The sequence below is a fragment of the Dermacentor albipictus genome, chromosome 5, assembly GCF_038994185.2.
Source record: "Dermacentor albipictus isolate Rhodes 1998 colony chromosome 5, USDA_Dalb.pri_finalv2, whole genome shotgun sequence".
Lineage (NCBI taxonomy): Eukaryota > Metazoa > Arthropoda > Arachnida > Ixodida > Ixodidae > Dermacentor > Dermacentor albipictus.
Genome location: NC_091825.1, coordinates 36116814 through 36260992, shown reverse-complemented (window position 1 = coordinate 36260992; position 144179 = coordinate 36116814). Strand labels below are relative to the sequence as shown.

Below are 144179 nucleotides of genomic sequence, written 5' to 3'. Positions count from 1 at the left end.
TCAAAATTTGTCAAACATCTCATTCTGTGCTGGAAACACTGGGAGGCAGGAAGTTTGAAAAAATGGCCGCTGCCGCCCGCAATGTCTCGGTCGCGGTAGAGTCGCGGGTTCGTTATCTAGTTGTGCGTCATTCTAAGCCGTTCTGTACATTTATACTGGATATTAACTGGAGTCATTTAGCTGTGCTGATGCTGTTTGCCGTGTGTCTTGCATCAGTGCTTTGTGACATCGGCTGTATTGCGTGTTTTCGCCGACGGCTTACTACCACAATGGCGGGATCTGCGTTCGCCGCCTTCGTGTCTCTATGCGTGTTTGTACGTCGCACGTTCGGATAACACTTTTTGCGGTAAGTGAAATACATTGCATTTCGTTTTTCGTCAACAATTTGAATATTTTTAGGTGTTACCCGCGACAATTCTGCCCTGCGAGTTTTCGTCATTACTTTTATACGAGGGTTCTGCTTGTGTTCAACCGTTCAGCACTGCCGCGCTCCACAACACGAGTCAGAACTTTGCCCTGCTTGTTAGTCTTTGTGGTTAACGTAGCACGAACGAACCGAAAGGAGTGCACAGGGGTGGCACACTCTCAAGTTCAACAAATGGCCACAGAGGGCGAAAAAATTGGAGGACGCTTAAGCTTCGCCTTCAAGAGTGGAACGCGACAGCGTTCCCATAGAATAAAGAACAACTTTAGAGAAGGGAGACTGTACCTTTGGCAGTGGTCCGAAAATAAGCAGCGGCAGCGCATGGAACTAACTTTCGGGGACGCCAGATGACGTTGCTCAATCCGGAAGCGGAAGTGCAAACTTTTTTTTTTAGCGCAAAATTCAATATGGCCGTTTTTTGCCGGTCGCGTACGCTGGTACGTGCCGTGCTTGCCCTGCAGGCTATGCGGCATGCCTCAATGCCTTCGCTGCCGCTTAGCTGGTGCGTTCTAATTGCCAAGAGCCTCTACTGACGCCCATACAAACAAGCCACAAGTGAGTGAACAGAACGCGCGACTTTATTGGCAGAAGACAAGCAGTGTACATCCTCGTGCAATAGCAGAAATAAAATTTGCATGTCGAGATACGCTGGAATCATTGACGCGAGCTCGTAAACGGCTCACCGTCGTCGTCGCACGTGGTGGTCAGGTTAACGAGCAAGAACCAGCAGCGGAAACATATTGGACAGAGTGTGCCACTTATTTGCAGCGACAGTCGCCGTTAAAAATGCCCAAATTGCATTGCGAAGCAATCGGGAGACGCAGGCATCTGCTGCCGCAGCCTACACAGCGACATGGGCTACCCCAGATTTTAGCCGTTCACTCCTTTCCAACCTGCACGTTTCTTTTCTTTCGGGGGCCGCTAATGTGTGGCTCACACTTGGTGTCTCACATTGTCTCGCTATGGACAAGTCGCTTTCGTGGGCATCGCCTCCATCAGCTACTTTTGCGGGCCTTTCCACCCATGTAGCTATCAACTTCATACGCATCGGACTATGTAAGCACGTATGCTGGTCTCCGTTCATGCCTAATCGCGGCCGAGAAAGGCCAGAGGCACAATATGCCCATTGCTGCAGCAGGAAAGCGCGAACGGGGAGCACGAATCACGGTGCATGAAAATTGGGAGTCTATGTCGCTGTGCAGGCTGCAGGAGCGAATGCTTACTTCGAGAGACTGCTTCCCAGTGCAACCGACCAGGCCGCAATATTCTAAAAACATAACAGTGCGACCATAACCAAGTGACATAACAGCAAAATTAAACAGCAATCAGTCACCGCATGAGGTTCAGACAATACGTTATACATTGGCGACGAACTATATGGCAACAGTGAGCATTCACATACACGGGTCTCTTAGGGTACATTGAGCTGCCTACCTACAGGCGTAGTGCCCGACTTCGTCGCACGTGGTGGTCTACTAACGAGCAACAACCAGCAGCAGAAACAGATTGGACAGAGTGTCCCACCTGTTTGCGGCGACAGTCGCTGTTAAAGATGAGCAATTTGCAGTGCAAAGCAGTCGGGTGACGCAGGCATCTGCTGCCGCAGCCTACACAGTGACATGGACTACCCATCATTTTAGCATTGACACCTTTCCAGCCTGCATGTTTCTTTCTTTTGGAGGCCGCTAATGTGTGGCTCACACTTGGTGTCCCACATTGTCTCAATATGGACAAGTCGCTTTCGTGGGCATCACCTTCATCAGCCACTTTTGCGGGCCTTTCCACCCAACTTCATACAGGTCCGACCATGTAAGCACTTATGCTGGTCTCCGTTCATGCCTAATCGCGGCCGAGAAAGGCCAGAGGCACAATTTGCCCATGGCTGCAGCAGGAAAGGGTGAATGGGGAGCACGAATCACGGTGTGCGTAAATTGGGAGTCTATGTCGCTGTGCAGACTGCAGGATCAAATTCTTACTTCGAGAGGCTGCTTCCCAGTTCAACCGATCAGGCCGCAATATTCGAAAAATATAACACTGCGACCATAATCAAGTGACATAACAGCAAAATGAAACAGCAATCAGTCACCGCATGAGGTTCAGACAATACATCATACATTGGCGACGAACCATATGGCAACAGTGAGCATTCACATACACGGGTCTCTTAGGGTACATTGAGCTGCCTACCTACAGGCGTAGTGCCCGACTTCGTCGCACGTGGTGGTCTACTAACGAGCAACAACCAGCAGCAGAAACAGATTGGACAGAGTGTCCCACCTGTTTGCGGCGACAGTCGCTGTTAAAGATGAGCAACTTGCAGTGCAAAGCAGTCGGGTGACGCAGGCATCTGCTGCCGCAGCCTACACAGCGACATGGACTACCCATCATTTTAGCATTGACTCCTTTCCAGCCTGCATGTTTCTTTTCTTTTGGAGGCCGCTAATGTGTGGCTCACACTTGGTGTCCCACATTGTCTCAATATGGACAAGTCGCTTTCGTGGGCATCACCTTCATCGGCCACTTTTGCGGGCCTTTCCACCCAACCTCATACACGTCCGACCATGTAAGCACTTATGCTGGTCTCCGTTCATGCCTAATCGCGGCCGAGAAAGGCCAGAGGCACAATTTGCCCATGGCTGCAGCAGGAAAGGGTGAACGGGGAGCACGAATCACGGTGTGCGTAAATTGGCAGTCTATGTCGCTGTGCAGACTGCAGGATCAAATTCTTACTTCGAGAGGCTGCTTCCCAGTGCAACCGACCAGGCAGCAATATTCGAAAAACATAAAACTGCGACCGTAACCAAGTGACATAACAGCAAAATTAAACGGCAATCAGTCACCGCTTGAGGTTGACAATACATTATACATTGGCTACGAACCATCTTACAGGCATAATGCTTGCCTTTGTCACATGTGGTGGTCTGGTAACGAGCGACAACCTGCGGTACAAACAGATTGGACAGAGCCTTGCACCTGTTTGAACCAACAGTTGCCGTTGAAGATGAGCAACTTCCATTGCGAAGCAATCAGGTGACGCAGGCATCTGCTGCCGCAACCAACACAGCGACATGGACTACCCGGCATTTTAGCGTTAACTCCTTTCCAACCTGCACATTTATTTTCTTTCGGGGGCCGCTATGTGTGGCTCACACTTTGTGTCCCACTTTGTCGCAATGTGGACAAGTCGCTTTTGTGGGCATCACCTTCGGAAACCATTCTTGCGGGCCTTTCCACCCATACGGCTATCAACTTCATACACTTCGAACCATGTAAGCACATATGCTGGTCTCCGTTTTGAGCAAATCATGGCCGAGGTAGGCCACAAGCACAATTTGCCCATCGCTGCAGCAGGCCAGAACGAACGGGGCGCACCAGTTATGGTGTGTGTATACTGGGAGTCTATGTCGCTTTGCGGACTGCAGGAGCAAATGCTTACCTCGAGGGACTGCTTACCAATGCAACTGACCAGGCACCCACATCTGTAACACAGTTACCACAACCAAGTGTGGCAGCAAAACCAGATTCTGCAATCAATCACTTCACTGTAGCTTGCACAAAGACCCAGGCTATCAAGGAAGAGGAGCAATCATCGAGACTGGGAATATGGAAAATGAGAAAGCTTGCATTCAAGAGAGAAGCCACTCTGCTCTGCAAGCATTGAAGGCTAAAAACACCAAGAAAAGTAAAATGGTGCATAGCACATGTGCATAGGTTAATGCAAGACGCATGCCGATGCTGCATCAGCTATTTCAGGAGAGTAATTGCGCATGACAACATACACTAGAAGATACTGCTACAGATATGTTAGGCTGCTAGACAGTGACTGGTATTAAGTATCAGCGAAATATCCAAATATAAAGGTTGACCTTTATATTTGGATGAGGATGAATAACCTCTAACAAAAATGGGCAATGAAAAAGCTTGCATTTATAGAAGAAAAATTACACTTCGCACAAACGGAATTAACATGGCTTGGAAGCTGATTAAGGACGAACTGATGAAACTCAATCTTTTGGCCAGCGTCGTCCGTGCTTGGTCAGATGTTGCAGGTGCATCTGAAGACGAAGAATTTCTAGAAAGTCCTTTTTGAGTTACCTGGATGACTCAGCCAAATGTCCGTGCTGGTGGAATGGTGGCTGAAGCTCTTTGCAGTCTTAACACAGTCCTTTGCAGACTTGATATCTCATCCATATTCTTGTGCATGTGCTTCTTTGTTCTTGGTGTAAAAGCCTTGTAAATTCGCCTCCAGCCCCTTTCTGTTGGCGCAGATAGGAGCTCCTGTGATGACCAAGATGTGCTTGGCATAGACTCTGTTGGGGCAAAACGGTGACACGTGAGATATAGCACAGATTAGCCAAATTTATGTGGGTTTTATATGTTCGAACCAATTATACTGAACCATATATATGAACAAACATTCATATCTGCTGCAAACGGCAAGCCAATACAGCATAGATCAAACATATTTATTTCTGAACCATATGTTGTTTACCTTGTAGTAGTAGCCAATGTCCACACAATGACCTTGTCGTAGCAGGCAGCAGCTTCTGTTTAGTGCGTGGAGTGTGTTGCTTTATACTGGTGCCGTCCTCATTACTGCATGTCTGGAACAGAAATTTTGACTGAATCAGAAATTGAAAAAGCAAAGTTTTGCAATATGAAATGCAAAAAGGTGTGACATATATGTTGTAATGATTTGCGACTACAGAACACATGCAAATGTACACTGTCTATTCTAGGGTGCTTAAGCAGCATGTTAAATAAATATTGCTATTGCCCATAAAATTGATGTCTGCCTAACTACAATGCATGTCAACAGCGCAAGTACTATTAAGATCACAAATGAGAACATTTGTGGGTTCATTTATGCTCTAGAAGTGATCACACTGCTAGTTACTCAAGCAAATGCATGAAAGTCATGAAGCTATTAGAACTGATGCATTATTTTTCTCCACGAACGTGATGCACCGCTTCACTACTGCAAAAATAAATGCCCTACGGTAAACCAATCTGAACAGCAAGAACATTTGGAACCAACAAGTACGAAATATGGGTATCATGCTTGCAACTGTTTAATACATTAAATTCTGTACTTTCACTTCATTTTACCAAAGGATTATTCGGTTTTGTGGACGAAAGACGTTGCCGGCCGACTCGAAAAAAAGTTTAATCTGTATATTGATAAGGCTACTCAGTCACCTACAACCACGGCTACAATAACATGAAAAATGAGACGCGCGTTCCGATATCGCTCTTTCTTTCCTGGTTGTGTGTGTAAACCAAACGACAGCCTCGCAAGTAAAGGTTTATTTAGGAAACAGCAACTGAGATCCTCACTGCCCATATGTAATGCAGAATCTAGTTCGTTAACTTGTGCCCGCCTGGAAGGTAATGAGACAGATATTATATAACGATTGAAGCAGCGGTGTTAAACGACTCACCGTTATTGCCGTTGTCAGCCGCAGCAAAATCCAGCTCCCGTTTCGATGCAGACCTGTTCCGAATGGCTCACGACCGAAACCCAACTGCCGGGCTTACATGTCCGCTTGCAAACACGTAACTTCACCCCAAGTTACATAGAAGCGCAAGAAACTAGTTTTAGAAACAAAGAAGCAACCAGTCTTGAGTGTACGAACGAATGAATCCGTGCCGCCGTGCACTCGGAAATACCGGTAAAAATTTTAAATCCAGGCCAGAGGTCACGTGAAAGATCGATGATGCTGAACGCTATTTGCGTTCATAATGGCGAAGAAACAATAAACTTACTAACAAAGAGTACAATATCTAATTAGCAATGATAATTTTGCCCTGTTTTTATGTAAAAGAAAATGCTTCGGTAATTGTAAGAGAAAGTTTGTAAGATAAAATTGCGCTTATTACGACGCCTCTACCGGGAAATGTTGGAACTAACGAACGAATCCCGAGGTGATGCTACTAGGTCGGCTTTGTTAGCAGCGGCGCGCGGTCGATTTTTTCGCCCTCCGTGGCCATTAGTTGAACTTGAGAGTGTACGGGGCCTGGCGTTCCCGTCGACCCGCCAAGGGGGTGTGTACTAGAATAATGTCCTAGTGACGCGACCGAGGAGGAGCGCGCGTGCCTCTTTCCGTATACGCCACCAGGTGTCGCCACTGCGACCTTTTCTAGCAGACCGGCTGCTCTCATAATCGCTACTTTTGAGGCGGTCCGTGTTTCTAAGCGTTTCTTACGGACATATAATTCTTTCATTATGATATACAAGGATTGTATTTAACAAATTATTGTGTAAAGGAAGTTTTTGAAGGCCACACCGATACTGTAGCATGGACAACTTCGTCTGCTAGCGAAGTCCGGCGCTTTGATTACGCTCGTGACATCGCCTGTGCCAGCTGGCAATTTACCGAGCTTATTTTTGCTCATCTACTGCTTGAAAGCCAGTATATCTGAGCCTGCTTTGCTTCTATGCAGCTATATTTACTCCATTTAAGTCGCATGCTCATCACGAGTGACACGAAAGTGCGTAGCGGCTTCGGCATTGCGCTGCTAAGCACGAGGGCGTTGAATTAAATAACGGTCTCGTTGGCTGCATTTTAATGGTGGCAAAATGCAAAAATATCCGTGTTGTTGCCGGTTATAAATCCCACGTGCTCAGAATTATTCAAGTGCCCCTCTGCCCTTTACTGCATGCTCAGTAATTAGATTGTAGTGTGGTTCGCGCATTAAACCCCGGAATTTATTTTTGACTATACAATTGCGCACATACAAACTCAAAATGTTCTCCAAAATTTGAGCTAAAGACGCGCCGTCCGCCGCATCGTCAGCACATAGTATTAGAGAATCTTGAAGAAAGCCAGGTTAGTGCATTTTTTATTCACAATGAAAATGGCACAGCTATAAGGGAAACCTAAAGTGCTCCTTCCCTAGACACAGAGCATGTAATCACAGTATAAGTAACTATTACTGTTACCACACAACCAAACACACCTTGCAGCATGGAGTTCTAGGTACATCGACTGAGCTTAATATATTTCGATGCCTGGCGCCTTCTTTCATTACACTTATTCACGCTCTTTGTGAAGAAATGTAGCCTGGTTGTTATGTAGAAGGCAGTGAGTTCTGCTGTCATAGATTCGCAGTGATCAGGGCAGCCAAGTTGATGCTGCCGCCTTGCTTTAACAACATCTAAAACATCTAAAACACTGTCTGCGTGTAACTCAAGAAGACTAAAACAAGTTGTGAAGTCTTTCTCCAGGTTGACCACAAACTGGTACAGAGGGGAGGCAGGATATAACAAACCACCGTTGTCTTTCATATGGGTAAACTCTGCAAGCCTCAAATTTCCTGCTGCCTCCTTGGTGATCAGTAGCAAGTTCAGGCAGGCTTCGCAGCCTGTCTTTAAAATACACCTTCTCGCCACATAACCAGCAATATAGAAAATTAGGCGGCTGTCACTGGATGCTGTAGTGCAGGGAGAGTGGTCTGGCAGTGTTTTCAGAATCACTGCTTCTGCTGCATCAATGTTGCCAGCATCCAAGAACTTGTTGATGATTTCCTGCCTTCCACTTAGAGAAGCTTGCTGGCTGGCATCTGCATCTAACAGGGAACTAAGGACACTGGGTTCACAATTTCCCTTGGAGACAGAATGGGCGAGGTTACTGAAAGAAAGGCAGTTTACAGTAACGACGAATTGTTGAGGTGTGGGATGAGAATTGCAGCCAGAGGACTGACGCACGATCCCAAACAGGTGCTCAACGGGATCCTGGCTTAGTCGACTCGTCATGAGGTACTTAAAGCCTACACTTTCTTTTAGGTAGTCCAAAAGTGACAGCACACTTGAAAAAGTCACCCGCAACCCTGTACTTGTTGATTGGCTTAAGAAGCCCTGCTTTCCTTTGGTATGGAGCTCCCAACTTGTCAGTAGTTCCAAAAAAGAATGCAGCTTGTTGACAGATGTCGATCTTGGGCGCAGAGCTTCGGCAGCAAAGCGAGAAGTCATCACTTGGATGAGGTCGCGAATTGTCCTGAAACAGGAAAGAGTTCTTGAGCACATGTCGTACAAATCCCATATCCAGGCTGTTGTCAAAGTCATACCATGTTTGTAGTACGCATGCTAAGAAAGAAGTTCTGCTACTCACTCAAAGAAATGCAGTGTCGCAGAAATGTCACCGCAGGTATCCTCAATTGCCGCCCTGTGCAGTCGCAGTCCTTGAGTCACTTTGTCGCTGAACAGCTGGAAGGCTAGCGACACTCTCTGAACTTCAAAACTATTGGGGTTAGTGTGGCTTGACGTGATGCCGTGCAGAGCCTGCAATGCCACGTTGTTGCCATCCCTGGCAATACCTGTGCGTACTGGTTGAAGCGTCACCTGCAGCAATAAAAACAAGTAGTGTTACCATGTTTACCAAGTGTAGTATGAATACGGTTGCAATGGTTGCGATTATATGCACACGAAAGACTTACGCGACCATCAGGCAGAAGGTAGCCAGATCCAAGTAGTCCATTGCGTAAGCACTTTATCAAATGGGGGAAATCGGACAAAAAATAAAGTCGCCGCTCAGGATCTACGGGATGTCGCGCACTGCACTGTATGCTAGTCGCAGATGCCCCTACACCAAGTATTTTCCACATTCTTCGGTTCCACGGTGCTCCATCAGATGTGATAAAGTCAACCTTCAGGCCGGCCTTTTCCACCAAGATCACTGCTTCCAGCATAATCTTAGTTAAGAGGGCTGCTTTAATGTTTCCTTTCGTGGCAAATACTGCAACTACTTGCGTCCACTTGCCAACAAATGGGACGAACATTATGACCATGCCATGATCACAGACAGTGTGCTTGTCACCTTCTGATGTAAACGGACCAAGGTCAACAAAGCCTTCTATGTGGCCAGCGGTGGTGACGGAAAGGTGCTCGGACAACTTCATCTCATCAACAATAAGACCTCCATGGCATTGGAATAAGTCCATTGATTTTGTCTTTTCACTGAGCACATCGAGAACTTTTGTGCTGAAACCATAGCCCGTCTTATAAGACTTCAGGTATTTTCGCAGTGTAGTTTTGCATGGTATCGTAAGTATGGATTCCTTGCGGAGGTGCTCATAAAGCTTTGGGCTCTTCATCTTCATCATCAAGCATTCTAGCACCCACTCATTCGAGTATTTCATCCCCTTAGTGCTCCGACGTGAAGATGCCTTAAACATGTGATGAACTGCCTCACGCTGTTTGCGTGGAAGGCCTGCTATTTTAGCTACAAGCTCATCTTCACGAATACTTGCATTCTTGGCCACCATAGCAGAAAGTTTGGTTTTCAAGCTTGCGGTGCGGTTGCTGAGACGCACTGCCTTTTGCTTTACTAGCTTTAATCGTTGCGCTAGGGCTCGACTCCTAGACAGCTGTACCGCAGTACGTGAAGCACGCGACTTCCTCGTCAGAAGGAGCCTTCGTGTTGCCTTGCATTCCGCACAAACAGCACCTGGAAATAAAAAAAAGCAATGCACACGTGAGAATAACATTTGAAATTATGGCACACCAATGTGCAAAGCAATACATGTTAAAGGAGATAAATTACCTTGTGAAGAAACATTTCCTAGGCACTTAGTGCTGGAGGCAGCGCCCCCAAATACCACAGCAGCAGACTGCAACCTCGGGGTCAAAATATGTGACAGGTCACGAAAGTCGCTTTCAGACATGATTCCCTGGCAGACCATGCTGCTGTCAGAGTCTTGTAGCAAATGGTTCGCAGCGTCAAGGGAGCGTACAACTATGTCTTTGCACAGCACACCTCTAAAATACACTTGAGCAGACACTTCGCCTCCATGCCCACTGAAATGCACAACTTTTTCGTGCCAAAGCTCGAGCTTTTCTTGCTTTCGTACCGACGTTGTCGCGAAAACTACGGTTGAGTCACTGCCACAGTTAAAGCGGCACCAGAGTTCTGTGGGAACTTTCACTGATTGGAGCGACCTGATTGCGTACGGTTCATTCTCCGTGAAATGTCCATTTTCGTCTTGCGCACTCTCGGCCTGGATCTCGTGAAGTGGTTGGCGGAGCTGACCGTCTGCAGCACGTTCATCTTGTGCAGTCCGTGCACTCTTGCGTGGCTTGGTGCTTACCGCCGGTGCACTTGCTGCGGCTGGCCTCTTCCTTTCCGGCCTCTCTTTGACAGGTGCGACAGAAAGGTAGGACGCACAGTCGGGCAAAAGGGTAGGCACCGCGTCAGGCGCCAGCGACGGCTTCCCACGTGGAAGTCGCACTTCGGTGCCATTGATAATGTGGACATAATCCCTCAAAATATATCGTCTCTCAAAGTGGTGCTCACATACCGCTGAAGATTCAGTGAGAGGCTTGTCTGATCTTCGCAGATTGCGCTCCCACTTCTTCCGAAGTTCTTCTTCCGTTGGTGCGGCGAACAGTGACGCTTTCGGAGCACCCGGATAACCACTGTGACAGCCCGGAGCGTAGCAATGGGAGTCCGTTTTTCTTTTTCGCATCGTGCCTCCTGTGGTGAAGTAGATGCAGAGAGACGCCTTCTTCTTCAACACATCCACTGTTTTTCAACAGAACGAACACGTTCAACGTAACACGGCTCGGAAAACACATGGAGCAAACAGCCGCAGAGCGTGTCTGAGCCAGCCCGACGGCGCACCGGCAGCTAGAAAAAGGCGCAGCAGCGCCACCGGCGGCGGCTACTGGCGTTTGCTTCAACCGGCCCCTTGCCTCTCCCTCTTGCTCGCGCCACTAGGACATTATTCTAGTACACTATATGTAAGACAATGGCTACAGGGCAGCCATCACTTACGAGGCGCCCCGCATCGGACGCGGTGAGCGTCGAGCCATATGGTCGAGCAACGCGGCGTTCGGCGCAGCAACGAAACGTGCGCCTGAGCAAGCGGAACGAACCGAAGAACTCGGTATCTCGGAGGAGGAAATGCACGCCAGCCAAACATCGTGATCGGCACGGGCAGAGAGATAGACAGATAGCGATCTAAAGAAAGGAAGGACGCTTGATTCTGCCGAGGGAGCAAGGCGAAGCGTTGTCAGGGGAGAGAGAGTCCGGGCAACGACCCCCTCGCACCGGTCCTTCCACAGCTCCAGTGCGCGCGTGGCGCGCCATCTGTCGAGGCAGCGCCCTACATGGAGAGGAAGGGGTCTTCTGTGTTTGCCGCAAGATGGCTCTGCGTGTGCGGAAAGCGCAGAAGAAATGCAGCGGAAACGCACTTCGCTACTCTTGTAATTGCGACTTCTGTAAGTTACATGTTCATAATTATCTGTATACACTGCAGTATAACTTTCCACGGCTCGTTTCGAAGGCAACACCGCATTCACTAGAGGCGCGTTTGTACCGCTTGGAAGCATCAAACTCGTGGCTGAGTGGTAGCGTCACCGTCTCGCACTCAGGAGACCCTGGTTCGATTCCCACCCAGCCCATCTTGGAAGTGGCTTTTTATTTATGAAGTGCCTGCCGTTATTTATCGCTCACAGTCAACGCCGCGGACGCCGACACCCGACGCCGACGACACCGGCTTTTCTGCGACACGAGCTCCTTAACGCTATCGCGTTAAAAATCGCCCGCGCGCCGCTGCTAACAAAGCCGACCTAGTAGCATCACCTCGGGATGCGTTCGTTAGTTCCAACATTTCCCGGTAGAGGCGTCGTAATAAGCGCAATTTTATCTTACAAACTTTCTCTTACAATTACCGAAGCATATTATTTTACATAAAAACAGGGCAAAATTATCATTGCTAATTAGATATTGTACTCTTTGTTAGTAAGTTTATTGTTTCTTTGCCATTATAAACGCAAATAGCGTACAGCATCATCGATCTTTCACGTGACCTCTGGCCTGGATTTAAAATTTTTACCGGTATTTCCGAGTGCACGGCGGCACGGATTCATTCGTTCGTACACTCAAGACTGGTTGCTTCTTTGTTTGTAAAACTAGTTTCTTGCGCTTCGATGTAACTTGGGGTGAAGTTACGTGTTTGCAAGCGGACATATAAGCCCGGCAGTTGGGTTTCGGTCGTGAGCCATTCGGAACAGGTCTGCATCGAAACGGGAGATGGATTTTGCTGCGGCTGACAACGGCAATAACGGTGAGTCGTTTAACACCGCTGCTTCAGTCGTTATATAATATCCGTCTCATTACCTTCCAGGCGGGCACAAGAGAGAAAGCAAGGACAGGAAAGGCAGGGAGGTCAACCAGAAGAGTATCCGGTTTGCTACCCTACACTGGGGGTGGGGGAAAGGGGAATAGAAAGAAGAAGGCGGGCACAAGTTAACGAACTAGATCCTGCATTACATATGGGCAGTGAGGATCTCAGTTGCTGTTTCCTAAATAAACCTTTACTTGCGAGGCTGTCGTTTGGTTTACACACACAACCAGGAAAGAAAGAGCGATATCGGAACGCGCGTCTCATTTTTCATGTTATTGTAGCCGTGTTTGTAAGTGACTGAGTAGCCTTATCAATATACATATTAAACTTTTTTTTCGAGTCGGCCGGCAACGTCTTTCGTCCACAAAACCGAATAATCCTTTGGTAAAATGAAGTGAAAGTACAGAATTTAATGTATTAAACAGTTTCAAGCATGATAATCCACCCATATTTCATACTTGTTGATTCTAAATGTTCTTGCTGTTCAGACTGGTTTACCGTAGGGCATTTATTTTTGAAGTTGCGAAGCGGTGCATCACGTGCGTGCAGAAAAATAATGCATCACTTCTAATAGCTTCATGACTTTCATGCATTTGCTTGTGGAACTAGCAGTGTGATCACTTCTAGTGTATAAATGAACCCACAAATGTTCTCATTTGTGATCTTAATAGTACTTGCGTTGTTGACATGCATTGTAGTTAGGCAGACATCAATTTTATGGACAATAGCAATATTTATTTAACATGCTGCTTAAGCACCCTAGAACAGACAGTGTACATTTGCATGTGTTCTGTAGTCGCAAATCATTACAACATATATGTCACACCTTTTTTCATTTCATATTGCAAAACTTTGCTTTTTCAATTTCTGATTCAGTCAAAACTTCTGTTCCAGACATGCAGTAATGAGGACGGCACCAGTATAAAGCAACACACTCCACGCACTAAACAGAAGCTGCTGCCTGCTACAACAAGGTCATTGTGTGGACATTGGCTACTACTACAAGGTAAACAGCACATGGTTCAGAAATAAATATGTTTGATCTATGCTGTATTGGCTTGCTGTTTGCAGCAGATATGAATGTTTGTTCATATTTATGGTTCAGTATAATTGGTTCGAACATATAAAACACACATAAATTTGGCTAATCTGTGCTGTATCTCATGTGTCACCGTTTTGCCCCAACAGAGTCTATGCCAAGCACATCTTGGTCATCACAGGAGCTCCTATCTGCGCCAACAGAAAGGGGCTGGAGGCGAATTTACAAGGCTTTTACACCAAGAACAAAGAAGCACATGCACAAGAATATGGATGAGATATCAAGTCTGCAAAGGACTGTGTTAAGACTGCAAAGAGCTTCAGCCACCATTCCACCAGCACGGACATTTGGCTGAGTCATCCAGGTAACTCAAAAAGGACTTTCTAGAAATTCTTCGTCTTCAGATGCACCTGCAACATCTGACCAAGCACGGACGACGCTGGCCAAAAGATTGAGTTCCATCAGTTTGCCCTTAATCAGCTTCCTAGCCATGTTAATTTCGTTTGTGCCAAGTGTAATTTTTCTTCTATAAATGCAAGCTTTCTCATTGCCCATTTTTGTTAGAGGTCATTCATCCTCATCCAAATATAAAGGTCAACCGATTCTTCGCTGATACTTAATACCAGTCACTGTCTAGCAGCCTAACATATCTGTAGCAGTATCTTCTAGTGTATGTTGCCATGCGCAATTACTCTCCTGAAATAGCTGATGCAGCATCGGCATGCGTCTTGCATTAACCTATGCACATGTGCTATGCGCCATTTTACTTTTCTTGATGTTTTTAGCCTTCAATGCTTGCAGAGCAGAGGGGCTTCTCTCTTGAATGCAAGCTTTCTCATTTTCCATATTCCTAGTCTCGTTGATGATTGCTCCTCTTCCTTGATAGCCTGGGTCTTTGTGCAAGCTACAGTGAAGTGATTGATTGCAGAATCTGGTTTTGCTGCCACACTTGGTTGTGGTAACTGTGTTACGTTTCTCAGATGTGGGGGCCTGGTCAGTTGCATTGGTAAGCAGTCCCTCGAGGTAAGCATTTGCTCCTGCAGTCCGCAAAGCGACATAGACTCCCAGTATACACACACCGTAACTGGTGCGCCCCGTTCATTCTGGCCTGCTGCAGCCATGGGCAAATTGTGCTTGTGGCCTACCTCGGCCATGATTTGCTCAAAACGGAGACCAGCATATGTGCTTATATGGTTCGAAGTGTATGAAGTTGATAGCCGTATGGGTGGAAAGGCCCGCAAGAATGGCTGCCGAAGGTGATGCCCACAAAAGCGACTTGTCCACATTGCGACAAAGTGGGACACAAAGTGTGAGCCACACATAGCGGTCCCCGAAAGAAAATAAATTTGCAGGTGGGAAAGGAGTTAACGCTAAAATGCCGGGTAGTCCATGTCGCTGTGTTGGTTGCGGCAGCAGATGCCTGCGTCACCTGATTGCTTCGCAATGGAAGTTGCTCATCTTCAACGGCAACTGTTGGTTCAAACAGGTGCAAGGCTCTGTCCAATCTGTTTGTACCGCAGGTTGTCGCTCGTTACCAGACCACCACATGTGACAAAGGCAAGCATTATGCCTGTAAGATGGTTCGTAGCCAATGTATAATGTATTGTCTGAACCTCATGCGGTGACTGATTGCCCTTTAATTTTGCTGTTATGTCACTTGGTTACGGTCGCAGTTTTATGTTTTTCGAATATTGCGGCCTGGTCGGTTGCACTGGGAAGCAGCCTCTCGTAGTAAGCATTTGATCCTGCAGTCTGCACAGCGACATAGACTCCCAATTTACGCACACCGTGATTCGTGCTCCCCGTTCACCCTTTCCTGCTGCAGCCATGGGCAAATTGTGCCTCTGGCCTTTCTCGGCCGCGATTAGGCATGAACGGAGACCAGCATAAGTGCTTACATGGTCGGACGTGTATGAAGTTGGGTGGAAAGGCCCACAAAAGTGGCTGATGAAGGTGATGCCCACGAAAGCGACTTGTCCATATTGAGACAATGTGGGACACCAAGTGTGAGCCACACATTAGCGGCCTCCAAAAGAAAGAAACATGCCCGCTGGAAAGGAGTCAATGCTAAAATGATGGGTAGTCCATGTCGCTGTGTAGGCTGCGGCAGCAGATGCCTGCGTCACCCGACTACTTTGCACTGCAAGTTGCTCATCTTTAACAGCGACTGTCGCCGCAAACAGGTGGGACACTCTGTCCAATCTGTTTCTGCTGCTGGTTGTTGCTCGTTAGTAGACCACCACGTGCGACGAAGTCGGGCACTACGCCTGTAGGTAGGCAGCTCAATGTACCCTAAGAGACCCGTGTATGTGAATGCTCACTGTTGCCATATGGTTCGTCGCCAATGTATAATGTATTGTCTGAACCTCATGCGGTGACTGATTGCTGTTTAATTTTGCTGTTACGTCACTTGGTTATGGTCGCGGTGTTATGTTTTTCGAATATTGCGGCCTGGTCGGTTGCACTGGGAAGCAGTCTCTCGAAGTAAGCATTCGCTCCTGCAGCCTGCACAGCGACATAGACTCCCAATTTTCATGCATCATGATTCGTGCTCCCCGTTCGCACTTTCCTGCTGCAGCAATGGGCATATTGTGCCTCTGGCCTTTCTCGGCCGCGATTAGGCATGTTTCTCGGCCGCGATTAGGCATGAACGGAGACCAGCATACGTGCTTACATAGTCCGATGCGTATGAAGTTGATAGCTAGATGGGTGGAAAGGCCCGCAAAAGTAGCTGATGGAGGCGATGCCCACGAAAGCGACTTGTCCATAGCGAGACAATGTGAGACACCAAGTGTGAGCCACACATTAGCGGCCCCCGAAAGAAAAGAAGCCTGCAGGTTGGAAAGGAGTGAACGGCTAAAATCTGGGGTAGCCCATGTCGCTGTGTAGGCTGCGGCAGCAGATGCCTGCGTCTCCCGATTGCTTCGCAATGCAATTTGGGCATTTTTAACGGCGACTGTCGCTGCAAATAAGTGGCACACTCTGTCCAATATGTTTCCGCTGCTGGTTCTTGCTCGTTAACCTGACCACCACGTGCGACGACGACGGTGAGCCGTTTGCGAGCTCGCGTCAATGATTCCAGCGTATCTCGACATGCAAATTTTATTTATGCTATTGCACGAGAATGTACACTGCTTGTCTTCTGCCAATAAAGTCGCGCGTTCTGTTCACTCACTTGTGGCTTGTTTGTATGGGCGTCAGTAGAGGCTCTTGGCAATTAGAACGCACCAGCTACGCGGCAGCGAAGGCATTGAGGCATGCCGCATAGCCTGCAGGGCAAGCACGGCGCGTACCAGCGTACGCGACCGGCAAAAAACGGCCATATTGAATTTTGCGCTAAAAAAAATTTGCGCTTCCGCTTCCGGATTGAGCAATGTCATCTGGCGTCCGCCAAAGTAAGTTCCATGCGCTGCCGCTGCTTATTTTCGAACCACGGCGGAAGGTACAGTTTCTCTTCTCTAAGTTTGTTCTTTATTCTATGGAGTGCATTCGAAGACGACGCGCTGGCTGTAATGCTGAACAAGGCTAAACTCGCCCTATTTTGTGTCCTTTTGTTCTTGCGTGTGCGCACGTGTGTGTGTCAGGGACTATGCAGTTTGTAGCGTTGCCACTTTATAGCAAAACAAAAATATAACTGCAATGTTTACTTCATCTATACAATTCCAAATTAAATCGTCTGCTGATGTACAAGTTTCGCTTGTGTTTTGTTCTAAATAAGCAGCAATACTTTTAACCTAGTAGGTGCTTCATTTGGGAGTGAAATCACGACAGCTTGGCATTTATTAATGAATTACTGTGACTGGGTCACCTTATTTGTAATTGCAAATCTGCCTTTCAACTGACTTGATGCTATCTTATTCTGTTCCTTTCACTCTATAGACGGCTGGACATCCTTCTTGTACCTTTGCGCTAGCTGGATGACGGGACCTCATCATGACCAGTGTAAGCCAATGTACTGTACTCTCTCTGGTCGTCCCAGGGATATCTATATGGGTTAAGGCCAGGGAGCGCTTCATGGTAAAATAGCTAGTTGGTGTCTCACAAACGGGCATTTTTTTGCACTGGTCCATTATAAGCTGCCACTATTATGACCAATTTCTCAGTGCTAGTGTACATACACAGTTCTACTAATAATTAGTTTCCCTAAGCCTTACAAAATGTACCTGTAGGTAGTCATTGCTATGTAAGAACTCAAAAATTAACTCTGCTGTGTCATACAAGTATTCCATACATAAGTAAAAATTTGCTACAACAAATTTGCTACATTACACCTTGCTTCCCTAATGCACAAATGTATTGAAGCCAGTATTTGATTAGTTTGGTATTCTAAATGTTTTCTGTGTGATTTAGTTTCTTTACAGGAATTTACTGTATGGCATCAGCAAGCAGTCTAATTTAAGATTTATGTGTGCTGTAATAGGTGTGCTTTGCCGCTAGAATTGATAAAACATGGGCCGAGGCGTCCATACAAGGACAAACTTCAATTTCGCTCTATCACCATCAGCACTTGGCTGGCGCTTGCAAAATGAATCACATCAGGTAGCTTGTGCCAGACTGTTTTTTAACCTTATTGTGAGGAGATCACAAAGTGATGTGTGGAGGCGCCTGTGCCTGAGATATAGATTGCGCTGCAACATGTGCGTGTAGAACAGGCATAATGCTGAGGGTTCCAGCAGTTTGCAGAGGTGCTTTTAAAATTTTGTCATAACTACAATTTTACCTGTGCTGTTTCTTATCACCTATTTCAATAATATCATTCGAGGTGTTATCAGAATTTAGCAATCTATTTTCCCTGGCCCATTAGCCTGCCACATTTGCCTTTTCACTAGGTGGGCATTTATTCAGCATGGACCATTACTTGAATACACCTTTTTGTGTGCAGTGGCTTCTCAATTTCAAGTCAACGTAGATGCTCAGAATTACCTGAGGCTATAGAGGCACTGATGAATTAGCCACCTATACGAATCCCTTTGCACTTTCTCGCACAAACAGCATGTTAACACTTCCAAGACAGTGGGCAATGTTATCGTTTGATCACATCATGAGATATTTTCAATTTTGTATGACGCATCATCCAACGTGTTGCATCATTTGTGTGTGGTATTGCCCTAAGCATATTAGGGTCACATGAAAATATATCAACAAAAGTGATTGATCCAGCTAGGAGTGTTGCTTTGGATCACTACTTTATCACCAGTCCTCCTTTGCATGCTACCTGCTTACTCTGTACTGTGTCATGTTTAAGCTTGAAAGAAAGGCAACAGCTAGGCAGCACAAAATGCCAAACTTGCTTTTAGTTCAACAACATAAAACGCTATTTAACTCTTTAATTAAGTTAGTACATCATTTACCTGCAGAGTGAATTACTGTTTTAAACGGATTATATTTTGCAGGCGGCTTCTCAGACTTGGTTTACAGGTTGATAAGTGGTTTTTTAGCCACAAAACACCATATGATAATTTAAAGGCTGACTTTGACTCTGCTATGCAACTTAATGACTATATGCCAGGAACAAGGTCTCTGAGTTGTGGCGCTGGCTAACACTCCCAGGGTTCTGCTAGGACACATAAATACCCAAGAAAGTGGATGGGAAAACGACGCCGCTGTAGCTCAATTGGCGAAATGCGAAGGTTGTGCGTTCGGTACCCACCTGCGGCAAGGTGTTTTTTCATCCACTTTCATTTCCATTAATTTATCGTTTCTTTATTTTGTTTATTAAGCACAAGTAATTTCCCCTAACTTGTCCTTGGTGTCAGTATTTGTTGGCTTCTTATGATAGGGAATATACTAGTCATTTTAAACATCATCGCTTACATACGTTAAGATACCCGTAATTTGAGAGAAAGGAGTGCTTAAATTTATTTTTAATGTGAGCCAAACTTCTTACTTAGCACATATTGCTAATTGAAGTTCCAATGTCAACATTCCCATTTCCTCCTTTGCCTTTTTTTTCCTCTTCTGTGCAGGTATTGCTTGCCTATGTCTACAAGAACCGTCACGCGTGGCCTGTGACAGCAAGCTTTTGTGGGCAGCAAGTGCTCTCCTACGAAGGCTGGCCTGCTCTGGCAGCAGCGGCAATCATCTTCAAGATTTATCCATGATCACCTTTGCTGCTATTTGTCACTCTTGTTAATTACACTTCCTGCATTTTGTTCCAATTTGTTAGGTAATAAAGTATGAGTATGTGACATGGTGTGAAGTTGATGTATTGCTGCATTTTCGCTTGCAATCAACTTTTATGCATGAAAAGCTCATCGTACAGTTTATGAAAAAAATAACAGCATATTATTATGATTTATCTTTCAGTTCTGGTAACATGCAACGTACAAGGAATTCACTAATGGATGGTATGCCGAAGAACTGGCCATTATTTCTGCGTGATGCTGTGCATGCATGTGGCGTTACCTTACAAGAGGCACCCACAAAGTAAGTTACAGTTTACTTTTAAATGAAGAATGGACATCAGAAAAAATATATTTATATTGCTAGTTGGAGTGGTTCGCAGAGTGTTTTTCCAGATGTGTACTATCCTTTATTTCTTAACTCATTGCAGCACAGTGTTCTGTTTCGTATACTGGCGTACGGCTATTGTGCCCCCTGCAGCTGAAACCAGGATGTAATTTTTGCCTGAACTGCAGCATCACTGACAAAATTTTTCTTTGCTAGAAACTATTTCAATTTGGCAGAGACCCAGCAGGGCGAAGTTGTGTCAGTAATGTGTTTCACGCAGAGATGTTCTTGTTTCACACAGAGATGTTCTTGTCGTGTCAATGGGTGAATATTGGAATTATATCAGCATACAATACAGATCTTGTTTTATTTGCAAAATAATTCTGACAGGCGGCATTCAATTGATTGTTCTAATTAAAAAGCACTAATTGACCAATGAGGCTGTACTACACTATTCCCATGGTTCCCATCTGGAAAAACTACCTGTGCATCACTCGATCCGACAATATAAACTTTCTTTTTTCTGATGTCCATGCCTCGTTTAAAATAAATTGTAGCTGTGGGCAAACGTCGTGTTACTGTAAGAGCTGCTGCAAAAATTTGAGGGAATGTCTAATAAAAGTCTTCAGTTGTTCTTGTCAAGCTGTCCATTAGCCAACTTTTAGCGTAACGTTAGCAGGGCTTACTGAAGTACTTCTAGACGTCCATGGCTACAAAATGTCTTGATCAAGACAGCTACTAGGCTTTTGAATTAGCCGTTCAAGACATCTTTTAGACAACAAATAGCTGCTTGCGTGTTTCGTGGGTCTATGACCGCGACTCGCTTTTACCTCTCGACTCCGCTCGCTCCTGATGCCAACTCCACTACTTTCTACGCTCACGATGCCATTGTTCGCGTGGCCATGGTGCATCACATCGCCCGTGATTGACTTGACGAGTCTCAGGTGACCCAAAATCGTATTTGTGACCATCGCATATCGGGATGTGAACTTCAGGGCTGAGTCCCTTGTCCAGCTCTGACTGTCTTCGCATCGCATCGGCCTGTCCCAAAAACTACTGCCGCGCTACGTCGGGCCTTACCGGGTCCTGCGCTAAGTGAACGAACCAACATGCGAGATCTGATCATTTACTCCGAAGTCTTCCTCTAATCCACCAGTGACTGACATCGTACACGTTTCCCGATTGAATACTTATAATTCGAACACTCATTCAACACACTAAAATGTATCGGGACGGTGCTTCCACCGTCGGGAGTTAATGCTACGTAGTAGTTTGTACCGCTATAGAAAGACCTTGCGAGGAAAAGAGGAAGATGATGTAACGCTGAAAGCAATCAGTGGTATCGCTCTGCCCTGTGGTTTCGAGCTACGCATTCTCCCTATATTTGTATCCCCTGTAAATTTTATTCTTCCCTGCAATAGTACGGTCTTATAAGTCTCCTTAGGGAATTAAACGAATGCACATTGTTTATGTTTCACTGAAATGGGAACAATGTCGTACCTGATATACTGCAAGATATTCAGCTCTGGAAGGTAATAAAAGCGTTTGTATAAGATTACTTATGCAAGTTGTCCAGAATCTTACAAGCGTATTTTATGAACCGCAGGGAAGGTTTACAAAATGTCTTGAAAGAACTTTACCTGCCGAACAGCCAAAATTGTCACCAAATAGGTGCATTTAATTATTGACAGTCGTTGAGAAAACTTTCAAGAATGTCAAACAAAACATATTTGAAAAAAATGTGCGAATCAAGCGCTCTGAAGTGTCCTAAGTGCGTTATCCACAATTTGTCACAAATTTCTAAAGGATCTGCACTTGGCACCAACTTTACATTTTGTGAAATTGTGAGGCATGTTAAATGCAGTGCGTGACGAAGCTTTCATGTTTGTGGCTTAATTTCTAGCTTTTCAAATAATTACCAAAACCTGGACATTCCCAATTTATTTATTTCCTATTTATTGCGTTATACGAGGATCGTTTCTTTTCCCTCATCCTCGGAGGACTAACTAACGCACCTTGTTTATTGTAGACAAAATTATGAAGTAGGTTATCGTCTACGTGTAGAGAAGTGGGCAATGCGTGTGGCCTTATTTCGGCCTTGTGTATCCAATTATGTGTGCAAGCAGTCGCAGCGCTTTAGATGTTTGAGAATCGGCGCAAAATTGAGCCCACTACGTTGACAGAACTGTGCATGACACCAGGAAAAATATAGTAGAAGTGTGGACACGCCTATGCCAAGTCAAACTGCTCAGATATGTTAGATTGAGGTTTTTTGTACTTGTGCAATATACTAGTTAAAAAAGCACACGAAAACGTTATACGGGCCTTTATCCGCTATATTTCCCAATTATCCAAGATTGGTCTACATTACGTGCAGCTTACACTGGGCAGACATCGAGGCATGTTAGGTGTTTCAAAAAACTTTGCTAAAAATTTGCTAAAACTTTGCTGTTTCCAGAATAATTAGATGCTTTGCGAATGAATAGTGAACGTTTGTTTTTCTTCATATTGAAGCCTTATACCAGATTCGCATTACGCTTTGCCGGTGTCCTCGAAGAATTAGAAAAGGTACCTTGTTTACATTTGGTAAAAGTACGGCGCATGCTTGAGGGGACGTGATGGCAAAGTGCAAAGCGTGTAATATTCATTGGGCTAGTGACGCCAGACAATCTCCGGAAGGCAGATGACGTTTCTGAGTAACTTTTTTTGGTCTTTGTTGATGACCATCAAAATGCTAAACTTCCCTTCATTCGTTACGCATCCCTCTTCTATGCCACCCTCATGCCTCGTCCAGCCCTTATACATCCTGGTCCTCCTCCGGCTGCTCTTCTTTCAAATAAACTCTTTCTCATATTGCGTGCAACCAGTTACGCATGAGAGCGCTCCGGTTTGATGTACAGTGAGATTATTTTTAAGTTTTATGGAATTTTTAAAAACAGCCTGTTGCAGACAACGTAATTCTAGTCCTTGAGCTGGATCATTCAAACAGGCGTACATCACATGCACAAAAAATCGAAACACATATTCAACTAATTAACAAAGATCATCTTATTAGCTTTTAAAATAATTACTTTACGACACGTATAGCAATTTATTTATTTATTTATTTATTTATTTATTTATTTATTTATTCAGGTTTGCTTACGTGCTCCGTCAGGAACATTTAGTAAGGGGGTCGATTGAATCAAACACAAGTTTAACAAAAGCAACGCAGTATTCAAACAATGCAATGAGGTTACACAGTACAAATAAACAAAAGGTTAACATGAAAGAAGTACACTATAGTTACAAAAAGGTTTTGGTTTGCAAAGGCGCGATAACGCAAGAAAGTAAAATACACATTGGGTGGAGACAGCACGTTCAATGCGTAGGCAATAGGCGCACGGCAGCAGCTGGTACGGTAAAAAAAGAACAAAATGGCGACAATACACCTTCACGTATTCCCAAAGAAACATTATTACGGTATTTAAGATGTATAAAGCTGATACACTTGGTTGCGGAACGATGCGTGATCGTTTACTGAAACGATTTAGTTGGAAAGATCATTCCATAATGTTATTGTTCTGGGCAGTGTCGACGAGTTGAATGCTTGTGTGTGGCCGTAGATGCGCTTGAAAGAGCGATGATTGTTTAATCGATTGGACATGCGCATGAGGGATTCGAGGGGTAGAGGTGAAAGATAAGCGCAGTTTATATACTTGTGCAGCAAACAAACGATTGCGACAGAACGACGGGTGTCTAAGGATTCGAGAGTATTATCAGTTTTTATTTCAGTTATGCTGAGATGAAACGAGCAGCACGGTTTTGTATCGCTTCGATCACGGAAATGAATTGTAGCTGGTGAATTTGTTGCACTTGGAATGAATTTCAAGAATGACGCCAGTTTAGATATGCACCATCAAATTTATAGAAAAAATGTACTGTTCTACTCAACTCTTTTACACAAAACGCTCTTTTGTGCATTCGAGCACAAAAGTAACTGGAACGCCCTTCTATTTCTTTCTACACTTTGTCATAAGACGCCAACAAACACTGACACCAAGGACAACATAGGGGAAATTACTTGTGCTTAATAAATGAAACAAAGAAACGGTAAGTTCATGGAAATTAAAGTAGCCGAAAAAACTACGGTAGTCATCCTAGAAATTAGTTTCAAGTGGACACGCCGAGCAAGCTCACCGGCTGCAATTCGTAAATTGCAATATGTGGCGTAAGGGAATTAAATAAGAATTATTAAAATTTTTTTAATTAGTTGAAGATGTGTTTCGATTGAAATGACCGCCTCTTCGAAGAAACCATCTCAAGGGCAACAATTATGCTATCTGCTAAAGGCAATATCAAAAACTTTCATAGAACTTAAAGACATTGCCCTATGCTTTTAGTAACGACGCAGAATATAGCCCCTGGCCTTTTAAGAACTCTAAATGCCACCGAAATCAAATTTAATGACAACATGGAGAACATTTGGGCCCATCAGCATGCGAAGTGTAGATGGGCTGAGCAAATGGCAGCCATTCTGGAAAAAGTTCTTGAGCAAGGGCTCGAGCGAGTTATACGACCGTTATGCGCTGTTGTCTAGTATTCCGAAATAACTCTACATCGTGCCACGCTATTGTTTGGTGAAACTACAGAGCGTGTTAATTGCGATGTGGCAAACTTTTATTCCTCCGGCCACAATTCAGAGTCCTGCACACAATCACTGAGCCCTCACTTTTTCCTTCCTTTCTTCAATGCAAAAATGACAGCATAACGATAGCCGTATGACAACGAATGCATGGCGATGACGCAGTGATGACAATCGCATGACAACAGCGGCATGATCACAACCTAATAACGACAGCATGACTACGGCGGCTTGATGAGGCCGGACAGATTTAAAGATAATTTTTATCCAAAAGCGTCATAAAAAAGACAGACAGACAGACAGACAGACAGACAGACAGACAGACAGACAGACAGACAGACAGACAGACAGATAGATAGATGCTGAAATAGACTAGGACTTCTAATCGCATTATTATAAGAAAATAGATATGCCATCGGAAATGACGCGCTATACCTCGGAGAGGCCTATGAGGCAAAATTGTATACACGGGTATTACCTATGTATACTGTTTGATTACGCAGAACAGAGGCACGCTCACTCCCATGAATTGGACAGTCAATATGCAGTGGTTGTAAACGCCGATGTTATATAGATACGCACAAGCATATCTTCCAAGATAATGATGGACGCAGAACACAGGTGGGCTAAGCAACCAAAGCTTCCATAGAAGGCTGTTCCCGCATGCATTCTCAGTTCCCGGTTCTTCAGTCCCGCAATGAATAACTTTTGATCTAAATGCGGTGGCTCTATTGTGACCGTGCTAGCCCTTTGGCAGTCGTTCTTTCTCCAGTATCGTGCACAGGTGCATCCGTCCAAAACTCGCCCAAAGTCATTCCCGATGCCAAAGTCACTAGGAGTTAGCCTTCCTCCTTCGCCCGAAACAATCTCTTTCAGTATCTTTCAGTATTCAGGTATTCAGTATGGCCCAGAAATGCATAGAAAAGGCCTTGTCTTTTTTTTCCTCTTTTTTTTTGGGGGGGGAGGGGGGGCGTCAACGAACAGTAGGCGGATAAATTTTTAAGGCGAATCGTTTACTACTCTGAACCGTCACTTGAGTGAGGAGGGGGTATGGCATTCGCTTGTTTGTGGCCAATAATTCGTCGAGGTTACTTCCAAGAGACAGCCGATAAAGCTCATCGCCGAGATTCAGTCAACTGACGCTGCGTACACTGACGTCACATTAGCAAGCATTTGCATGCAGACCAGCGCGCACACGTTGCCAGCGTCCTGCGGAGGGCGACGTGCCAGGAACCACTGATCAGCAGCTTCTGTCGATAAAAGTGCGGTCTACATGCGGCACACGTACTGCCGGGAGGAAAGTCGTGCTGCTGCCTGCTGCTGCCTGCAGCCGCTGCTTGTGAAAAATACTTTGTAACATCTCCATGCGTTGTGTCCGTGTTGTGCTATTCAAACTCCACTGGCACCCGACTTTTCATTAAATATATTCGTACAGAATATTGATGCAGGATTGCTCCGATAAATGGGGGGGGGGGGTGCAGTCGCACATCCAAGAGAATAAAGTTGGCGGAGATGCTGTAGTTTCGTGATTTGACTTCAGGCCGAGCACAGGACCAGCAGAAGCAGGGAATTTATATATACATAGTGAGCGCTCCAGACTAGAGTTAACTTCTTTTGTCATGTCTCTGCAGATTCACAACGCGTAGGCTTTGGCTGTTGCATTTTAATGCGCTAGAAGTCTTAGGGAACATCACGCACCTTCCTGGGGCTGTCTGTATGTCTCATTCCTATATCTATCTATCTTTGTTTACATCTAGACGTGTTCCCGCCTGTCTGCGTCGCTGGCTAGTCCGTGGTCGAATGATTAGCGCGTCTGGCTCAGTGCATACCCATCGCGTCGATGCCTACCCATCAGGTTGGTAGTCGCCGTTGTTCGAAGAAACTCTGTGACGCCAACCTGGAGCACTGGGTATGTGCCACTCGGTCTGTGCTGGTCTTTAATGAACATCTTTGATGCCAACTAGGGTAGCTAGGTATGTTCCACTGGAAATGTGCTGGCTTACAATGACAAAAAAAATCCCTTAAGTCTCTACGATGCTGATGGGAATTAAACGCCCGTCACAAGGGTCGCTCAAGGACCGCAATCCGATGCATTAGCATTCTGCGCCACCAATGCACCGGGCACGTGCTGTTTTTCAATCAGCGCCTTTCACGCCAACGCTTCAGTGAGCTACGCCATAACTTCACTGGGTATGTGCCTTTCTTCAATGAACTTAAATAAAAAACAAGAACGTTTACCACGTCGGCAATATCAACAGTGAGCTTTCCCTTCTTCGCCTACTCTTCCACTCCCCTTTTTCTCTTTCCCCAGCGTAAGGTAGCAAACCGGGCTCATCCTTGGTTAACCTCCCTGTCTTTCATTTACACTTTTCTCTCTCTCTCTCGTCAACTTGACTGTGTGTGTGCCACAGAGTTTGCGACAAGCTAGGGAACAATTCTCAGTGCTCGCAGCCACCGGCGCGGCAAGCTTCTCGTCTCGGAGGCCACACACGGCCTTCTCGGCAGCGCCACTGGATGGCGCAGCGTGTCCAGAAAGAGGCGCAAGTCCCCGCCGCAGCACATCTCTCATACATAGCCCATTGCGACGGTGGGAATATGTTGTGTGGATCATTGATTCAATGTTAACGCATTACCGCGGACAGTCCTCGTCAGATGGGTTCTGCCGAATTCTTTGTTTCTTGTCTATGTAATAATATTCTGCTTTGAGTAATCATAGGAGGGATTACTCGTTTGACCCTTGCGTCTTTTACCTGTCAACTTCAACTTCGAGTGACATCACGCGTAGAAACTGCGAGTGCATTCACTGGATGTTGTGCGCCTATACGCATCCACGTCTTTGAATAAAAATAGCAATCAGGAAAACTGGTGTGAGCTACTTAAGTCCTAGAAATCGGCTATACCAGGCATTCATTTAGAGTTTACAAATTTTTTAATTGTCTGTACAAATACAGTACAAGCGTAATCCTTAAAATGGATTGGTAGAAGAGGCGGAAACTACTTTCACAATAAATAAAATGCATAATTGAGTAACAAGATGTTCGAATAATAGGTTTCAAATGAGGCACATATTGAGATCGACGAGTTGTAATCGGTGAAATTGAATGGTATATCCACATGGAAAAAATTCTGAGGAAGACACCCGTTTCGACGTACGCACAGTCAAACTTGAGGTAAAAATACATTTTTGTTCTACTGACATTTAAAAAAGGGGGTTTTAAGGATTGGATAACGATAGCCACAGGAATGTCGATGCATTTCGCCACACCTTGCCACTGCAATGTCCAAACGCCGTTTCACATCTAGAAAAATAAAACAAGTCGCGGACATTTATTTCAGGCCACGCGAAGTACATTTCTAAAAAGGGGGACTGAAATAATGTCTTAAATATAACCTAATTACTGCCGCAATGACTAATTACTAAATGGTTTACAGAACAAGTCACAACGAGAAACTTTCTCCAGCCTATCAAAAACGCCAGTTTATGCTGCACGGTACATTTTCTGTGCCGAACTGGGAATTTCGAGGTATTAAAACAGCGTACCTTTATATCATACGTTGGGCATTAAAGGATTGAACGAGCGTCATCCAGTGAAGTCGCTGCCATTGGCTACGCCTTGCGAATTTACAGCTACAATTTTTAAATTACAACTGTGTGCCGCAAATAATTCGTTGTACACTAATTTAGTAAAATATTATTCATCACTCTACGATATAATTTGCGGTTTCTCGTGAAAGTCCACGTTGTGTTTTATGTCATGTCTACCTCCATTTGTCTCTAATGTGTTGGTGAACGCGTATATCTTGTGTACATCACACCTATCGTATCACAAGTTCCTACAAGATTCTGGGCCCACAGCTGTATTCGTTTAAATCGAGTGCTGTCAATTTACTGCAGAAAGCTACTTACCCTTACGCACTATACAAGCGGCAGTAAACTCATAAACTTACGCGTGTTTTCAGTTTACAGCAAGCCTCAGTTGCAGAGGCATTTGCGAATTTGTGAATTGCAGCAGAGAATTAAAGGAATCTTGTCACTGTTTAGCTGAAAACGATTGTTATGGTTCACTTTGTGTGGCAGTGAATGGAACGAATATTAAACGCATGGGACACGGTGTGCCTAACCGTCACGCTCGTCAGCATGAACCGACTTGTCCGTTGGGTGTGTACGACGGGATTATGCATGGAATGTGCAAATACTACTCCCTTTATACGACGCTCAACCTTCTATGCCAAGGAATGGATTTCCTTCCGCGTCCCTTCGTATGGGTTGCCCCGACGTGTCCTGATAAGGCTCTCTAACAGAGGGTAGCACATAATGAGGATGTCCGGAAGGTGGAGAGTATAAGAAAGGCAACGAGCCGCTGCCGCGTATGGTTGCATCTTCTCTGCCTTTGCGTGCGGGTGCACGCACGCTGAACGTTTTTCTTTTTTTTTGCTAGGAGCGCACTGCTAAAACATAACGATCTATTAATTAAACTTCTGTTATTTACTTTTACTTTACCTCGCCTTCCCTGCCTAACTCTCTCCGATGGTCAACCTTGTTCAAGCACCAAGCGACGTTGCTGGAGGTTCACAAAACCCCGTCCTCAACAACTGGTAAGCAGCGGTGGGACACAGATCTACGAGTCTCGTCTACCAAGTCGCAGCTAAATGCAGTGTTTGCGATGATCTACGGTGGATCCTTGGCTGCAAGCTGGTGAGTGTGGGACTTGCTCTGCTGAGTTTTGTCGGGTTTTGTTGAATGGTTAGAACAGAACGGGTAATTCAAGCTATTGCTGTCACCTAGTTAGGTTGCCACAAGATGGGTGTGTGCAGTAGAGGGAGCAGCACTGAAAACATCCATCAATTTGAAGTCATTGCGTAAACCAGAGTCGTTGGCGCTAGCGAAGGAGTTGCACCGGGATGTCCCTGACGCACTCTGAAAACCAGGGTTGATAGAGGCTGTCCTTGCTCTAGAGGCTGACGATGATTAGGTTACGGAATGCTTGGAGATCATTAGAGAAGGAGCCTGCAAAACGTCAGGCAGAAGAGCGTGAACAACGGGAACGTAAAAAACAGAAAAAACGTGAAGACCGGAAACGTAAATAACGGAAAGAACGTCAAGAATGGCAACGTAAATAACAGAAAAAAATGTCAATAACGGGAACGTAAAGAACAAAAAGAACGTCAAGAACGGGAACGGAAAGAACAGAAAGATGGTGATGAAAGGGAGCGTAAAAACACAAAAAACAAAAAACGTCAAGAACGGGAATGTAAATAATTGAAAACAACGTCAATAACGGGAAGGTAAAGAACATAAAGAACGTCAAGAACCGGAACGTAAATAACAGAAAAAATGTCAATAACGGGAACGTAAAGAACAGAAGGAACGGGAACGTAAATAATGGAGAGAACGTCAATAACGGCAACGTAAAGAACAGAAAGGTCTAGAACGGGAACATAAAGAACAGAAAGAAGGTGATGAAAGAGAACGTAAAGAACAGAAAGAATGTCAAGAACTGGGACGTAAAGAACAGAAAGAAGGTGATGAAAGAGAACGTAAAGAACAGAAAGAGCACCAATAATGGGAACATAAAAACAGAAAGAACGTCAACAACGGAAACGCAAAGAACGCAGAGACCATCAAGAACGGGAACGTAAAGAACAGGAAGAAGGTGATGAAAGAGAACGTAAAGAACAGAAAGAACAACAATGGCAACGTAAAAACAGAAAGAACGTCAACGGGAACGCAAAGAACGCAGAGACCGTCAAGAACGGGAACGTAAAGAACAGAAAGAAGGTGATGAAATGGAGTGCAAAGAACAGAGAGAACGCCAAGAACGGGAATGCAAATATTCGAAAAAATGTCAATCACGGGAACGTAAAGAACAGAAGGAACGGGTACGTAAATAACGAAAAGAACGTCAATAACAGGCACGTAAAGAACAGAAAGAATGCCAAGAACAGGAACGTAAAGAACAGAAAGGCGATGAAAGGGAGCGTAAATAACAGAAAGAACGTCAAGAACTGGAACGTAAACAAAGAAGGTGATGAAGGGAACGTAAAAAATGGAAAGAACGTCAAGAACTGGAACGTAAAGAGCAGAAATAAGGTCAAGAACGGCAACGTAAAGAACAGGAAGAACGCCAAGAACGGGAACGTGAACAGGAAGAAGGTGATAGAGGGAGCGTAAAGAAACGAAAGAACGTCAATAACGGGAACGTAAAGAACAGAAAGAACGTCAAGAACGGCAACGCAACGAATACAGAGAACGTCAAGAACCGAAACGTAAATAACAGAAAAAAATGTCGCTAACGGGAACGTAAACAGAACGGGAACGTAAATAACGGAGATAACGTCAATAACGGCAACGCAAAGAACAGAAAGAATGTCAAGAACGGGAACGTAAATAACAGAAAGAAGGTGATGAAAGAGAGCCTAAAGAAGAGAAAGAACGACAATTACGGGAACGTAAGAAAAGAAAGAACGTCAATAACAGGGACGAAAAGAACACAGCGAACGTCAAGAGCCGGAACCTAAATAACAGAAAAAATGTCAATAACGGAAACGTAAAGAATAGAAGGAACGGGAACGTAAATAACGGGAACCTAAAGAACAGAAAGAAGGTCAAGAATGGGAACGTAAAGAAGAGAAAGAATGTCTAGAACGGGACCGTAAAGAACAAAAAGAAGGTGATGAAAGAGCGTAAAGAACAGAAAGAACGACAATAACGGGAACGTAGACAGAAAGAACGTCAATAACTGGAACTCAAAGAACACAGAAAACGTCAAGAGTGGGAACGTGAAGAACAGGAAAACCGTCAAGAACGGGAACGTAAAGAACAGAAAAAAGGTGATGAAATGGAGCGTAAAGAACAGAAAGAACGTCAATCACGGGAACGTAAAGAACGGAAGGACCGGGAACGTAAATAACGGAAAGAACGTCAATAACGGGCAGGTAAAGAACAGAAAGAAGGTCAAGAACGGGAACGCAAAGAACACAGAGAACGTCAAGAACTGATATGTAAAGAACAGCAAGAATGTGAAGAACGGGAACGTAAAGAACAGAAAGGTGATGAAAGGGAGCGTAAACAACAGAAAGAAGGTCCAGAACGGGAACGTAAGGAACAGAAGGAACGTCAAGAACGGGAACGCAAAGCACAGAAAGAACGTCAAGAACGGGAACGCAAAGAATAGAAAGATGCTGATCAAAGGGAGCGTAGAGAAAAGAACTTCAATAACGAGAACGTAAAAACAGAAAGAACGTCAGTAATATGAACGCAAAGAACACAGAGAGCGTGAAGAACGGGAACGTTAAGATCAGAAAGAATGTCAAGAACGGGAACGTAAAGAACAGAGAGGTCAAGAACGGGAATGTAAAGAACAGAAAGAATCGGGAACGTAAAGATCAGAAAGAATGTTAGAAACGGGAACGTAAAGAACAGAAAGAACGTCAAGAACGGGAACGTAAAGAACAGAAAGAATGTCAAGAACGAGAACGTTAAGAAAAGACTGCCAAGAACGGTAACGTCAACAATGGAAAGAAGGGGGGAAAGGAGCGTAAAAAGCAGAAACAGCGTGACGAACGAGAACGCGCACTTGAATTGAAGCGACTGGAGCTTGAAACTGAACGCGCTCGAGCAGCAGTGCAGACGGGCGAAGGAAACGTTGCAGGAGAGCGCGTATCTTTGAAGATGACAGAGCGAAAGCGGCTCTAAATTTGGAGAGGACACTGGTTTGTTCTTGGTGACCTTCGAGCGGACGTGCGTGAATCGAGGGTTCTCCCTCGAATCGTGGCCACAGCGTCTGCTCACACTGTTACCGTGCTAGGCAATGGACGTAACGCTCGCTTTACAAGACAGGTATATGAGAATTATGATAAGTTAAAGTCCCCTTTGCTGAGGAAGTGTCGGCTGTCAGCGGAAGCGTTCCAGTGGAAGTACCGCGAAATGCAAAAGGCTAGGAATGAGTGCTATACATAATTTGCATATGTAGTCTGTTTGCACTGTATTTGCTTCGTCTTCTTTCTGGTTCTTTAACATTTTGCTTGCTACAGCAGCCCCTCAGCTCATCCTAGCGGCTCTTCGCCATGGCATGGGCAAGCACTCGTGCTCACGCACCGCGACGGTGTTTATCCTGATGGGATTGTGGGAGCTGGCTTGGCGTTATGCTCAACCGGGCGGGCGGGCGTGCGTGCGGTCATCGGGTATAACGTTCCATATCTTGAGATAGAGCGCACTGACACAAAATTGGCTCATGTCCGCCGATTTGGCTCGTCTTGCCAGTTGCACCGGTGCAAAACTTAAGTTCGTAACTGGGGTTTCTCGGGTTAATCCAAGGTGAGAAGTACAAAAAGCAGGAGCCTATGTGACATACGTCTGCTCTCCACGGACCCCTGGTGGCGAGTCACTCAGGCAAACAAATTTTTTTAGATTATAGCGTGTTTCTGCGTCGACGTCGGCTCAACCGAGTGAGCAAGCACAGCAAAAGATGAAAGCGAATGCGGAGCACAGCGGGGGATGAAAGACGTGAGGAGAAAAGCAGAGGAGAGCATGCCGCAGAACCATGAAGTGGAAAACATAGTGCGACAACAACGGCTGCAAAATGGCGCCTGAGTAGCGCGCATTGTTTTGAAGTGAGAGAAGCTCACAGTAAAATGGATTATGAAGACTGACTGAGGAATATGGAAGAAAGTAAATGGGCTGGTAGAGTGTTTCGCTTTTGTACAGAAAAAAAACGTTGATTCAAAGTGGAGGAAAAGAACTAGAAAGCTTACCAGCATGTGGCCTTAGGGTGAGCAACACGGCAACAAAGAACATCAAGCATAAAGTCAGAGAGGCTGAAATAATCTCGTGGGTGGTGGCAATGGAAAAGAAACCCGTCACGAGTAACTACATAAGAGGAAAAAATGAAATCAGGAAAGAAACAATTTATGATAACTCAAACAGAAGCTCATTACCTTTGGAAGCATGACTAGGATACCTTAGAACACGCACATATAAAGTGAGATATAAGGAGGAAGAAGCTTGTGCTTGCTGCGGTAAAGCTAGGGAAACGATGGAGCATGTTTTATTAGAATGTGAAGATATCTGCCCAGTGGTCGATTTAGGCACCAATGGACTCCTTGAAGCCCTTGGGTTCAGCGAGAACAGGGGGAAAGTAACCATGTCCACAATAGAGATTGGTAAGAGGCGATTGAAAGATTGGTGGTAGAAAAGTAGGGAAACAACAAAAAACGGAAGCATACAAAAACAAAGTTGACAATAGGGGGCCAGGAAATTTGGTTATGGGAATTTATCATGCATTTTTTTTATCTTTTTTTTACCTAGGTAGGACATTAGGCAGTATAATAGTAACAGCTTGGTGGCGCAACCCACGGCCCCGTTTCAAAGGGGAGACTCATAACAACCATCCATCCATCTATTGTCTTGTAGCAAACGTGGAGCGCAGCGTGAAAAGAAAAGCATAGTGCTGCGTAAGAGTTGCAATTAATGCTAGGAGATGGCACCAGAGGAGCACTTCGTCATCTATTCACTGATGGCATGCAGCAAACGCATCCAATGATATATATGGAAACAAAGTGCTGCATGAATGGAGGTCTGTCGGCAGCGGCTGCTGTGAATCGCGCCCAGCTGTCTCTCGATTAAGGGGCAGTCGTGCCCCATTTCGCTCCGTTTGCAACGTGCTACACAAGACAATTTCTCTGCGCTAGGCACTATATAGTGAAATAAAACATGTATACAGCTGTGCTCAAATTTCACATTAAAGAGTATCATAATCACTGCAATTTTTTCACATGACATATATTGTAAATACACTTCTTTAGACCTATAAGCGCCCAACATTTTTAAAGAAGGTACCTAATCTGCGAGGGTCGACGTATAGGTTTGTGTTTTGTGTGGAATGACTCAAATGAATTTTCCGCACGACAAAAGACAGCACATACACACCGGCATCGATGTCAGTCAACACCTCCTAAGTCAGTCCAGGTCTGATGTGTAAGGGTCTATTATTGTTGACTGATGGAAGAACGTAAGGAAGAGAAGAATGGGATATGTCCATATTGTAGTTAATGACTGGTGTTCACAGTTAAAACAAGATTGAAAATAAAGGCTAAGTAAAACACCAAAACTGACAACGAAAAAGAAACCGGTTTATTGGGCAAATATCTCAACGCTCTGCTACTGTCGTTAGATCCCTTTGCAGTCCGGCTGCTAGAGTGTCTAGTCGATACAAGATAGGATGTACATTTACCCCATGGGATATCTTCCGGGAGTGGAGGAGGGGAAGGGGGGAGGGGTCAGAGCTGGGCCCAGGCGATGCAGGTGTCCTCGTTGCTGTCTGCAACATAGTGTAATTAACGAAGGCAGTGGGAACAAAAGAACACCAGCAGGACTTGTGTGCGGGGGAAGTGAGCATTCAGGACGGCTGGCAGCCGCTGAAGACACGCGATCGACTCAGGAAACCTCGCCGAGGCACACCGGCTCCACAGCTCTCGTCCGTGCGCTGCCGCAGCTCTGCATTAGAAACAGACAGACCAAAAGGCTCGGGGAGAAGCTTGGCAAAAAGAACCAGGATAAATACCACTAACCTATCCTAACCTACCCTATCCTAACCTATCTTACCTTATCCTAACCTATCCACTTATCCTATCCTAACTTATCCTAACCAGGATAATGCCACTAGCTTGTTTGCATCTTGCATGATTAAGGCTGGATTTATAATTGCTGGAGCCCGATGCAAGATAAATTGCCATAACACTTTATCTCTTGATGCTCAAGTTTAATTTGTAAAAGCCAAAGGCATTCTGATGACAGATGGAACAGTGCTTTAAATCCTCAAGGCTTTGAAGACAGTTGAACTTCGCAATAACGAAATCGGCGGGGAACAGGAAAAAATTTGCTTTTCGGAGTATTTCATTGTTGCAAAGCGAGATGCACATAAGTAATGCACCGCAGAATGAAACTTTGAAGTCAAAATTTCGTGAGCCTACTTTGGCAAGCTTGCTCGAGGATATAGAAACACACTGCAGACAGCACAAAGTGTGCCGCATGCATTGATCAGCAGTGGCAGCAACATTTGTCCAGTGCACGCTGTAACTTGTAGGCGCCAACGTGTCCGGTGCCAAGGGCAAAAGTGATCGTATCTCGTATACCTGAAGGAAGTCTATCGAGATTACAGCCCCTTCTTGAAAATCTACATCCGGTGCCGAATCTCCATGCAATGCCTGTCAGTTGGCATCAAGACCAGCAGGCTTGAAGCAAGGAATGCGTAGTTCCAGACAATCACTGAATCACTGCCGAAAGCATAACACTCCATTCTATGACCACCATCTCACAAACAATTTCATGTCCCATGGACGTGGATTTCCTTGTTTTTGCAGCATTTTTCTTACTGAGGCACACATTACGCACTGTACTAGGAGTACAAAAAACCTCGTCACATGTCAGTACCAACATGTGCGCCGCTTCTAGCGGGCCATCAACAAACAAGATGGCGGCCACAACGTGTTCCCAGCACGAGCGCTTCTGGTGCTTGGTCGTTTTTGTAAACAAAAACAAAAACGCAATTTTAGTGCACCACAACTGCATTTGAGCACTGTTTGGATCCCGCTAGCCTTGTACGAGTAGGTAATATGTGGGATTACGTACTGTCAAATTTCATTGATGCGGGATTTTAGTACACTGACATTTTGTTGTCGAGAGGTACAAAATGCACTGAATCCTATGGGTGTTTGCAGGGGATATGAAAATATTTCGTTGTCGCAAGAATTTTGTAGTCATGGGATTTTGTTATCACAGGTGTTGACTGCATAAGAATGATTTCCTTGGTATATAAATAGATGAAGATTGTGGGAATCCTTGGGTCCCATGACCGTCACACGCAACACACACGTCGCGTCAGAGGCACATGTGCCAAGCAGGTTGGTGAGAGGGGAACACTTCCTCTCACAGGGAGGGGGGGGGGGGGCGTGCACGAGAATTGCAAGCGCTATTAGTGCCACTGGGTGTGTCCTGCGAGGTCATCATCATCATCATCACCCGAGTCTATTTGGTCACCAGCAAGCAGCGAGTGCGGATGTCTTCGCCGCCACTCCCATTTTCCCGCACGTGGTTCGTCAATCGTGTTTTTGCCTTAGCAGTTGCTGCGGCCGCCTGTATCCCAACTTGGTAAGTGGAAGCCCTTTTTACCTAGCGTATTGGCATGCACTAGTTACGCTAGAGTTGAGGAAGAAGAAGTGTGTGTGGTAGCTGCTGCAAAAAACGAACTATAAACGGCTGTTCGCTTAGAACTGACTGACTGGCTTTTCCTCTCGTGACAAACTAGTGGAAGTGCTGGGTACGCATCCATCGTATGCCTACGGGTCCTGAACCAGAAGCTACCGACGCCAGTACCTTGGGGACGGCAGAAATCTATCAAAGCAGCCATCACCTCCAAGGTCTTCCACCGCAATACAGTCCCCTGGCAAGCTCCGTGAGGAAGATGTCAACAACTACCGCAAGTCAAACCGAGGGGATCCCAAATGCTCCCGTACCATGCATTCTCAACGCGCCTCGCACGCCTAACCCATTCCATGGCGACGCCTTTGAAGATGTTGAGGACTGGTTAGACCATTTCGACCGGGTCGCCGCCTTTAACGACTGGGACGATCGCCGTAAGTTGAAGAACGTTTACTTTTCCCTTTTAGACGCGGCGAGAGTATGGTACGAGAACCACGAAGCCTCATTTACCAGCTGGCAGGAGCTTTACCGACTGCTTTGCGAAGCCTTCTGCACTCCTGAAAGGAAAGAAAGAGCCGAACAGGCACTGTCTTCGAGGTTCCAAATGCCAAACGAAACCGTCGCCATGTTCATCGAAGACATGACGCGATTGTTCCGTCGGGCCGATCCACTAATGCCAGAAGACAAGAAGGTGCGTCTGTTAATGCGAGGCGTAAAGGAACAGCTTTTCGCGGGCCTCGTGTGCAATCCTCCTACAACAGTCTCTCAGTTCATTCGTGAGGCAACAGTCATGGAACATATGCTTCGGCAGCGGCTCTCGCAGTATGAATGCCAGACCACCATGACCGGTGCATCCTCTCTCGTACCTGCAAATGATGATAGGGAGTCCCTTACCGAGCTAATACGACAAATTGTTCGAGAAGAACTGCAGAAGTCCTATGCATCGGCTCCGGCACGTCCCAGTGCCGCGGTTCTTACGAATGTCATTCAGGAAGAAATCGGCAAAGTGGTTCATCCCTCGCCACCAACACGACCCGAACCTCCCACATTCTCGTACACGGATGCTCTTCGGGCTTGCGCGCCGTCGACGGGCCGTTTTTCGCAACCGCCTGCTGGGATTTTTCGACGCTCCCCAAGTCCGATCCACCGCACGAATCAGCAAGCACCCCTTCATCCTGGTCCGTGCAAATCTACAGTATGGCGCGCCCCCGACAACAGTCCGTTGTGCTATCACTGCGGGGAGGCTGGTCACATGTATCGCGACTGCCAGTACCGACGGATTGGTCTGCGGGGATACCATCCGGACGCCCGTTGCCCGCGCTATGGCGAACGCCCGCATGAAATCGAGCAATGCTTAGAAAGCAACCGGCTTCCTCCTGCCCAACAGCGAAGACAGTCACGGTCGTTTTCACCTCGTCGGTACGCGTCACCGAACCGTGCTCGACCCGCCTTTGATTCCGCTAGAGTCAATGGTGGAAGCCCGCGCTGGGGAAACTGAAAACGGCGACCTCCGGGGGTGAGACCGCTGTCATTCGAACCGTCAAATATTCTCCGCCGACGCCATCCCCTTGTGATGTACCACTGATGCCTTCATTCGAAACTGCAAAAAGAACTTCTGCTGCTATTACTGCTTCAATCGACGGTTATCCAGTAACTGCACTTGTAGATATGGGAGCTGACTACTCGGTTATGAGTGCCTCACTGGCCACTCGGCTACGCAAGGTGCTGACAGCGTAGGACGGCCCACATCTGATTACGGCCGGAGGACACCTCGTGTCACCCATTGGACGATGCACCGCCAGACTTGCAATTTCTACTTCGACTTTCGTAGCGTCTTTCCTTCTGCTGCCCAAGTGTTCTCGGCTGGTTATACTGGGCATGAATTTTCTCCAGGAATATGGGGCGACCATTAACCTTTGTGACTTGTTCGTGACTTTTTCTAACTATGTTTCTTCGGATTCGAGTGTGGAGGATGAACATCACCGCACGGCTTTACGCGTGGTCGATGACTGCGTGACGTTACCGCCTCGAAGTAGCATCTTCGTCCTCGTTGAATGCCCCCAAGAACAACTAGGAATAGGCATCGCCGAAGGTAACCTCACCATATTGCTGGATCGCAAAGTCGGCGTCGCACGAGGTCTTGTAGAGCTCCAACATAGGCAAACCACGATTCTAGTCACCAACTTCAGTGGCGAATACAAGCACTTTGCGAGGCATACCACCATGGCTTACATTGAAACGGTGGCCGAGTCCAACGCCTGTGCTTCGGTAACGACAATCTCGATTCTGGAACCCAGCGATGTGGACTTGACAGTCGCATCAACGTCAACCCACAGCTAGACCAAAACGAGAAGGAGAGGCTCCTCACTCTGCTATCGTCATTTAGCGACTGTTTCGCCACCACGTCAAAGGTCAAACAGACTCCTTTAATCAAACACAGTATCACCACTGAACCGACCGTCCAACCTGTTCGCCAACACGCTTATCGCGTGTCGCAAAGAGAACAGGATGCTATTCGTCATCAAGTTAAACAAATGCTCGACGATGATGTCATTCAACCATCGACAATTCCTTGGGCTTCACCTGTTGTATTAGTTAAAAAGAAGGACGGTTCACTACGATTCTGTGTCGATTATCGCAAACTGAACAAGGTCACGAAAAAAGACGTTTACCCACTTCCTCGAATTGACGACTCCTTGGATCGCCTGCGACATGCTCGTTACTTTTCTTCAATGGATCTGTGTAGTGGCTACTGGCAAACTGAAGTTGACGAACGGGACCAGGAAAAAACGGCATTTATAACACCCGACGGTCTCCATCAATTTAAGGTCCTCGCTTTTGGATTGCGTTCCGCTCCGGCCACATTTCAACGCATGATGGACACAGTTTTATCTGACCTCAAGTGGAACTCGTGTTTAGTCTACTTAGACGATATAGTTGTTTTTTCCACCACGTTTGAACAACACATCCAGCGGCTTGAGGCGGTTCTTCAAGCTATCCGCACTGCCGGCCTCTCCCTGAAGGCCAAAAATTGTCACTTTGGCTACGAGGAGCTCAAATTTCTAGGTCATATTGCCAGCAGGACCGGTGTGCGCCCTGACCCTGACAAAGCCATGGCAGTTGCTCTGTTCCCAATACCGAAGACAAAACACGATGTCCGCCGATTTTTAGGGCCTCGCGCGTGTTACCGCCGTTTTGTACCCAATTTTTGTGAAATTGCCGAACCTTTGCAACGACTCATCAAGAACGACGTCACATTTGTTTGGGGCCCGGCACAATCCGACGCCTTCCACGACCTTCAGCGACGTCTACAGACACCACCGATCCTTGGTCACTTTGACACCGAGGCTCACACAGAAGTGCATACTGATGCTAGTAACGTTGGTCTCGGAGCGACACTCGTACAGTTTCAAGCTGGTGTTGAGCGCGTTATTGCATATGCCAGCCGAACCTTGTCTGCTGCTGAAAAAAACTACTCAGCAACTGAAAAAGAATGTCTGGCAGTCATATGGGCTATCCAGAAGTTCCGCCCATACCTTAACGGACGTCTCTTCCGTGTCGTCAGCGACCACCACTCTCTCTGCTGGCTGGCGAATCTCAAAACATCCTTCAGGCCGTCTCGCAAGATGGAGCCTTCTGTTGCATGAATTCGATGTGACCATCGTCTATAAGTCTGGCCAGAAACACACTGACGCCGACTGTCTCTCCCGCGCCCCCGTCGAAGCCGCACCACTAGATATTGACGACGATTCTGGTTTTCTTTGTACTCTTCCGTCTTTAAACCTTGCTCAACAACAACGCCAAGATTCCGAGCTCCAGCCCTTGATTGAATACCTTGAAGGAAGCCGCCCACAACCCCCACGGCAGTTCGTGCGTCACTTGCCCTCTTTTTGCCTACGTGGCGACATCCTATACAAGCGGAACTTTCACCCTACGGCAACCGCTTTCCTGCTCGTTGTTCCCGCTACTCTCCGCGACGACGTTATACGTGCATGCCACGACGAACCAACGTCTGGGCATCTTGGTTTCACGCGTACTCTCGCGAGGATCAAGCAGAAGTACTATTGGCAAAAACTCACAAAAACCGTGAAGCAGTACGTCAGAAGTTGTCGAGATTGCCAGCGTCGCAAAGTTCCACCTCTGAAACCAGCCGGTCTGCTTCAGCCTGTCCGACCTCCTTGCTCACCTTTTGAACAAGTTGGGATGGATTTACTCGGCCCATTTCCCAAGTCTTCGGCTGATAACCGCTGGATCGTCGTCGCCACCGATTACCTCACTCGATACTGCGAAACACAAGCCGTTCAGCGAGCTACTGCTTCAGATGTTGCTAACTTCTTCATCAAAAATATCGTCCTTCGACATGGTGCTCCCGCTGTCGTCATCACAGACCGTGGTACGGCCTTCACTGCCCAGTTGGTCCGAAATATCCTGCAGCTGAGCGGGACAACGCACCGTACGGCAACTGCGTATCACCCGCAGACTAACGGTTTAACTGAGCGTCTCAACAAAATGATCGCGGATATGCTTTCCATGTATGTTGCCACGGACCATAAAAATTGGGACGAACTGCTCCCGTATGTGACATTCGCGTACAACACTGCCCTACAAGAAACCACCGGGTTTCCTCCTTTTCGTCTGGTCTACGGACGCGACGTCACCACTATGCTCGACGTGATGCTCCTACCAACTTCGTCGCAACATACCGCACCAGATACTTCGTCGCAACATACCGCACCAGATACAGAGTGCCGAAGCAGCGCGGCACCTTGCGCGGGAACGAATTCTATCCCGACAACGTCAAGATGCTCGTCGATACAACATATGCCATCGAGACGTCACATACAACCCGGGAGATCTTGTATGGGTTTGGACCCCTATACGTCAAAGAGGCCGGTCAGAAAAATTATTGCGCCGATACTTTGGACCCTAAATAGTTTTGCGTCGTCTAAGTCCTGTCAACTACGAAGTTATTCCAGCCGACACTTCGCACCACTCCTGTAGACCATGTTCCTCTGACATTGTTCACGTTACCAGGATGAAGCCCTACCATTCGCACTGACTCTCATCCACAAACTTTGTGATGCAGCCCCTGTCGTCACGTCCGTTGTCTTTCTCATTTATTTTATTTTTTCCTTGTGGCATTTAACATCTTCCCAACTTTATTTATTTATTTATTTTTTGGAGGGAGGGGTAATGGCACGCACTAGTTACGCTAGAAGTCGAGGAAGAAGAAGTGTGCGTGGTAGCTGCTGCAAAAAACTAACTGTAAACGGCTCTTCGCTTAGAACTGACTGACTGGCTTTTCCTCTTGTGACAGTATCATTCTCTATGAGGGAACCCTCAATGGTGTCTGCTACAGCTAGCTGGCTTGCTCAAAGGGTTGGTTGCAATCGTAATAAATGCTTTCAGAGTGTACACGTGGTTGTCGTTTATTGTTTCTCGAGTTTGTACTGGACCGCGGTTTACGGGCAGGCATGTGCCAACCGTGGGGCTCGGTGTGCCGAGGCGTAGCACTGTGGGCACTTCCCCCCTTTATCTTAACAAGATTTACGTATAAAGCACACGATTAGGGCACGACTTGTTTCTAAAGGCACACATCTTGCACATGAGAGCGCGAAATAATCTGCAATAACTCAAATGGAAACTAAAATTCAGACAAAAAGGACGGCAGGCGATGGCAAGGAGCTTATACTTGCAGTCATTAAATGATAAAAGGAGACATTGGTGCTGAATTCACCAAAGTTAGCATGACAAGAGCTGGGATAGAGTTAAGCCTGATGAGGGAACAAGCTAAGAAGGCAGAAGCCTAATGAAGCTTGACAAAGAATATAGCATTGAGTCTGTTGACAGTGGTCTAACGGTTGTCGCTGCATACCTGTACATGGCTTTATCACACGATAATGTGGGTGCGTCCAGTAATGTGGGTGCATCCAGTTTGCTAACTGTAATATTGCAGATAAATTCACCCCAGGTGCATCAAGGTCACCAAGATCACAAGAGGTCACTTTGTGCACCTAGGCACAAAGTGACCCCTGAAATAAGCAGAACGACACATTTCACAGTGAAGGGGGTAATATAGTGGTAGAACATTATTGTTCTAATAGCTTTTTCCTAGCACCACATTTTTCTAGTATCGACATGCACGTAGTAGTCCAACAACATGTACTACCGTAAAAACCAGAATATAAGTCGAACTTTTTTGTAAAAAACCATTGCAAAAAGTCGACCCTTGTCTTATATACCGGACATTGGCGGAAAAACTATGGAAGTCTTGCAACAATGGGCGGATGAAGTAAAGAGCCGCCTTCACCATTGCCATCAGCAGCAGTACGGCGTGGCGACATTGTGGCACCGCCAATTTGCGTTTACATTGTCACAAAGTCATATTGGTTAAAGGCTGCCTTTTCACATTCTGTTTCAAAATGAGCGGAAGCCGATGGCAATTCACCGTCGCCTTCAAGAAAATGGCCATTGAGTGCGCGGAAGCCCACGGCAACCTCGTGGTACAGCACGAATTTGGAGTATCCAAAAAGAGCATTCAGTACTGGCGGCGGCAGAAGCAGCAAACCAACAGAAAACGTCATTCTGTGGGCGGAACGCAGAACTGGAAGACAAGGTTGCGGAGTTTGTCCGAGAGCTGCATGTAAGATCGCTGCCTGTGAATGTCGAACGCATACGTTTGAAAGCGGTAGAGATCGCGCACGCCTCTGGACTAGGCAGCGAGAAGCACTTGTCATCTGACTCAAGTTCGGACGACTCTGATCAAAGGCGTTGCTCTGATTCGGAGTAGCGCTTGCGCACTTTATGCCCTTCTGTGTACTGTACACTCGGCCAATTTTTGACAGTATCGCGCAACCATCGACCCGCGTGTTTGTCAGCACCTTATCATCACGGCACAGAGCGGCGAAATAGCGAAAGAAAGCACACGTGTACACATGCACGTAGCTCGTTTGTTTCGCTGCTCAGTGTCGTTAATAAGGTGCTGACAAGCATGCGGGTCGATGGTCACGCGATACTGTTAAAAATTGGCCTGGTGCACATGCGAGCAGCATTTAAATAAATAAATCCTCAGGGCTCAGTCTTGAGGCCTGTTTTATTTAATATATATATTAACGACCTGTTAGGTATTCTGGAACTAAGCACGTCCGCCAGGTTATTTGCCGTTGACTGCATTATCTTCAAAAGCATTCATTTTGTATCCGATCAACTTGTCCTAAATTCGAACTTACAGCTCCTTGCAGACTGGTGTAACAAGTGGGATATGACAATTAATTATGATAAAACCGTTTATTTATGTGCTACGAATAAGATCAACAAAATGAAATTTACGTATGGTATTGGGGACAACATAATTAGTAAAGTGGAAGAATACAGATACCTGGGCGTGACCTTAACAGCTGATCTTAAATGGTCATCCCATATCTCCAACATCTGCTCCTCTGCAAGGAAAAAGCTAGGTTTCTTAAAATATAAATTAGGCAATTCTTCAAGCGTACTTAGACTTCAAGCTTACAAATCAATTGTTAGACCTACTCTTGAATACGCCAGCATAGTATGGGACCCACACACCATAATCAACATAGATAAACTAGAAAAAATCCAGAGATTAGCAGTAAGGTTTATATATAACCGCTATAAGCGAAGGGACTCTCCGTCCGCCATGTTACATCAGGCAGCCCTTGAGCCATTGGCTGAAAGAAGAAAGGCTGCCCGGCTGCGCTTTTTCCACTCTTTGTATTTTCAAAAACTAGGCATTCAGCCACAGGATTACTTCGAAAGGGACACAACCAGACCCTCAAGACATAAACATAGCCATAACATCAAACCAATATTTGCCCGCACGAATTTCTTCAAACATTCATTTTTCCCTAAAACAATATTCGACTGGAATTCCCTGCCTCATGACTCACCTCTCCTTTCTTCAACTTCTTGAGAGCCTGTATATTAGTACATGTACGGTTAGAAATGACTACTTACTAACTGTGCGTAGTGTGCTTTTTGTCTATGTACCTGTGTTTGGGGCACGTACTCTCACAAATTGTATTTGCTTTGTATCCTTGTTTAGTTTTGTTATTATGTTTTCTGGATGTAAATTATAACTTCCCCATTGTTGCTGATCCTAAGACATAGTGCTTACTAACAAATGTATGTACCCTCTCCTGCTTGGACCGATCCGGTCTGCAGTATTTTGTAAATAAATACCGTATTTACTCGCATAATGATCGCACTCGCGTAATGATCGCACCCCTAAATTTTGTCGTCAAAATTCTATTTTTTTTATTTCCCGCGTAATGATCGCACCCCGAACTTGCCGCAGCGATATGTCGTGTGCTAAGCCTAGCGAATAATGATCGCGCTTACCATCTGTCGAATGCTATGCGAACGACTCTTTTTAAGACAAGCCAAGCGGCCTGCACGCACTTCATTTCATTACTTTCATCACTTTCCGCACTTCTGTGACAAAATGAGGTACAACCAAACTTGCCTTTATTATGGGTTGGCTTTATAATCGCTGATGTCAACAAAAACAATAAAGGCGCACTTTGATTCTTTTCATCTGCTTTTGCACTTGTGAGCACGCAACAAATCGCGCGCGGCAATGATATTAGCCATGTTTACTCCGATACGTTAAAAGTGTACCCTATTCATACGCCGACGCTTGTAAAACAGCTAAGATATTCGCCCACCCTTAGCAGAAACGTGCCGTATTAGGATAGTAGTGAAGACAGATGCCGCAGTTTCCGCAGCATGCCCGTCACGTGTTTATATGTCACTGGCAGCTAAGCGCGCCCACCTGTTTCTGTCCACTCAAAGTGGACATGGCTACGTTATTGCCGCAAACTTGCCGATATTAACGATGTTATTCATCACTGATACGGAAGAAACTGTTTCAATGCACGTAATGTACTCACGAGAAGAAAAAAACATCGCGTTCGGCGCGTTCGGCTTGCTCCGCCAGCCACCATTTTTGTTTTGGTGTCCTGCACCCGCAATCTCACATCTCGCAGCAAACGCGGGACGAAAAAAAAATTTTTTTTTCGCAGGAAATTTAACCCGCGTAATGATCGCACCCCTGAATTTGCGTCAATTTTTCTGACAAAAAAAGTGCGATCATTATGCGAGTAAATACGGTAAAAATAAACAAATACTGTCACTATTGTGCATGAGTCGCATTTGTTTTAAGATAAGGGTGTCTTTCGGTACTTTTGCCATTGAAAAAGATTTTTTTATTTTTAGAATTCGTTAGTTGGGGGATCGACTTATATTCCGGTCCGACCTATAGTCCGGTTTTTATGGTATTAAGCATTTATTGTGATTTCTAAGATGCATGTGGCAGGGGTGTAATTCTTTGCTACCAGCAAGTGAATTTGAATTCCCTTACCAGATATTCTACCACCTGTACTGTTGAGCCCAACCATAGCAAACAGGTTCATGAACAAAACGCAGCTTGATGTATCAATTAATTCAATATACCCGAACTTGTGAATAAAGAACTTGAACTTCTGTGATGGGTTTGTTATATATACAAATCTGTGATCTCCATCAGAGAAAAGAAGCAGGGAAGAAATCCCTTCACTGAAACAAACTACACACAATGGTCAGTAATTTCTTCCTGTGCCTGAACATGAAAAGAAATAACTGCTCCGAATCCTGTGCTTGCGGCACACAAGCGGCTTGATAACACTGGCAATGGAAGCTCCTAGTTCAATGTATCCAATGCCCAGTTTATATTGAGGGAGTTCAGGCATGTTCTAGGTAGAGAGAATTTTCTTTTATCAGAGTTTGTTTTAATCGTGTTTGACTGGATCTATGCCACGCATTACTTGACCTGCTCAACTAAATTTTCTTGTCGTGCAATTGTACCCTGGAGGTCGTGCTCGGTGAAGTACTCCTGCGAGTCGTCGTCGTCCTCTTCACCCTGGCTACCCCCTCCGCCCTCAGCACCTGGCGTCCGTCCATGAAGCAGAGGCAAGTATGGGATCACGGTCATTGACCGGAGTGGGTTGCTCCCATTGGTCCGGTCAGGAATGCTGACGTACTCGAGAAGCCGTGGTGGCTTGCGGCGGACCCAGCTGCACACATAATGACAGCAACACTGAGGCTGGAAGCCCAAGACACAGAAAATCACTCCACAGTTATCCCATGCCTGTGTAGTTTGGAAAGCTGGTCAAAATGCATTTGATAGTTACAAGTAGTGAAGCACCATCAAAATGGGGCAAAGACCAGCATCCTATCACTAATTTCACCAAGTTATTCAAATTCGAAAGCCAGATAACTAAAGCGATCAGTTAGGTTGTCTGGTTTTTCGTTGAATGATATCTGGATATTCAGATATGTGGATATTTGTTTTCTTGTAGTGGTACCGAAGTTCTTTGAATTGCTGTACTCCATGACGTGAATATTGAATAAAAAAGTGACGAACTACTCCAGGTGTATGTCAACACTGTGCATTAGACTGAGCAGCCCGTTTTTGGAAGCCACGTGCTGCGGGAGAGCTAGTGAGATAAACGCACTACAGTTTGCATTGCTCCAGCGATTTCAGCCTTTACTGGGAGCCACGAAAGCACAACATTTTAAGTCGCGACAGGGGTCCTAAGGCCTAAAATTTACAAAAAAAAAGTTTGGTTTTGTCAAATTCCATTTTTGCAATTTCAATCATCTATTATTACCTTTGTCCACCAAGTTTCTTATTCTACATTTCGACATTTAAGGCACAATATATTAATTTTAATAATATAGGGTTGGTGATTTGTTTATTGTCTCCATCTTGTCAAAATGCTAAACATGCACACTAAACAAACCTTTTACTTTGATACATTTATACTCACCACAGATAGAATAATTCCTTTTGCAGCATGAAGCTAGCTACATGATTGGAGCACACGTGAAGAGCTCCGTCTGCTATAAAATAACAAATAATAACCCATTTATAAAAGTGCTTCCATCACTGCGTGTCTTATCCTTTCTAGTATCGACCCATGTGTCATATGTAGATTCTTGTGCAGTAGTTATTTGTCTATAGTTCTAAACGAACAATAATTTTTTATATCTAACCCACGAAATAATGAGCCTACAGAAACTGACCCACCATTGTAGCTTACAGTGGGTACAGTGTTTCGCTTCTGATGACTATGTCATGGGTTTGACTGCCGGTTGTGGCGCAAAATGTAAAAAAAGAATGACACTGCAAACCTGTGTGACCTTGCAGAATTACAGACCAATTTCTAGCGATGCTGTTTCTTTTGAGCAGTTGCAATAAAAATCTCAGTAGAGACTAATTAAATCACACACATTAAAACGTTGCCCCTATGTAAATGGTGCGTTTGAAACCTTCTTGCATATTGTTACATTGTAGCAATGGTAAAGAACACAGTTGCAAAACTGAGAATAAGGAAACTAATAACTTTTTCGTGAGCGAACCGGTGCCCACAAAAGTAAGTGCTACTCACAGCAAATAACAGGAACAAATAGTGGCCAGCAGAGCCGGCAATCATCGAAATCTGATCTGCGGGTCAAGCGCACTGGCTTTTATACATGACTTGTCGAACGTTCCTGCTTAATCACCGGTGCCCGCGTGTCTTCCAGAAAGTACTACACAATTCGTGTCGTGCACACAATCTGATTAGACAAAGTTCGGTGGGAACATACGCGACAGGTACGTAGAATCAACAATAACATTTGAGTAAATTCTAAATCATGCAAACGCCTCCTGCGCTGAGCGACAACCTTAATCCGCAAAGTAAAGATGCAACCAAGGGTTGCATCTTAACTTCACAGAATAAGATGAACCAACTAGCCCAGCAACAAGTACTGATAACCTTAGCTTGTTAGCGGGTGAAATGCAGTCTCCAAACAAAAGGCTAAATAAATACCGTATTTATACTTGTAAAATGATCGCACTTGCGTAATAATCGCACCCCTGGTTTGTCGTCAAAATTCTATCTTTTTTTCTTTCCCGCGTAATGATCGCACCCTGAACTTACCGCAGCGATACGTCGTGTGCAAAGTCTAGCTAATTATGATTGTACTTACCATCTGTGGAATGCTGTCGAATGTTAAGCGAACGACTCTTCAAGACATACCAAGCGGTCTACATGCATCAAACAGATCCTTAAGCAGATGCCCCACTTCATCCCTTTCATCACTTTCCGCACTTACATGAAAAAGAAAAAGCTACAACGAAACTTGCCTTGGCTTTATTATTTGTCGGCTGTATGGTGGTTGTGATCAAAACAACAACAAAAAAAGCGCCTTTTGATTAGTCTCGTCTGCACTCGTGGGCACGAAAAAAATTGCGAGTGGGAACAATAGTAGCCACACTTACACTAATATGTTAGAAGTGTACCCTATTCATACGCTGACGTTTGTAACACAGCTAAGCTATTGGCCACCCTTAGTGGAAACGTGCCATATTAGGATAGTAGTGAAGACAAATGCCGCAGTTTTCACAGCATGCCCACCATGTGTTTCCATGTCACTGGCAGCTAAGCGCGCCCATCTTTGTTTCTGTCCCCTCAAAGTGGACATGGCTATCTTATTGCCACAAACTTGCCTATATTAACAATATTCTTCATTACTGATATGAAATAAACCATTTCGATGCACATAATGTACTCACGAGAAGAAAAGAAATTGTGTTCGGCTTGCTCTGCCAGCCGACATTTTTGTTTTGGTGTCCCGCACTGTTACAGAGGCACCATTTTCTTGTTTATATGGGTTCTAGTGGCCGGAAAAAGTATTGTACAGTCTCAGTTTGGTAACGCATTGAACGTTGATGCCAAAAAATCATGTTTCCAGGGAACGTATGAACCGGTAAAAAATTAGCATAACTCAACTGGGTAATTTTTTGTGTTCTTGATCGTTAATGTTTGCGCCGGGAAAACATACGAAACGGAACATATCAATGAGGTTTTACTGTACATCTGTAGCCCCCAGAAAGTGCATGAAGTATTCTCTAAGAATGCTAACATATTAAAATAAAAGGAGTCTGGCACTCCCATGCCACCAACGTCTCAATATATGGGTGTCATATGTAGTGTCCCGGACTCCAATAGTTGCTGAGCACCTGGCCGGAAGCGCACTTGTACTGATTTTACTGAACAGTGCCTGGTGGCAGCACTCGTCTGCCTCCCTCAGCAGCCGCAGATGCTCGGCTATTTAACCGAAGCTGTGGTGGCGAGACTCTCACAAATCTTTATAGTGCCCCTTTTGAGATAAGAACCAATATAAACAACCGAGCACCAGGTTGTGGTACATATCTACCCATTAGAAAAAACGGTTCGTTTCCACTGGCACCACAATCAAGACCTGCCAGATTTTGAAGGCTATGATCAGATGAGTGCGGTGTCAATCAGAAGAGGCCTCAGGCGGTATATGTATCGGCACATCGCATCTGCACATTCCATGCATATACTTTTACAATCCGCGCATGCCTTGCAATAGCACCTGGTGTGGCCTTTGCTTTTGGAATTTTTAGATATGCCTACCAGTTATGTCCCAGCCTTTTAAGGCTAACCTTAGTTAGAATGAAGAGCGTGTACTAAACTGAAGGCCCTATCACTTGAGGAGGCTGGCATTTTACAAGCAATCAAATCTGCGAGAAGAATGATGTTGCAGCTTGTTTTGAGATACTACAAGGCTCGCTCTCCATGATCTATAAGTCAAAAGAAGCTACCCTTGACTCCATGAAGGGACAGATTCCTGGTGAAAGCAATTGGAATATTCAAATTAACAGAGCACTTTTACTGCAAATGAAAGTGTTTCAAGTGAATGCACCGCACCAGCACCCAGTTTGGATATAAATACCCGACCAATTTTTCAGAGCGGCTTGATTATTTAACTGCAGCATTGCTGCCTACTCTACAGGACCAACTTGCTGCTGTTCTTTGGAATGAACGCATAATGCTGACTAAAATTTCGGATGCCTTTCAGACACTTTGTGAGGTCTCACTAGGACTTGAGCATCGCCACCTATTCCATAAAAGAAATACTTAACAGAATGGCAAATAGGTGAGAAAAAGATGAAGGGGAGCATACAAAAGAGAAGGGAAAAATTACACTAAAGACACTTGCCATCCAGAAATGGAACTTCACACACTAACAGTGATATTGAAGGTGAACCCACGCTAGTGTCACTGTTTTTTCTTATAAAAGAAGCTTCAGCTGTCTCCATAGCATTCTAGGCTTTATTTAATCACTGGAAGGGATTACGACCCTGTCTGTACTAAGTGCGACCATGGAGTGTTCGCCACTCGGGCACACATTTTCTGGGGATGTGAGGGTAACCCTCCCCCACGATCATTACTGCCAGCTCCCTCCGAGGAGGGTTGGAACCAGCTGCTCACAAGAGCAGACAAGAAAACGCAACTTACACTCGTCTCGTGGGCCCAAGACGTCGCCCCCACCTGGGAGCCACACTAGGCTTACCTGCCCTAACTTCCTACCCTGCAGTGGCAAATAAAGTTGTTTCTCTCTCTCTCTTCACGAGTCGTCATTACGATACAGCTCTTATGTTTTTTTTTTTTACTCCTGTCTTCATGCTTTTCTCATGTATTTATTCTGTGTGTGAATAAAATTTAGTTCCAGTCAGCACTCGTTGTGCCTCATTCTTTCCTCGTTGCATGTGTTTGCGCTTCCAATCAACCATGAATCTGTACCAACTGGGCCGGTTATCCACTCTCCTGTGTATACCAATGCCAAGGTGAACCACCATCTTTCGAGAATGAACATGTGCATACATGATTGGCTAGTTGGCATTGCCTTTACTAGAGCATATACAGATAGAGTTACCAGTTTTCGTTCTTTCCACACTTCAGCTGACGGATGGGTTTCATGCTGTGCTTTACACCTCCCTCGTAACTGTGTCTTTTGCGCTCGCTGTTAACATATGAACAAGCCCTTCGTCACTCACTCGTGCCGCCGCACCAGTTGAAGGCTAAGACGTGCCTGTGGGTCCTTGCGCAGCATCCCACACAGCAGGTCGCCCAGTGTGGGCTCCACGTCAGAGGGCAGCTCGAAATTTCCCCGGCCAATGCACTCGAACAGGCGGTAGATGTTGTCCCCCTCGAATGGGTACTTGCCCGTTGTTATGTTGAATCTGCACGAGTGCACTGGTATGTGGCAGTCTTTAATGCACACAATATATGTGACATACAACAACACAAAAGTTCAATATTTTGCCCTACGTGACCCCTTGAGTAAAAGGATGTTCCACATCTGTCATTAGGGTCGTGAGTTGGGGCGTTGGCCAACAGTGCCACAGCCAGATCTAGTAAACATAAAGTAACCAAAAAAAGTGGATGAAAAAATGGTGCCACAGCAGTGCAACTGGTAAGAGCATCGCACACAAAGTGGAAATAAGGTTCCATTCCCAACTTTGGCAAGTTGCTTTTTGTCACTTTCATTTCCCTTCACTTCATCATTTCTACATTTCAGTTTAAACAAGCAAGTAGTACGTTGCACCTCGTTCACAGGTTGTGCAAAAGAAAAATTCGAAAGAAAACATACTAGCCAAGAAAGTGCACTATCCATAATTACTACAAAATTTGGCCGACTCAACTGTAGTTGACGTCTACGTAAAGTGAAGTGTTGCGCAAATCGTTGTTGCATGAGACGCGAACAGATGCCTAGCAGGTGAGGCCCCAGCAGCCCATGACGCGCGTTGTAGATTTTCCAGTTTTCAAGCTTACGTCTGCACTCCTCAAGTTTCACCCGAGTAAGAAGCTCCTTCAAGTGGGGCATTTTGGCAGCGAGTTTTGACGTGTCCAGTTGGTGTAAATTGTTGAGGCATGAGACGAGACACCGATGAATGTCCTGCTGCAGGGACCTGAGAAACCCGAGACGCACATTGTTTTCCTATTGCGTAGGGCTTTAGACAGCAAGGCAAAAAAACAAAATCAAGCTGGTAGGCGGCCCTGGAATACGATGCCTATGATGCCACCGGAGCAAAACCTGACACTCACTCTGCACCGCCAGCAGCACGGAAGGGTAGCACGTTTGGGTTATACAGTAAAACATTGTTAAACCGTACCCGCTTAAACAGTAGTTAGTTTTAAAAGTATTAAAGTCAAATACCCGACTCAGCAGCCATTGAACATACTGTGTTTTATATCCGCATAAACCGTACCAGCTTATTGCATACACATTGGTTAAAACGCAGCGTTTCCATTTTTCGTCGCGAAAAACATGGCGGTGCGTTGTCTCCATCGGGTGGCCCGGCAGAACAACAAGCCTCAGAGATCGGAATAACGGCCTCCAAGCGCCCTGAACATTTGCGCGTGAAGCCACATCATCATTTCGACGCCGTGCCAGAGAGCGTTGTGGCATCATGCTAGTGAGGACCCACGTCATGCTGAAGCTCGGATAAAAAAGACGCCGGGTGCTCAGCATAGAAGAAAAATTAGACATGTCCATGCTATCGAACATGACACGAAGAAGTCGGCACTGGCACGCGACAGGGATTTGCTGTTGATTACGGTGTGCAGCATTTAGAATGCGAAGAAGTTGCTCGGCAGCCCCACAGGTATTCTGAACTACATTTTCACGTTTCACAAATTTGAGAACTTGTTCTCAGGAAACTGAAAACTGTGAGCCACGTTTAGCGTTGTCATCACCACGTAGAAGATTAAGGGGAAACGGCTGCAATTACATATATCAAGGATTTTCACATTTTATGGCCTCGGGAAATCTCAACCCTTAAACCGATGCAAGGTATCAAAGATCCACCCAAAGAAGCGTCCAGGTACAGGCAGCCATTGTATGGTTAACACTATTTATTGTGCCCAAATCATTGCAGCTTCTAGTTTTTCTTTTATAGTAGTTCGGCGCATGTCAGAGTTGAAAATCCCTGCTTGCAGGCAAACGCTGTGATAAAGACAAGTAGTCCATCTACCGCTCTACCTGCTCACCAAAAAGAAAGCTGATATTTTAGTGTGCCAGATAAACTTGTTCCCATTTAATAAAAAATTCAATATGTAGATTGGTTATACTCAGGTTCCGCTTCAAATCGGGTGTTGCTTCTACGCAATTCCTCGCATACTTGTTTTCAGTGTATGCCAGAGCTGAAAATGCCTGTTCGCAGGCATAAGTTGTGTTAAATAAAAGTAGCCCATCCACCACCCCATCGAGGAGGTATAGTCAAAGGGGTCGTTGTTTGTGTTCTTTTCCCCTGTCCTCATCTTTACCAGCTGTCAATAGGATATGCAGTAAACAGCGATTGGGCCAAACTGAAGTTTTTCTGTGTGGGAACAGGCTGGCAGTTTAACGTGACGACGTTTCTATGACTACATCCCATACCAAAAATTTCGCCATCTTGCACTGATAAACGAAGGAGTGCAAGGAGAAAGTGGAGAGCGTAAAGCTTGATGTCAAAGGTTCGGAACAGCCATAGATGTGATTGCAAAGCCAACCATATGCGAGAGACAGAAGTGAAAGATGGAGGAGATGGAGGGGAGAAAGGCGTGCAATGTAGTTGGCTGCAAAAATGTCAAAGCCAACTGGGCGCACCATCATGCTCTGCTCAATCGGATTTGCAGCGGAGCCAGGGCAGCATTCGGCCTCCAATTGCTCGCTCGTGCACTGTGCTCACTGTGCATTACTGCAGTAGTCGGAGGCGATTGGAATGGATGATCTCGTGCATCGTCGAAGTGCAACGACTCATCATTGGTGGCATTGGTACAGTCTCCCATGATGAGCACAGCTCGGGATTAGGGATTAAAGGGCTAATAAAGTGAATAGCTTTCCAGAAGTGTTTGGCTATTTGCTTACACTAACAACCATTTATGATGGTTTCCACATTTTCACCCAAATCATTACATCTGCAGCTGCAAAATTCTTTTTACCGGCACTCTTACTTCTAAGCGATATAAATTCATTTTTAATTTCAGAACCGTTGTTGAAAGCCGACCTACCGACATAAAATTACTACAAAGTCCACTGAACATTGCCCATTTCTGGGAAATAATCAGACACGTGCCTGAGAGTGACAAGGTATGTTACCACGACACAATTGTCTGAGGCAGAAAGGCAGCTCCCACCAGTGCAAGAAACCAGCATTACTTTTTAGAAGATCTTGTCCCCTTGTTTACGCAGCTAATAAAAAACATTCTGGGGTTTTATGTGCCAAAACCACAATTTTATTATGAAGCGCACCATAGTGGGCGACTCCAGATGAACCTTAACAGGGTGTCTACCAAGCTGACATTTCCAAATTCCCTGAGTTTTCCAGGTTTTCCCTGAGCACTTTTGCTAAATTCCCTGAATGAGCCAGAACTTTGTTTTATGTCAAGACAGGCTGACACCATGTTGCCTGATACTGTCACTCTCTAGTAAGCATGTTGAAACAAAAAAATGACTTAATCCAGTTTGAATAGTAAGGATTAATATCTATTTTATTTAAAAAGGAAACAGAAGGAAGGTGTTAGTAAAATGCACAGTGAAAAAATGATAAAACCCATTGCCAATTGGGTCGAACATTTACAAATACGAATGTGAGGAGATGCATACATAAGTAAATATTTTTTTAATATGAGCTATTTCTATCAACCGATAGCAAGCTCATCGGTATGAAGCCTGAACTTTGTCACAACTAAGATTCTCTCTCAGCAGCTGGGAAGTCAATCTCAACTGTCCTGACAATGACATACTCTCAGCCCGTACAAAACATCTCAGTGTAGGGTTTCACTGCTTTAAAAAGCTTATTTTGGTTTGAATGAGGGACACCTGCATCTCGGCACCAGCCAACGCTTTGTTTTTTGAGCTCAAGCTCCTTCAAAGAGGTGGCAGCACGCTTATATTCCCGTTAATTCCTCAGGACGTCGGTCCTTCCTGTTCTAATCCTCCTTCTGCCACACGTTCACCCTATGGATCATTTGAAGCATCCTCTTGGTCGGTTGTACAGTCAATGTCCGAGATTTCGGACTTCCTAGGGGCCGCAAAAACATCCGAAAAATCGGGCAGTCCAAAAAAAAATGAATGCATGTCTCTAACTGCCTATAAGGGCTAAAATTGGCACAGGCAGGTCCGCAAAAGTTCTTAATGCCTGCCAGTACACTTATTAGGCATATCAGTGCTCGTGCTGTGACAGGAGATGGGGGTGCACGCGCGTATATTTAAGGAATACATACTGTGTCCCGTGACAATTGCCCCTTCCCACGATTGTTAAGCTTCACCGCCTAACACTGCTGTAATGAGGCGAAGCTAACTTTCGGAGACTGGCATTACGAAACGCGTTGTGTGTGCTCTGAGAGCTTCGAAGCCAATGGCGAAGATTACAAACATGGTGTTGGTGCCATTGCTGACAGCGGCGAGTTCTTTCAATGAAAAACACGGCACCGCACCTCAAGAAGCTTAACAGCGAACGTAGAAGCATAGGCCTAACGTTGCCGTGGTGGTAGCTACGGCTGCCGGCGGATCTGCGTGCGATAGTGCCAGTTCGAGGCGGCGAGATAATCAAAATGGCGGCGGTGGCGGCTTTTATTAATTCCATTTCAGACTTGCAGTCAGGGCAATATACATTTACTATATGGAGTACGTGGTGGTGCCGCAAAGCCGTGCAAATTATCGGGCATGTCCGAAAAAGCGTCTGGAAAATCGGTCGTTAACTACTCTGGCAACACATCGTGCCGATGACACGGCGTCAATGACGATTCATTGCGATTCCTCTGTTACTGGAGCGAGCATTAACACGACTTTCGTTCCCTTTCAATAAAGTTGCAGCTAATTTTCCCTGACAGAAGCACAAATTCCCTGAGTTTTCCCTGAGTTTTCCCTGAGTTTTTCCAGACTGTTCAAATTCCCTGAGAATTCCCGGTTTTCCCGGTTTTCCCGGTTGGTAGACACCCTGCTTAAGCACCTGCAGTTTTATGTTCTGCTGTGGCTAGGATTCAGCCTATGACCTCGAACTTAAGCCATGCAATGCCATGCGATGCCATGACCACTAAGCTACCCTGGCGGGTGCGCCTTATCCAGCTCTGCAGTATAGAGCAGAAAGCCTTTATCTGTTCAGTAGTACTACAGTGCAGCCCACTGATAACAATATCAATACCAAAAATTTGATCGCTGTAAGCGATGATCGCTAAATCTGGACTGCCTAAAAAAAATCCGCTGAACGTACCTCTGTAGCTCCGAAGCCAAATTTGCCCCTTGCACTACAGAATAGATGTTGCAGAAAATACTCTGTGAAAAACAAAACTTTATTTCTAGCACCAAACATCCTGTCAAGCATTAGGTGTGCTGAAATAATCTGAAATCTGCACTTGCTTTCGCGGCAGTTTCAGCTTCACAACTGCGGTATGCATAGCTTCTAGCTGCTGCGCGAAAACTGGCGGCAATCCTTTGGAATGCATAAAATCAATTAAGGAGTCAATCGACGACAATGTACTTTGCGTGTACATCGAGGTCGGGGTCAAGGAGCCACTGTCAATCTCGTTGTCACTGTCGGTGCTGCCATCGCCACCGTCGCGCAACATTGCCGTCTGTCATCACAGCACACCTTCAGTGATCGCTTCGTCGGCAATGTCATCGCAGAACGAGGCAGCACTGTCTGCAGCCAAGAACTCCTCCATCGACGCACCACCTGTGCCACCAGTAGCGACATGCTCCCAGAGCTCAGTCATGTTGGCAACATCCACCATGTCGGTCTCACTATCAGTAGGGGGGGGGGGGGGGGGTAGGTTCATCCTGGCGCATAAAGCCCTCCTTTTCGAAGCAGTTTTGTATATTGGACTGCTTCACCTCATACCACGCACCATAGACGAAGCACATAGCCTTCAAAAGGCTGATTTTCAGGTCAGGGGGCCCATCTGCGCGGCCTGACGTGCCCGGAGATGTGCGGTCAATGACTAAGATTAGCCACTTCAGCATGTGCCACCGATATAAAGCCTTAAAGTTGGCTATCACGCCGGCGTGCAATGGCTGCAGGCTTGCCATTGTGTTGGGAGGTGGAAACACCAATTCGACCGATGTCAGCTTTGGGTTAAAACTGTGTGCGCTACAGTTGTCCAGTAGCAACAATACTCTTCTGCCTTGACTTTCAATTATGCTGTCCAACTCGAGCAGCCACTCCTCGAACAAGTCGCAAGTCATCCACACCTTCTTGTTACTGCAATAGCAAGCAGGGATGTGCTGATTCTTGAAGCATGCTGGCTTCTTGGATCGCCTGATAACGAAAGGCTTGAGGTGATGGCTCCCGTCCATGCTAACGCATAGCAACACAGTCACCCTATGTTTACAGTGCTTCCTGCCGGGGCATGTATCTCCTTTAAAAGTGTACGTCTTCGACGCCAAATTTGAAAAAAAAAAAGAAAAGAGCAGTTTCGTAGCAGTTGTAAATGTCCTTGTCTGCGTAATGCTCCAGCGTGCCACGCAGTTTCGTCAGTAGCCGCTGCTGCTTCACCTGCGTGTCCAAGGTCGCTGCTTCCCCTACCACGTTTTTATAAACGATGCCATGCCACTCTTTAATACGCTGAATCCAGCCTCCTCTAGGCTCAAAATTTGGCCGTCCCAGAAGAAAAGCGAAGTTTTTAGCGTTGGCAGCAAGTATTGGCCCACTGAATGGCACATTATGCCAAGCGTGCGTTTGGTGAACAACGTCAGCTGCATCATGACTGGCAACGAGGAAGCGGCACGGCATTCTTTATCTCATTGGTAGCGCTCGGCCAGCAGCATGCATTTTTGCCATCATCCAACAGGAGCCAACCTTGTTCACCGAACACACGCTTGAGAGCAACATGATACCACTGCTCAAGCACTCCATCCCGTGGGTCTTTTCATATTTCGCGAGCTTTCCTTGTAACCTGGAAAAAAGAACTACATGAGACATATCACAAAGGAAACAACATAATCGGTGGTTTTTGAAGGTGCTCTACAAATCTGCGTATCATACTTGGGGTCCTCAGCCAATAATGAAAAAGTTGGTTAATCAAACTTAATTAGTGAGTTAGGGGGAAAACAAAACATTGTCTGAGTTACTGTAGGCCATGGCGAATAGTATGCATTTGGTTCAATTCGCTTCCGATGCGCCTTTCATTTTTAAATTCTCGACTCAAGTTATGTGGGACACCTTGTATAAGATTTTTCCCCCATATACCTAATGCATAAAATGACACTGTTACCTTGACCCATCGTTATAACCGATATATTGTTATATGTGCTATCGCTATAACTGGACTGCACTGTAATAAGTTTACCATATTTACTCAACTGTAACACAACCACGATTGTAACGTGAAGGTGGACTTTCTAGTCATGTGAAATAAAAACAACAAAACCATGAATGTAACGCGAGATGAATAGAAAAAGAAACGGTGCCTTTATTCAAGGAATTGCAATTCACAAACAAGTTCTTTTTGCTCATCATCGTCTGAGAAGGAGTAAGAGTTTTCGTTGGGTGGTATTCTCGGGCAATCACTTTCAGAAATAGCTTTGCTTTCGCAAGACTCAGCTCGTCCTGGCACAGAACCCTTGTAAGCATTCGGCCGACAGCACTCCTGGCACTGTGTGAAGATAGTAAGCTTGGCGCAGCGCTAGAACACTTGTCAGGGTCGTTCAGTGCAGTCCATCTTCCATGCTGTGGAGATTGTTTCAGATTAAGAACTTCTTAAAAGGTTGAACAACCATTTCATTTGGGGCAGTACCAGATGCCTACGAGGTCCACAGATTGAGCCCTTCCAAATGACCTTGCAAATAAAGAGGGCCTCCCGCTAGTCCCGCCATCTGCGACTCGTCTACTCATTTGACTTGTCACGTAACGTTACGAATGGAGTCGAGGCACGTAACGCAGGGTACTGCAGCACCATCACCGTAACACCAGTCATAAGAACAGCGAAAATGTCCTCAATTCAAACAAAAAACAAGCTTTGACTTCGGCAGGCTTGTCTGTGAATTAGATCAAAACGTAAAGGTACAGGTTGCCAACTTAGCATTAAAAAACAGTGGGGTTTGGAAGAATTATCTTAAAATGAACAATCTTGCCGTTATTCGAATGTACCACGAGGATCAAATTAAAGGAACAATAATTATGATAAAGATTCCTGTTACAATCAAGTAAATATGGTACTTGCCAGCCCTGCAAACTCCAGTTAAGACCTCTTTGAACTGCTCAAACATGTCAGCCTTGTAAGCCTATGCTATCAGGAATGTGCTTTGAACGGATGACTCCACCAGAGTAGGACTTGTTACTGGCCTAGTTGGTACAGGTTCATCTTTGCAGAAATGGCATTAAAGAGGATGACACATAGTAGTAAAATATGAGACAGGCACCTGGCCCTTTCTTTACTATACTATGTGTAAAAGAACAGTGCAGCACTACTGTGGCTCCACCAGAGCTGTGTCATTCATGATGAACACAGCCACTTCCCCATGCAGGTGAGGAACTCCGCGTACCACATTCACACGTGACAGCCAGCACGCTTCTGCTTTCAAGAGGCAGATTTTCTACTGAGCACCACCTCAGTGGTGCCACTGACAAACTGAGATTTGGAACAATTTGCAGCAGCATGCTAATTTTGGAGCAGTTAAGAGCCCCCATATACAGATTTTTGAGAACTTCTGGGGAATCCGGCCTTGTGGAAACAGTCCCACATGCAAGCGGCTGTCACCTCTGCCCAGGCCGCCTTCACCATCTCAACAGCTGAATACAATGAAACTCGAAGCAGCAATCTGGCGGCCGGGCAGTCAACATCGATGAGCAAGCGCTCCACAATGCGGCGCCTATATGATGCCTTAAAGGCGCATATGCCCAAATGAAGCGGCTGCACTTCCGAAGTGGTACTGGGCAGCAGGAAAAGTAGCCACTGCCGTGAGAGAAGTTTGCACATGCTAAGCAGTTGTCCAGCACAAGCAGCACCCGCTTGCCTAGCCTCTGCATGTCAAACTCACCCAGCCACTCAGTGAATAAATTGCACGTCTTCCAGGTCTTAGTATTGCACCTGTAGGGCACGGGTACACAGCCCCAAAAGTAACACGACTTCTTTGATTTTCCGATTACAAAGGGCATGGGCCGGTCACTACCATCCATATTAGTGCACAGAAGTACGGTAACGTGCACTTTACTGTGTTTGCCAAGAGCGCACAAGTCGCCTTTCATGGCGTGCCTTTTGTTCGGCATCATCCGATAAAATAAAGCAGTTTCGTCTGCACTGTACATGTGTTGCTCCGTGTAGCTTGCAAATAATAGCTCGGTTTGTTACAAGCCAAGTCTTGGTCACTTGCCAAAGCCCCCTCACCAACAATCGATTTAAAAACAATCCCATGCCGCACTTTGAATCGATGTAGACAGCCACTTCCTAGGCAGAAGTCAGGAAAATCTAGCAGGAATGTGAAGTTTTTAGCTTTTCCCAGCATTACAGGTCCACTTATTGGAACGTTGCAAGCCTGGGTGTCGATGAACCACTTGAGCAGCACATCCTCTACGTCCACATAGGTGGCCTTCCGCAGGCACTTTCTGTCTGTTGAGTCGGCGTCCGAGTTGGAAATTTTTTACTTGTTCTTAAGAATCGTCAAGATGGTTGATTTCGACACATTGTACTTCAACGATGTGCAGTTTTTAGCACCTTCAGAGAGTTCCATCAAAATTGCTTGCTTTGTTGCAATGTCCAGTGCTTTGCATTTTGTGAACACTGCAGGCACGGCATTCCTGTCCGCCATCCTTAAAACAACTTAAGCCCGACTAGAACAAAGCGCTCGCACCACACAAACTGAAAGGCAGTACAAAGCGCTGCAATTGATGAAGCAGACGTGCACAGCGAGAGGGTGATTTGGGAAACCACAAGCCTACACTCGTGGGCAGCTTGTGTTAGGGGGGGGTCAGGGTAGCTCGCTTGAGAGGGGGCATGACACGGCCAGTTCACCTGCGAGGAGGCTGTGGAAAACAGCCGGTGCCTTTAAGGGGTCAGAGGCCCCCATTGTTTTTGTGCATTGTGGTGCTAGGTTCATGTCCCCCTTTCGCTGTAACTAATCGCTAGGGCTCAAAGACATTCATTATACATGCGATGTTGTGCTGTTGAAATAACCTACATTTTGATGGTTACACGGGTCTCATTTGTTTTAAGCGAAAGTTCGTCTTAAGTGGGGCCGTTATGTGTGGGCTCGACTCTATCCTCAAAAATGGTCATCCAATATGGCACTTTTTTTAGCTACTCATGGAATAATGTCACTTGTTTTCTGGCAAATTTTGATATTTTGGACTCCCGATCAATCGGACATTTAGGGGGTCACCGTCGAGTCCGAATTTTCAATCATCAACGCATAGATAATGTGAAGTTCAATTTATTAAGCCATGTGCGCTGAACTTTCACTTAATACGAATGAGACCCATGTAACTGTCAAAATGTAAGTTATTTCAATGGCACAAAATCGCAAGTATAACAAACGTCTGCAGCGGCATATGAGGTGTGACATAAAAGAAACGAGACTGGTCCAATAACTTATTGTACTTACTGAATCAGTTCTCTGTGACATTATCACCTTCAAAGTAGTCCCCTTCAGCATTCACACACTTCTGCATTCGGTGCTGCCATTGCTGGTAACTGGTCTGGAACGAGGTTTTCGGAAGGCGCTTCGAGATTCTCCGTTTTTGCCTGGGCCTCTTCAACTGAGGTAAAATGGGTTCCCTTTAAGCAAGATTTAACTTTAGGAAGTAAAACAAAGTCGCATGGAGCCAAATCAGGTGAATAAGGAGGATGCACAGTAATGTTTTTGCTGGTCAGAAACTGCTTGACCGATAGGGCCGTGTGAGCGGGTGCATTGTCCTGGTGCAACAGCCATCCGTCACTCCACAACTGCGACCTTTTTTTCGTAATTTTTTCACGAAGTCTTTTTAGTACTTCAATGTAGTAGTGTTGATTAACAGTCTGACCACTGGGAACCCACTCAATCATTACAATTCCATTAATGTCGAAGAAGACAATTAACATTGCCTCGAATTTTGATTTTGACATTGGTGCTTTTTTGGGTCTTTGGGATCCTGGAGACTTCCACTGCATTGACTGGCGCTTACTTTCTGGGTCATAGGTAAAAATGCATGTCTCATCACTATGTTACAACAGATTCCAACAAATTTCGCTCGTTTGCAATGCCTTCTAACATATCCACACACACGTCCTTACGGCACTGTTTTTGGTCAACGGACAGAACTTTTGGAACAACCTTTGCACAAATCTTCCTCATGCGTAATTCGTCCGTTAAAATGCGTCAGATAGCTTCCCTATCCAAGTAAACCAACTCCACCACTGCACGAACACTTAATCTTCGGTCACCACTGATCACATCACGAACTTTGGCAATGTTTTGGACTGTAATCGCTGACCTTGGGCACCCAGCACCTTCATTCTCTTCCACACTGTCCCTTCCCCCTGAAAACCGCTTATGCCATTCAAACACACGTGCACGAGACAAAGTTACATCTCCATAAGCCTCGGTTATTATTTGAGATGTTTCCCTGGCTGATTTCTTAAGTTTCACAAGAAATTTGATGTTGATTCGCTGTTCAGTTTTTACATCAGACATTTTTCCAGCACAATGCAGTTGCACATGTTCACTCAATGACGCAGCACTCCCAACTGGCGAGATCAATTCCGACGAAACTGGCCATATGAATAGAGGAGGTGTGTGGGATTATGTCAGCAAAACAGTTGTTGCCAACTCCACTCCTTTTTCAAGCTACACACTTAGTCTCGTTTCTTTTGTGTCACACCTCGTATACGTACTATAGTGCAGTTGCTCATTTTTTCACAATTCACTGCAAAATCATGCTTTTTTTTTATCAGGATGGCGCAGGAAATCTCACCTGGTGCAATTTGGCACAGGGGTGGCAGCACTGCCACCTTCTTTGCACAATTCTTTAAACATCTCAGCAGGTTTTGGCTAATGCTTGATTACTGATAATCTTCACAACATGACTCACCAAAAATATCAGCTGAACACTGTGCTCTTTTCGAGGCTAAGGCTTCCCTGTGGATCTTGCAATGAATGAAGAGCACTTCGAAGTTAACTTGTCTTATCATATCTATCAGAATGATTGCCACAACAACCAGCACACCGACTATTCTGTTAGGAGATAACATCAACACAGGGAAGATCCCGAAAAGCCTGCACGTGCACTTCATGCAACATGCCACTGTCTCCAAACACATGACGTTAGCCCCCAAGAGTTTGTGACTTGACCAGCTAAGTGTCAGACCAATGGCACCCAACTATTTGGCTTGGTAGGCATGCTTCTTTTACCAGTAACGTAGCCACCCACTCATGCTCTGGCACTCAAACACACTATTAGTTCAGCAGCTTGCCATCACATCTCTTGCGTTTACAATGCCACACCACATGACAAACCACGCTTCTTGGCCACTCACAAAGTGACGCCCGATGACCATACATCCACTTTGAAGCCAGAGAAGGAGTCCAGGCCATTGGCAATCTCAGGCGGCTGGAAGGCCGGTGAACCCTGGCTTGTATGACAAGTGTCGTCCACAGCAAAGCGATCCAGTGCCTGCACATCATAACACAAGGATGACAGACAATTGGAATAGTGGATAGTTTGGTGAATCAGTGGTGTTAACCCTTTCTGTGCAAGTTTTTATTTTTTAGAGAAAACCATCAAAAGTTATAACACACTTTTTATACGGATTAACTGTGAGCATCTTTCGTTAATGTAATGTGAGCACTTAATTAGTTGTTTTCTGTAGACATGAAGCTGGAAATTTCGTAGACTGAAATTCAAGTGTGCTTTCGTCATCCTGCATGCAAAGCACAATTCCTGGCCCCACAAGAAAAGGAAATCGCAGAGGCGCAGGCAGTGCAGCGTTTTCGCTGAGCCACATCCACGCGAGAGAAGCCAGGAAAAGCTTGAACTCTTTCTCACAGCCGTCACTACATAGCTGAAGATCTCAACACTACTCACTGCAGCTTTCCAGGTTCAATTGTTTAGTTAAGGTAAACAAGCGTCGAAGAACCCACCAATTCCGACACTGAAAAAGGCGGTCATCGCTGCAACTGCCTAACACATTGACACCACTTTTAAAACCCAGGGGAGCAAGATATCCACCGAGTTTCTGCCAACATCACCTATAAAGATATCCATTTTCTGGGAAGCTATAGCCTAGTTGCACCACGTTCATGTCAATCCTTGGTTCAATAAAACGCTCAAAAGACTAAAAAATAAAAAGCAGCGGCTGTACCGTGCAGCTAAACTTAGACCCAGCTCTTCTGCATGGGAAAAATACTACAGCGCTGAAGATGCGTACTTGACAGCAGTGAAAAGCGCGAAACGTTTCTTTCTTCATAACGACTTACCCAAAATGATAACAACTAACCCGAGAAAATTTTGGAACGTGATAAATCCCCAGCAATCGCACGACATCACCCTTACTAATGATAACGGCGACTCTGTTAGTGATGCTCAGTGTGCCAATATATTTAATACTGCATTTTCATCAGTATTCACGAAAGAACCTGAAGATACATTCCTTTCACCACCCTCCATTACTGAACTAGCAATGCCAGCCATAATTTTTCATCCAAATGGCATTTCGTGCGAAACCGACAAATTGAAAATTTCATCGTCAGCCGGAACGGACGAAATTAACACTAAGTTTCTCAAAAACACTAAGGACATTTCATCCAAGTTTTTATGCCTATTGTTCTCTCAGTCACTCGCCACAGGTATCATCCCAGAAGACTGGAAGATGGGGAAGGTCGTTCCTGTTTTCAAATCAGGTAACAGAGACTCTCCACTCAACTATCGCCCCATTTCCCTAACTAGCATCCCTTGTAAACTAATGGAACACGTTATCTACTCCCAGATAATGCAGCATCTAGACTCTATAAATTTTTTCACTCCATCCCAACATGGATTTAGAAAAGGCCTTTCATGTGAGACACAGCTTGCCATCTTTCTTCACGATCTTCATTCCAACCTTGATGCTAACTTACAAACTGACGCCATCTTTTTAGACTTTGCCAAAGCATTCGATAAGGTACCTCATCAACGTCTGCTCTTAAAACTGTCCACACTAAACTTGCATCGAGAAATTATTGCATGGTTAAAAGAATTCCTCACACATCGTTCACAGTCCGTTACTATTAACCCATTGGCTTCCGCGCCCTCCGCCGCGTTTCCTGCCTGGTATTCCGCGCGGAAAAAGCGACGCGCGTTGGGTGCGCGAGCCGCTCTTGAAAAAAAGCGATAAACTCCGCTGTACACCTCGTAGAGAAACAAAATTTACTTTATTCTATTCGGAAGGGATCGCTGCATCATACCGCCTAATATGATTTGCGTGTATGAAAAGCTTTGAAGCATACAGGCATGTGAAGTGCAACTTCACATTTTTCACATTCCCATCGGCTCTCCGACTTTTTCCCGTGTGTCTTGCAGACTAAGCATAGCCTGGACGGATTCTGCTTGATTTTGTTTGGTGGGATATTGCGAGGAAAATGAGCCCACTCCGAAGCCTGCAGCCGCATTGGTGTAGCCGCGACAGGCGGCTTACGTCTACCATGGTACTGGGGCAAAACGGCCGCTTCGAGAATCTCCTCTGCGAGGTTCACTTTCCAGTCTGTGTAGTGGAGCCGCTTGCCTGATGCTTTGGCAGCTAAAACGTAGCTGTTATAAACAGCGATGTCCATAATATAAAAGAAGATTTTCTTGTAGCCTTTGGCGTATCTTCGCATAATTGGAAAGGAAGCCAGTTGTTGGTCCTCGCGATCCACTCCACCCATGCCTCGGTTGTAATCGATTACAACCTGCGGCTTCAGAACTGGCAAGCCAGTCTTGCGACCCTTTTTTCCAGTATCAGTGAGACCAGTTGAACTGTGGCATGTTGACAGCATTGTGACCTGCTTTTTATCTTGCCAAGTGAGGGCCATGATGCCTCGCGCAAAGAGGGACTTGCATTCGCCTTTTTGCAGCTTCGCCTTGAAATCCTTCGGCATGTTCTTTCGGTGAAGGCGGACTGTGCCGACAGCATTTGAACCAGCTTCTTTTAGGTGACGAAACAGCAATGGCGAAGAATACCAGTTGTCCATAAACACTGTGTGGCCATCGGGCAGACGTTTTTCAAGAAGGTCGATTACAACTGCCTCACTGCACAACAATCCGGCGGTAACTGGAGTCTTCTCACTTTTTCCTGTGTAAATCGAAAACTTCAGGCAGTAGCCGCTTGAAGACTCACACAGTTTATAGAACTTAAGGCCAAATCTTGCCCGTTTCGAAGGGTTAAACTGGACGTAGGAGAGCCTACCACGAAACTTCATAAGGCTTTCATCAACTGCCAGACACTCTTCCGGATCATAGGCTGTGTCAATGCATTTCAGTACGTGGTCGAGCACAGGGCGCAACTTCCACAGTCTATCTCCACTTTGAGGGAGAGAGTTGTCGCAGAAATGCAGATATTTTGAGAGTGCCCAAAAACGCTGCCTTGACATCACAGAAGCAAAAAATGGTGTGCTTATAACAGTTCTTGTTGACCAATAAGATTGAATAGTGCTTTTTTTCACTTGGCTCATCAAAACACACATGGCGAAGTAAGCTTTCATTTCATCTGGTGTTGTTTCATGCCAACCGGGATCGGGATGCAAACGCTGTTTCTCGCATGCAAAGGCATTTGTGTGTAATGCGATGGTGCTCCAAATTTCGTCTCCGAGGAGAGCGTTGAACATTGCCAGAGCACTGGGATTTGCACCTACTTGTAGCTGGATGGCTCGTTTGATGCCCGGTTGACCACTAAAGGTGTTCTTCACAACCTTTTCCACTGTGTCAGCTGCTCCCCATTGCCAGTCTTCTAGCTTTCGCGCCTTCGGAGATGGTGGCCGAGAGCCGCACGGATCTTGCGCTAAACACAAGTTGTCTTCGTCGTCGCTGTCGCTATCCGTAATCCGGTCACTCTCGTCATCTGACACAACATCCTCTTCATCGCAGTTGTCACTCTCGTCGTCACTCTCGAACACAAGATTGAGAATTTCTTCCGCCGTCAAAGCGCGCTTTCTCCGCGACGCCATGTTTGGAAAGAGACGGGAGTCCGAACTTTTTGTCTCCAAAAACAACAAAACTGACCTCAGACTGTGGACAACTATGTCCATCTGGTGGAAAACACATGAATCAATCACTACACAAGTTGTGTTGTGCTGCCATCTATCGAAGAAACCCGAAACAAACCATACCCTGAGCAGCCGGCGATTCGCCGGCCAAAGTGACTTTGGCCTCAGCCGGTGCGGCCGGCGGATCGCCGGCCGCGGAAGCCAATGGGTTAACAACTACACCTCTAACCGTCTACCAGTAACATCGGGCGTTCTTCAGGGAACTGTCCTTGGCCCCCTCCTATTCTTAATTTATATTAATGATCTACCACAAAACTTATCATGTCATGTCCGTCTGTTCGCCGACGATTGCGTTATTTATGCCCCAATTACTAATACCGCTGATCAAGAATCCCTTCTGGACAATCTTAACCGCATTCAATCATGGTGCAATCACTGGTTGATGACGCTTAATCCTAATAAGTGCAAACTCATGTCTTTTCATCGTCGTCACAACCCGCATTTATTTACCTACAAGATTTCCGATTCCCCTGTCGAACTCGTTTCGTCCTATACTTACCTCGGTATCACTATCAGCAATGACTTATCATGGCGCGAGCACGTAACAAAGCTAATATCATCTGCGAATAAAAAACTAGGCTTTCTTAAACGTCATCTTCACGACGCCCCTCAAAATGTAAAGCTACTTGCTTATAAATCATTAATCAGGCCAAAACTTGAGTATGCATCTGCCATCTGGAATCCACAGCAAGCTTACCTCATCGACTCATTAGAAGCTGTGCAAAACAGAGCCGCCCGTTTCATTCACCGCTCATACTCACCCTATATCAGTGTCTCATCTCTCAAGCTACAGTCCCAATTATGCAGTCTTTCCCTCCGTCGCCGTATTTCTAGCCTGTGCCTATTTCACAAATTTTATTACTCCCAGCTCAAACAGCAGCCATACATCAGCGCACCGCCATCACGCACGTCTCGCCGAATTGGTCATCCGCTGAAAGTCTCACGCCAACGTGCCCGTACGACTACATTTTCCCAGTCATTCTTCCTCCGAACAGCAAGCGACTGGAACGACCTTCCCCATGAAATTGTAGCCATCACCTGTCCATCAACCTTCCTAGAAAAAGTAACATCCCACCTGTCATCATGAAAAGAAAAAGAATGTTTTACTTTCTCACGTTAAACCCACCCCTTATGTAAAACCCCCTGCAGGGGGTCTTTAAGGAAATAAAAATGAAATGAAAAATGAAAAATGATAAAATGACCGCCACTAGTTTGTGGCACTCGGTATACGAAAAGAAATTCCTGAATGAATCAGACTCATCCTCGGCATGGAACGAGTTAATGACTTAAAGCAACACACCAACCACAAGAAATGCTCTTCTGAAGGTCTTCAAGTTAATGTCAACCACCCAGAGCTTAATGATGTACGTCTGAATCATGCTATACAAACATTTTTGGATTCTGCCCCCATCAGATTATGGCTTCCATGGCTCTGAATCGAGAACTCAACTTTGTGTTCAGCAGCAGAATGCCACAGCCAGCCAAACAATGTGGCAGGTGGATAGCTGGCCTGACTGGTAAATTATCAAGTCCAAATTGTGTATATCTTGTATACAATTGTGTCATCTCTGTAAACATGATCGACTGCACGGACAAACGCAAACCATACAAGGAGACATGAGCAACATGCAGAATTGCACTTCTCATAGTCACATCTCCTTGTGCGGGGACTTTGTCCGTCGAAATTCTAGGCTATACAAGCCAAAGCATCTGGTGGCACATACACAGTTGCCTAAGGATCATCATCATTATCAGCCAATTTAGGTTCACTGCAGGACGAAGGGCTCCTCCCAAGAATCTTTGATTATCTCTGCCTTGTGCCAGCAGACCTCATCCTCCTTTGCTTGCAAATTTTCTAATTTCACCACACCAACTAATTCTCTTGTCTTCAACTGTTCTTCCCTTCTCTTGGCACCCATGCGTTAACTTTAAGGAACTACCGGCTACAGTCGAAACTCGCGGTAACGAAATCCCGAGGGAACGAAATTCTCGCCGCAACGAAATATTTTCGGATCCCTGGCGAACAGCCACAGGAGTCAATGCATTTCCTATCTCACGACAACGAAACTTTTTTCTATAGCAATCCCTCATCAACGAAATTTTCTGAAACAACAGTCCGCAAATAATCTACTCATGTAACACTATTTGTGTCCGGAAACTACTCAAATGCATTCGTTGTCGCTTAAATTGCATTAACTACCGCCACAGCACACTTGCGTGGCCGCCGCCATCATTGTTTACAATAAAAAAAGCCTCGCACCACCTCTCGTGACAGACGACAGCGATGATGATGATGGTGGTCGTTCGCCCGTCGCAACGAGTGACTGCGCAGTGTCCAGGCCAAAAATGAAATTAGCATTTAAATGATACAAATAAAAAAGACAAGAACCGTAGGCGATCTCGCAGTGAGCACATTTTATTTAATCCTGTGTGCCATTACAGCTTGTGCTAAATGCGGAGCAAAACGCCTGCGTGCGTGGCAGCCAAATCGACATCTACTACACGTGAAGGCTCCGATAACCCGGATGACAGTTTAGTATCAGTGGGCTTTGTGTACCGCCGCACATGGTCGTGTCACGGCCGCTCGATCCGAAAGCACAAGGTGCGGCCCGTTGCGTCGCGCCTGAACGGCGTCTCGGGCCTAGTTCTCCGTGCGCCCGCTGCGGCGCCACCGCTCGGGGATGGCTGCTGATAGAGAGCGCCTTCACAGCTGCGTCGGCACGCGCGATCTCCATTCCAGTCAAGGCGTAAATAATGCGTTTTATATTTGGAAATTGCAGACAAAATCTTTTAAGTCGTCGATGGAAGTGCTGATTACGCCACAAACGCCAACAGATTGTCACAGGGGTGGAAATCTGTTCTAGAATATGCCTGAACGCTATCCGTGACCGTCACCCGTACGATGCACGACCGGTTGGTACACTTCCATTGAGAGGTTCTGCTTGAAGCAATCTATCAGTACTTTTATTCACTTCTCGTGAACACGTACGCAAAGGAAAAACTTTACATAGGGAGAACTTGTACGAGTTTCCGAAGTAATTCAAACTAATTAACTTAGATGAAATAAAAATGCTTATTGCAAATAATCATCAGTAGATTGTTTCTCATGAAAACGAAGCATATTGAGTGATGCAAGAGGTTATCTAAGGAGTGCGTCCCTTTTAACGAAGCTTCAAAAGGCCTCTGCTTCGAACATGCTCATGCCCTTCATTTGAGCACGCGCTTTCCATAAAACACATTCCCGCAGTATTCTTTCATTGTAGGCAGGTTTTTTCCCTGAAGTGGCCACTTGGTTGCTGATAAAAACAGCAGCTTTGTCTCCTTTTTCCGCTCTTTGTAATACCTAAACAAAGGACTGAATTTCATTGTTGTTTTCATAAACTAAGAGGCGGTTTTTCATTTAGTCCCGTTCGGACTGCAATTTTTTCAACACTTCTCCTTGACGGGCAACTTTTTTTTTCAATCTCTTGACTGCTTGCTTTGACTGTTCTAGGATGTCCACAATATCTAATGCAGTTTGGCAGGCCTGGTCAACAGAAAAACTACGTTCAGAGCATGATTCTAAGGCAGTCTTTGGAACTAGAGCTTCCACTTCGTCGCTGAGAAACTGCAAGGCACTTTCGATGTTGGGGCTTTCTCCTGAGCTGCCGCAATTATAGCTTGCCTCAACTACTGTGTGATCAGTAAAGTTTCCTCGATGGCGTTTTTTGGGCTGCACATTCTCTTTTTTGCAGGTACTGTGGATATTTGCAAAACACGGTCAGTAACGCATTCGGAAGCCGGAGCCTAAGTTCCGTGTTCATTTTATAGTCACTTTGTGTAAAGTGCAGGGAACATACCAGAGATCTATCGCTCAGTTCCCACTTGCTTCCTTTTTTCGACAATCCTTGGCGAGATATATTTTTTAGCCGCGCTTCTCGACGCTCCAATTCGCATGGGAACTCGTGATATTTCGCAGTCGGGTCCTTTTTGGCATTTGTGTTGCAGAGTGGCACACATTTGCGCGTCATCGCGCCAAATGAACGAGGCTGGCTACGGCCCACACGCACACCAAAAAGCCTTAACAAAGCACAGCAAGCACAGGCAAACTTGCTCACACACACGCACGCGAAAAAGCACGAGATTAATGCATATCGCACGAGGCAAACACGTTCTGACGCGAACCGACTTGCTCACACACACGCACGCGAAAAAGCACGAGATTAATGCATATCGCACGAGGCAAACACGTTCTGACGCGAGAACCAACGCCTGCTTAGCCTCGGCGCGAAGTCGCGAAAGCATCCCCGACCGGTGGTGCCCTCACCAAGAAAAGCAGCCGCAACTGTAAACTTGGCCGAGACGCGCACGCCTATTGTCTGTGGCGCGACGTAGCTGGCCGCACCTTGCTTTGCATCGAGCGGCCGTGGTCGTGTGCTCAGTGTCGTTGGTGCTAGAGTGCGTCAATTGTGTGTCTCTGTGCCAATCGGACCATTTCCTTTGACAGCCTGCTAAGATGCCGCCTCCAGCCAAAAAGAGGAAGTTTATGACACTGCAGGATAAGGCTGCAATTATTGCCCAAGCTGAAAAGGGCAGGAAGAAAATGGATATCGCCGAAGAATTTGGAATTGCGTGCAGTTCGATATCGACAATTCTGAAAAACAAGGCCTCCATTCTCGGTGTGCTTGGAAATGGTGTGAGTGCGAAAAACAAAACGGTGAGCACTGTGGCTTTTCCAGGCGTTGACAAGGCGGTGTTTGCATGGTTTTGTGAACAGCGTGCCAACAAAGTGCCGCTGTCTGGCAGAGTTCTTCAGCAGAAAGCGCTGGACTTCGCATGCACTCTCGGGCATGCTGATTTTAAGGCTAGCCCTGGCTGGTTGAGCCGTTTCAAAGCCCGCCACGACATAGTGGCCAAAATCATTTCCGGGGAGGCAGCAGCCGTCGACCCTTTGACAACGTCGTCGTGGCTGCTGACCAACAAAGAAGTATTGGACCAGTACAAAACATCGGACATTTACAATGCAGATGAGACGGCCTTATTCTACGAGATGCTGCCATCGAAGACCCTGGACTTAAAAGGCCAGAAACGCCGCGGGGGGAAACACAGCAAGCGGCGTGTAACAATTTTGTTGTGTACCAACATGGACGGCACAGATAAACGGCTACTGCTTGTAATCGGCAGAAGTAAGAAGCCCCGCTGCTTCAAGGGAAATCGTCAGCTGCCCGTACAGTACACCGCGAACCTGAAAGCATGGATGACCCGGGCCATATTTGGCAGCTGGCTCGAGGCCTTCGATACGGACATGCGGAAGGCAGGCAGATCGGTCTGCCTCTTTTTGGACGATTGTAGTGCCCATCATGTCGATGACGTGGAACTGGGAAACGTGCGCTTGTTTTTTTTTTCCACCGAACTGCACTTCAGTGCTGCAGCCACTTGATCAAGGCGTCATTCGTAGCGTCAAGTGCGCCTACAAGGAGAGGCTGATTCAGCGTCTACTGCTGAACCTCCAGTTGAAGCGTCCCACCATAGTGGACATGTTCATGGCGATTGAGATGATGGCCTCCGCATGGGTTGCAACGTCGTCAGCCGTGATAGCTAATTGTTTTAATCATGCCGGCTTCATTGCCACTCGGCAAGCATCATGCGCTGATCCAGTGGCATTGCAAGAAGATTTGCCTGAAGGTGCACTAGTTGACAATGCTGACGGCGCAGTGCCGCCATCGCTGGCCCACGCATGGGATGAACTCTCTGCCATGACATATGGTGTTCCAGATGGCCTCAGCATCGATGAGTTCGTTCGTGTGGATGAAGGTGTTGTCGTCCATGAAGAGATGACTGATGAGGTCATCATTAGCGTTTGCCAAGGTGCCGACGACGCTGACGACCACCAGACACTAAATCAAGAGAGGACTGCGAACCCGCGGGATGTGTTGAATGCCTTCGATGTAATTCGATCGTTTTTCGGTGAGCATGATGACGACGTGGCAATGGACCACTTATTGCAGTGCGAGTCGAGAGCAGTAAAATTGCTGCAAGGCAAGGCTCGGCAAAGTAAGCTGACTGACTTTTGGCAATAAATTTTTTTTTTTTTGCAAGCTAATTCCCTTTCGTGTCTTTTCTGCCTCATTCTCGCGCTAACGAAATTCCTGCAAAAGCGAAATGTTTTGCTTTCCCCGGCGATTTCGTTATTGCGGGTTTCGACTGTATACGCTCGTTATACCGTTATATGGGAACTAGAATATCGGCTATCCCCATTTGCTCTCTGATCCACACCACTGTCTTACAGTCTCTTAATGTAAGGCCAAACATTTTCTGTTCCACTGGTCATTTTACGACCCTAAACTCCTTCTCAAGCTTCTTTGTTTACTGCCAAGTTTCTGCCCTACATGTTAGCACTAGTAGGACGCAGTGATTGTATACATTTCAAGGAAAGTGGTAAGCTGGCGGTCATGACTTGGTAAAGCCTGCCTTATACGTTCCAACCCATTTCTTTCTTAAGTAAATTTCTTTCTCCTGAAGAAGGTCCCCTGTGAGTAACTCGCCCAGATAATCACACCGTTGCACAGATTCTAGAGACTGACTGACAATTATGAATTCTTCTCTTGTCAGGTTATTGAAAAATACCTTCGTGTTCTGCAGGTTACCATATATACTCGACTAAGTGCTGCCCTCATGTAAGGGCCACACCTCCTCTTTGGGGGGGGGGGGGGGGGGGGTTGTGGCCCATAGACATGCTGCCAGAAAGCAAAGTTGCTGCAGTTACCACTAGATGAAGCTAGCTGTTTTTTCATCGATGCTGCACAGGCCAGCACCGCAGCTCCATCATTTCTTTGTGTGGCACGTCGTCTTGGCTGTGTTGGAAGTGTTTCCAGTTAGATCAGTGGCATTTCACCTCAAGAGAAGGAAGCCCTGTTTGGATCAGTGAAATAAAATAATAAAAACATTTACAATGTGTCCCTTGTGCTTCCCTTACCCCCTGCTAGTTGCGGAAACAGTATCAATGTTTAGCGGGCTATCATCAGCCTTATTTGTATAAGGGCTGCACCCAGCCAAGATTCTAGAAAAAAAGTGTGGCCCCTACACGAGTATATATGGTAAGGTTCAACCCTACACTTACACTTTCTTGGTTATGGTCCTCAGTCATTTGTTGCAAGTCATCACTAGCACTGCTGAACAGGTCAATGTAATCTGCAAGCCGAACGCTGAAATATTTGGCGTTGATCCTTAGTCCTAAGCCTTCCCAGTCTAATAGCTTGAATGCTCCTGCTAAACATGTAGTGAATAGCCTCTAGAGTCCCTCAATAGATTTTGTATGATAGATTTGCTGCCTATTTATAGATTAGGGTATTAAATCTTCCAGAAAACCACATTTTCTAGTGTTTTAAATCTTTGCAAGTGAGCACGGTAATGTCTGATATATTGAACATTGAAGTCACGTTAAGACTACTGCACTCAGCGCCCAGATATTAGGTTTTACATATTTCTTCAATAATCCCAAGCACCAAAAAAAAAAAAGTTTAAAGACACACTGTTACTTAAACAAGCACCGCTAGTTTCAGTTAATTCTGTGATGAGGGCTGCAACAGAAGTTCACACTTTAGCAGAGCTCCTATTCCGTCACTTTGAAAGCTCCTGCTTTGGTTGGGCACCAACGCACATGGATCGTACCGTATTTACACGATTGTAAGTCGACCCCTTTTTTTAAATTTGAAAGTCTGAAGTTGGGGGGTCGACTTACAATCGAAACCGAAACATGGCCCCGCCAAAAAAAAGCGATACCAACGGGATCTACAACGTAGTTAGGATTTTATGTTTGCTCTATGGCCCTACCCGTATCTTTTCGCTATCCCGCGTGTTTGTACGCTTTTCGGAAGGGTTCTTCAACATTTTTTGAGAGTTTTACAGTGCATGCAACGCTCATGGGGGGGGTGTCGATAGTTGATGGAAGTGCCGCTGTTCCCATTTGCGGCGGCACCCTTAGAACGGCGGCGCTTGCGGGGAGTATCGGTAGTTCATGGAAGAGCAGTGGGCTGCTCTTTCTCTGTTTGAAGGCATTGGCATTGGTTTGACGCGTTCCACTTGACTGCCGGCTTTGTGCTACTTCTATGCTTCCCCAGTCGTCATGAGTGCTGCAGGCCCACTAATCGTTCGGCACTCGTTCACAGCAGCGTTCAAGAGGGCTGCCATCCTTTACGCCGAAGAAACAAATCACTGCACAGCGGGCCGCAATTTCGATGTTTCTAAACGGGTGGTGCGAGAGTGGCGACTGCAGCAAAGCGAAATTTTCACCTGTGGCAAGTGCGAAATTTCCCACGTGCCAAAGTCTGGACGCTTTCCGGAGCTGTAGGCTAAGCTTGCGGCGTACGTCGCTGAAATGCGTGATCGGTCCCTGCCAGTGAAGTGCGACGTGGTCATGAAACAAGCCCGGACCTTCGCCTTAATTTTAAGGTTCTGCTCCGCCGCGAGTACAACGAGTGGCTGGCGGCAGAAGACTGCGAAATTACGCCAACTGGACCTGTCAAAAGAGCCTCCCTGACGGCTGCGTGTGGTTGGGTGCATTTGGCGTGGGCTGCTGTTCTGCAAGATGTCCTGGTGCGGTCGTTTGCCAAATTTAAAATTTCGCTGGACTAAGACGCGCTGTGGGACTGCAGCAACGATGACAGCACTAGTGAAGACGAGTAGTCCAGTGACCATGTCAGCTACTAATAAATTTTCGTTATTGAATGTGCCCTCGAGTATGCTCTCTTAATTTTTTTTTTTCGGTCACGCGATATGGGGGGGTCGACTTACATTCGAGTCGACTTACAATCGTGTAAATACGGTACCCCCAGATGGCAGCACATGTCCCAGAACAAACCAAAAATGGTTTTTCATTGGATCAGTTATATTTGTCTGGTTGCTGGACACCAGGAGCCATTTTTATAGTGTAAGCTGTTATGGGCTCATTCCAACAGCAGTTTCGAATGGCGATCGTGTCTGCTACCGCCGGTGTCCATCACAGCTATCACCTAGTGCACAAGAAGTCACGTGATGTCGCAGGCACGCCACGTAGCGCCGATATATGCTCACTTTGCATTGCAGTTACATATTGCGGTGCATATAAAGCCATGCTTATCTAAGTGATTTGTGTTTAAATGCTTCGAGCATGCACATGCTTAACTTTCACATTGGGACGATGGATCCATAGAAAGGGAGGAAAATGCTGCGTCTGTAATGCGAGAAGGACAAGGACAAAAAGACATATCACCATTCAGAAGAAACATAGAATAAGAAGAAGTAACTAGCACGTGGTATTAAACAGTCTGTTCTTGTAATGGTTCCTGTGGACCGAGTGCTTTGGAACCTCAAGTTTACACTTACATCGTATCGTGACATATCAAAGGATGGGACATGTGCTCTGCATAATCTGGCTACCTGTGTTACCTCTTCGCAACATATGGCACCTATTCGCAAGGTACGAACCGCTGCTAAAGAAATGACTCATAGAAAAGGGGTACGGCGTGCAGACACGGACACAAGAGAAGCGGACAACACGAATGCACGGCAAAGCAACGTTTGTGTTGTCTACTTCTCTTCTCTTGTGTTCATTTCAGCACGCCTTACCCCTTTTTTGCAAAATGAATCCTTACCGCGGTGTTCGTGTTGTCTACTTCTCTTCTCTTGTGTCCATGTCAGCACGCCTTACCCCTTTTTTGCATAATGAATCCTTACCAACTAGCTCAGCTTTCTGTCGTTCTAACTCGTAGACTTATGCGCGCGGCTGCAACAAGGCAACGTTGAGCTCAGCAAACCACTGTGCAGAGAGCAGCACAAGCTGCAGGTTGTCGTCAATGCCGGGCGGACAGTTTAGTTCGCTCCCGAGAAAAGGATGCAAACAGAATTCACCATGAAGACTCTAGTGCGTGCTGCTGAAAATGCGGCCCTACAGGCTCGCCGCCGAGATGCTCAAGTGCGTGGTGCCAAAAATCAGGCATGACAGCACCTAAGTGAGCAACGTCGTATGCGGTCAGCCGAAAATTCGACCCGCTAGCTTCACTGCGAAGATCATCATGTGTCAAGCCACTTCAATTAATGACCTTTACATCAACAATGCTGAATTGGGCTTCACGTTTCACCATGCCACCACAAGCCCAGATAGAGCACTGTGTCACGAATTCCGTAAGCTCAAACAACATCACCTTGACAAAATCGCGTAACGCTCCATCGCACTGCTCGATTAGCCCCACCGATTTGCCACCTGCTCTCTCGACACACGTTATCTGGCTGCACAAAGGCTTGACATCATAAACGACTACAACTCAAAGAAAAAGAAGATTAAGGACATGCATAAAAAATCCTAGAATGGAAAACATGTATGGCATAACTGATTATATCAAGCAGGCTAGGTAACCGTTTGTCATCGCCCCATTTCAAAGGGGATGCCAATACATCATCATCATCACCATTGCATTTTGCTGCTCCATTTGTAACATGATGTGTGACGCATCCCATGCAGCGTTGACCCATAGCAGCTGCATGTAGCAGTTGCATCTAGCTGGGCCTGGTCAACTCGAGCAGGCTATCCGACTTTTTGCCACCGTCTCATTTCAAAGAGGATGAAAATGAATGATCATCATCATCAACAGCATTGTACGGTACCCCGGGTCAAGGGATGTGACATGTGTGCCGCGTAGTCTCTGTACTTGTGTTTGCTTTTCAGTACACATTATGACGCCTCCTCGCAAGGTACAAACTCTGTAGTGCGTGCTGCCAAAAATGGAGCTCCTATGGAGGCGCTCCTCCAGCTTATGCTGCGACTGTGCTGCGTGTGCAGCGCAGGCCTGTGACTTTTTTGGTTTGAATGGATGGATGAATGCTATGACCATGCTATTTGAAAGGGGGGGGTGGGTTGTGCCACCAAGCTCTTTTTTGTATTTTGCCTAATGTCTTACCTGCATATATGTTTTTTTTTAAGACAGATAAACAGCTTCCAGCATCAAGCTTTTTGAACCACTATTCAGAACCTTGTTTTATTGCGATAGCAATTGTATGAACATTCCAGGCACAATTCTGTCGTCGGCATCGGTGCCGCCAAGAAGTTCCGTATAAAGCCCAAGGATGATGGAACCGTTACCGCGTGCCATGTGCTGTATGTGCGACTGAAAGCGTGCAAGCGTGGGATGGCGACCGCGGCTCAATCTCACATGTGCGAGCAAGAAAGGCAGGGCCGAAGCGCCCTCTTCCGTCATGCGCAAGCCACGGAGGTGAGGCTGCTTAGAAGCTAGACTGGCTCCTATTCTAAGCCAACCCCCAAAAACCCGACAGAAAAAGGAAGCATTTACACTGAACGGTGGCCAAACAAAAAAGCAACGACAGCGTTCACAAAAGGAAAACAGGATTTATTGAATATGAGCATGCCTAGCTCATTCTAAGTCGTCATCTCTGCTAGTCTCATAGCTGTCAAGCTTATTAGGTACTGCCATCTCCTTATTGCGGTGCATGCAAAAAGCGCCTCCCATTGCCCCCTCCAACGATGGATGTTTTTCTCATCAATGCTGAAGGCCTGCCCCGCTTCAACATTTGACAATACAGTAAAACCTCATTAAACCGTACCTGCCTACACAGTAGTTTCGTTTTAAAAGCAGTAAAGTCAAATCCTCGCCTCAGCGGCCATTGAACATAACGTGTTTTGTATCTGCATAAACCATACCATCTTACTGCGTACACATCAGTTAAAACGTAGCGTTTCAACTTTTCGTCATGCAAACACGGCGGTGCGCCGTCTCTATCGGGCGGCCCGGATTGGAACAATGGCCTCCAAGCGCCCTGTGCATTTGCGCGTGAAGCCACATCAACATCAACATCATTTCGGCGCCGTGCCAGAGAGCATTATGGCGTCATACTAGCGAGGACTCGCGTCGTTCCGAAACCCAGATAAAAAAGACGCCGGGTGCTCAGCATAGAAGAAAAATTAGACATCGTCCGTGCTATCGAACGTAACATGAAGAAGTCGGCCCTGGCACGCCAAAGGGATCTGCTGTTGACTATGGTGTGTGGCATTTGGAATGCAAAGAAGTTGCTCGGCAGCGCTGTTACGACCGCGAAGACGTGTCGGCTACGAGGTTCGACTTTTCGCCATCGTTACCTGTGTTGTTGCCGAAGTGTCGACTAGCGACAGTGATGAGGACGACACGGAAAGCGACAGCACGGGAAATTCAGGCCCGACAGTGGCATAAGCTGCCCGTTACGTCTGCCTCATGAATGCAATCGTCGCAACGAGAACAGGGGCGCAATAACGTAACTCTATTCCAAATGAAAAGTATTCGAAACTCCGGCACCCGGCAATGAAAAAGGCGCCCCCGCGCCTTTTGCAGCACTACTGCTCACGTACACGGAGAATACGTAACGCCAATGAGAAATCGGCCATGCGAGTGTTTGCCAAGAAGAGGGGGCTGGCCCGCAGCTTCAGTAAGTTTGAGGCCGCTGTCGTCGTCGTGCTAGGCCGCCGCGGCATCAAACGAAAATAACACTTTTGTTGTGCGAAGTGAATAAATACTGCATGTTTTTTCCCCTTTCATTGCGCTCTCTCTGAGTTCTGTTTTCGACAGGTAAGTGGGCAATCTCATGCTATTTCGGTTAAACAGTACTATCGTTTAGTACGTACTTTTTCCGAGCTCCGGCCAACTACGGTTTAACGAGCTTTCACTATACTTCTAAGGCTAGAACAACTTTTTGTGTGAAAAGGGCCCTATAATAGCATTGCCTGTTTGGTGCTATTACAATAACGTCACGCCGCACGCCGATACGACACAGGTCAAAATGGTGACGTCACTCGTGTATTTCGGTTGACTACTGGCATGGCTAATAGTGGCTGCAGTACTGAGTTTTCTAGATGGTGCTTGCTATGCACCATATTTATCAATTTCAATGAAAAACTTAGGGCATTTTTATTTTTAAATCCTCGAATCTAAGCAGACCCTAAACTTTCCAATATGATTATTTGAAAAAGGAACTATTGACCTTGATTCGAACAAATATGATATTGTTTTTTACTGTTTCAATACATCTATTGCCTTAGCTTATCCATACACCAGGGTATTTGTGTTCTTTTACCCTAGATATTTCCTGACCCTATGTTGACACTATCTGTTCACTGTTTTCATTCAATACCATAATACCTCATTCTTTTTTACGATAAATTTCCATCCTAAATTCTCAAGCTGCATATCACTTTGCCTGTTAGCAAGCAACAAAATGTCATCCACATAAAACAAACCTGGGAGTTGCTGTTCTACTACCGTGCCTGCCTGCTTGTTCTGAAACAAGGAGTTAAAATAAATGGAACCTGAACTGCCATATGGGTGTTGATCGAAATGCCCTTGTTTCCACAAATGGAGAAATGCTCCATTTCTGAGCCTCAGGAGGACAGAATAAGAGAGACTGTGCCTCTTTACCTGAATCCCTTCTGTTAAGAACTAGAAAGCCACACACGCGGCAGCAATGTTTCATGTACGTGTTCAAACATCTTGAGTGTGCAGTGATATACCACATGGCTTTTCAATGTTTGTGTCGGGGCACAGCTGCAAAAAATGTACTCCTGCAGCCACTGTGGACTCCAGTCACATGTTAAGACACTTTCTCCAGGACACTGCTTTTCTCTCATCATGTGAACAGAGATGTAACTTCGCAAGGTGGATGACTGGGCTAGCTGGTAAGCCATAGTTGTACGTGAACAGTGAAAAGGCGACACAGTGACAAAAATAGGATGAGGACAAGCACTAACTTCTGTTACTATTTATTAGTAGGTGCACAACACAGTAGACTTCTGTTAATCCAACTTTGGTTAGTTCAGCCCTAACCAAAGGTTCCGGCCGGCGTGCATGCATTTCTATAGATCAAGACTTCCGTTACTTCAATCTTAAAATTGACGTCTGCTGGATAATTCGAACTTGACCAGTCGGTATGCACCCACCTGACCTCTAGGTGCCCCAATATTGATAGCTTTTTTAGCAGCAGTGTCTGTCTCAGCAGAGCTTAGGAGACAGCAAATGCATTGAAGACAAATAATCTCCCGTCAAAAACACCTATTTTCAGCCTTCCCTACAAATATATTTCAAGCAATAACAGTAGCTCACAATGTCTGAATGGCATTTGCCCAATTCTAGCATGTGCCATCATTTTCCCCAAGAAATTGGGCTGAAAATTGCCTGTGTGGTGTAATCGGACACGAAACCTAAGATGAATTCGTGGGTTTGTATGCTTTACTGCACAATACTGATGTGTTGCGGCAAAGCTGACTAATGGCGTTTTTCACTAATCGATTCGGAGCAGGATTTTTTGCTCCGCGGCAACGAATCCGAATTTCACTGGTCGATCTGGAGCGGGTTCGCGCGTTCCACTGGTCGTTTCGGATCAACTCGCTCCGCGCTGGATCGCTCTCACTTGCTCCGCTGCCAAGACGCGGATTCGGGCGGAAATAGAACGCGTCACATGGCGTCACTTCCGTCTTCAAGCGAAATCGGTACCCGGTCGGTACGCACAACATTGTGTTGGGCATAGTTTGCGGAACCGGTTTGTGTCACATGCACGCAGACTTCCTGTGTGATCTCCCGCGGAGCGTTCGTGCGCTCCACTGGCAGACTCGGATTGGTGAAAGCCGAGCCTATGGCCGAGCGCTCGCTCAAGGATTCAGGCGGCTGCTCCAGATCGACCAGTGAAAAACGCCATAAGAGACCAGTCGCCAATGTCCAACATGTATTAGACCCTTGCCTATTTTTCTTGCTAGAAAATCAGGTGCACATTTGATTTCTACTTTGTTTAGGAGCTTCAGTGCCCTTTCTAGTTGATTTTTCTGCTTTGCACATATTGAAAATGGGCGTGCATTTGATTCGGGAACATGCTAGAACAGGGCAAATACTGCCAAATTAATCAGCAGTGTGTTTTGTCGCATTTTCTGCATCTTGTTTAATTCGGCTCGCCAGATAATCTGATAAATTTCGAAGGTCCCATCAGGCTCGCATTAACGGAAGTCAACGGCATATTGATACATGTGAACACAATGATATTAAAACATTTAAAGAACACCCAGTGCAATCCCAATTGCCTGCACCAATCTCTGTCAGAGAGGGCCACCAATGGCTTGCTGACACATCAGCATGTTTTCAGTATGCGTGCACACTGCAGTAAGACAGACACTGTGCAAAAATACCGTCGCTGGTAGGTGCCAATGCATTTGGCGCCGGTCACGTGGAATCTTGAGAAAGTTATCACCGAAAGTGATCAACGAAAATAGGTCACCTTTTTTGGCCACTTGAGGAATAAAGTCACTAATGTACTGGCCAATCCAATATTTCGAACTCCCGGTTATTCTGGCATTTAGGCGGTCTTCGTCGAGTCCGAATTACTGGTTGGTGACTGTGAATTGCAGCCAGCAATAAAACCCAGTAAGTTATGCTTACCACCAGAAAACCACATACGCTAAGAAACCATAGTGGTTCTCTAGAGGAACTGCTGTGCCATGCTGTGTGGCAGAGAGATTGGCTCACCTCAGCGACGCCCAGGTCGGAGATCTTGAGCGTCTCGCAGTTTGTGAGCAGCAGGTTGCCCGGCTTGATGTCCTTATGGACAATGCCCTGACTGTGCAGGTACTCCAGGCCGTCCAGCAGCTGGCAGAAGTAGCTGCGGCCACACACAGGGTCGAAACTTAAAAACAATGGTGCTTATTAAAGACTTAACGCAATGCACAGGCTAAGAGATGAGGAACGCCAAAGTGGCGCCCACTGCATTAATTCAGACGAGAGCTTCCAGCTGACAGGAATTTCAAACAGTAACGAAGAGCACAGAGGATGACCAGCTTTCGGAGAGAACCAATGAGACAAACTTGTTAAATGATGAAGGCAGTGGAAGCGACAAGGATACGTGCGTCTCCCCCCCCCCCCCCCCCTTCTATTTGCTTGCACAAGAATGTGGTGCTCATCAAGCCACCATCCTGCTCCTCCGCTGATGCTTGCACGCTTTCATTTACACCCGAAGCACACAGTGCACGGGCCGCGATAGGATTGTATCGCACTTGGACTTCATACAGAATACAACTGCTCCGCTTCGGCAGTTGCTCTTGGTCGCACCGTGCGCAATTTAAGAGGTGTGAGCACAAGGAGCCGCATGTACTTACACTATTTGAACATCTGTGTCTGCGTAAGTTCTATTTATTGTATCATTATTCCTTCACAGTGGGAGTGAAATTTCACTAAGTTGAAATTTCTGAAATATCTATTCAGGGTGTCCCAGCTAAGTCTAGCCACAGCTGAAATATATGTGAAAGCCACGTAGCTGGACAAAACCAAGGTAATGTTGTTTGCTGTCGCTTGGAGATACCCAAATTATTTTTTAAATTCTGCCTAATTAGATAATTAGTCTTATGTAACCCTTTCAGGGTTAATCGTTTTTGCCATCTGCTACCACTGTGGGTCGATTTTTTTCATTGCAGATTCCAATTCTACTGAAGGACCTATTTCAATAACATTTACCGTAATTATTCTAGGGTGACCATAATGTGAGAAAAAAATACTTTGCATTGGTATATATGTAGTCTTTATTCATGAACAATAAAAAAAGGAAATAAACTTATAAGAATTAAAAATTCGATCCATTGTTATGGTTCAAGGCTTAGAGTATGCGCACACAAGAATATTTTGCAAGTCTGAAATGCTCCTGCTCTTACACTAATATTTACGTCCATAGCCTACACGAACTGCGTATGTGAGCGCACCCAAGAAAACTGTGTGGTTGTGTGCCCATTAAGAAAGCAAAACATGTGACCAATTTCCACTAATCTTCATCTTATCGCCTACCACAGGCAATTAGATATCGCGAGTCTCCCTCCCAAAAAAAAGGAAAGGAAACGCATGCACGGCGGCATCCTTCCTATGCTCACTCCTGTGAGCACTAAACAAGTGAGAAACAGGCGGCCGCCCTTTGAGCGATTAGTAACGAGATAGCCATCAGTTCTGCGAGCGCAAGAAGCCGAAACGGCCCACAGAAGAAAACCCAAACCACCGGCCAGCCGTGCGCCAATGCGCGAGCAGTAGTGTATAGATGCGCCAGAGCAAAGTAGCTCTAAAACAAACCATGCAACGAAAACTGAGAGAGAGGCGCGTGAAAGAATTCCCTGTATTCCCACATAGTGGCAGCACATGCCAGGAAAGAAAAAGTTAGACAATTGGCGTGCTTTTTAAACCTACAGACGGAGCCGTAAATGTACGGCATTGACCCTTTTGGACTTGTTCGCGGTGCCATATATTTACGTCATTAACCTTGAAAGGGTTAATCAACTTCTTAAATATTATAATTAGATTAAAATTGTCCATGAGAAAATTGTAAAGCAACATGGAAAACTCCCAATACAGCTTTCTATTGCTCAATACATGCTACATAAAAGTGTTTTTGTGAGCATGAAAGAAGCCCACAAATGCTCACAAAATCGCCACGCAACTGGCCGCTCAAGGCACTTTGTCTGTATTCGCGAACTTCTTTGATGCTCCGAAAAACACTTTTATGTAGCACGCATTAAGCAACAGAAAGCTGTATCGAGAGTTTTTCATGTCCCTCTATACTTTTCTCATTGATACTTTTCATGTTTTCATAATATTTGAGAAGTTGATTAATTAAAGGGACACACAGAATGCCTGTAAAATACATGGCAAATGCGAAAGCATGGATGACATGGGACATATTTAGTGACTGGTTGAGAGAGTTCCATAATAACAAGAAACAAGGCCGCAGAATCTGTCTATTTGTAGACAACTGTACTGACACCATGACATCATGTTGGAAGTCCTCAAGCTGTCTAACATTGAACTCCAGTTTTGACCCATCAACTGTACATCTCTAATTCAGCCCTTCGACAGAAGAATTATTACCAGTGTGAAGTGTTCCTATCGGTGTAGACTAATCCAAAAGCTGCTTATGAACATTCGTCTTCAGTGGGAAACAAATGTGGATATTTTCCAAGCAGTTGAGACGCTTGAAGCATCCTGGTGGGAAACAAGTGCAGAGATTATTATGAACTGCTTCAGCAAGGCCCAGATCACAAAAGAGGTTCAGGCTGTGGAAACTGACAGTGGTGAGCAGGAGCTTTCAGGACAGCCCGATCTCGCCGAAGCTTGGCTTTCACTGCACGCGAATGGAGCAAGCCTGGACGACAAGCAGCTCGGCAATTTTTTGCATACGGATGACTGCCCCGTCACTACCGAAGAGATCTTGGACAAGGCACTGGTGGAAAGTGTCCGATATCACAGTGACGACGACGGAACTTAGTAAGTCAATTCATTACAAGCTTCACCTTCCGCAAAGGAAGTGCTGGATGCCATTGACGTTTTGCACCGTGTCGCGGGCTCGCTAGACACTGATGGAGCAGCATTGTGTTCCTTCATGCCTTACGAGCGTTCTTCAGTGTTGCCGTCCGTCATGAACAAGCAACAGGGCAAAATAACACCATTTTTTGCCGCTAAATAAGTGCGCTTTGGGTGAGTACCTCCAGTTCCCCCTTTCTTTAATTTGTGCATTTCTTTTCCAGATTTTCATGCTGAAACTGCATTTAACAAAACCCTCTTCGTAATTAAAATTTTCAAGCATTTGTCAATTTCGTTATATCCGGGTGTTTATATGTGTGAAAAATATCCCTTAAATTTATTCGATGCTGAGCAAAATTCAAACCATGTCACAAGGGTTACTCAATGAAAACAACCAGATGCATTAGCAGGCTGCTGTACATACGCACTAGGTACGTGCTGCTTTTCAATGAACACCTTTCATGCCAACGTTTTAGCAAGCTGCACCAAGAACACACTGCATATGTGCCACTTTTCAATGAACCTATTGCTGACTTGGGTCACCGAGTATGTGCCAATGAGTGTTTGGGAAGCGAGGGAACAATTCTCAGTGTTTGCATGCACTGCACGACACACTTCTCGTCTTGGAGGCCAAACGTGCCCTTCTCGGCAGTGCCACTAAATGGCACAGTGTGTCCACAAAGAAACACGAGAGAGAGCTGCACAATGCGTTTCTTAGCATTTGAAAGTGCCATGCATTTTTCAGGCCACGTGCAGGCTTTGCGGCAGTGGCACTGGATGCCCCCCGCTGAGTGTTCTTAAGGAAAGTTCGAAAGAGGAATCTCACTGCAGTATCCACCTCGTACATAGCGCGCTTTGATGGCGGCAATACATTGTGATGCTACATTGATTCAATGCTAATGCATTACCATTGACAGTCATCGTAAGATGGGTTCTGCTGCAATTTTCTATCTGAGAAACCCATAGATCCTTTGTATATTGGTGTCACTGTGCAAATTGAAAACAAGTAGCAACTAACAGCATGCACGTGGTGCAAGTCCTACATTCCTTAATTAGAAGCCACTTATAGGCACGTGCCAAGCCGAGAACAAGCAATTGCAGAGTAGGGATGGTTTTCAGTATTCCGACCAAATGCCAACCTGGACCACAACATCCAAATGCAGAAGTGAGGCAGATGAAGAGTGGTGCCTACCCGTGCGCCTGCCACAGGGGCAGCCGGTGTTCCTTCGCGCTGTCGAGCAGTTCCTGGAGGACAGCCACGCAGTACTCCATGACCATGTACATCTTCTGCTTCTGCTCGCTGTGCAGCACCTCCACCAGGCGGATGACATTGCGGTGGCTCAGCTGACGGAGGAGCTGGATCTCCCTGCATTGCATGCAGCACATAACACACCCCACCGATGTCCCTAACATGCATTCACATTGCGTTTTGAAGTCAACTCTACGAAAAGTACTGTCATTTCTTCTACAAAGGTGAAAGCTGGGTGAGTTAGCTAACATTTTTCAGCGCAAAGCAGCACACTGTCACATTCAGAAAGGAAATAGCATTATTTTTAAATAGGCGAAAAAAGCTGCTTTGATGTGCATTGGAAGTACAGTCAAGCCTTTACATACAAAGAATGCAAAAGTGACCATGAACTCAATTTACTGAGCAATTCAATAAATGTTTGACGAAATTTTGTGACTAAGGGCACATCTGAGTCCGTCTGTCCATTCGTCTATCTATCTATCCAGCCTCCTTGTCATGATGCGTTCGAGATTGTTTCTTCAACTGGATATATATCCAAACAGGCATGGTGTGGGTGCATGACATGCATGCATACATAACATGAATAATATGTCACGACATCAATGCCACGACAGAACTGGTATGAATACATGATGCCATGTGGGCCATTTCTTTAACTTTATAAATATAAGGACATGAATGACATTCAAGCATGACCTGACATGGATGACACAAATGTGAAGACATGAATGGCACGAATCTTGTGATATGAACAACAGACTGCACAATATGTCATGTGTGTCATGGCATGAATGACAAAAGATGCAAGCCCATGTCATGTCGTCACATCGATGATGTTACATGCTTGTCATGGCATGTATGTCATGACATAAATGGTATGAATGACATCATGCCTTCATTATCGTTTCATTAACTCAATATACATTATGTCTCAGCATTGCCATTTGTTGGGCGTGTTGGTAAACTGAAAGCATATTTAGCACCAGCAAAACAAGGACGGAAGGGAGATGACACCACAATGCGCTAACTTCAACAACTTGATTTTACTTCTGAAATTTGAAGGACTTCCGAGACATTATGCCTCAGAAGTCCTTCCCTGATTACAAACATGTAGACGAGTTCCTCGGGCGTCTGCATTTCCAGAAGTCCCTTTGAGATTTGCCTTGAGTTAGGCCGAGGACATCTAGCTCAAGACCAGCACAGGTAAATACGAGTGGACACTTGTTACTCCTCTTCATTCTGTACTGTATGTGTTGAACTCTTAGTGCTTATTGACCATTATTTTATAGGGTTTTCTGAACACCCATCTGGATCGCATTGTGATGTGCCTAGCCGAAGTGTGTGTATGTGACCGCCTCATCTGAAGAATATATTTAGTTGAGTTTTGACAACTCTGGACTCTGACTCTGTCTTTGGACCACAACTGGCATTTGCTGGCGCACCAGAAGGCCTCTTACTAATTGTCCATGCTTTCATGGGGTTATTTTTGGAAGGTGATAAGATGGCTATGGAACTGTGCATGGTGCTATCGCCTCACGAGGTGTGTGACAGCATCCGAGATCACAACAGCGCATGTCAGAGGCCATGCAAGCATGTTGCTTATTTGCCACAAGCTGCCACTAGATGGCACAAGTAACTGTCATGCCAACAATGGCATCATCATCATCATCATATCCCACCAGATCCCAATAATTGGATAACAAGGCACAGAAGATTCAGTGTGCTTCAACAGTATCAGCTGTGCCGAGGCAGCACATTGTCTAGCACGTTTAGCTGCATCATGGTTTCGGCGCACTAACAGTGCATTGCTGAACAATTGTGGCCATGAATTTTGAATGCACTTTGTTCAGTTCGTTTGAGACTTATTGAGAGATTCATGGTCATGGGCATTTTTAATGTATGGCATGGAAGACGACCTGCTTTGCAGAGTGCTGATGAACTGCATGACGAACTGGTGCAGGACAGGGGTAATTGGAGATTGCAGGGAGAGGCCTTCGTCCTGCAGTGGACATAAAATAGGTTGATGATGATGATGATGATGATGATGAATTGAATTCATCGAATGATGAGCACAATTGAATAAAATGTTCTTAACTGGCCACTGGCGGTTGTGTTATGCTGCACAAAAGCATGAGTGTGGTTCGAGGCTTCAGTTAGCAGTCATAAACCTGCGTCATGTAAGACCACTTCTGCTCTTTTGCATCTCAAATTTGCAGCACTCGGTGCTCGCCATGCATTGGTGGCTGTCTAAGTTAACTGGTATGAGGTCAAATACACTCGACCCTCGTAATAACGAAACTGGATATAATGAAGTAACGAAGTAATAACGAAGTAGTTGAAATTCTCCTTGAAATCTTCAGAGAAGCCCATGTATTCAAAACCTCATTTTAAAGAAGTAAAGTTGTCCGGCCAACGGATACAACGATCTAGATTGGTCTACAAAACCAAAAAATACCCAGCCATTGCGCACCAAGTACATTGCTTTCCGCGAGATTCAGCACTTGTTCACCGCAGCAGTTCATAACTGGCATGCCCCCACGTTGAATACGTTGTCGAGCAACACTGGTCTTTCTCATCGCTGCATCTAGCTGCGCACGTGCACTCAAGCAGCAGCTCACTATTGTACTTCCCCACTGACCTTTCTTTCTTGCATGTGCCCGGCTGCGCAGCTACACATGGTGGTGTGAAAGATTAGTGCATTCACTTCTACGTGGCATGCAGGCAGGCGCACCTTGGTGCGGCCTTCAAGATTTCACTGGTGCAATTCGGAGGGTCACGCGCAAGCCTGCATGGCTACGTGCGATGGTGGAAAGCATTAGCACATTCACTTCTCTATTACTTAACAGCACGCCGCGTAGGCAGCTACAGCTGCACTGGGATCAGAGACTGCCCCGGCGCAATCTCGGGGGTCACCACCAGGCCGTGCATTCACTTCTCCCCCATCTCCCTGCAGCACGCCACACAGACTGGCAGGTGGATGTGGCCTCCGAGATCGCATTGGCATCAGTGCGACCTCGGAGGCCATGAGCTGGTTGCGCCATGCTGCCGTGGAGAAACTCACTCACCGCCTCGATCACACAGAGGAGCACTGTGCTGTGTACCATGTGCTGCTCAACCACGATGAGCCAAGTGGACAGCAGATGCAAAAGACCATCACGACAGAACAGAAGGCAGCTATCTAAAGGCTGTTGCGTTGGGTGCTAAGAAGTCGCCTGATATGCAGAAGATTCTTTTGTTATCCTATTCAAATTTCGTTGCGTGCCTGGCCATGTAGCTAGCAGCTCTGCGGGCCATAATGCCGACTTCTTAAATACGTGTTTATAATTGTGCCCCTCATTGGGCATATATTGGAGTAAATGGCAACAATGGCTATAACAAAGTAATTTCTGCTCCCCCTTCAACTTTATTATAAGGAAGTTCAAGTGCATGTCCGCATTAACGAGCAGTTCGTGCCATTAAATAATGAATATGCCTGCCGAGGCTCGAGAACAAGTCGGAATTATCCAATTTTCTGACTCAACGAGCGTCAAATTAACAAGATTTTACTACCTCTATCCATTTTTGCAGCTGTGTTAACTATAATGCGCCATTGTTCTAGATTGCAACACGGTAGGACTAAAGCAGTCTACATAAAATTTATCACCCTGAGCATCTACGATGCATTTCTGGCCAGGCAGATGAGTGACATACATCCCCCTTTTGCCATAATGTCTGTGCTATGATATGGAAGACACTATCTGATATGCTCTTTAATGGCAACAGGCCGGAGGCCCTATCCATTAAAGGATCCTAGAACCATTAAAGGCGAGCGCTAGCGAGCCTCCAAATATTCATGGAAGAGAGTAATATTGTTCAAAACTCTTAAGTGCTGTTTCTATTCCTTTCTGTGTTCATAATTATTTGAACTTGTGACCTGACTTTGTGTTTTCTGTACTAAGTGTATGACAGCGGACTTCACGTTCCAGAGTGTCTTAAGTGACATCTGTTGTGATTTGAATTTATTATATGTGGGCTGACTGTGCATTCTAATGTGTTGCGAGTTGTCTTTTCTGAATTTATGTGAGATGACCTAATGTTTAAATTTCTTTTGATGTGATTAGTGTGGTGAAATGTTTCAGTGGATTTACATCACCCAACGGTCTCACTTTATTGTCGTTAACTTTCTTTTGTTAGGTGGTAGCTTGTTACGTCATATTTAGTACAGTAGAACCTTGTTCATGCATTCTGGAGAAGAAGAGGACAGAAAAAATGTACTAACCAGGAAAAAATACAACCCGAAGAATGTAAAAAAATGTCGGCATTAGTGTGTCACATCTACGCAATGCGAAGTGTCGCACGGAGAGTTGCGGTGCATCGAGCTGGTGGTGCTCCGGTGGCCCGAGACGTGTTTTGTTGTTTTCATATCGCGTGATGTTTTATGAGGGTGATGGAAAACCGAAACAAAATCGAGTTGGTGGGCGATGCCGGATGCCGCCAAAGCAAAATGTGATGCCCACATCGCGCCGCCTGCAGCAGGGAATGGCGGCACGTTTGGCTTATCGCCTACTAAAAGCTTGCAGTACACTACCAACAGCATTATGCACCACACACTGTAAAACAGATGGGTGAAGATGCTTATTACAATAGGTCTGGCGGCGATAGCTGCGAATGCAGCGGGCGACGACCCTGGCAGAGATTTGCTGGTTCTGGAATAAGAAACTGTGCGTGCCGTCATTTTCACATGAGACAGGTGGCTATATGCCATTCTTGATCGCAAGCGCCTCGCGCCTTTTCGTGTTCGTGTAGGATCTAGAAGCTGGAAAACATATGCTATCCCAGTCTGCAGCAGGGAACAGCAGCATGTTTCGATTATCACCTATTAAAACTGTGCGCTAAGCTTCTGACGACACCACGTGGTGTGAACCAGATAAACGAAGATACTTATCGCAATGGGATTGGTGACGATAGCTGTGAATGCCACGTGTGACGACCCCGGAGTAGATTTGCTGGTACCAAAATGAGAAACTGAGTGCGCAGACGTTTTCCTGTAAGACAGGCCGGTGATTTTTATGGTGAAGCTGCCGCAGCAAGCAGCTATATACTGTTCTCAATTGCGTGTGCCTTGCCCATCTTCTTGTTTACATGAAATCTAATGGCTGGAAAATCGTACCATCACAGTTTATCACAGTATTGTACCATCACAGTTTGGCGATGTACTGAACGTAGGTGGCAAGAAATCGTGTTTTCCAGAAACGTATGAACCAATAAAAAATGAGTCATCTAAAGTCAGGTAATTTCTTGTGTTCTCGATTGCGAATGTTGGTGCCAGGAAACTTACATTAAGGGAATGTATCAACGAGGTTCTGTTGTATAAACTTATTGTCTGAAAAAAAAGAGTAGCCAGTGTCACCTAAAGGCATGAATGCCTATGCCTAATATCATGCATTTAAATGCAAGAAAAAAGGAATAAAAAATTTGGTCAATTTTGCCGCAGGTATAGACTGGCAGTGTTTGGCACTGACAGGGCCGGCCTTCTTCAGCAGACCCCTCACCCTCCTTATCTCCCCTCACCCCTTTCTCGACTTCTTCTATATGAGAGTTGGCAAGCCTGGCTGTACTACCTAAAAAAAAAGTGCTGGCCTCGCACGTGTAAATACAGGATGACCTCCAAGATAGGCAGCATAACGGAATGTTATGCCACAAGATTTCGAAGCCATTCCAATACAAAAGCATGGTGTGAGCGGTGCCTGGAAGGTATTGCTCATGTGGGCAAGGTGACACACAGCACTGTCGAATTACAAAGAGGAAGGGGCCAGTCGCAAGGGCAGGGCAATCACCACATAATTTTAGCCATGCAAGAAACTTTCAATGAGGATAACTTCATCCAGTCAAAGCATTTTCAAAAATGTTTCATTGGAGAAGAATCTTGAGCAGATGCCTTTTAGCACCTGACACAGTCCATACTTCCTATGAAACGTGTTGCATGGCCGCCCTAAAGCAAAGCCAAGCCCTTGTAAAATCTGGAAACAAGACTTGCAAATTGATCCCTTGACCTATCTTCAGCCATTATCAATCAGGCTTTCAAGGCATCATCACCCGCAGACATCACATCAGAACAATCAACAAATAAAACATCATGCCAGCTGATATCTTTCACTTCGACATACCAAAATGCCAGAGGATATCTTTCAATTCAACATACCAACTGCTATTTACAAACTGTACCTGTAACAAACATGTCCTTTTGTTGTGAGCATGTGACAATGCTTAGTAGATAAAGATTTCCAAAAACTGTGTGCACTACATTTTTCTACATAAAGTCACCATCCAATTTTTCAGACACCCTAGGGACCACGAAAACGCATGAAAAATTGGGTGGTCTGAAAAAGTCAACGCGTACGTTTTACTACCCTCCAGGGCTAAAATCGCCACAGCCACCTCTGAGATAGCATTGAAGGCCTGGCAGTAGACATTTTAGACGTCTCGGTGCTCATACTGTGACAGGAGATGCCAGTGCGTGGGTATACAATTCACGCAGTGGCAGCAGTGGACGGCAGACTGAACGCGTTCTTAAAAAATTCCACACTTGTTCACAGGAAGCCGCTGGGATATCACGAAGGCCTTGAGGTATCATCGGAGCTGCACCTGCACTCGTGGCTGACAGCCGAAGAATCATCGTGCCAATCTTTGCATCTATAACTGCGGGCAAGCCACATGACCACACTCTGGTTACAAAAGGACGGACACCACCGGCTCTGCTGGCATTAACGCAGTGGCAGCAGTGGACGGCAGACTGAACGCGTTCTTAAAAAATTCTACACTTGTTCACAGGTTGGTGGTACTTTTAGCCTCTCTTGTAAGGACTGTAGATCTGATTGTGTCCACTGCTGCCACAGTGAAGTGTCTATTAGAGCATTCTTGGTGATCTCGGATATGGAAGAAAAAGAGTGTTTGACATGTCATAGTGCATTGCCTGAAGATGGCATGTATATAACATGCACTGGTTGCAAGTACTCGTACCATCTAGGGAAATGCTCGGGGGTGAAAACATCAAATTTCCGTGCCAAGGGTGACTCACTGAATTCTAGCTGGAACTGTGCAACATGTGAACTTGGAAAAAGATGTGGCAACACTGTAATACAAACACAAGACTTAAACATTCAGAAGAGATTGAAAGAGCTAGATGAAAAGATAACCCTCATGCTTCCCCTCGTGACTAAAGTTGACAATTTGACACAACTATTGAAAACAGTCCGTGACATTGAAACATCGATACAGCTCCTTTCTGACAAATATGACACAATATTAAGTAAGTTAGGCAAGCAAAACTCTCACATTGCAGTCTTGGAAAGTAGGGTCGAGGCCATAGCATCGGGAACGTCCGCAAGCACGAAGGAAGTCAAACTGCAGCTAAATGAGCTGGAACAGTACAGTCGCAGGCAAAACATGGAAGTACATGGCCTCGCAGTGGAGGCACACAAAGACCTGCTCGCAAAAATGAATGATCTTGCATGCAAACTTCAGTTACCGCTGCTTGAGAACAGTAACCTTGATGCGCTTCATAGGCTACCTGCACGAAAAGGAAAGAAGCCTATCCTTCTTGCTCGGTTTTCATCCGTCCTACATAAGGAATAGTGGATGCGCAATCGCTCGTGCCTTGAGAATGAAGCACCTCACGTGAAATTTTTGGACAACCTGACACCTTTTAACAAATGCCTTCTTTGGCTAGCAAGTGGAAAAGGCAGGGAAAAGAACTATCGGTTTGTGTGGCAAAAGAATGGTCACATATTTGCACGAAAAACTGAAGGCGTCGACGCGATTCGCATCCGCGATGAAAGTGACATTGATAACATGATATAATGTGCTATTCAGATAGTGTATATCTACTGTGAATGAAAGTTCGAATGGATAACAGTCGTTATCACAATGTTAACTCTTTTAAATGTATGAAGGTCTCAAAATCCGCATGCTTTTCCTTTTATCAACTGAATGCATGCGGTTTAAGAAACAAAGAAGAAGAAATTTATATTTTTGTGTTGTCATTGAACCATGAATTTGATGCGCTGGCTTTCACTAAAACCTGGTATACTGAATCGAATGATGTTGTTCGCTTTCCTGGTTATAGGTGTGAAGCACTGTTTGGGAAAACTAAAAAAGGGGGTGGTGTAGCTTTGTACATGAGAAACAGTTTTTCTTACGAAATAATTCCACAGTGCACAGTTTTGACCCCTTCCTATGAATCACTTCTTATTCAGACAAATGCATTCATCTTTGGCGTAATTTATCGGCCTCCTTCTGCGTCTCTTCAAGAGTTTTTCAACGTTTTAGAAATAGTATTGGGCGACCTCTCTTTACAAAGTAGACCTGTGGTAATAATGGGTGATTTTAATACAGTGAAAGCTCGTTAATTCGAACTTCAATAATTCGAATTTATGGATAATTCGAACTGTACGATTTGGTCCGGCCAAGCTCCATAGAAGTCTATGTATAAAAAAGTCCGTTAATTCGAACGCGAGAAGGTTCCCTCACAGATAATTCGAACTACGCTCGCCTGGCACACGGCCAGAGAAACGCGCCTACTGCCTACACACAAGGCTATATTGCCTCCGAAACGGAGAGAACGGCGAGAGAAGGCAAAATCGGACAAAAATCTAACCGACGCGGGGTCAGCCAGAAGGCAGCGGCGGCTGCCGCCTCTCCGTTCTACGTAACCTCCGAGACTTCTTGCCCGTTGCGAATCTCGGAGGCTTTGCAAATCTTGTACAGCTGTTAATGTTGTGCGGAGATGGCACGGCAAGCTCCAAAACACAGCGAATCAAGTACGTCGCAGCTGCGCTTGCAATCAAGAACCAACGAATCAGGGCCTTCGCCACCTTCACATGTTCAGCGTCTTTGTCTCGGCAGTCTTCATCGGTTGTGCACCTCTGTTTTCTGCTTAGGAGGTATCGGCCGTCGCGATTCATTGTGATGGTGTTAAGCCTCGGCTAACGTTCGTTTCGGTGGACATCGGTGGTGTGGCACAGTCGGACCCAGAGCTTCGACTTGAAGATGGCGTGTGCCCGCGGCACACGCCATCACTTTTTGACACGCCAAATTTCTGACATGCCCTACTGCTTCCAAATCGCAGTGTACTGTTGCCCTCCTTCACTTTCGTTAGTTCGAACTTTCGTTAATTCGAACTGAAGCGGTTTCCCCTTGCGGTTCGAATTAACGAGCTTTTACTGTATAAACCTACTAGAACAGTCAACATCTGTGAACGAATTTGTTGATATGATGTTGGCCAACGGCTTTTGCAATATAATCACAACGCCTACTCGTATCACAGGCTCCAGCGAAACACTTATTGGTCTATGCCTAACAAAGTGATATTCATGGTACCACTGCAGGAGTACTCCTGAGTGACATCAGTGATCACCTGTCAACCTTTTGCTTTATGGAAAGGTCAACTAAACAAATATTCGAACATACTTACCCACCAAATAGTTACCTCGTTATAAACCAAAACAAAATTGAATATTTTCATCAAATCATCTTATCTGTCGAATGGAGCCAATTGCAGTGTGACGAAGATCCTAATATTTTATACAGTTAAACCTGGATATAACGAAGTTGACAAAAGCTCGCAATTTTTCGTTACATACAGGTTTTCGTTACATGCAGGTTTCGCGTGAAGGATCGTACGAATGATGCAGAAACGAAACCAAATAGCTCAATATATCCGCAAAGGTGAACTCACCCTTCAAGCATTTATTTTACACCAAAAAACTGCGTAATTTCCGTTTGCTTCTTCGGCACAAGTGACGGCACAACACGCCGCTCCAAAGAAGCTAAATCGTGTAGAGCTCCTTCATCGTCGAGCGAGCCGACGAAACGGCGCATAACGTCCATTGCCTTCATCACCTCCTTTGCAGAAGGCACGTCACACGGATCTGGCTCACAGGCACCATCATCACCGCCATCGGGATTTTGCACGCTTTCAGCTACTGCTGCATCAGACATTTCTTCTGTAGCCACGGCGGCGTTGTCGGCAAACAAAAAGTCAGTCAGTTCAACGTCGTCGGGCACACCACCGTTAGTGCATAGCTCGTTCCACGCTTCGGCCACATCGGACGGAGTAGAAAGGTCTTCCTCCTCCTCCTCGTCGGCACCAGCCCGTGCGTTTTTGGCTATTCCGGCCTTTAAAAAGCAATTCGCGATAACTTCTGCCCTGACCTCTTGCCAGGAGGCAGCAAGCATCTCGACTGCTTGATAAATGTCGATCTTCATCTCCCGTTCCAGACGGATGTCGAGAAGTATCTTCTGGATTAGTCGGCGCCGGTAACAGCATTTAAAACTGTTAATGACCCCTTTGTCCAGGGGCTGTATTAGAGACGTGCAGTTGGCCGGGAAGTAATGCAGTTCGATGTTCGACAGCTGCAGGCCCTCGACGTGGTGCGCCGAGCAATTGTCCAGCAGTAGGCAAACTTTACGGCCTTGCCGCTTGACGTCCTGGTTAAATTCCTTCAACCACTCAGAAAATATTGGCCGAGTCATCCAAGCTTTGGAATTCGCCACATACTTCACGGGCATACGCTTCGTCCCCTTAAAACACCTGGGACGGGCACTTTTGCCGACAACTAGCGGGACTCGCTTGTCTGTGCCGTCGAGGTTGGCACACAGCAGAATCGTTATGCGGAGCTTGCTCTGCTTTCCACCGCGGCAGTCATCGCCTTTTAACGCTAGCGTGCGGCCCGGAAGCATCTGATAAAATAGAGCCGTCTCGTCGGCATTGTAGACATCAGCCGCCTCGAAGCGACTCAGGATTCCAGGCAGCTCGTCAGCCACCCACGAAGCAGCAGCATCGCTGTCTGCGGAGGCAGATTCGCCGCTGATTACTCTTCCGACGACACCATGCCGGCTCTTAAATCCCTGCAGCCACCCGTTGCTTGCCTTGAAATCATCATGGCCCAAGATACAGGCAAAATCCTTTGCCTTCTGTTGCAAGATCGCACCACTTATGGGTACATTTCTGGCTCTCGTGTCCAAAAACCACGTGAACACTGCCTTGTCCACATCAGTGTATGTGGACAGCTTCAGTCTTTTTTTCTTCGAGCTTGTTCCCGACTCCACTGCGTTTCTGATGCTGTGTTCCGCACTCAAAATCGTTGATAGTGTGCTCGCTGGAATGCTGAAACGGTCGGCAACGTCCTTCTTCTCGCCCGCGGAGACAGCATTTAAAATTGCGAGTTTGTCTTCAAAAGACAGAACTTTTCGTTTTCTGGCAGCAGAACTCATCACGACCAACCGACGACGTAGTTAGAAGCGGAGACGCACAACTACACGCCGACAGGCAGGCCTAGCACCTCCAAAACAAGTCGGACAAACCAGTACCAGGGCACAGTTGACACACGCACACGTGCAGAACGCAGGACAACACTCAAAATGGCGAATGCAACGCATCCACAGAGAAAGAAAAAAAAGTGACGCATGTCGTTCGTCATGGAGTGTCGTTCGTCATCGTCCCTCTCCCTTCCCGCGCCCTGGCAATAAAAGAACCGGCTATCAGCGTTGCTTTTCAAGTGAATTCTTACACATAAGTGCGTCTAAGCCGTTGAAACAAATAAAAATCACTAAATAAGAATGCTTGTCCTCAAATCCATACGAAACAAAATAAATCTGAAAGAGAAATTGGATGGATGGATGGATGGATGGATGGATGCTATGAGCGTCCCCTTTGGAACGGGGCGGTGGGTTGCGCCACCAAGCTCTTGCTACTATGCCGCGTAATATCCTACCTAGGTTAACCAATGAAAAAGGAAAAGAAAAAAAAAAACACTACGAACTACCACGTCCAAATTTGCTGATCCCCTATTGCGAACTGTGTTTTTGTACGTCTCCGTCTTTTGTCGTTTCCCTACTTTTCTTCCACCAATCCTCCAATCGCCTCTTACTAATGTCTATTGCGGACCTGTTTGCTTTACCACTGCTCCCGCTGAACCCAAGGGCTTCAAGGAGGCCAGTGGTGCCTAAATCGACCGCTGGGTAGACGTCTTCACATTCTAATAAAATATGCTCCGTCGTTTCCCTAGCTTTACCGCAGCAAGCACATGCTTCTTCTTCCTTCTTATATCTCGCTTTATAGGTGCGTGTTCTAAGGCATCCCGATCTCGCTTCGAAAAGTAATGAGCTTCCCTTTGAGTTATCATAAATGGTTTCTTTCCTGATTTCGTTTTTTCCTCTTAAGTAGTTACTCATGGCAGGTTTCTTTTCCATTGCCGCCACCCATGAGATTAATTCAGCCTCTCTGACTTTCTGCTTGACCTTCTTTGTTGCTGTGTTGCCCACCCCACAGGCCGCATACTTGCTGGTAAGCTTCCTAGTTCTTTTCCTCCACTGTGAATCAATGTTTTGCCTGTACAGGTACCTGAACACTCTCCCAGCCCATTTACTTTCTTCCATATTTCTCAGCCGTTCTTCATACTCAATTTTGCTGCGAGCTTCGCTCACTTCAAAACTAGTCCAGCCCATATCCCCCTGCACAGCTTCATTTGTGGTCTTCCCGTGAGCGCCCAATGCGAGGCGACCCACTGACCTTTGGTTTCCGTCGAGCCCTGATTGTACCCCTGATTTAAAGCAAACAACCGCATTTCCAAAAGTAAGTCCTGGAACCATTACCCCTTTCCACATACCTCGGAGGACCTCGTACCTATTGTATCCCCATAGCGCTCTGTGCTTCATTATGGCTGCATTTCTCTTCCCCTTGACTGTTATGGTTTTTTCCTGTGTTTCCATATATCCATTGCCTTCGTTTATCCATATACCAAGGTATTTATATTCTGTTACCCGAGGTATTTCTTGGCCCTGTATCTCCACTATCTGTTCACTGTTTCCATTGAATACCATAACACCTGATTTTCTAACACTAAATTTCAAACCTAAATTGTTGCCTTCCTGTCCACAGATATTAGCCAGACGTTGCAAATCACTTTGCTTGTTAGCGAGCAATACAATGTCGTCCGCATAAAATAAACCTGGGAGTTGCTGCTCTATTACTGTACCTGCCTGTTTGTATGAGAGATTAAACCCGATATTACTTCCTTCTAGCGCCCTCTCCATCCTTACCATGTACATCATAAACAGCAGCGGGGATAAAGGGCACCCCTGCCTCAGTCCCTTGTTGATTTGAACTTTCTCCGCGCTTCTCATCCCTTCCCATTCAACGCAAACGGTATTTTCTAGGTAAATCTCTCTCAAAAGCTGTAGAAAATTGTTACCTAAGCCTTCCCCTTCCAGAATATCCCACAAAATGTTGCGGTCTACGTTGTCGTATGCTCCTGTAATGTCCAAAAAGGCCACATACAACGGTCTGCTTTCTGCTTTTGATATTTCGATACACTGAGTAAGAACAAACAAGTTATCATCCAAACGCCTACCTATTCTAAAGCCATTCTGAAGCTCTCCCAAAATGTCATTATTCTCTGCCCATGCTTGAAGCTTTAATTTGATAGCCTGCATTGCTAGCCTGTATATTACCGATGTAATGGTCAACGGTCTATACGAGTGAATTCTGTCTTTCTCCCCCTTACCTTTATAAATTAAATTCATTCTACTTTGTCGCCAACTGTCTGGTATTCGTCTATCTCTTAAAGTTTTTTCCACTGCTTTCACCAGAGCTGCCTTACTTTTTGGTCCCAGTTCATTTATCAGTCTAACGGGAACCTCGTCTAGCCCTGTGGCTGTGCGCTTAGGAATTTTCTCTTCCGCTTTCTTCCAGTTTAAATTTGTCAGCACCAGCTCCTTTTCCACTTGGGTCTGTTTCATGCTCTTTTTTTCATCAAGTACAACCTCGTCATTGCCTTGGAAGGATTCGGCTGTTGCGTTTCGGATGTAATTTATTGCCGCTTCTCCTTCCAGTCTGTTTTCATCTTCGTCTAGGATATGTTGTTGTATTGTTGCTGACTTCCTGCCTAATAATTTTATGTGATTCCAAATTAGCTGCCGATACCAATGCCACCTGGCGTCACGCTAGACAAGCAAAGCCTGAAAAGACTGCTACGTTAGGCACGGAGCGGCGCTAGTTGCCGCCATCATCATCATCATCGCTAACTTTGCTCGGTCGCGGCAATCTCTGGCGTTCGCGTAGCTGCTGGCTCCTTACAATATTAATATTCAATAATCTAGATTATTTCTTCGGCCGAATTTTCCTTAAAAGTGCAAAACGTAATGACTGATCAGCTTTGGGAGTTCGTTACATCAAGGCTAACCGCCGCAACGCGTTCGTTACATCAAGGTCGAAAATACATGGGCTTCAATGGGGGCAGCGTTGGGGAATTCAAAAACTTCGTTAAATCCAGGAATTCGTTACATATAGGTTCGTTACATCCAGGTTTAACTGTACGACAAATTCTTGCACAAAATAACAGAGTTGTATGAATGCGCTTTCCCAGTTGTAACAATGGCAAAGTGCAGAAAAGGAAGGAAGCCTTGGATTACCCGTGACCTGCTCAGGCGAATCAAGGCATGAAATAGGCTTTTCTCCAAGTTTATAAAATCTAAAAACTTGACAGTTCTGAAAGAGTATAGAAAAGTTAGAAATCAATTACGTGCAGATATAAAAAAACCTAGAATTCAATACTACGCTCATAAATTTTCAGATATCTCCTTTGACCCTCAAAAAACGTGGCGTACAGTCAAAGTTCTTCAACAGAAATCAGAAAAAAATATACCTACACAAACGACAATTGGAGGAACGGTTCTGAGTGGTAAAGCTCTTGCCAATGAGTTCAACAGACATTTTTCGGCGTTTGGAGACTTTCCTGCAGGAATGCCCAGTAATATTAGAAAATACATGGAATATTAGCTTCAGCACAGCCTTTTGTTATATCCAGCTACTCCTGCAGAGATTAATGATATTATATTAGGTTTCAAAAATAACTGTTCTTGCAGTTTTGATGGCATTAAGGTAGCACCAATTAAAGCAATTGCTGACCTAATAGTTAATCTACTTTGTCATATAACAAATCTAATCTTGACAACAGGTATTTTCCTCAAAAGAATGAAGATGGCAAGAGTTGCTGTTTTGTTTAAAGGCGGTGCTGCATATATAATTAGTAATTATAGACCTATATCAGTTCTACCGTTGTTTTCCAAAATAGTAGAAAAAGTGATTAATATATGGATTACTACCTATCTTAACAAACACCAGTTAATTTCTCCCAGCCAGTACGGATTTCAGAGGAAGAAATCAACTGAATCTGCCTTGCTCAGTATTAAGGATAAACTTATTAACAACATATAAAATCAATTGTACACATTAGGTGTTTTTCTAGACTTCAGCAAAGCATTTGATTCTATTAAACATAATATACTTCTTAGCAAACTACCGTATTATGGAATACAAGGCACTTCACTTACATTATTGCAGAACTACATTTTCGGTCATTCCCAATATGTTGTTATTAATAATGCCACATCTAATTCTGAGCTAATAAAATTTGGGGTTCCTCAGGGGTCAATCCTAGGACCTACTCTGTTTCTTTTATACATCAATGACATGGTATCTATCCCACAAATCCCTTCTATTATCCTTTACACTGATGACACAAGTGTATTTTTTTCTGGTAACAATTTAGGTTCCTTAATTCCGCGTGTAAACTTATGTCTTAGGAATCTATCTGACTGGCTTGTTACAAATGAACTCTCATTAAATGTTGACAAAACTAAGTACATTGTTTTTACCCCTGTTAACAGACCTGTTTATATTAATAATGATGTGGCATTCGAGTCGCAACCGCTAAAAAAGGTAACACAAATTAAATTTTTAGGTGTTCAGTTTCATGAAAACCTTCGTTCGTCTTGCCATGTTCACTATATCAAGCGCAATATTGCACATTGTATTGGTATGCTTAATAAGTTTCGCTTATTGTTGCCTCGTTATATACGACGTCAACTGTATTTTAATACTGTTCATTTGCGACTACATTACTGCCTGCTTGTTTGAGGCACCACTACTAGGTCTAACATGGAAAGCCTCCATCAATTACAGAAAAAAAGTGTGCGCTTTATTGAAAATCTACCACAACATGAATCAACATCTGTATATTTTTTGCAGAATCGCATCCTGGATATTGAATCCCTATATAAACTGAGATTATCAGAGCTTGCATATTCAGATTTCAAAATTGATCCACAACTCTTCTCTTTGATGTATACCAAACATGAATCCCATTACAAGTTTAGGAGAACCAACTTCATCAAGTTTAAATGTAGGACGAATTACGGGACACAGCTGTTAAGTTGGCAAATTCCTAATATGTTAAACCTTTATCCTGCTCTGATTGACATCATGGAAAACTGTTCCTCTTTGCCTGCTTTCCGAAACCAGGCAAAGAGATTTTTCTTAAATCGTGTATAAACCGGTTACAAATTTTTTTCGTTTGATTTTTCTTTGTCAAGTGAACATATTTGTCATGTGAACATTTTTTTTTTTTATTGTCGTATAGGAGATCAAGTTGGATTCCTTGCTTTGTATTCTTTGGGTCAATTGAACATGTTTGTAGTTATTATACATTCTTAATTAGACTGATTTGAATGTACAATGTATATTGCTGTATATGAATTGTTGTAGCGTAGTCTTCCTGTAAAAAAAAAAAATTGTTTGTACTTTGTAACTTAACATCTCGAAACTGTGCCTGCGTGAATTCAGGGTGTCTAGGGCCTAGTCAGGTGACCATGTGTGTCACTTTTAGCCCTCTTCACCCGGACAACTGTGTATTGTCTAAATTTCAATAAAGTCAAAGTCATATATATATAGCAGATACTATGCCCCGTGGCAGTGGCCCCTTTCCATGCTTGGTGTGCTTCACTGCAATACACTGCATATGCTTGACCGCGTAACACCACTCCATTGATGCAAAGCTGACTTGTGGAACTGGGCATTATCCCATTGTAGACTTTCGTTGTGATTTCCACACTTAGAAGCCATCAGCGAGGATGGTAAAGGCGGAGTTGGTGCCGTTGATAGCGGCGATGAATCTTTCTAATGAAAAACATGGCACAGAGCAACAGGAAGGTTGGTAGCAAATGTTGAACAAACTAGGCCTAATGACAACACAGACTACTATGGCTGCCAGCAGATCAGTGTGCAATAGCGTCCGTTTGATGCTGTGAGATAATCAAAATGGCAGTAGTGGTGGCTTTAATTAATGCAGCTTCAAACCTGTGGTCATGGCAGAAAGTCGAGAAATCCAACAGCGAAAGATTGCCATCTCCGAAATGTTTGCGGTCTTTATACAATGGCTCCATAGGATACGTGGCAATGCCGCGAAGGCGTCCGAAATATCATGTATGTTCGAAAAATCGGTTGACTATTTATTATTCCTATAATTTTTTTTTATTGTACAATGGTTCAGACTCAAAGTTTAGGACGCTGCATTTTCATGAAATTTTTTTTATTAGTTCCTATGTTCATGATTCTACCACTATCCCCTCCTGCTTGGAACTTTTTGGTCTGCAGTATTATGTCAATAAATTAAGTATAAATTGTAGAGAAGAGGAATGCCCAACGCTGCAGACATATCGCCAGTTGTCCGGGAGGCACGAGCTTGAGATTGCCTGAGCTGCTCTGGTTAGCACACGCTGCCTGCTGCTCTCTTGGACCGTATTCATGTTAGATTCTTGTAGAGGTGCTGCGGTTTTCCCCCAACCAGGAATTATGCACCCGAACTGTGCCATCCGTCATGCTAGACGACCCCAGCCTGACATCCCCACCGGTTACTCCAGCCATCGTATGTGCCGGTGCCCAGCGTCAGCGGGATCCTGATATCTTCAGCGGCACCGATGAGAAAGACGTTGAAGATTGGCTGGAATCATATGAATGCGCCAGCAACACCAACAAATGGGACGATCCCCTCAAGCTTAGCAACGCAATCTCCTATTTATCGGGCGTCGTTAAGCTGTGGTTCAAAAACCACGAAGGTGATCTCCGCCTATGGACTAGCTTCAAAACTGCCATCGCAGAAGTTTTCGGCCGCCCTGGCGTGCGCAAACTTCGCGCTGAACAACACCTACGAAGCCGATCCCAGCAAACTGGTGAAACGTTCACCAGCTACATAGAGGACGTCGTCGACCTCTGCCGGTGTGTCAACCCGATGATGGTGGAGGCAGACAAGGTACGTCAGATCATGAAGGGTATTTCCGACGATGCCTTTCATATGCTGCTGTCCAAAAATCCAGGCACCGTTTCTCAGGTCATTGAACTTTGCCAGAGTTTCGACGAGCTCTGCAGAAAGCGCCTTCTCACGTGGCGCTCCCCTGCGTCCGACGAAACCCTCGCGAGCATGACCGCGGCTCCCGAGATGGACTCCCTGCTGTGCCAAATAAAAGAGTTCGTCCGTGCTGAGGTCGCTCGTCAGCTTTTGCTGCTGTCCTCAGCCACGCCACCACCTTCGCTTTGCCGGCCAACCTATGCCAAGTCATCCAGGAGCAAGTGTGCGCAGCTCTCCCTTCTGGATCCCTTCCGAGCACGGCTGCTGGGAACCGCTGGATAGTTGTCGCCATCGACCATTTGACTCAATACGCAGAAACAGTCACTCTGCCTGCTGCCACCACTAGTGATATAGCATCCTTCCTCCCGAAAAACTTTATTCCCCGTCATGGTGCACCTCACGAACTTTTGAGTGATAGAGGACGTGTCTTCCTCTCCGAAGTCGTAAACGCACTCCTTGCTGAATGTCACATCATTGATCGCACCACCACCAATTACCGTCCTCAAACTAATGGTCTGATGGAAATATTTAACCGCACCCTTGGTGACATGCTCTCCAAATATGTCGCCTCTGATCACACTGATTGGGACCCCATTTAGCCATTCATCACGTTTGTCCACAACACTGCAACACAGGTGACCACAAACTTCTCCCCATTCTTCCTCTTGTATGGCCGCGAACCTTCGACTACCCTCGACACCATTTTTCCGTACAGACCCGACTCATCCGAATGTACGCTATCTCTGAAGCTGCCCGCCGTGCAGAGGAATGCCGTCAGCTCGCCCGTTCCTTTAGAGCCGTCGACCAATGGCAACAAAAGTCTCGACATGACGATAATCACCCACACTGTCACTTTCTTCCGGACTCCCTTGTGTGGTTTTGGGTTCCCACCATTCCTGCTGGACTCTCATCCAAGCTTGTATCCAAGTATCAAGGACCCTACCGTGTTGTAGCGCAGACATCGCCTGTGAACTATATTGTCGAGCCTGTCATGCTACCTACGGACCAACGCTGTCGCATTCGTGAAACCGTCCACGTACAACGTCTGAAGCCGTATTACAAACCTATGATTTTGTGTTCACCATGAGTCGCCAGGATGGCTCCTTTTCCTATGGGGGGCGATTGTAGTGAAGAGGAATGCCCAGCGCTGCAGACACATCGCCAATCATCAGGGAGGCACGAGCTCGAGATTGCCTGAGCTGCTCTGGTTAAGACATGCTGCCTGCTGCTCTCTTGGACCGCATTCATATTAGAAAATAAATAAATGCAGGTGCAAAACATAGAGCCACCCACCTTTGCACGTTCTGCTCGCCATTGGGGATCTTGCGCAGTTTGCGCCGCTTGAGGATCTTGACAGCTCGCCGGCAGAGTGTCTCCGAGTCGAGCACCTCCTTGACCTTGCCGTACGAGCCCTCCCCCAGCACATCCCCCATCAGGTAGCGGCCCACCATCTTGGGGCGCTTCTTCTTCGCCTTGTATATGATATCCTACAATACACAGGAAGTGCACCCACGTTCTTAAAACCTGGTAAGGTACCACATGCTGTACAGAGCACACTGTTCCCCATTGAATGAACACAAATCGTGGAGGACAGGGAACATGTTCATTGCAAGAACATAACACCAATTTAGGCTGGTGGGTAACTTAAGAATTCCATTATTATTTCTTTGGCAGCAAAAGCTTATTAGGTGAGAAAATTACTGCCGAAATGTTTTTCTTGTGTTTCATGCCCTAACTGTTGTGGGTTTCATGATATTTTCAATTGTCTGGGCCCTTTCCTGTAATAGAAGTCACCGAAAACTGCCAGCCTGACTCGATTTATTTACCTACACGTGGCATGACAGATTCTGTAATGGAGTGCTCTGAATTACTGTACTTATTCGAATATTGGGCTAAATATTTTCTAAAAAGCTTTGGCATCGAAGTCAATCCCTGCCTTACAGAGGCTGGTGGACTCAGTTCAACATGATGTCGGCAGCGCCACATTTACAGCAATCCAGATTTTAGATGGCAGTGCAAGTTGTGGCAACTAATAAAACTTGGCATGCGAGGCAGTACCGTATTTGTCAGATAACCCGCATCAAGAATTTTTAAAATTTCACAGCTAAAGCAGGGTGCGGGATATATGCGAATTTCACCTTCAGGAGTGGCTTCATGGCAGTGCAAGCCACAATGCCGTAACACCACACCATAAAGCGAAATTCACACATAACCCACACCGAATCCCCGCTGAGGCTGAACAGTTCATCTGCTACTCCATATCACCTTACAAATATTGTGCCAACTTAACTGCTTGTTCTCGGGTATCCTAACTGCACGCTCCTGTTAAAATCGTGACCACCTTACAATTAAATAAATACGGTACTTGTGATCATTGCAGCTTCTTTAGCACAGAGTGCAGTCTGAAATATTAGTAAGCAAATTTATGCACATGTGTCCCTGCCCAACTAAAAGTTAGGCTGCCATACATGAAAATCAAACATGCAACCTCATGCCTCTTTCCAATGCCATGCCTGCACGAACTTGTGGCCTAGACAGCACACAGCTAATCTAGTAGCAGATAGGCCTAGGATTCCATTCATCGCTTCGATATATGAGTGCTGACAATTCTTTTCTTTCTTTTTTTTTTGCCTAGCCTCGTTACCAACGAACCAAACAACAGTTCAGCTCAGTGATACTTAGTGAGGAACTACGACAAGCAGATGCTGCCCGCAAGCAATATATAAAAGATTGCAGAAGAATAAATTAAAGCATTGATCCGGTCTCTCATAGAGCCCTTAGATAAAACAGAATCTACACTTCTTACACCTTCTAAATGGTCCTCTCATCAGGTTTGGGTAATACAAACGGGTAAGCATGGCATGCAGGTCATGTGCTAGCAACTGTGCCTGCAATGTAGCATCACATCGATATAGTCTTCATTTGCTGCTGTATTGTTCATTGCGGCCTTTGAGGTTCACATAGATGTGACCACTCTCAGAGACCGCACGGCACACAAACAGCACAACACAAATTTCAAAACACCAGGCTGTAAACTGCGCATTGCCACAGAGGCATGAATTTTATTCCCAGTGGTTGTGATCGTGATTTATATTTTGTCATACGGCGAGAGTAACATTGATGACGTGGCCTGACAATGACACAAGAACGACAAATTGACGATGATGATGTAATCAATCATTGCGTGACTTCTGTTTAGGAGAACACGGTGGAGGAATGCAACACATAAGTAATGGTCAAGGCACCAAGACTGCATCTTGAGGCCGCAGGTACGCTGCGAGGTGGGCAGCTTACATCCTTATTACATTGCCTCACATTTCACTTGCTTTTATCTCCATTAACACTAAATACCTAAAAACCCTGTTAGGATATTGTCATTTTCAAATGGCATTGACAGTCCTGTCAGCTGTAGGTTGGTTAAATTTGCTTAAAAATTCATCAAAAATTTTAAATAACCAATAAATGAGAGACCGAAACCGAAACGGGTAGCTGCTTTGTGTGACGTCACAATGAGTCAATGATGTCAGATCCTACACTACCATAATGTAAACACACAGTACATGTGGCGCCAACACGAAAGAAGTGAAGCTGACGACGCCTCCTGACAACACAGGGAGCTCTTACAGATCTTCCGAACTACTAGACCGTGGCGATTTCAGTGACGATTTCAGCGAAAGTGGCATTGTAGTCTCTGACATCACAAACACAGGGTGGCCATAAAAATGGAACGGGCCGGGAACATGCAACCAATCTATAAAATTTATTTTCAGGAAAACTAAATTACTTGCAGCCATATTATTTGGCATAGACGATCAGAGTGCAAAACAGAACGTATATTCAAAATTTTATTAAGATCAGTAGACACTGAAAAATTGCCAGAGTTGCACATGTTCTCTTGCGGTAGAGTGCTGCTCTAACGGCATTTTACAAATTCTAATCTAAAGCCAAAATTTTTTTTTCCAGCCAGGTTAGGGGTCTTAAGGTAACATAGGATGTGGGTGCGGAAACTTTAACTACATCCTAATAAATAAAGTATGGTAACCATCTACTTTATATTGGTAGTAAAAACAACAGAAACTAGAAAAGGAAGCGAAGTGCCACTTGAATAGCAATTGAATGAAAAATACACAGTTTCGCCTGAAAGGCAAAAGATCAATTGCAACACATTTTTAGACAGCTATATGAAGTAAGGATAGTAGTCTTGTCGGCCACAGAAACTTGTGTAAACATTTGCTTACTAACTAAATTAAAGAGCATGGTGTCACGAGTACACAGGCAAACATTAACATATCTCACATGATGACTGTGGACACTCTGTCAAAATGCTGGCATGAGGAAGAGTGGCAACAGCAGCGAGCAAATTGCTCTTCATGCTGCCTCTTGTTGCAACATGAAGTGGCAAGAACACAGTGCACACGAAGCTATCAGGCGTTGGTGCACCTAAACTCTGTACCAACCACAGGCCACTTTCAATATAGAGCCCGCACAACCCCACTCAGCTTCACTATATGCAGCTACAGTTGAACGTCCACATAATTGTTATGGCTACCAGGAGGTGCGATGGTGAGGTTCCAGACAACAGGGATCCTTTTGCCTCGTACAACGAACCCACAAAGAACTTCTACCTGGGGAGGCAGAAGTATCCGCCGCCGCACAGTAAACTCAACAGACCTCAGGCATTAACACTCAGACTCTTTCAAGTCCGGGCATACCGTAGCCCTGCACTCTTACACTGGATCTCTCTGGAAATTCAAACGTCAAACACTTGCATGCTTTGCTCGGACTTTCCCAACTTGCTCTGGGGGTAACCCCATGTTGCAGGGCGATGAAGACATGTTGTCCAAGTGGGAGGCTGCCCTACTCAGTCCCATCTTTGAAGCCCCACAATGGGCAGTCCAATGGGACCGTGATGTGGTAGAGAGGCTAGGCCTTTCTGTCCTGTTCTGGGAGCGGCCAACTATGAGCTAGTGCATGTTCCGATGGACCTCAATAAAGTTTTCCATTCCATAGCATTTATAAGAGAGCAAATGTAATACGTTACACTGAGCCAGTTGGCATGCATTCATTTCTCTAATGTGGACAAATGAGAACACAAAGAAGACACACAATAAACAATAGAAAGGCTTGTATTGTTATTTGTTTGCCTTCTCTGTATCATTGTCTGTTCACACCAAGTTAAGGAAATGAAAGCAATTGTATGTAAATTATATGCAAGTTGAGATTAAAGGAAGCAGTGAGTTGCACCAGCCCTGTAATGCTTCCAGCAGATAACTGGTCGTCTCTTAGATTAACAGATTGGGCACCAAGGAATGAATGAATGAATGAATGAATGAATGAATGAATGAATGAATGAATGAATGAATGAATGAATGAATGTTTGGTTTTTATTGGCGCAAGGGCCAGGTATGGCCAAAGAGCGCCGAGCCAGTGTTGATGAATTAGCAATGTAGTTATGAGTTCAATGAGGTTGATGTGACGTGGCTGTAAACGGGCCTTAAAAATAGTCGCTCTAGAGTGCGTAAAATCTATCTGTTATAAGATTATGTCGATGATAATGACATGTTCTATGAGCAATAAAATCTATCGTGAAAGAATGATGCATTATAAAAGATATGTGAGGTGGTAAAATTACCTGGAGCACTAATGCCTCGCCAGAGCCCTTGAAAAACAAGGGCCTGGAGGCATGTGCTATACAGTATGACTATCACAGCAGCATCCTCTCAAGAGAGGAAGCGCTACGAATGTATGGGACTAATAACGAGTAGGACAACATCTCTGAGGAAACCTAGGACTGTGTTTGTATTAAAAAGTGCTTCTGGACCGAGAACCATTACAGGGTGAAGAGGAATGTGTTGACAGTATGCAAAGAAAAAAGATTCGGATTTCCGACACTCCAGGAGGACGTGGAGCACAGTCAGCCTCTCCCCGCATCTGCCACAGGTTGGAGGGTCGTTTCCGGTGAGTAAAAAGTTATGGGTGCCAAATGTGTGTCCTATTCTTAAACGACAGAATAGGACATCTGTCCGGCGTGATTTTGTTAAAGGAGGATAGAAACCTAATTGTGGCTTTATTACATGCAGCTTATTATTTGTTTCCAGGTCCCACAAGCGTTGCCAGTAGTTTCATAGTTTCCTGCGCAAGAAGGGCCTCAGATCTGTGACAGGGACTGCCGCAGTAGGATGGACAAAATACGATGCAATTGATGTGACCATCTGGTCCGCCAGGACGTTACCTTCAATGCCCCTATGACCCAGCACCCAGCATATTATGACATGCTGGTTACATATATATGCTTTACATAGGACGGAATATAGTTCATTGATTACTGGATTTCTGTGCTTACGAAATGACATCAAAGCCTTCACAGCGCTTAGGGAGTCCGTATATATAACAGATTTTTTGAGTTTTGTTTTCCTTATATGCTTTACAGTCGACAGTAGTGCGTAGGCCTCAGCCGTAAAGATGCTTGTTTCCGGATGCAGTACATCGGATTCCGAGAAGGATGCGCCGACGGCTGCATAGGACACCCCCTCACGTGACTTCAATGCGTCTGTGTAGAACTCCGTGCAGGAGTGTTTGTATTGGAGTTCACAGAAATGCATTTGGATTTCAATCTCTGGAGCGTGTTTTGTAACTTGCATGAAAGATATATCGCATTGTATCATCTGCCACTCCCAAGGTGGTAGCAGCTTAGCTGGAGGCATTAGGCGATGTTTGAGGATTGGCACATCCATTTCAACACTAAGCTCCCTCACACGAAGTGAGAAGGGCTGTCTTACAGAGGAACGATTACGAAAGAGTGTATCATATGTCATATCGTTAAGGGTATTAAAACACGGATGTTCAGGATTAGAGTGGAGTTTCAGGAAATATGTTTGGCTGATGTATGTTCTCTGGAGATGGAGTGCCCACTCATTTGATTCGACATACAAACTTTCAATGGGACTTGTTCTGAAAGCGCCAGTGGCCAGTCGAATTCCTAGATGGTGAACCGGATCTAGCATCTTTAGCGCGCTCGGGGCTGCAGAATGATAAATCACGGCACCGTAGTCCAATCGTGATCGAATGAGGCTTTTGTGAAGATTCATCAAACATTTTCTGTCACTGTCCCATGTTGTATGGGATAAAATTTTCAGTAAGTTCATTGTTTTTAAGCATTTCACCTTGAGATACTTTATGTGTGGAATAAATGTTAGTTTAGAGTCAAGTATGATACCTAAGAACTTGTGCTCTTTGTTCACAGGGATTTGCTAGCCATACCTTTCAATATTGGGATCTGCAACGAGGCCTCTCTTTCTTGTGAAAAGCACACAAGAACTTTTGTTCGGGTTCACTTTAAATCCGTTTTCGTCTGCCCATTTAGATACCTTGTTCAAGCCCTGTTGTACTTGCCTCTCACACACTGCAAGGTTGCAGGATTTGAAAGCTATTTGTATATCATCTATGTAAACAGAATAAAAAATGGCTGGCGGTAATGAAGCACGAAGGGTGTTCATTTTCACGATAAAGAGTGTGCAGCTAAGCACACCTCCTTGAGGTACGCCATTTTCTTGTATAAAAGGTCGTGACAATACATTGCCGATTTTCACGCGGAAGGTACGTTTGGACAGATAGCTTTCTATTATGTTTAGCATATTTCCACGGATGCCCATCCCCAACAAGTCTCGCAAGATCCCGTATCGCCACGTCGTGTCGTACGCCTTCTTCATATCGAGGAATATCGATAAGAAGAACTGTTTATGTACAAATGCTTCGTGGATATTTGCTTCAATGCGTACAAGATGATCAGTCGCGGACCACCCTTCTCTGAAGCCACACTGATAGGGATCAAGCATATTGTTCAGTTCAAGGAAATGTATTAGCCTACGATTAATCATTTTTTCAAATAGCTTACAAAGACAACTTGTAAGAGCTATGGGGCGACAACTTGCCGCCAAGGTAGGGTCTTTGCCCAGCTTCAAGACGGGAATAACAATAGCTTCCTTCCATGAGGATGGGAGGTATCTGGCAGCCCAGATAGAGTTGAAAAGTGCCAGAAGTGTCATTTGTGTGTCTTCGTGTAAGTTCTTAATCATGTCATAGATGATTCTATCAGCTCCCGGTGCAGAGCTTCTACATGTGCTCAATGCAGCTTTAAGCTCGGCAATATTAAAAGAACAGTTATATGGTTCATCCAGATGGCATTTACGATCGAGTGTCTTAAGTTCAGCTAATTGTTTATATTTGAGGAATGATATTGTGTAATGTGTGGAGCTTGATACATGTTCGAAGTGTTCGTCCAGAGCATTCGCCTGATCTTCCAAGGTAGTCCCTTGGTCGTCCACTAAGGGCAGAGGGTGGATTTGTTGACCCTTTATCTTTCGTACGCCATTCCATACTTTGGACTCTTGGGTGTAGGAAGTGATGCCCGAGAGAAACCTCTCCCAGCTAGCCCTCTTTGCCTGTCTCCGTGTGCGCCTTTCTTGTGACTTTGCGAGTTTAAATTCCATGAGGTTTTCTGCAGTCGGGGAGCGACGCAGCAAACCCCACGCTTTGTTTTGTTTCTTTCGTGCCACTCTGCACTGTTCATTCTACCAGGGTACCCATCTTTTACAAGAGAGACCTTGTGTTTGGGGTATGAACTTTTCGGCTGTGTTGATTATAAAAGAAGTAAAATATGCTACTGCATTGTCTATGTTAAAATCAGTGATGAGATCACGTGATAAGTAAGTTGCTTCCTTAAAATCGTTCCATTCGGCAATGGCTAGTTTCCACTGGGGTGTATGTAGGGGGCATTCATGTTGAGGCATTGAATTTAACATTACAGGGAAGTGGTCACTTCCATAGGGATTTTTGATTACATGCCATTGCAAGTCCGGGAAAATTGAAGCCGAGCCAATAGACAGGTCTATCGATGAATATGAATGATTATGAATATTATAATAAGTTGGCTCCTGCTTGTTGAAGAGGCATGCACCGAAGTTCACTAGAAAATTTTCAATGAAACGACCACTCGCGTCACATTGCGAGTCTCCCCACATGGTGTGGTGGGCATTAAAATCGCCTGCGAGTATGTAAGGGTCCGGAAGCTGATCGACTAGGTTATAAAAATCACTTTTTTCCAGATGAAAATTGGGGGGTATGTATAAGCAACATACAGTAATCAACTTATTAAAAAGAATCGCCCAAATTGACACTGCCTGAACGGCGACATTGTGACAAGCTACGGACTTGTCCACAACTATTGCTACACCGCCAGACGAGGTACTCGCCTCGTTGCGGTGTTTGCGGTATAAGAAGTACTGACGAAGAAAGTTTGTTTGAGTACATTTAAGATGTGTCTCCTGAACACACAGCACCTTTGGGTTATATTTGTTTAAGACTTCTTTAATGTCATTGAGGTTGTGGATAAGACCTCTAATGTTCCAGTGTATTATTTGTGTAGCCATATTGTTCGTGTTTTTATGCTGTGTGTCAAGAGGAGTTAATATAGAGAGGTGACTTACGGAGCCGTTTCAGGCCCCGTGATTATGGTACGGGTTTAGTCTTTTTTGGAGCGGTCGCGAGACTCGCGCTGCTCCCGAGGCGCTGGATGTGCCTTCTGGCTCGGGGTTGTGTCCATCGACTCTTGGGAGCCGCTGGACTTCCGCTCACACGAGCGGGGTGTTTTCACCTTAGGCCTTGCCTCGAAAAGCAGGGCCTTGGAGGCCACCAACCCAGAGGTCGATGGGCCCTCCTTCAGAGACGGGGCAGCAGCACTGGCTGCTGACGCCAGGGGGGCTGGTGGCAAGGCTGTAACCACACTTGCAGGTAGGGCCGGAGCCGGAGTCTGCTGCGACGTTGCCCCCTTGCGCGCCACACCAGCATACCCTGAGGTATGGAAAAATGAAACACGTTTCCGCGCTTCTTGAAATGAGATGTTTTCTTTGATTTTCATTGTGATTATGTCTTTTTCTTTTTTCCATGTGGGGCAGGTTTGAGAGTATGCTGCGTGTCCACCGTCACTATTGGGACAGTGGGGTGTGCCATTACAGTTGTTGAATTTGTGTTCGTGTTCGCCACACTTTGCGCAGGTCAGTCGGCCACGGCAGCTTTGCGAACCATGGCCATATCTCTGACACCTGAAGCATCTTCGGGGGTTTGGGATGTAAGGCCAGACTCGAAGTTTGGTATATCCCGTCTCTAAGGTTTCTGGTAGAACGCTGAACGCAAAGGTGAGGATGAGATGTTTAGTTGGGATATCTTGGTTGTCTCGCTTGATCTTTATTCTTTGGACCTGAATCACATTGTGTTCCTCCCAGCCCTCCAGGAGCTCTTCCTCGCTTGGGCTCAACAGATCTTCATCAGAGATGACTCCTTTAGACGTGTTCAGTGATCGGTGGGGGGTAACAGTGATTTTCACATTATGGAATGCTAAGAGATTGGAGAGTTTACCACGCTGTAGAGTGTCGCGGACCTCAAGAAGGAGGTCGCCACTGCTCAGTTTCGTCACTTTGTAGCCAGCACCCAGTGTGTCGGTAAGGCATTTAGCTACGATGAAAGGTGAGATAGTTCTGACTGTCTTTTCAGGATCTTGACTGTGTATTACATGGTAGCGGGGGAAAGTTTCTTTGCACTGGCTGAATAGTAGAAAAGTTTATTCGGTGCGCCCTCTTTTTGAAAGAGGACGATCGGAAAGTGGGGGGAATGACGTATTAGCCATGCAGGATTCATTTATTTCGGTAGCTACGCCAGCCGCCTACCACCGAGCCCAACAAGGGGATGCCACGAGTCCGGGAGGAAACGCAGATGCCAGCTGTACGTAGCCACTATAACCTAATATAACATACCCAAGGTTGGATACATACATCAGGTTAACCCTTGCCGCCAAGAAATACGGAAGTGAGAAGAAGTGATAAGAAGACTGGAAAGAAGAGATAGCGAGAGGGAAAGCAAAAGATTGAATAGAGGGACAGGAAAAGGCGACTGCCGATTTCCTCCAGGTGGGTCAGTCTGGAGGTGCCGTCTATGTGAAGCAGAGGACAAAGAGGTGTGTTGCCTCCGCGGGGGGGCCTTAAAGGTCCAGAAACCCAGCATCGGCTCAACCTCCAGGATCCCCCTTTCTCCAGAGACGGCTAAACCGTGCACGGCTACACGCGGGAGGGTCCAACCCTCTTGTGCTCGGGTATGTGGTCTCGCAACACACCAAACGCCTGCTGACGCAGACGCCCCTGCGGGGGCACCAAGGAAAGGAACATGTTGTCTAGGGATGCAGAGGATTATATGGAGCTCCAAGATTAGAAAAATAGGCAGGCATATGACAAGGGCACATGATGCATCACAGGAAAAGCAGGCTGGTGATGAGAATGAATATGTCTCCAGCACTTGCAAAAGATGTAACATGCCCACCTGCGAGTTGACACGGTAGAAGACCAGCGGACCTTCGTCGTCGTTAAGCCATCGCTCCAGCGGCTGCCCCTCGTCACCCAGTTCCCCATAGAAGGCGTCTGGAGCCAGGTCCTCCTCGGGAATGTGTTCCTCCAACTCCTCCATGCCTGCACAACAGCGACACTCATTTATTCATTTGTCTTCTTTATTTTTTTCAGGCTACCAAGGCCTACTGGCATTACAATGTGGATAGGCATTAGTAACACTATCAAGAGGAGCGTTCCTGAAGGACACAGTGTCGGTGATAGCAGTACCACAGGTGGGAAGCTGGTTCCATCCACCACCAGTTAGGGGGATAAACAAAATAAAGCAGGCAGTGGTATTACATGCATCAATATAAAGCTTGCAAGAATTATTACAGAATGAAATAAATAATTGGACGACATTTCATTTAGTTTAGAAGTAAATTCAGACTGTAAGGAAATGAAAGAGAGTGCCAGACAATAGGTGTAGGTCTCAAGCATAAGTTCCAACAAGGCCCGTCTTTAAAAATGACAGGTTGGCATGACAGACCTTCTGGAAGCATAGGTGCCAACTACAAGGGGGCTGGAGGACTCGAGCCTTTGACCCCCCACCCTGCCTCGGAGATTAGCAATGGGGTCAGGGGGCACCATGTCTTTTTTTGTACGGTCTTGGACAAATCAAATGATGAACTACAGTTGCCCAAAGGTTCAGAAGAACACCACAGCCTTAAATTGCCACTGCTACATAGGTTTGCCTCCCACCAACAATGAATAAGGATGACAACACCAACACCTTTAGATCTATCAGGGATTCGGACTGGCAACAGCAGCTCTCTGAATGTCTACTGTCCTAAGTCTCTGTGCAGAATCAAATGAACGGCCACTTGATAAGTGCAGGTGTTTCTTTCATGTACATTGTCTTCTAAAACTTCAAACCCTTCCTGAACACCAAATCAACTCTTCACTCGAAACATCAACTATGAACTTACCTTTAAAAGTAAGCCCAGTAGGGACAACATATCATTCTTGCAAATATAAATAAAATGTTTATAGCAAAATGAATGGGACTGTGAACTCCATAATAAACTCCACAGCTTTAAACCCATCTTGAGTGAATGGCGGAAAGCCAGACACTGGGAACGGTTCTACAAAGTGGTCTTGTGCCATCTAGGAAGCGTTTTTACAATTGCTAGTAGGTACAGCGAGGTGTGGCGTTTCTTACGGTGCTCGACGTTTCTGTGCAGGTGCAAGTAAGAGTGGGTGCAAGAGAGAAAATCTGGGGGCCTTTGCTCCTTGAGTTTGCCTAGACACTACGGAGGAGGTTTCTTAACACGTGTTGCATGCATTTGTCCCCTAGGCATGCCGACATGGTGGGGTGCGATCCAGTTCACTTATGCTCCGCCGCTGGCTGCCCGCGTGGTGAGGCAGTGGGCACAGACACCCCATTTGGTGATCGCTGTGTCTGGAGGGGCAAGGTGCTTACTGGTGTTGTATAAGTCGCGGGTCGCTTTTTTAGTCGCGACGATACATTGCATTTTTTACAAGCACTGCTCCAGGAGGGCACATGTAACCGGCCAACGGGGGCCTCAGGAGAGCACCTGAGGTTATTTTAAAGCAGGCAGCACAGGATCTTCAGGGCACCCAAGCGGTAGCGGGGGATGAAAGCAGGAAGCAAGGCGGCCCGTGGGTTGGGGCCGCGGAGGCCGAAGTATGCCAAGGGGTGTCCGCATAAAAAAATGGCTGTCCGTGATAGCAGAAGCTGATCTTATACTCCCCTGGTACATGCAGGCCTCGGTGAGCCCCAACCCATGGGCCAGTTCGAGTTCTAGCTTTGATGTCCCCGTTCCCGCTTTGGTGTCCTGGAGGCGCCGGCAATAATGCGAAATAATGACACATTGTTTAAATTAGTACAAAACACAATTGCATAAATATATTTACATCCAGCCGCCTACTTGCAACGCTAAACCACGCCCTGCGACTTCTGCCGGCACGCCTAGGGACAAATGCATACAACACGCACTAAGAAACTCCTCCTTAGTGCCTAGGCAGAGTCGTATATTCTAGGAGCAAAAGTCTCCACATTTCCACTCTCGCACCCGCTCTTACTCGCGCATGCGCGCAAGCGTCCGTCATCTCCGCAAGTGCCACGCACCACTGTACCTACTAGCAATTGTATATACGGGTTCAGGAACTGGCCACACACACTTAACCCGCAGCTATCTCTTAAGAAAGGGGGACCCACTGGTCTGTGAAGTGTGCTCAGACTGCTTATCATTGATACATTCCAGTAGTGTTCTTCCCACGGTCTCTACGGGAAGGCGTCATTCTTCCCCTGGGTGTTTAGTCAGCTTTGGCAGCTAAGTGCAAAGCTGTTGTTACTTCTGTGTGTGTGCTACAGTAGTGTTTTTGAAGTGTTTTATAAACCAAGTTATTTTGTTTCTGTGTGTTGTCTATCGATCGTCTGCAAGTTCGCCTGCGACACATCCACCACCAGATCAGTGTGTGCCTCATGGTAGGTACCAAAGTGAAGAAAGAACCTTCAACTTTACCTATCTGTCCTCTATACATATAGACTGCAACACTGTTAGCACGGACAAACGACTGGCGTGCTTTTTTGTTGTTACAGCGAAGCTGTTTATCTCTAACCCCCACATGAATGAGCTACATGTATGCTCTCAAAGAAAGGGCATCTCAGTTGGCAAATGTACATGTAGTGGACAAAAACGTGTTGTGGCAAAGCCAACTTGATTGTGAATGCACTGCAGAAAATGGCTGCAAGTCTTGTTTTATCAAAACTATGCAAAAGAAATTATATGACAATTGGCCGCTAAGACGGCTATCATTACACCAAGTTTCATTTACTTTTCATAATTGGGTAATCCACAGTAAAGCTGTACAATTCCCTTCTGCTGTCAATAGATGGGCTTCTGTGGGAGGAAAACAGACAGCCCCATGTTTTTTTGCTAGGATAAAACTCTAGTCCGTCCCGAGTTTCATTAAGCTAATTAACCAAATATGCTCAATTGCTAATTACAAACAAATGTGTTTTGTTTTACGGACTCGTTTGGCTTTGCTACCCAACGACGTTCACACCATGGTTTGGGAGTGAATTTGGGAGCATGAGAGCTTCGCTGGCATTCCACCTTCACAGAGTGGACTGGCTCCCAATTTTTTATCTTAAACTTGGAACATGCTTTTGGCACTCCATTCTTTGGTGGTCTTACCACCCTGATACCTATTTCAGGAAACTGTGAAAAACAATGGACAGACATCTCATCAAGAAGATCAGACCAAGAGGACGACACAAGGAGGATGATGCAAACCACCTGACATGGGACCTTCAACGTCTGCTTCTGAACATACTGAGGTTAGCCTTAGTAGCAAAAGCTTGACATTTGCCACTGTATAACCACTGCCTTTGCACACGTGCGAATTGTTGGTGAGGATCAAGTCCATAACATTAAAGCACAACAAAGATGACATTACAAACCAGCTTGGAAACATGCTTACAAATGGCTTCTGTATGACGTGTCAGTGGTCAAGGTAGTTTGTGAGACCTGTGGCGCCGCTTGTGAGATGAACATTTTTCTTCCAAATACTTCAAGTTCCAGGGATAAGGACTCTTGCTTGACACTCCCGCAAAAATAGGTTTTCTAACTGGACGAAAATAAGATTTAGAAGTCATGAGGCCTCGAATCTGCACCGTGTGGCCACGAGCAGAACCACAGCTGTGAAAAGAGGGTTAATGTGGCAACTACTTGTGTAATTGGAAAACAAAAAGAAATGGAAAATGCAAGGAAAGAACTGATAGCGACATTATCCTCACCGCAGTACACAGCATGCCAGGGATTGGCAGTAAGTGGTCATGATGATGCAGAAAGTAATCTAAGAATGCTTCTGGAACTGCGTGTCAATGACATTCAGAACAGCAAACATGACTTTCTCGAACCAAGTGCAGGTGGCTCTACCACGACATTCTAAATGAAATGTCGGAAATATTGGCTTATGCTGATTCCCGGTCACTCACAAATGAGTTTCATGAAGTGGAGCACCATGCTGTGATCATGGATGAGATGGCGGACATATATGTTAAGGAGCAAGCATCGATCTGCTTTGATGTTGTCTATATTAACTTCGAAACACATGAACTGTTCTGAGGATTTTATAATGCTGCGGACACCAGAGTGGCCAGTCTTCTTGCCCTTCTAAAGGGCATCCTCTTCTGTTTTAATCTTAGAATTGACAATTGCCGTGATCAATGCTATGATGGTGCTACAGATATGAGAGCACCACGAGCACTGTATGTACACTGTCATGCGCACATACTTAACATGGTGTTGCAGGACATGAGTCAGAAAGTGGAAATGTGTCAATTTCTTGAGCATGATATCAGAAGCTATAAACTTTGCTATGTGCTCCCCAAAGAGCATAGATATGTTCCAGGCATTTCAGAAAAAAAAGAGCGTAAACTTGCAGAAGTTTTTTCATACGAGGGGGTTGCTAAGGGCTACTTCCCTGAAGTCAACAGACCAGAACTATAGCCACCTGATCTCATTTCTTCATGCCTTAACATCCCAAGAACAGAACGGCACCAGAGCCAAAGCCAGTGGATTTTGAATGTGCTGTCAAAGTTCGACACCTACTTCATCATCAGGCTCCTGACATTTGTGTTTTTGCCATTAGAAACAGTAAGTACTGGATTGCAGAAAGCAGCACTGACATTTCATCAAGCAGAAAAAATGGTCACCGTCATGGAAGAGTCTTAGTGCACTTAGGAAAGAAGGATTTTGCCGACTTTGGAACGAACCACATGCAGAGGTGCGTGAATTGGAACTTAATGTTAAAGAAGCTCCTGCACCAAGGCAAAGGAAGACTCACCGTTGGTATGACAATGAATCTGCACTTCGCGTATTTCCTTCGGCCAAGGACATGTACTGCCAGTGGCTCTACGAGGTAATGGACACAGTAGATTCTTTGCCTGATGACAGGTATCCCCCAGAAACGTGGCAGCGCATGACACACATTGTGCAGTTTTTGACTGGGAATGGTGACAGCATGTACCTGTTCAAGTTCTATAGGCAAGCTCTTGGGCCTGAACAGCAGTGTTCACCGTAGTATGCTCATAGATGTAGCACAACGTAGTGCAATACACCTTTGAGAACGCTTCAGGATGTTGTAGAGATGCTTCCAGGCAATAACTGTGATCAGCTGCAAGATCTTTTGCCCGAGGTAGCTAAGCTTGTCGAAAGTGTTTGGACTATCTCACTCACGTCATGCACATCTCATAGTTTTCAGGCCTGCGTCACGTAAAAACGTACCCGAGGTCAACAAATGGGACAAGCGCCGTTAAATCGCATAGAAGTTCTCCTTGGGCACAAAGAGCTAGCCTGCAAAATAAATCTCAGTGACATTGCGCATGACTTTATTCAGGGATCAACTATGTGTAGACACACATTCTCGATTGTACAGTAGCCATTATATAAAAGGACAGTCAACTTCATCACAGTGTAATGCCCCAACTTTATTCAAGCTGTCACAGCCCCTGGCCTTAATTTATCCCCTTCCATAAAATCTGCATTTTGCCACTTCGTTATTACAAGCTCTGCCTTTTGAGTATTCTTCTCTTTTTGTTTTGTATCGAGTTTAGTAGTTTGTTTACATTTTTGAAAGACTAAGAGTTGAAGATCTGTCATTAGATATTATACTGTTAGCTTACTGTGGAAATGTTTGTACTGCAAAGTATTCAAAGATTTTAAGATCTGCCTTTCATTTTTGAATTGTTAGCTTGTGGAAATGTTTGTATTGTCCAATGGTTATTCCAACCGAAAAGTTTGTAATGAGTTTGTAATATTAATTGCCAGCTTGTTGAGGAAATGTTCATGTTTCCCAGACTTTTCTCCCACTTTTGTTAAGGGCTTTATGAATGTCTACCAAGAGTTTACATTTTTTCAGTTTCTTTTTTCATTTATCTATTTAGTATCATAAGAACCATGCGGTCATTCACTTTTGCATACTCGCCTGCCTTTAGAAATACAGGAAACTGATGTTTACATATATTGCCTCTCGGCCTGTGCACCTCTTGCCAAGGAGCATGCGCGGGGGGAGGTAGAGGGGGACAAATGAAAAAAATAAAATAAGAGAGGGCACAAATTGGACGCCAGTCTCCCCGGCAGGTTCAAAACTCGGCATCTATGTCTGGAATAGACCCAAACAAGAAAAATATCAATTTATATAACCCTTCTTTATTACCCGAGAGAACATTTGTGTTCATATGATAATTGAAGTGAACCAAGATCATCCTTAAGAGGAAGCTTTAGCTCGGGTGCTCCTATCTAAATACATGTAAAAGGAGAATTTGTTTTTCTCGGCAACCACTGCACCAGATTTGGCGAGGTTTGTTGCACTTAAAGGAGAAGCTTAAAATCTAGTGACTGATGGTTTCGAATTTTTGATTTAGATTGTCAATGTTTTATAAAAATTGGCAAAAATAGTAAATTTTCTGAAAACGAAACTATCAAGTTTACAACTCTATAACTCAGCAATGAAAAATGATAACTCAATTCTGTGAATGCCATCTAATAGTAAATCTAAAGCAGAAAAAATTTATACATTACAAATGAGTCTAAAGAATTTAGTATCATGGAAATAAAGCTTTTGCAGAACCCTTGTAAACAACGCAAGATATAGAATGACATTTAATTTGTCCGCTTTCAATGATTTAATAGATGCCATTTACAGAACTGCGACATCTGTTTTGATATGGAGCTATTAACTTGTAAACTTTGTGCTTATATTCTTTTCAAACTTGCAAATTGTTGAAAATATTTTAAACGAAATTCAGGCTCTAAATCGCGATTCTGCTTCGAACAGTCACTAGAGTTTACCTTTCTCTCTCAAATGCAATGAATTTCATTAAAATCGGTCCAGGGGATATCTCAGAAAAATGATTTTGCATTTTACATGTATTTGCGTAGGCCACATCAGAGTTGGGCCCGAGCTAAAGTTTTCTCTTAAGTGAGGAAATGGTAGCGCTGCAGTAATGATAAAGAAGTATTGAAACTAGACTGGAAACAAATAGTTAAAGGTGCTCAACGGACATGAGTCATTTCCACTTCCACAAATGAAGAAGCAGCTTCCCAAGCTGAAAGCCCTCGTATCCTGGCAGACAAGACAAGGTGAGGCTGCCTGGCCTGAAAGATTGCATAAGCCAACAATAACTTATTCTCTGACGTTCTCTCGCTTTTTGTTTGATATCTAATGTTCACATAAAATGCTCGCACTCGAACCCAAGCACAGCTTTGGATGAAACTGCTGCAGCTTCACATGTTCATTTTGGCAGGAATTATAGAAAAATTGGCGTGCAGATGTGCTCAAGGCATGGCGTGAGTTTGTCGCATGCCAGTGGAATCTCGGGAGTCTTATATGGCCCCTTCATTCACAACTTTCCATGCAAATGAGTCATTTCGTGGCACAACGAAAACATTAAAAGTTTTCTGGAAGGATGATTTACCATTTCAGATTTGTTTGACATTTTCTTTTACAATGGGCACAAGAATACTACATTTTGGAGCAGTAATCTGTTTTTTAGCAGAACTGTGTTTTCTAGCAGCTTGGTAAAGCTTAACAAATCTCAAATACGTGCAAAATAAGAACAGCAAAGAAAATAATGCTGGCTAATTGAAACTGCCGAATAGTGTCAAGCAGTTCTGATGGTTTAATTTTTTAGCTTGAAGCACAGCAGAAAATATTTTAAAATCTTCACAATTTGCGCAACCAGTGTAGTAGATACACAAGGTGAAACACCAACGAAAGTATTCACTGGCCTTTCCTATTTGTTTGAGTCCACCCATTGGATGAGGGCTTCAAAATATCTTCCGAATAAGTAATGGGCTGCAAACCTCCCGAGATCACTTTCCTTCAATGATAAAAACAAATTCGACAAGGCAACGCTGGTAATTGAACCTAAGGAATTTAGGCAGCAGTGATGCAGCTCACACCAACAACGTCAGTGCAGCCACATTCGTGGGGGGGGGGGGCATTGTAGGGTTCAGTATGAAGAGGCTCAAACAGCTTGCTACTGTGGCTATGTTTGTTAAGTGGAAGAGGGTACCACAGGCCAAAACTGCACGAGAAGTATTGAAAACAGAAGGCACAATTCAATGCCACTGCATGGACCAGTGATGTAACAAACGTTTAGCGGAGTGCGCTGTGCAAGGCACAGTTTGGCCACACAATTTTTTTTTGTTGCTGATGTTGGCCATGACAACCAAAATATTTTGCCAATTATTGCACTATTTTACACATGCACTAGTATTGCGGAACAATAACTGCCACTTAAAAAGGAAATGTGTGAACCACATTCTTTTTAGTTTAACAGCACTGATGCTGAGAACAGTCAGAAAGCCATTTTTGTCTAGACGTGATTACACCTTTATACTGGTGAATCCAGAGCAGCAGTTAGCCCAAAAACAACTGCACTGCACATATGTGTTCCTCTATTAATGAAAACATAACTATGCAACCAAAAATAAGCAATAGTGCGTACAGCGACAAAAAGATAGTAAGAACAGATCGAATTTTGCAGTGAGAATAACATGCAACAAAGCAAAAGAGAAAAAAAAGGAAACTCATTGCAATTAAAGCATACAATAAATCATAACTGCAACTGTTTACTTGACCCAAACGAATGAAAGCCATGATGAGGGGTAAAAGTAAAATCTCTACTTTTAATAACAGAAGACAATCATTACTGGAACAATCTTCATGCTTTAACGTTCATTCTGCAGCCTCATGCAGAGTTCATGCACTATCTAGCCTGCAGTCTGTATGGACCTCCTTGCTATTCACAAGCAGAGGCACCACAAGGCTTGCAATCTTGGAAAAGGGCGGACACAGGGGTGAGATGAAGTGGATTCACAGTTCGTTTCAGTAGCGCGACAAGACAAGTGCAACGAAGTTTTGAACGGACAAAGCACAAGTTGTTCGTGCTGCCATCGCATGCAAGATAAGAATCAAGATATGACCATGCTTGTGCAGCAGCAAATAAACAAGACATGATAAAGAAAAACTGCAATGTGTATCGTGGCCTAAGCCTGGACCATTGTAAAAGCATTGCGTTCGAAATTCTTGTTGCATTGTGTTCGAGGGCAGGTCATCGATAATTTTTCCAACTTTATGGTGAACAAACGTTCATAATAGTTGGAATGTTAATTTGTTTCTATAAAAAGAAAGTAACAGAAAGAGAATGCAGAAGAACAATTTCACAGTCCTCTTAAGCACTTCTGGCCCACAGCAAGTGTCGTCTGAATGTGTTACGTGCTCCGTCTTGATGAGAGCTCTGCGGTCAGTGTCAGTCAGGCTTTTCGTTAGCACCATGAATTGCATTTGTTGTGTTGTGGGTTACAAACGTAGCGAGTGGCAATATGTCAAGCTGCGACATCTTGTCCCTCTGCAAGACAGCAGATGAGCTGAGTGGCTGCAACGCATTGGACTAGCCGTACCCGATCGGCGCAAGCATTTGCAGCCATCACTTTACACCGGAGGATTACTAACACAATAGTGTTTTGCAAGTCTGCTATAGGGATAAACGCAAGCGCAAGGGGAATAGGCCAGGCTGTTTGACCGTGTTGTTTCCCGGGATGAGCAGAAGCGCAAACGTGAATAGCCTTCACAGTGCAGCCACCTGGTGGCACAGGGCTAAACCAAACACAGTAGCAGTAACGCAGTGTATTCTTTTTTTGCTGCTGGCATAAATTTCTTGCAGGAGCGTAATTGTTAACAAACTGTTTTTGTAAATGTTTAAAATGTTTTACACTTGGTTAGAGCAATGTTAGTCGTTTGCTTGACTGCTTAAACTCTGCACCGCCAGGTGGCTGGACCATGCAGACCGATCAGGCTTCTCACGTACATCTGCGCTAAAGTTTCATCAGCTTGAGCTTATGCCTCCACCCATCCATCGAAACGCCCAGCTCGCCTGTAGTTACCGGAATACCAGACACATTCGGTGCTGCGACAGAATGCTCGCAATGCACGCTGCTTCGATAGCTCTCCCTTGGGGTCGACTGCTAAGCAGCTGGCAGAGGGGCTTCGCGCACTGGCTCCTGGACAACCAGAAGTAGATGACACGACGTGCCATTATGACGCAAAGCCAGTGAAGGTGGAGTTTAGCCCCAATCACTCGGCAAACGATTTGGGGAGAAAATGCATGACTATGGAGGAGGGTAACTTGTAATCACCCGTAGCTCTCTTAATATGAGACGCTTCACACAAATTGTAATACGAATGATCAACTCTAGCTACACCCTAGACATCTACCGTTTCAGGGACCCTTTAACGTGAACCTAAATCTAAGTACATAAGCACTTTTGCATTACTCCCCCATTGATAGGCGGCCACCGTGGTTGGGATCGAACCCACAACCTCTTACTTAGCCACTCAATGTCACAGCCACTAAGCTACCGCAGCGCCTCAGGCCACACGCAGTCCTCCAGTTGAATTTACTCCTCGTAGCTGGTTATCCCTTCCTGAAAAAGTTGTATTTTAGGTGTCATTAAAAAAAAGAAAAAATACTGCACCTGTACTACAGTGAAGAAAAAAAGTTTGCTTCTGAGCTGGCAGGCATGCACCAATGCTATGGCACAAAAGAAAGCATCTACAAAAAATAACTTGCATGCTTTGTTGTACAAAACGACACGCAATGATAATGTTGCACCAGTGTCACCAAGGCTGCATACATACAGGCACGCCTAGAATTCTATTGTAAACTCCCCTATTCAGGAATTGGGCCCTTCAATAATGGGACCATATTACTGCAATTAGGCAGGATATTTCTTTCAGCACTTAGATGGTCAGACTCCTTCATGATCTCCTGAATAAGTGGCAAACCAGGTCTGTTTTTACTCTTTGCCAATGCACATTTTGTAAGTTAAATTCCCGCTATCGTCCATAAGTCATGCTTTGTGAACACAAAACATGAAAGTCACCAGTCTGCAGGTAAGCAATTTCGCAAGTTCCGTCGCCTATAGGTGGTGTGCAAGGTGACTCAATATGGCACTCACAAGGAGTATAAAAACCCCTGGGCATATGTGCGTGCTTCACGTCAGCTCATATTTGGCTTAGCACTTGATGGCTCTACCTTTTTCGCAATCACTGTCACTGAGTGACATCATGCGCCACAGAGACACCTATAAGAAACACAGATACCGTGCCTCATTGAAGGGGAAGAAGTCATGAAGGCCTGCAGCACATCATCTGTCACTGTGAAAGGGCTTTGCCTACAGACGTCACATGCCCGACAGAAGTCGCATGAGCTGGAATTTATGACCGGGAAGGTTCTATCAAGGAACGTTAGCTTGTCTTCTATCTTTTTCTTCTGGTCTAATTTCGATGGCAGGCAAAGCCTGCCTTCCGTGCATTGCCGTTTCGCAACAGAGTAATTTTATTGCTCTGCGATGTTTTCAAGCTCCTTTCACGGAATGAGTTATCAGATATTTATATTCGATAATTAAAGGAAGAATATCCCTAAAGTTATCACAACTGCGACTTTCCAGACTCGTTTATACGTTGTTATGCTAGCGCATGCAGATGTAAAGAAAGCCATGCCAGTTGTTTTAATTTGCACTTGTACAGTTGTACTATCGTTCCAGTGTTAAGAAGCCATGACAGAAGTTTGTTGTGTTCAGGTCGTAAATTCAGTGCCTGTGTTTTATGCTCTACCGATCTTGTTTTCAGGGCCACTGTAGCCGCAAAGCTTGGCAGCACTTTGATGGACGGGGTACAGCCCAGAACGTAAACACAAGCATTTCTGGCGGGACGATGCAACGCTGACCACACTTCGGGCTGCTGCCGGTGAAACACTGCCAAATATTTACCACGCCCGCCCACGTACATCTACTGTAGCATTTCTCTAGAGCTGCGACAAAGTGCTACAAACATGTCCATTTTTATGTTAAATGCTCGTGTGTTCTCGTTACGCTGGCCACAAGTGCACAGCTCAAGCTCGGCTGTGCAGAGGGCCACGGGGTGCAGTGAGAACGAAAACGTGCATTTCTGGTGAAACAAGACACCACTATGAGTTAATGCAGGTGAAACCTGAGCAAATACTTCTAACGCTTGCCCACATAATACATATACTTGCGATCAAAGATGTTTGCGCTGCTGCAATACACTGTCACAAGCTCTATTTTTCTAACTAATGTATCGATTCTCCATAAAAAAACAAATACAAGAATGCACATAAGCAAAGAACTTTGATTCTCTTAACTACGTGGCTCCAGAAAAAGTCACTGCCAATGAAATGCACACTGCACGCTTCCATGGGTGGTGTGGCTGCCTTGCCAATTCGCAACTTGACAACCCATTCTTTCTTCTTTGCAACAAGTTTGGGTGAACGAGTAGAGGCTCACTTCACCTGCCACAGCTCTCTTGGTGCATTGCAGCACGCAATACATGCGATTGCTTTTGAATTTGATCTTGCACAAACGATGCATAAAAACATATAATCAAGCCTACCGGCCACCACAAAGAAAGCAAGCAAATGTGCTACTGCCACACCGCCTGCGGTTACTCCAATTATCCTTGAAAACAATTCACCCATGGCTGTGGGGTGACGTGACAGTCCACGGAACTTGCGAATTGATTAAGTCAGTTAGCATATGGCGCTCCCTTTGTGCTATGAGGTTTCTGAGGACTCCCTTGTCATGACGTACAAATACAAATTATTTCTGTGCTGTGTAGAAAGGTGCAAGGTCGAGTCGAAAGGTTTTTCTATTATTTTCCAGGTCTATCACCAAGTTCCAGTTATTTTTTGCTCCCCATTTTCTAATGCTAAGTGGGCCAGAGTGCAAGAGGACGCCTTCTAGACAACACAAAACGGACGGACGTGCAGAAAGGTGCGTCTCCTTTCATTCAGGGCTTGCTTGCTTGTGGCATGCCTTGACACTACTGCAATGATAAGGTCGAAAGGACTAAAGACAATGGATCTAATCCAGATTGTCATGTTAGTCAAGTAACAGGTAGTCTTCCTTAGAGCGATGCGTCGCCTAGTTAGCATTTTACAGCGACCGGACGCCTCACCCGCTCGCAATACTGGCGGGCATCTCGCAGCGACACCAGAACGAGCAGCTCGTACTACGCTGCGCAACAGCAACTTCGAGAAGTGAGCTCCATACGCACCCGTGGTGACGCCGTACTTCTCTATTTTACAGGAACCACAACGGTGTCATCCGCTTCTCTATGAAACAGCACGCGTTCCAACTGCCAGCGACATATGCTACGCACAGCATCCCGACACTGAGTAGTTCCTACCTCGGAGTTTAACGCCCGAGTCGCTAGAGCGAAACCAGCGCGCCTGGCATTCCTCGCAGTTTTCCGCGACGTGAAGGCTTCACGCCAGCAGCCAGCAGGGGCGCACACGAGTGCCGGAGCACCGGAACATGGCCCTCGTTGACCGACAGTTGCTGCGAAAGTCCAGTGGCTGATCCAGTAGGCATGAACTTTGGGGAAAGTTAGCGAAGCGGCGGCAACCGCAATGCACTCGGCCACACACGACGAACAAGCCCGCACAGCTACGCTATCCTACAATTTTACAGGGTGCCGTGAACTTAACAAGATGTTTATTTCAACGGTGTTTGTCGTCATCTCGTAGAGCAGTTTAGTAGAATATGCACAAGCTTTTCTGCATGAGCGACCTCGCTATATTTAAAAAGTAATGTTTCTAGCTATATTTTTTTATTATAAAAATTCTAAAACTACTCATTCCACATCACAAACTTGACCAATTTTCAGTCGTCACCGGCAGCCTGTAAAGCGGGAAATTCGAAACTTCAATTAACGTTAGAGTTGTCCAGCGCTGCGTTTTACACGAAAACACAAAAGGAGCGGACAACACAAACGAAGGTGCGAAAGCTGAAATTATCAACCGTTTTATTCATGACAAGGGGTTCCTATGGGCGATGATAGGCAGGTTACCGCACAATTAAATTTACCGAACCATTGCGCTGCACTCGCAGAAAATAGCGACGCAGATCTTGTGTCAGAAGCGTAAAGCAAAACATCAGCACGTTGCCAGTTTGAAAAGTGAGTTTAGCGAGCTCACTAAATATCAACACACTGACATTTGCCAACACACTTCTAATTTATACTAGACTTCAGTGCTTCTTGTGTTCGGGCGGAGTAGCGACTGCCGTAGCACAACATCGTCTTCGCTATATTCATCCTCTTCTGCTGTGGGAATTCCCCTTAGAAACATTTCAACTACCGCACAGTTTCAACTGACCCAGCTGGTTCGACGTATACCCTGCCTTCGGCAGAATAACTCTGCTTTATGAATTCCAAAGCCCTCAAGATGGATATTGTATGAAAAATTCTGGTGGGAGTTCGGTTTAACGGAGGCAAGTAATGCACGTTTTAACAGGTTCAGAACGGAGAGTCGACTGCCTTTATTCCACAGTAAAAGCAGGTTTGCCGAGTTGCTGTGGTGGAGCCCCTCTCGGGTAGCCACCCCACTTCCAAGAAAGAGCAGTGGGCAATGACTCCCCACGTGGAGGCCAGGCAAGGTGACTGAATTTCCCAGAAGCGGGGAACAACGTATATATAGTGACGGACGGTCGCTACAAGCCCCCCCCCCCCCCCCCCCCACGAGTGCCGGAGGCTTAGGCGTGAATGCCGGAAGGAATGAAGCAATGATATTCAAGATAGGCTGGTTTCCCGCGGTCTCACGACACTGTCCATTCTTTGCTGGGCACGTCAATCTTCAAGGTTTTCTCTGAACGGGAAACCACACGAAAGGGCCTTCATAGGAAGGAGACAATGGTGGCTCAATAGATTTTCACCGCAGAAAGATGTACGTTGTTGTGTCCCTTGTTGGGAAACTAAACACAGGCTACCCGCGGGTGATACGTAGAGGTATAGGTCGAAGTTGGTCGGGCCAGGAATGTAAGTGCTTCGCGGACGCTGGCAGTGTGCCTTTCTGGGTGCCGAAAAACTGGCCTGTCGCACGGATTGCTGATTCATTGAGCATCTCGGCTGCGCTGACTCCGATGTCATCCTTGATTGTTGTTCGCAGTCCCAGTAGTACTAGGGCTAGCCTTTCCACCCAGTAGCTTGACTGTCAATGACGCCTCCAGTTGCCGGTGGAGACGCTCGACCATGCCGTTGCTCTGTGGGTGGAAAGCTGTGATATTATGAAGGCGCGTACCGAGCAGTCTCGCCAGGGCAGAACAAGGCGAGCTTTTGAATTGTCGCCCTCTTTAAGTAGTGGTTATTCATAAAAGATAACTGTACCGCGACACCCAGGCAGCAACAAATGCTTCCACCGCTTTATCGGCAGTGATGTCTTGTAAAGGCGACGCCTCAGGTAACCTTGAGAACCGGTCGACAAACAGGCGGAGGTACCTGTAACCTTGGCAGGGCGGAAGATGCCCCACCAAGTCTAAACGCACGTGATCGAAGGGATTCTCTGGTGGTTGAAACAGCTGCACCACTCAACGGGTGTGCCGGATCACTTTCACGGCTTGACAGGCTTGACAGCTTCTTGCCCAGCTTTGAACATGTTTGTTGAACCTTGGCCGGACGAAGTGGTCTCTGATAATCATCTGTGGATGGATGGAAACAACTTTATTCTGAATCCGGCGAATTTGACGACCCGGGCTCAGGTCTCCCATGAGGGGACTTCGAGGCCTTGCCTCGTCGCCGCCTCTCGGGCTTGCTGGACAGCCCACTCTTGTGTCTTGAGGTTGGAGCTGCGCAGAGCGGCGGCCCATCTGTGTCGCTCTGATGTCGGGATGGCTTAGCCCGTGCAGCGAATCGAATATTGGCCGACGAAGCTGATGAGGCCCGAACAGGCTAGGAGCTGCCTCGATGTGTCGCACGTGAACAATGTTGTATATATTGGGAAGCGGAACCTCCGCAAGCTGGAGCGATGAGCCTTTTCCCGTAATTGGCGCTGATCGGGGTCGTTTTGCTGGGCGGAGGCTAGAGCTAGCAAATCCACAGGGCCACCAGGCACAGCGCCGATCCGCGACAGTGCGTCAGCTGCCTGATTTACAGTCCCAGAAATATGACGGACGTCTGTAGAAAATTAGGAGATAAAGGAAAGTTGTCGAAGATCACGTTCTGAGTACGAGGAACTGTTGTTCTTAAAAACGAAGGTTAATGGCATGTGGTTGGTCAGGATGTAAAAGCTAGCCTTCAAGAAAAAAAAACGGAAATGCTTGAAAGCGCAATAGATGACCAACGTCCTTCCGACGGTGCTGTAACCAGTGTCTGTGGGTTTGAGGCGCTTTGAGAAGACGCCCAGTGGCCTCCAGTCTGTGCCATCGTACTGCTGCAGTTCTGCAGCCACTGCCGTGGTCGATGCGTGTACCATAAGGCGCGGTGGGGCATCGGGCAACGAGGGAAGCAGCAACACTGCAGTCGCCAACCGCGTTTTGGCTTTCCGGAAGGAGTGTTTGTGCTCCGAGGGCCAGTGGAAGACATAGGCGCTTTTTTGGTGTCGCGGCGCAGCAGGTCGGTTAGCGGTTGAAGAACCTTCGCACATGATGTTATGAAGCGCCTGTGAAAATTTATTAGCCCTAGAAACTCGCGCAACTTTCGGGAGGAGGTTGAAGAGGCGAAGTCCTCCATTGCCCACACCTGTGAGTCCAGTGGCTTGATGCCTTGGGGTGAAATGCGATGGCCAAGACAATGCAGGTCTTCAACTCCGAAAATGAATTTCTGGGGCTTTAGGACTAGCCCGTGTTCATCCAGTCGCTCAAGTACCAGGCGAAGCTTGCTCTTCGTCTGCGCGACTTGCAACAAGAATGTTGTCAAGGAAGGCGGATATGAACGGAAGTTCGCGCGTAGCCTCATCCATAAACCTTTGAAGAGTTGGCGCCGCATTCTTTAAACCATAAGGCATACGGACAAACTCAAATAGGCCAGATAGAATAATGATTGCTGTCTTCGGAATGTCGCTGGGTTCGACAGGAATTTGGTGGTACGCACTCATCAAATCGATCTTGCTGTATATTTCGATTGCTGCGAGACGAGCGCCGACGTCGTGTATGTGGGGAGGGGATATCGATCCGGAGTAGTGACGGCATACAAAGCTCCGTAATCAACACAAGGCCACCAGTCGCCACTGTCCTGCTTTGGAACCAGATGCCGAAGTGCCCGAGGAAGGACGAATAACGCCGATCTGAAAAGCATGTGTTCGAACTCTAAGCGGGCGACTTCCAAGCTCCGTCCAGCGAGCCTCCGGGCCGCGCGGCGACAGGCGGGCCGATGGTGGTGATATGCATCACCGATGTTCGCCCGGCGGGCCCGTTCGTGCCTCGGGTGCGAGACCGTCAAAGTGACCCGCTACACGAAGACCCTCACGCAGTCTTTCTAATTGCCACATGGCCATCGCTTTGACCGCGTTCAACTTGATTTAGTTGGCCCCCTTCCTCCCTCTCACGACTGCCGGTAGATTAAAACAATGATTGACCGCTTCTCTGATTGGCCCGAAGCCGTGCCCATTCCGGATATCACTGCGGAAACGCGGCTGCCAAAGCCTTCGTTTCAGCATGGCTTTCCCGCTTCGGCTGCTCCAGCACCGTGACCACTGACCGCGGCCGGCAATTTGACTGTACTCTCTTCCCTACTATCAACCGCGTGCTTGGCGCTAAATAATGCCGTACCACTGCATACCAACCCTGTGCCAATGGCATGATTGAACGGCTCCACCGCCAGCTCAAGGATGCCCTCACTGCGTGCTTGGATCAGGAGCACTATAGCTAGGTCGACCACCTTCATATGGTGCTTGTCGGACTACGCGGCATATAGGCGTATCTGCAGGGGGGCACTTGCCCCCCCTCCCTACACTGTCAGTAGGAGTGGGACAAAGCATATCATTCCCCCCCCCGCCCCCCCCCCCCCTTTTGAAAGCAGGCACTTTCGGCTGCACTCTGGAAAGTCCATCAAAACTACAGCTTAAGCAAAATTCTCTCATTAGAGAGGCCACATAAGTAATGCTTTTCTTTACTACACATGCCCTTGCTTGGGCAACGACAGCGCTGGGTTGTTCCCGCCCTAACAAACTGTCTGCTTGCGCCACTTGCACCACGCTCAGTTTTTGGGACCGCTATATCCGTATTTGAAGACGCCATCGGCTTGCTGCATTTAACCTGCGTGCGAGGGGAGGTCTAGATAAAGTATTATATTCAGCCGCGCCCAGCGACTGGTGTGCCTTATGGCATGAAATTATTTTATTGTCAAATGCTGGAACTATTTAATTTCTGTGCAAACATAGCCTACATAGTGCTGCAATCCCAGTATCTTATCACGTTCAAAAATCTAATCAAACATCTCGTAGGTGCAACTGCGCAATCGCATTCTGTAATCGCGACTTATCCAAGATATGCTCATGAAAATGACCTTGGTCGAACGTGCGAACCATTTCAATATCAACAGAACTCAAATTTTTTCATTGTTTTTTTTTTTCTAAAGGTATGCGTCACTTCTGATTTCGGCGATTTCATTGACAGGCTGTTTCTAAATAAGAGCTACACTATTACTTCTTTGCCTGCATGAGCAAAAACAAGATATTTTGTATATTGAAAAATTTGAAGGCCTGCGCTGTGTAGAATGCTTATGTGCTGTGAAAGCAGTTACTGAATAATCGCTTTCTCCCAATTTCAAGGCGAGAGCCTTAAGTGGCTCATACCTCCGATGCAGTGGCGTAGCTAGAAATTTCGTTCGGGGGGCTCACGTTCCAGCTCGGCCTCCTCCTAATAGAGATTGTCGAGGGTTAAAATACATGAATAATAACAGCAGTGTCATTGCCAAAGATGCTGCAAACGAATTCTTGGACACGACGCACTGTCAAGACAAGTAAAATATGTATTTTTTCATAAAAGAATATACTAGCATTTCTCAAAAATGATGCCCGATATAACTGATATCAATGCTTCCTTTTTTCTATCTATTTAATAAGTAAGGAAAGTATCCCACGAACTTTAGAAATATGTCCGTTTGAAACCAGCAAAGCAGAGCATGCCGCTGATATGAAAAATGTAAACGCCATGAAATAAGCAAGTTGAGGACAAATATTTTAAAGAAACTTTGTTAATGCCCCTCCCCTGCCTTTCCCTCATTTGCATTTCTCTCTCTGTCATTCAAGTACCTTGTTTAGATTTTTGTACATATGCAACGACCAGGGGAAAATCTCAATGACTCTATCCTTTGTTACAATGTATTGCGCAGGAGCAGCTGTCACCGGTCGTGCATTGTGAGTAATTGAACCAAAATCATAGATGCAACAGAGAGCACATATAGTAAGCAGGAAGGCTGCAAAACCTACGAGGGCGAGTAACATGAAAGTGAGCCAATGCGAATATATGACAAGCGGGGTAATTTGTTCAAAGTAGTCTCCATGAGCATTTAGACATTTGTCCCATTGACTAACGAGTCGCGTGATTCCCGTCTGATGAAACTTTTTGGGTTGCTGTCGCAAAAAGTCTGTAACTGACTTTTTCACGTCATCGTCCGACACGAATTTTTCATATGCTCCAAAATGTGGAAGTTGCAAGGCGACAGGTCTGGCCTGCAGGTATGGCGGATGTTGCAGCGTTTCCCACTTGAACTTTGCCAGTTTTGTATTAAGCACATCACCGACGTGGAGCCGGGCATTGTCGTGGAGCAGGATGGCCCCATTCCTCAATTTTTCACGTCGTTTGTTTTTGATTGCGACACGCAGCCGACCTTGCATTTCACAGTACTGGAAGCGATTGATAGTCTCTCCTGGTTTAGCAAGTTCGATCAATAATGGCCTCTGACGATGGAAAAAAATCAACACATTTCCGGCAGAAATGCCTGCAGCCGATCTTGCATTTCACAGTATTGGAAGCGATTGATAGTCTCTCCTGGTTTAGTAAATTCGATCAATAATGGCCTCTGACAATCGAAATAAATCAACACGTTTCTGGCAGAAATGCCTGCCTTTGCTTTCGTTGCGGTAGTGAATTCAAGTGTTTCCACCGTAAGGTTTCTCTTGGCGTTTCAGGCTCGTAGTACCGGCTCCATGATTCGTTCCCTTTCACAAGCGCAGACAAAAAGTCGTCACCCTCATTTTGATACAGGATTAGATGAGCCAAGGCAGCGCCGAACCTCTACGTCTTCTGGCGGTGGTCTAAAATATTGGGCATCCACTGCACACACAAGAGCCGATAACCCAGATGTTTATGAATTATGGTTTGACCCGAACCGTGACTAATGTTCACACGCCCTGCCAATTCATCGGTGCTTCTCCTCCGTTCTTGTCTAATCAACCTTTGCAATTGTGTTGGGGGTGATTGCACGGTGGCTTTGGCCCGGTCTTGGATCGCCTTTGCAACTTTCACGTCCTTCTTTGAACCGTTTCCTTCAACGCTTCACAGTGGCCAATGAAATGCAATGTTCAACGTACACGGTAGCCATACGGCGACAAATTTCTTTTTGGAAAACATCTTCATCTGTCAAAAACCTCACGACACCATGTTGTTCTATTTTTGGAGCGTCTATCATGCCCAACCATGTTCAACCAAATGTATGAGAGCATTAAAGAACCTTTATCCTTACACCTGTCTGCCACTTTGTAGATGAGAGATGCCTCTGTGCTACGCGCATGCTTCGCACATAATCAACCGAACCATTATTGCGCGAGGTGGGTTGGTTCACTTTCATTTTACTCGCCCTCGTACATTAGGAATGCGAAGATAGAATGGAACATACAAATTCGAAGATACAACTTCATAAAGGGCAAGAAAGTGCCACTGGAAACAAAGTTAACTGCAAGTATACACAAAGCTTCGCAACAAGATATCTAAGTATACGTATAAGTCTTTACTAAATCTACTAATTTAAGAAAAAGTCGCTGTATATAATGCGTTAAACAAGGCAAATAAACATATTGCGCAACCACGAATTCACAGATCACAGCCTCCTCTCCCTCCACACCCCCTGACGTATCGTGCGCGACAGGAGGCGGCGCGCTTCCACCTCGCCTTTATACCTTGCGCACACAATTGACGTCGGCACGCCAAGTTTCATCCTATTTATTTCATCCTAAAACCCCTCAAGTTTTCAAAAGTAGCGCCATTCTTATATCTTTCCGCCATCCCGCTCACCCTGGCGCGTCGTCCTCCACGCCCCCTGTCACCCCAGCCTCCTCCGCTCCCCCATTGGCCAATCTGTGTCACGTGAGAGCAGGCGCCGCGCTTTTGTATATTTTTCTTCCTTGTGCGCGCCGAGCTCCATTATTGGGCCTGCACGACGAAAGTATGGCAGACGGACTGACAGAGTGCGTTAGCGTAATAGCATGTGTAGGGCCGAGAACTTCCGATGGCATGCTGCTGCACCGTCGGTTGCCGCAACAGACACAGCGAGGGAAAAAAGCTTCTTGCTTTGCCGTCCGGCGGGCGCAACGCAAAAAGAAGTGTGGATTCGCAGGATCGGGCGGGCTGACTTCGAGGAAGTGGCAAAGAACGCACGGCTTAGTGAAGTAAGGGCCATGGCTACTCACAACCAGTGGCGTAGCCAGAAATTTTTTTCGGGGGGGGCTACGCCACTGGCCCAACATATATATATATATATATATATATATATATATATATATATATATATATATATATATATATATATATATATATATGTATATATATATATATATATATATATATATATATATATATATATATATATATATATATATATATATATATATATATATATATATATGTACCTGCACGTTGCAGCTCAGCGTTCTCCTTAAGAGGAAGTTTTAGCTCGGGTGCTCCTATTTAAGTACATGTAGAAGGGGAATTCGCTTTTCCCTGCAACCACTTCACCAAATGTGAGGAGGTTTGGCATTTAAAAGAAAAAGTTTAATTCTAGTGACTACTGGCTTCGAATTTTTCATTTAGGAGGTCAATTATTTATTAAAAATTGGCCAAAATTGAACATTTTCAGGGAACGAAACTATCAAGTTTAACACTCCGTGACTCAACAATGAAAAATGATATCACAATTCTGCGAATTGCATCTAATAGTACATCTACAGCGGACAAAATAGATATGTTACACATGAATCTCAAAAAAATTTAGTATTGTAGAAATACGGCTTTTGCAGAACGCTTGTACACAACGTAACCAATTCACGTAAGATACAAATTGACACAGCAAACTTGTCCGCTTTGACTCTTATAATAAATGCCGTTTACAGAACCACAATATCTGTTCTTCATGCATAGCTATTAGATCTCAGAAAAGCGTTTCTGCGTTTTACAAGTATTTGAATAGGCCGCGTCGGATTGGGCCCGAGCTAAAGCTTCCTCTTAAACAATTTATCGAGGGATCAAATACATGAATAATAACTGCATTGTCATTGCCAAAGATGCTGCAAACGAATTCTTGAAAGCTACGCTCTGTAAATACAAGTAAAATATGTATTTTTTTCATAAATTTTATACTCGTATGTGCCAGAAATTGTGCCCAACATAACTGACCTCAACGCTTCCATGTTTTTTGTCTATTTATTAAGTAAAGAAAATATCACACGAACTTTAGAACTATATCAGTTCGAAACCAGGAGAGCAGTGCATGCCGCTGATATGAATAATTAAACGGCAATGAACTGAACAAGTTGAGGACAAATATCTTAATGAAACTTTGTCATTCAAGAACCGTGCTTACATTCTTGTATATATGCAATGGCCAGTGAAAAATCTCAATGACGCTGTCGTTTGTTCCAATGTATTACGCAGGAGTAGCTGTCCCTTGTCGTGTATCGTGAGTAATTGCACCGAAGTTATAGTCGCGACAGAGAGCACGTATAAAAAGCAGGAGTTCTGCAAGATATATGAGCGCAAGTCAAATGAATGAGCCAACAACGGGGTACTTTATTTAAAAGTAGTCTTCATGAGAATTTAGACATCTGTCCTATTGACTAACGAGTTGCGTGATTCCCGTCTTATAAAACTCCTTGGGTTGCTGCTTCAAAAAGTCTGTACCTGGTTCCCCTGAGCTGTTTTTTCGGTTGCCCCAAAATGCAGAAGTCGCAAGGTAACAGGTCTGAGCTGTATGGCGGATGTTGCAGCGTTTCCCACTTGAACTTTGCCAGTTTTGTATTAACCACATAAGCGACGTGGGGACAGGCATTGTCGTGGAACAAGATGACCCCATTCGTCAATTTTCCACGTCGTTCGTTCTTGATTGCGACACGCTGCCGTTCTGGCGTTTCACAATATCAGAAACAATTGATAGGCTCTCAAGATTTAGCAAATTCTATCAGTAATGGACCCTGTCGATCGAAAAAAAAGTCAACAACACCTTTCCAGCGGAAATGATGGCCTTTACGTTCTTTGGACGTGGTAAATTCGAATGTTTCCGCTGTAAGCTTTGCCGTCGTGTTTCAGGCTCGTAGTAGTGGCACCAAGGTTCGTCCCCGATCACAGTTGTAAACAAGAAGTCGTCATGCTCATTGTGATACCCGATCAGATGAGTCAAGGCAGCGCGAAACTTCTCCGTCTTCTCGCGATGGATCAAAATCTTGGGGATCCATTGCGCACCAAAGAGCCGATAACCGAGAAGCTCATGAATTATGGCGTGAACCGAACCGTAACTGATGTTCAGACGGTCTGCCAGTTCATCGATGCTTATCCTCCGTTCTTGTTTCAGCAGCTCAGGAACCTTTGAAATTGTGTGGGGGGTGATTGCACGATGTTTTTAGCCCGGTCTTCGAATTTCTTTGCAACGTCCTTTGAACCGTTTGCTCCAACGCTTCACAGTGGTCAATGAAACGCAGTGTTCAACGTACACGGCAGTCATATGGTGATTAATTTCTGTTTTGTAAACACTTTCAGCTGTCAAAAACTTCGCGACACCGAGTTGTTCAACTTTTGAAGTGTCCAGTATGTGACGCAACCATATTCAACCCAGTGTATGAGAGCATTAAAGAACATTTATCTTCACACCTGCGTGTCACTTTTGTAAATGAGACATGCCGTTCTCCTACGCGCATGCCGCGCAGATAATGAACCGAACCATTATTGCGCGGTTAGGGTAGGCTCACTTTCATTTGACTCGCCCTCGTTCATAAGAAATGCAAAGATACAATGGGATATGCAAATGCGAAAATACGGCTTGATAAAGGACAAAAAAAGTGTCACTGGAAACAAAGTTCACTGCATGCATACACAAAACCTCGCAACAAGATATTTAAGTATACGTATAAGTCTCCGATGAGTTTATGTATGTAACTGTATAAGTTAACTGTATATAATGCGTCTAATAACTGTATAACTGTAATAACTGTACAATGCGTATATAATACTGTAATAAAGAAGTAACTGTATATAATGCGTCAAACAAGGCAAATAAACATGTTGCACAATCATAGATTCACAGAATCCTAGATTCCGCCCCCATTCCATCCACTCCCCCGATGTATTGCGCGCGACGGAAGGCGGTGCGCTTGCTCCCCGCTTTTCTCCTTTGCGCACACAAGACTGAGCCACCATCGTCGGCTCACCCATTCCACCTCCCCTCCTACGCTTTTACTCGCACATACAGCATGCAGCGCGTGGTCACGATGTTATCACCCTTGAACTTTATACGAAACATGAGGGCGATGGCGAATGCGCCTGGAGTGTCCATATAATTGCTTTCGCAATAATATAATAAACGTATCCGGCAACTGAAGCGTCCCGTCGCCCATTACTTTCCGCAAGAGAAGTATCAAAATCGAACTTTCATCATACGACAATTCGCTGCGCCGCAACAATGTATTTTTTTCCTGTGAGGCGGAGGCACCGAAACGAAAAAAAAAACGCATAGGAAAGTATCTTGGCCAGAATCTAATGCCTACTTCGGGCACCTAATGGGGCTACGGAAGGAATACCGAAGAAAACATGAGACGCTTGGTCCACTGAGAACCATACGCATACTGCTCAGTATCCTACAGCGGCGAAAGACGACTTTCCGGAAAGGTTCCGCTCAAGGAATGCGGTGCAATCCTTCGAGTCCCCAAAGTGATGGCGGCGAGCGACCATTGTTTTTCTTCTCGTCTGCTAGCCAGAAAGCGTCCAAAACTCTGTCCGATGAAAATCCACTCGGCCAGAGCAAACCGAACGCGCACCGAAGTCGGGGCCATACGAGAAAATCGTATGCGCCCTGGTTGGCTCTGGCATCCCGCGGGTAGGGCAGCGAGAACAACAACAAAAACAAATTGACGAGGCTCAATGTGTCCTCGCGAATAAAGGTCAAAGCAGAAAAAATAAATAAGAACGTATTTTCTTTGGCTGGATTTAGTGTCTTGACATGGATGTTCTGGCGTAAGTAAAAAAAAAAATGCTGATATTTTTTTTTTATGTGACATGACGGCACAAATGAACCACCCCAACGCTTCGTCTCATTGCACCTCGCTGCCTGCTTTGTCAACTCGTCTGCTAGTGTGTTGATTTGGCTTGTCTCGTTGTATGTTCCGATGTAAGACTTTAGAAAAGTCAATAGACCTTTGGCGTCAAATGTTTATAACAACACTAAACCCACAAAGTTCCGCAATTGAAAATCTAAAGCACAACTTTGGAAATGTTAATGCACCTTTCACATCAAGAGCTTATGAGATTTATACCCATAAAGTTTCGCAATTGATATCCATGCGCTCCATAGATTCCGTGGCCTCAGTGAGATGCCGCGGCGAGCCCGCTCACCATCAAAGCGCCCTTGAAACTTTGTGCTCGGATGGGACTGCTTGGCGTTATGTGACTCCCGGTGTAAGGGCGTTGCCACGAAATCCAGCCCGAGTTTGCAATCTTCGCGGTTAAATGTCTTTTCGATCATCAAAAAGACATTCTAGACAAAATCCAGTGATTTCCTGCGCCGGGGGTCGCTTTGGTCGGCGGTGCATGGACAGCACGAAAAAATTTCGGGGGGGGCTGAAGCCCCATAAGCCCCCCCCCTGGCTACGCCCCTGCTCACAACCTCTTATTTCGAGCCTAGTTCACGCCTTCCGCTTCGAAAAAGTGTGTGCTCATGCTCTGCGTGGTTTTTAGCGCATTGTTTGACATTTCTTTTTTCGAATGTGCTCTCTTTGTTTCATGTAGTTTCGTCTTGCGGTGAAATGCACGCATCTGCAGCTGACCTGTGACATAAAAGCGACTTTATTCAGGGTGTGTTTTGAGCTCTACGACAAGTTAGCACATTCTCGACGCTTTTGCAAGGCTCAATATGACTTACGATGTAGTCTTGCAGCTTCGAATGTACGCCCGCATGTATTGATTTGGTTTGTGGTGATTAACGTTTTTAACGTCCCGAAGCGACTAAAGCTAGGATGCAGGTCGTAGTGGATGGCTCCGGATAACTTTATCTAGCTCGCCTGGGGATGTTTAACGCGCACTTAGATCGTAGAGTCGTACGTGGGCCGGTAAACTCCTGGTTGGCGTTTCATAATACTCGCGCGGGCGCACTAGCGCTGTTTTAGAAGTTGGCGCCTCGGCGCGATTGTATTTCTTCAATAAATTTTATTTACTAGTTGTAACACCTTGTCATTATTTCGTATTATTGACGGCGCCTCCACGGCACCAAAGCGGCAACGGGAACACCAAAGCTAGAACCAGGGCTGGATGGGGATCGCCGAAGCCTGTGCATGCCAAGGGGGTATAAGATCGTGGACAGCGAATTTTGTAGGCGAACACTCCCTGCGACGCCTGCATATTGTAATGTCACGTGTTCTTCAGAGGCCCCCGTTAGCCATTACATGTGCCCTCCTGGAGCAGTACATATAAAAGAAACAATATATTGTCACGATTACCAAAGCACCCCGCAATGAAAAAAACGGCCCTGTTGCCAGGCATTGCTGACCGCACACAGCCATTCCGGCTGTGTGCGGTCAGCAATCTCTCACGCGCCGGCCCAACAAAAGTATCCTGCAGGTACGTAAATGAGCCTACGAAACCACGTACACATACTTTCACGCTGTCAACACCTGAAACTTTGGTAATTACGCGCGTGTTTGAGTACACCACGTGCTTGCGTCGTGTTTCAGCAACACGAACTCTCAACGTCGCGGGCTTTACGCCT

General features: G+C 45.5%; 2 protein-coding genes across 3 annotated transcripts; both read right to left on the bottom strand.

The window, feature by feature from the left end:
- Positions 1–34773: 34773 nt before the first annotated feature.
- Positions 34774–130704, bottom strand: Lkb1 (Lkb1 kinase). Of its 2 annotated transcripts, none has more exons than XM_065441495.2 (9): positions 130410–130704; positions 117103–117248; positions 107029–107222; positions 87455–87628; positions 83458–83590; positions 64210–64346; positions 51774–51959; positions 46727–46935; positions 34774–35158 (listed from the first exon to the last, which is right to left on the bottom strand). In XM_065441495.2, the coding sequence occupies exons 2-9, from the start codon at positions 117244–117246 to the stop codon at positions 35061–35063; spliced, it is 1275 nt and encodes a 424-aa protein (XP_065297567.1). In that variant the 5' UTR covers positions 117247–117248; positions 130410–130704; the 3' UTR covers positions 34774–35060. The 2 variants fall into 2 exon arrangements, with proteins under 2 accessions (XP_065297567.1, XP_065297569.1); XM_065441497.1 differs by having other exon boundaries at positions 130278–130415.
- LOC135909542 (piggyBac transposable element-derived protein 4-like) lies at positions 66038–67472 on the bottom strand. Its single transcript, XM_065441520.2, has one exon. It carries the CDS (start codon positions 67388–67390, stop codon positions 66119–66121), a length of 1272 nt encoding a protein of 423 aa, XP_065297592.2. The 5' UTR covers positions 67391–67472; the 3' UTR covers positions 66038–66118.
- Positions 130705–144179: the final 13475 nt, after the last annotated feature.

Coding starts and splice junctions, on each gene's coding strand:
- LOC135909542 (XM_065441520.2), bottom strand. CDS start 67,390: ATGAAAGCTTACTTCGCCATGTGTGTTTTGATGAGCCAAGTGAAAAAA.
- Lkb1 (XM_065441495.2), bottom strand. CDS start 117,246: ATGGAGGAGTTGGAGGAACACATTCCCGAGGAGGACCTGGCTCCAGAC. Junction 51,960..64,209: donor TGGTCATCGGGCGTCACTTT/GTGAGTGGCCAA, acceptor GCACTCGTGCAG/ATTCAACATAACAACGGGCA. Junction 46,936..51,773: donor CAACTGGTGCGGCGGCACGA/GTGAGTGACGAA, acceptor TTATGTGTGCAG/CTGGGTCCGCCGCAAGCCAC.